The sequence below is a fragment of the Dermacentor silvarum genome, chromosome 4 (genome assembly GCF_013339745.2).
Source record: "Dermacentor silvarum isolate Dsil-2018 chromosome 4, BIME_Dsil_1.4, whole genome shotgun sequence".
In the NCBI taxonomy this organism is placed as follows: Eukaryota; Metazoa; Arthropoda; class Arachnida; order Ixodida; family Ixodidae; genus Dermacentor; species Dermacentor silvarum.
This window is the reverse complement of record NC_051157.2, coordinates 7,332,800-7,476,978: the sequence shown is the minus strand read 5'-3', so window position 1 is coordinate 7,476,978 and position 144,179 is coordinate 7,332,800. Positions and strand designations below refer to the sequence as shown.

At 47.0% G+C, this 144,179-nt stretch overlaps 3 protein-coding genes across 3 annotated transcripts in view; all 3 read right to left on the bottom strand.

The window, feature by feature from the left end:
* The window catches only part of LOC119448065 (ankyrin repeat domain-containing protein 50-like), a 78,299-nt gene extending 31,223 nt beyond the window's left edge, over nucleotides 1–47,076 (bottom strand). The window contains exons 1-7 of the mRNA XM_049665128.1: nucleotides 46,709–47,076; nucleotides 24,500–24,654; nucleotides 21,449–21,920; nucleotides 20,818–21,051; nucleotides 15,900–16,178; nucleotides 12,398–12,721; nucleotides 3,420–3,580 (exon numbers count right to left, since the gene is read on the bottom strand). Of these exons, the coding sequence (XP_049521085.1) occupies nucleotides 3,420–3,580; nucleotides 12,398–12,721; nucleotides 15,900–16,178; nucleotides 20,818–21,051; nucleotides 21,449–21,920; nucleotides 24,500–24,561 (1,532 nt within the window). The 5' untranslated portion in view covers nucleotides 24,562–24,654; nucleotides 46,709–47,076. The remainder of the gene's footprint in view (nucleotides 1–3,419; nucleotides 3,581–12,397; nucleotides 12,722–15,899; nucleotides 16,179–20,817; nucleotides 21,052–21,448; nucleotides 21,921–24,499; nucleotides 24,655–46,708) is intronic.
* Nucleotides 47,077–52,403: 5,327 nt separating this feature from the next.
* On the bottom strand, nucleotides 52,404–123,245 carry LOC119449382 (ubiquitin carboxyl-terminal hydrolase 35). Its single transcript, XM_037712551.2, has 15 exons — nucleotides 122,712–123,245; nucleotides 121,630–121,736; nucleotides 118,734–118,911; nucleotides 107,967–108,092; nucleotides 102,554–102,664; nucleotides 95,642–95,869; nucleotides 94,839–94,940; nucleotides 89,223–89,372; nucleotides 87,426–87,634; nucleotides 83,285–83,378; nucleotides 81,661–81,891; nucleotides 74,495–74,727; nucleotides 71,072–71,363; nucleotides 70,064–70,333; nucleotides 52,404–52,899 (listed from the first exon to the last, which is right to left on the bottom strand). Exons 1-15 carry the CDS (start codon nucleotides 122,901–122,903, stop codon nucleotides 52,747–52,749), a joined length of 2,676 nt encoding a protein of 891 aa, XP_037568479.1. The 5' UTR covers nucleotides 122,904–123,245; the 3' UTR covers nucleotides 52,404–52,746.
* A 14,507-nt stretch (nucleotides 123,246–137,752) lies between these two features.
* Nucleotides 137,753–140,314, bottom strand: LOC119449381 (ER degradation-enhancing alpha-mannosidase-like protein 1). The gene has a single exon (XM_037712550.2). The coding sequence runs from the start codon at nucleotides 140,025–140,027 to the stop codon at nucleotides 138,285–138,287; it is 1,743 nt and encodes a 580-aa protein (XP_037568478.1). The 5' UTR covers nucleotides 140,028–140,314; the 3' UTR covers nucleotides 137,753–138,284.
* Nucleotides 140,315–144,179: the final 3,865 nt, after the last annotated feature.

Below are 144,179 nucleotides of genomic sequence, written 5' to 3'. Positions count from 1 at the left end.
CAGGCCGTATCTTGAAAGCGATCTGCGCTGGAGGCAGAGTCTAGGCAGTGTAAGTTTCTGGGCGGCTCGTATCTTTGTACGTGCTGTGTGTTCTCGGCACTCAGTTTGGGTTGAAGCAAATAGACAGCATGCAGGTCACATCGCTTGCTGCTGCTGCCGCACTTCCTTATGCCAGTGTTCTGACAGCGAGAGTATTTGCCGGCGTGTGCTCGCACCATGCTTCTTAATACAGTTAATAAGCGAATGTTTAGAAGTTTACACAGACGATAAAACTACTATCTTTACTTTCTATAGCTAATTTGCTGTCGCAATCGATGCTTCAGCTTTTGGACGATACTGAGACTTTTTTTTCAAACGTAAGAATTAAAATAAAATTGTGTGCAGTTCACCACTACTCTCATTTCTCAATTTTTCCTGTTTCTCTGCTCCTGCGTTTCCCGGCTCTTACACATTCTTTTTTACGGTCCTGTGAAAAACATATCAGTGGGGTTATACTGTATTAAGTTTTTTCTCATGTTTTTTTTTTCTAAAACATAGAAGCAAGGTTCTACTGTAATTCACAAAGTTTATGTTTAAAGAGAATGTGGGACAAGTTAGGGGTGATGTGCAGCAGAATTTTAAAGTGTGTGGATTAATTATGGAATTAATTAAAATTTTCTATACCCTCAGTTTTTGCCTGTTTAAAGGCATTATATGAAATGCTTACAAGGTTTTCCCACTGCCCTGGGAGAACCAGAGGTGGTAGAAATTCTATACTTGCAGAAAATGGGGGCCATGTTGAGGGTGGCGTGTAAAGCAAGCTTAATGTCTGTTGGTTAATTACAGTGTTTGTACGAATTTAGTAGAGACCTTCCAGAACTTTACAAATGTATTTTAGGAACCCCACAGCAAGTTTGCCCAATGTCCTGCAGGAACTCAGAGTGCCACACTATTGACATTTCAAGGAAATATGCAGCGCCTTATGTGTGATGCACGGAGAAATTTTCAAGAGTATCAGTTAATTACAGCTTTTGCAAGGAATGTTTGTCAGGTTGGGAAGCATGCACAAGCCTCCTTTTACTTTATTATTGTGTTTGATTAGCCTTTCTCTGCAAGCAACCTGGTCTACTTGTGCTCCTTGAACTGGCGCTGGAGCTTTCACGTGCTTTGTACAGTATTGCACAGCAATGCAACGTTTTGCCCAGTATTGTACAGTAATGAATAAGAGCATTTGCACAGGCGGTGTTCAAAAAGTAAGAGATTAGACTGCTAGTAAAGAAGGGTCAACTGAGCAAGTTGGTATTAATTCATGTCGAAAATTTAGTGCTAAAGCTAGACAAAGACAAGTGCTTGTGGTCTGTTCTCTCCCTTCGTTTTTGTCTAGTTTTAGTGATAAATTTCCTACATGCTAGCAAAGCTTCAGCCGAAGGTCCGTCTGAAATCAACGGCATGCTCTTGTGTAAGTGAAAACTCCGTATGACGGAAAGGATTTCTCTTAACAAGTTGTACAGGTGGGTCCACTCTTTGAGGGAACATGCGAGCGTGTGGCTCATGTTCCACGCAGCGTCATGTACAAAAAGCAGTGAAAACCAAGTGCACTTGCAAAACAACACAGGGGCGGTGCACATGAACTTCGCCGAGTACGTTGAGGCTGACGACAACGTTGCCATCTGGGGCGAAGTGTCGCTGGATGACGCCATCAAGGAGGCGTTGCCTCGTGCCGACACCGCTGTGACATCGGACGAGGACAACGATGCAAAAATGTTGCAATGGCTGTGCCTACCACGTTTGCTAATGTGCTACGACAAATAGACGGCATCCGGACCTTCATCTGCTCACGCAACGCTGCAGAGGACCTCCTTTTTGGACATTGCCCAACTCGAGCGAAAGCTCTTACATCTCGTATCGAAGAAGGTGCAAATGAAACTCACAGATTTTTCTTTAAGTGTGAAGAACCTTTGAGCACACAGTGTGCCATAGTTTGTGCCAGCTGGCAGGAATTGCGGTAGTGGATTGCGGTACAAGGTTTGTTTTAATAAAGCATGATTGACACCTGAACTGCAGTATTCTTTTCACATTCACTTTTTTTTGTGATTTGGGTTTCCAAGCGCTGCAGAGGATTAGTTTGTAGTTTACACTGAAGTTTCTCATAAATCCGTCGTGCGAAACAATGTTTTTATAGGCATTATTTTTGTTGTTCGGATTTTATGATGCCCGCATTTTACGACACTTTGTCGCAGTCCTGAGAAAGCCGTATAATCGGGGTTCCACTGCATATATATATATATATAACATTCCCGTTTCGTATTCCGCGCATGGTAGTTTTACATGGCGTTTTGTATCTTCCCGCAACTCGACAGACTGAGCACAACATATCAAGACATAACTGAAACATGCCGTGTACAACAATGCCGAAAACATACTGTGGTGTGACTCGCGCTCATTTTGTTTAGTCATACGCCACACTCCATCCACGAAATGAATGTTTCAGTCTGTCGTGCGATAACGTCAGAACGAGAAGCTTCCACCAGAAAAGCAGGGCTTGATTTCGCCAAGAATGTTCTGAAAGCTCAATCATTTCCACACTCTCAGCATCGGGATTGCTGCAAGTCAAGCGCGACCGTGGATCAAGACGTGTGGTCACCAAGCCAAACAGGCACACGTCATGCGCAGGCAACGCGAAGAAGAGGTGGTTCAGCAGCAGACGACACACAATGTCCTATACATGGCTGCACAGAGCATGAGCCACACGCTCATGCATTCCCTCTAACAGTGGACCCATCTGTATGTACGCTGTCGAAATGGTGATGTATAAAAGCAACCCACGGTGACAAAAAATAAAGTTGCACTTAACATTAATTGAACACAATCATGCAAACACCACACACTACTGAACACGTACCATTGTTTGAGACATCATTACAACTGCATAGACGTCAGATCGGAAATTCAAGGAACCTGACAGAAGCGTCTGTGCTTTCACTGCTGCTCTCTTTTAAATATTATTCATGTTTTATTTTACAGGACAGTTTTATTTTGCAAGTCAAACTGAGCAATAGTTAAAAGTGCAGTCGTCATTCCATACGGTGCGTAGCAATACTCGTGGAACAATTCCAAAGCCAATATTTAATGTGTCGAAAAACTGTCGATGAAATTGATCGATTTCTTTGGCGGAACCTGGTAAGAAAGAGTGAAATTATTCAGCAACTTTTGTTTTAGAAAGGTGATGGCCCAGGTAAAAAATCTGCTCTCTGTAATTTATTATACTAGAGTTGAACTTCTTTAAAATGTGCAAAACTTCATGAAAGTCAGTGCAGTGGGTGGTGAGAAAGACCATTTCATCGTTCTCACGTATTAGATGGTAGGTCCCCAAAGTAAAGTAGACAGCAGGAACTGTAAACCCCAGAGTCAGCATTGCCTCTCATATTAGGGCACTCCACCTGAGCACTGCTGGGTCCCTCGGGATGACCACACTGCCGACAGTGGGGCAGAATGCCCACTCCAGAGGTACATCCGAGTAGAGCAGCCACAGGGGCAGGTGGTGGGGCTCAACAGCATCACAGGCTGGTAGCCGCAGCAAGTGGTGGGCCAAGTCTTGCACCTGCGTGCAAAACACCAAATACAGTAATAAAGTATTGCCAAGTGAATCAACGGCGAGTGTCGAGGCGCCTTTTGTTCAATTTGACCTGCCGGATAATTCAGCCAGTTTTGTCGGCGCCATCAGGATCGAAATAATGGACGTCGACTGTATACTGCAAGCATTATGTACAAGCCTGTCACAGGATTGGGATACACAGTATCGTAAAATAAAGTGTCATTAGACAAAGTATGCAAAATAATTGCCATTATAAATAACACAAGCATTGTAAATTATTTAACATTCTGGCTTGTAAAGCAGTAAACATAATATTACCACCTGGGGCATTGTGCGGCTTGTGATAGAAGAAGCGAACAAAGACAGAAGAGCAAGTAGACTCGCTTCTGCTCGAGATCTAGGACCAACCGACGTCTCCATAACTGCCGAGCCAGCCGTGAACACCGCAAGTTCTTAACACATATACAGGGTGTTCCAAGTATCATGCAGCAAGACTTACAATTATGCAAATGCCACGTAGCTGGACAGAACCAAGGTAATGTTGTTTGCTGTCACTTAAAGATACTCAGATTATTTTTTGCACTCTGCCTAATTGCTTAATTAGTCTCAATTAACTTCTCAAATATTATAATCAGGTGAAAAGTGTCAATGAGAAAATTGGAGAGCAACATGAAAAACTCCCGATATAGCTTTCTGTTGCTTAATACGTGCTACATAAAAGTGTTTTTCCGAGCTTGAAAGAAGCCCACGAATACACGCAAAGTGCCTCGAGCGACCAGTCGCGCGGCAATGTTGCTTGTATTCGCGGGCTTCTTTGACGCTCGGAAAAACACTTTTATGTAGCACATATTGAACAACAGAAAACTGTGTAGAAAGTTTTTCATGTTGCTCTACAATTTTCTCATTGACACTTTACACCTAATTATAATATTTGCTGCATGATAGTTCTTGCTGCATGATAGTTGGGACACCCTGTATAGTAACGTACTTACAAAGGTCATAATAACTTAACAGTTTAAAAATACAGACCTTATACAGTGCACTTCCGTTAATTCGACTCTGGGGTGTGTTCGGATAAGGACAGACTAAAGGGGGTCCCAACTATTTTTAGTTATCAGCGAAATTTTCATATGAGGTGGGAAAATATCTCTGTAGAACGAAATCGATCTTTCTTTTGCGAAACTTACCACGGATTTCTTGAAAAAAAATGTTATTTCATGAAAGGGTGGAAAAGAGCATTTTAACGACTTGCTGATTTGACAAATTCAAAAGCCTTTATAGCTCTAAAATTAATGCAATGTACTCCGACAAATTTGTTTCAGTAATTCTGTACCACCAGTAACCATTAGTCCACAGGAAGTTAAATTCGTGTCACTCACCACTTTGTTTTTGAAAAATTGACAAACTTTGGTTTTTGTGCAACTGCCTCTGACTGACCCTGAAATCAAGGGTTCTTGTGAGCCATTTTAGCTAAGGCAATCAAGGCTGCAATATATTTCTGACAAATCTTCAAATGGCTTCTTGTAAACCAAAAAAAAAGTATGCAACCACACTACGTATTTATTTCGTTATAAAATCCCAATAATGCCAATATTGCAAAAGTTGCAACATTTTAGAGCTGCCTTAAAAAAAATAATAGCCAATTTTTATGAAAACTTCATGGAATACCCACCCAGGACTGGTAAATCTAGTACCATACTTTCCGGTGTAGAAGACACGTTTTTTTTTTTTTTTAATTTTTCGTCGGTGCGTCTTCTAAAATGGTGCGACTTATGTACATTCCCGACGACGATCGTCGATTGAAAACCCGGCGCGGACCGGCGGCGGTCAGGTTTTAATGGCTCCGTGACGTCACCCTCGTCGCTCTTGATTGGTTCTTCATCTCGCGGCACGCGGCATTTGCCGCAGAAATGGGTCTGGAACCCCTTTCGCGCGGCACGCCGCAAAACCCCCGATTCCTGCCGCTTTTGCCGCGCGTTTTTGACGCGCGTCTTTGCCGCGTGTTTCTGGCGCTAGCGTGGCCGTACCCTAACCTAAGCTGGCGCCGGGCCGGCTGGACCTGCGGCGTCGGCACCCACGCCGGCAAACGCTCACTTCCCGATAACCGCTGAAAACGAAACTTCAAGGAGGCTAATCTGCGCCGAACCGGCAGTACCGGCGGTTCCAGCAGTCGAGCACGGAGACAGTCGAAGGTGAGGGAGCTGCGAGGGAGTTGAGAAAGAGGGCGAGGAGAGCCACCGAAGCGGCGGAGTTGCCGAGGCCAAATACGCTTTCCTGCCGCCCTCCTCCCGCATCTTCGATGGTCACCGCGCGCGTCGTCCGCTCCCTGAAGTTTCGTTTTCTGCCGTTATCGGGTACCGAGCGTTGGCCGGCGTAGGCGCAACTCGCTATGCGCTTGCGCGTCGCGAAATTTCACGACTCGCACCGTTCGTTCATCTTGCTATGGTGCTCAAATACTTCAAAAATACGTCCTTCCGTTAATTCGAACTTCTTTTAATTCGAACAAATTTTCGGGCCCCTTCGAGTTCGAATTATCGAGGTTCGACTGTATTAGGCATAAACATCCTTTCACACCACAGAACTGTGGCTACATTTCTAAAACACTTATATACTTTTATAATATGGAAAAAGCAATAGGGTTGATGGCGATAGGTCGTACAGGTGTCCCCCATTGGTGGCTATGTTTTTTTTCCTCGGGCGACCACTACGCCTCCAACATTTTTTATACTTATCACCCACACCAAAGTTGCAATCACTGGCAGGCTGGTCTCTGAACTTCTTGAAAAGGAAGTGTGAGCCATACCACGAGTGATGGTGGTGTAGCTCACCTCATGCAACAAAAAGTGATCATGGTAAGCACTAACCAGCAGGCATCTGATGACCCACCACGACTTATGCCGTCGGTCAATACAAGCTCTATAGAGACAGGGCCAGGGATTTGTCACAATGTCCACATAACTGCGAGTATGTTTTAAGCAGGTACATATTAATGAGCCTTTACTGGGCCTCTTCGATTATGCAGTCCCGGACTGTCTGCAAACTGTCCGCAGCTTACGGTTTGACTAGTCCTGACATAAGGGCGCGTAACAGTCACATGATCCAGCTGTCGTGGACTGTCCGAAGTTTTGTTCGAAAGCACCGTGACTGGAAGTCACTCTCCTGGCTGCCATCGTCTGCTCTTAGCTACTCGCATATTGCACCCTACTTAGCGGATTCATTAGCCTGGCCTCTGAAATTGTGCAGTCTCAGAGGCCACGTCGTCGACAAAACCATAAAGCTTGCATAGTGGAATAGCAGCCTGAGCGCACAGAATGTGTTCGCCAAGCGCAGTTTACGTTGCGCTCCAGCTCTTCCATGCAGAAAACACCCGCCGATAATACTCAAAGTTCGTGAAACGGTCTACAGTGTAGACTGCTTATAACACAAGTCACCGGAGTCGTGAATATCCGCACTATAACCAAAGCAACAGTTTTCAAGTCCCGCACATATGCAAAACATGTGCACCGAGCCGCCACGCGTATGCGACAGTTGAGGAATGCGGCTAGAACGTTTGCATTGAATTTACAGTCGAATCTCGTTAATTCGAACCAAATCACGCGGTGGCGCCTCCGACCGGCATTGCTCCGGCACCGCTAGAGTGTACTAGACAATGGTCAAGTGGGCCGAACGGCGCTCTGCCGCTGAGGCGCTGCGTGTGGAAAAATAGTGCGAGGGCGCTGCGAGTGAACTGGATTGGGGCGGAGACGCGCTCCGCGGCATATTCAACGTACTTTCGCTGCGGGCGCCGAGGCCGATTGCGCATAGTACGCTCTTAAAATAGTGCTTTATTTCAACTGCAGATTTATGTTTACACCATTTTGCCAAACATATATATTTGAGGCATGGATTATACAACGCGACGTCTTCAATTTTGCTGTCGTTGTCGAGTGCGTCGTCTGCTAGCGAGCGCGGGACGCCCACTTTTTCTCGCAAAACCTCTGTGCAGTACATTTAAAAAAAAATGTTTTAGTTGCTTCGGTGTGTCCATGACTCTTGACGGCCGGTACCAAATGTAGTTTTAGCCAGGTGAACTGCTGTTTTTACCACTGTCCTCTAAAAGTAACTGGTATCTCCGCATCATGAAGGCTACGTTGAAAATTTTATTATTGATACCGTGTCATTTTACGCAGGCTTCTTTTTGCTGGATATTGATCAGGGACAATGATCGAAGAAAACAATATTAGAGTGAAATAAACCAGGTTTATTAACTGCATGGCGCGAAGAATGACCAATGTGTTTCTAGGTGATTTAAGTGAAAGGGTACATAGACATATATATGTAAGGGGAAAAATAACAAATCTTCTAAATGCAATAATTGAAAAAGTGAGAACTCCCGACCGGAATAAGCGCACATGTTTGCAGTAACAAACACACTTACTAGTGAATACTGCAAATAAAACTCGCATTCGCAGAAATAATATTCATAGCAGGCAAAACCAGTGCGCGCGTGTGTGTGTGTGCGTGTGTGTGCGTGTGTGTGCGTGTGTGTGCGTGTGTGTGCATGTGCGTGTGTGTGTGTGTGTGTGTGTGTGTGTGTGTGTGTGTGTGTGTGTGTGTGTGTGTGCCGAATAGTCGTTTCCGTTCGAATGTAACGCATGACAGCACTATTGAAGTCTCAAAGGTAAGTGACTGCATGCAAGTGAGGACTGTCATTCCGAATTATTGTGCTGCCGGAGGGTCGTGGCTGTTGCGCAGAGGCGCAGTTCCTGGACGGGTGGTAATAAGTCCTGCTTAACAAGTTCCTAGCTCTCAATCAATATAAACGCCCCGTTTTAGGGCAGCCTGTAATCCTGCTAACTTGATTCAGACAAGGATTTTTGACAATCTCAACGTGTTTTCAACCCATTAAAACTGAGTGCCCCGTGTGGTGCCACACTTATCTTCTTCAACGAACGCAACAGATCTGCACATATCTCTAAGTGTATGTGAGACATGCCGTTCCTTTAATTGTTTCATTACGGTCGTTATGATAGTGCACCGAATAACTGAAAGCAGCTGTTTATAATATACAAGCTGCTGAGTTAAGCGGTCATACATTTGGGAACGGCATTACATTTATGCAAGAAATGTAGGATAAGCGTAACATGTTTTTCTCGGAAATCACACTCGAGATTAATTTATGTTGTTAGCACCCCCAGAAATAAGCCGAAGAACGCAGCCACCTGCTTTTTTCTTTTTTTAATATGAGCAAATTCTTCGGTTTTACATGGCAAAACCACGATATGATTAAGGCATCCGGTTTATATAGTTTTTGCCACCTGGGGTTCTTTAATGTGCACCTAAATAGAAGTACACGAGTGTTTTTCCATTTCGTTCCCATCGAATTCCGCGACCTGGACTGAACCCGCGAGCTCAAGACCGTATCCACTATACTATATAGCCACTAATTAGGCTACCGCGCAGGCTTTCTTTTCTTTTTCTTTTCTTTTTTTTGAAGTATATCGACTGGAAAAAAAATCCACGTACAGCTTACGGCCAAAGATTGGCATATAGAATGGCCGCTTTAGGCTATGGGACCAAATATTTTTGTAGGCATTTTTTATATTATTGTCTAATAAAATTCCCCTTTGATTTGCTTTATTAACTAAAACCGTTTTCGGTGCTCGAGGTCCGACTGCAATAAATGACCCCTTAATTACCGATTACTCTGCATTCTGTTACGCGAGAAAGGCGAAAATTTGAATGAAATGTTGCGCTGCAGCTTTTTTTTTTTCTATAACAATACTTCCCGTAAATCTGAGGACAAGGCGCCGGATGGGGCAGCTATGTTAATTTTATTTGCTTGAAGCGGCAAGCAGGAAGGTTGCATATGTTTCTCCTTCTGCGTTTCGCAGGACCTACTGATGAAAAACTTTATGCACAACAATACACACGAGAGATACATGGTGCTTGAAGAACGAGAAAAATATTTTTTCTCCGAAGGGAACCGTGCAATAACAGAGTAGAATGAAAGCCGACACTGCGGCCGCAATGCACGCGCAATGACCGAGCGGTAGTAAAAAATAACAAAAAATAAATAAAGAAGAGAAAGAAAGTAATTTATTCTTAAGGCATAAATACATGTCATATGCAATTATGAACCCCATTTGAGCGGTCTGAACGCAAATACCAGCGCGCGAAGTAGTACGAATGACCCTGCCGAGCAGTATCGCCAGCAGTTTCCAATGGCACGACCTTGATGCGGCCCAATCCACTTCGACCGCAGCGCCGCCCCAGTATTTTTCCACGTCGGGCGCCTCACTGCAAAGCATGCGCCGCCCCAGCCGCTCATCCCACTCGACCATATTCTAGTACACTCTAGGCACCGCCATAGAGTAAAAGCTTTGGAAAGACCCGTCAATGTCGCGCGCGAACAAAAAAAAAAAAAAAAAACAGAACGAAAGAAAAAAAGAAGAAAAAAAACGCGGTGGAAATTTCACCCTCTCTCAAATGGCAAAGTTGCCGATTCTGCGTTGCACCGGAACATGCGTGTACGTGCCGACGTCTCAGCCACCCTACCGCAGCCACGCGTAGAAAATGGCAGTGGAACCTGCTTTCTCCTTTATGTTTCCTCTACTTTGTAGTCACGTGTTGACCTTGCACGCTGCGGCTACGGCACAGACGGAAGCACTAGAGTGACCTAGAATATATTCTAGGTCGCTCTAAGCGGCGCTGTTCCAGGCCGGCCAACGAAACTACCCACGCCGGCAAACGCTGCTTCCCGATAACGGCAGAAAACGAAACTTCGGGGAGCTGGCGCCGGGCCGGCTCGAGCGGCAGCGCCTGCACGGCAGCGAGCGCACACGGTGACACTTGAAAGTGAGGGGGCTACAGGGAGGCCGAGAGGAGCCACCGAAGCGGCGGAGTTGCGAAGGCGAAATCCGCTTTCCTGCCGCCCTCCGCCCTCACATTCCACGGTCTCCGCGTGCGCCCTTCGCCGTGCAGTCCCGGCGCTGCCCACTTCCTGAAGTTTCGTTTACTGCCGTTATCGTGAAGCGAGCTTGGCCGGCGTCGGCAGTTTCGTGGCCCTCGCTCGCTATGCGCGCCATGATATTTCACGACTCGCACTCAAGATTCTGGTTTCAGCCTCACTGGCTGTTCGTTCGCACCACGTGCCCTTCTCCTCCACTTCGTCTCTCTTTCTTCTTCGAGCACTCCTTGGGTCGGCCGTTTGAGGGGAGCGTTCGCCGTCTCCGCTGACTTCCGTACTCCCAGGCAGCCACACTGTAACTGGTATTTCGTTTCCCGCAACTGCACTATAAGCGACACGTGTATACATGGAGTGCTATGGGAAAATTAACGGGAGTTTGAAAAGACCGCACTATATCCGGTCCTGCACTATAAGCGGTTATGTTATAAGTGGTCTATACTGTACTCATTTAAGACTCGACGTGTGTCTAGGGCAGAGCTCGTGTACATACTCTACTAATCCTGCACGTCAAAAATGAAACGCTCAAACTTTGTAACAGAAGGGATCAACATATATTTCAACAGCAATCGGTGAAGCTCAGACTGTCCGAGTGATGTGATGTGCTTGGCCAAGTTGGTGCAGGCTGTTACAGATGGTGCAACGTGTCCTGCGCAGCAAGTAGCCACACCGAAATCATCAGCTAACTTTCCTTCTTCCGTTTCCGGGAGCCTCGTCATGTTTTTCTGTCTGCCAGCGATGAGCAAATCATTGAAGCCAGAGGCGCTAGTGCGTTCAGTTGGTGTGTAACAATGTTTGTGTAACCTTAACCCTCATTAAACCATTTCCAAACTTTGCGAGTCTTCCTGCGTTCAGCCCAAGCCTCACAATATACCACCCCAGCTACCACCGTTGGAGAGCCCCATGCAATATGATATGCTTCCTCGTACACCAGTTTCACTCACCTGAAAAGCGAAATCTACCAGTTAACAACGCATATAGCAATGAGCATGGTAGATTTCGTGAAACCCATCTAGAAAAGCAAGCATGTCTGCTTGATCACTGTGCTTCTCTCTTAAATATATGAAGACTAAAGCTGCAGCAATTAGAGCGCTTCTGAAAAACTCGCATGATGGCACACAAAGCACCGATGTAACAAAAGCGACAGCTGAGTACACAATATTTGCTGTCAGGAACACGCAAAGTACGCAGAAGCACACGGTATCTTTCACAACATAGCGTCAAACGCCGCATACATCTTTTTAAGACAGCCGTCGTCTGCTAGCGGCTTGCACTTGTCCAAGCAAAAATCTGCTGACAGCTCCGAGTCCGCGGCTTCCGGTCCATGAAAAACGAAAACGATTCTGCCAGCTCTCGGACTAGTGGACGGAGCTTCCGAAACTGTTCGAGAAAATTGAATGCGGGACAGCAGTCCCAAGCAGTCCAGGGCTGTCAGGGACTGATAATCAAAGAGGCCCACTGTATTGTCTCTGTCTCGACAAACTATGTCGCAAAACAAATTGATGCTCCACTCAATTTTGTCCCATGCCATATGAAAGAGGCATTGTAGGAAAATAATAAGCAAGACGTCAATGCGGTTCTCTACAACGGTGAGAAGAAACAGCCTAAAATTTTGTGTGCTGTTCTTGAAAGGAACCAGAAACAACGAGGAACCAGTGAAAGGAACAAGGAACCATGAAAGGAACCAGAAAACAACATGAAGCAATGGTGCATATAAAACAAAATGAACACAGGAAAAGCAATCTTTAAACCAATTTTTAAAGACAGGGAACAAAACAAATGTGCAAATGGAAAACGAGAGAAATTTTCAATTTTGCTGGCGCCAGTTAGGCTGACCTGAAAAGAGAGACAGTGGTCAAGGCACAACACAATCACACCTGTGTGGGGGGCAGATGGGGACCTCGTAGCGTCTGCATCATGGCGAGCATGGCGTGCCCTTCGGCCGCGTGGCAGAGGTACTTCTGGGTGCAGTGCTTCACATCAAGCAGCCACTCGGCGAAGCTGTGGTGAAAGAGCAGCAAACAGCCGTCTTCACGCTCCACGAGCAGCCGTGAGAGCAGCGCCAACCGTCGGCTGAACTCATCGCGGGTCAGCAGCTGGTTGCGGGTCCACAGGCACAAAAACAGCTCGTCTGCTGTCAAGGGCTGCGCAGATGCCAGCAGCACGTGCAGAACCGGTTGCACGCGCAAGAACTGCCGCCGCTGCATGGGACACAGACGAGAAAACGAGTTCAAACAGTTACCTTACATCAAGTGGAACATTGGGTTAGCTGGTGATCAACCACAGCCATCTAGTAGACACAAGAACAATGGAAAGATAGATTCACTTCAGCCATGTCTGCTTTTCCATCTTGACATTTATTTAGATGCTAGCTGGTTACAGGTTACGTCAACTACTGCATGTAGCCTGGCTACTACGTCATGAATTAGCATCTTCACATAAGGTTCAATGAATGTCGGGGCCTGAATGACAACTAAAAAAGGTCAGACCCTTGCTTTGTACAGTACCAATAGCCGGACTCAAAAACTATTAGCCAAATCGCAACACTCACTGGGGGCAGGGCCATAGATATCATGGTGCCAGTCCAGCATGAAGGACATTGAGCTGATATTGGGACGTTAGAATGTGGTCATTTGGAGAAGAGAGAAGTTCCTCGTGCTGCAGTTCCTTTCCGATACAGCATAGCTAGTGAAGCAATAAAATATAGCATCATAAATGAGAAAAATCTAGAGTATGAATTCACCTATACGACACTAAAATGTACCAAATTTTAAGTGCTGCAACTGCTGCCTGTTGCCTCACTAGCATAATAGCACTCCCAGGAATTAGTCACAAAGCACAAAAAATTATGCAAGCAGCCCAACAAACAATTAAAATATACCTAGAGCTGCACTTAATTATGCTTTTGCTTACACTGCACTTGACAACTATAATGACATTTAGTTTAATGTTGTTCGCAGGCTGTCAAAACTAACCAATTTCACCACAGTGTATTTGCTGGCTACAATAAGAAAATGCAAAGGGTGAAGTACACGTTGCACAAGTTGTGGGGATGCGCGACTCTCACGTGTCTCCTGTAATCCGGCTTCACCGTGTGGCTAAGTGCCTGCGGCAGTCGTGGTGGTTGCAGCGCATTGCGAGAGATGGCGCTAGTGTCGCGATGCTAACGCCACCGAACGGCGGGGTGACTTGGGAGAAAAAGGTCAAAGGCGCTTCCTCTTTGTCTTGGGATCAGCGACGAACACGCATGAACGCTTCGTGCGTGCGCCGGCCCGCTTCGCGAACCATCTCGCTAGGCTAAGAGCAGGACACCAGTTTGGACGAACACGGATCGTTCGAACGCGCCACCGTTCGCGTGACCGTACACGTGAACGACTACGCGATGGTGTCGTAGCATGGGGCGAACATATTCGCTCGCTGTCAGGTCGCGGTGAGTCGGACTTCCTTGATTTGTCGCACGCCCATGTGAATGTTCTATTGGTTGTAATTCGGCTAGCGTGCATTAGTGTATGAAAGGCGCAATAAATGCCCTTTTGATTGTTTACACTACTGTGTTGTCGTTCCTTTGTCCCAAGAGCACGTGTGAGACCCCACAAAGTAAACAACCAAAAAAGTGAAAAAAAAAGCAAAGAGGCTTTGATTGTGCCTTCATTGCATTTCCTTGATTGAAGAAGTGGCATTTTGCGAACGCTTAATCCTACCATGAGAATGGTCGATAGCCCAACGTGCGACTTCCGTGGGTGCAAGAAAACCATTGAGCACCGGTCCTTGCTACAGCTTCAAACTCCTCTCTCTGTGAACAACCTTGATGACGATGATATGATGACATCATGATGACAGTCGGAGGAGAATGCTGGAATCACGACCATGGAACGACCACAATGGGATCACGACTACAAGCGCATACCTAATGGCTGAAGCTATTTGACAACTTGGGTATACGGGTCACCGTAGACGGCCCGGCCCGTATACCCTAGTAGGCGATGAATGTCAATCGCATTAAAATAGTGTTGTGTTAATTATATCGTCACAAAAATACGTCAGTAGACAAGGGAAATAATAGTCGTTTACTGCCATAAAAGTTCAGAAAGCTTTCATAAAACTCGGTATTACAAAATATACAAAATTTTGCTAGCAGCCCTGCTTGCTCACACCTGTGCCATCCATTATGTCTATGCTTATATGTCTCTGTTAGGCTGAAATTCTCATGTGAAAATGCCTTGGCAAAAGACATGGTGCAGGAGCTAGACACTGCTCCAGCAAGGCTATTTGGGTTAGCTTCATGCAGGCAGCTAAGGCCACAGCAGCACGGCTGATGTGATCCTTCTTCAAGACTTCTTTGGAATTGAGCTGTTCTCACATAAGCTATGAGCGGCTAATGAAAGTAGCCATCTGCTTTGTGCCACGCAAGCAGTGAATTGCAGTGGAGCAGTGCTGGGTCAGTTGGTGAAGGTTACCGTATTTACTCAGATATGAACACACTTTTTTCCCTGAACAATATGCGCAAAATTGGGTGCGTTTATTATGCGGGGTAAAATTCCCCGTGATTTTTTTTTTCCCCGGCCACCTCTAAAAAAGTTGCAGTTTTGCTCGAAAAGTAACCCATCGATTGTGATAGTAAATGTGTAGAGAGCTGTATGAAGTAAGGAGTAGTTTATCGGCCATATAAACTTGCAAAATAATTTAACCAGCATGGTGTCAGTGCCCACAGGCAAGCATGAACAAAATCATACTCGATGACCACGGACACTCACTGTCGAAATGCTGGCGTGAGGAAGTGCAGCAACAACAGCAAGCAAAGTGACCTTCGTGCCGTGTATTGCTTCAACACAAACTGAGCGGCGATAACAGAGCACACACAAAGGTATAAGCCGTCATCGCACCTAGACTCAGCCCCCAATGCAGATCACTTTCAAGATAGGGCGCGCGCTGCCTCCCTCCCTCTCTTCCCACCGGCATCATGCGTGTGACGAAATACGAAGCATTTCCTCCCCACTTTCCTCCCTCGAACGCGGGAGATGAGCTGCGATCGTCGGCGTTGACGGCGAAAATGCACCTGGAGTGTCCATATGAATTGCTATCGCAATAAAAGTAGGAGACACACAGTTCGATTTGGCATCCAATAAAATCGTACCCAACGGTCACCATATCAGACGCCGAATCATACTGTGTCTCTCCTAGTTCACGGCAGCAAGTTCAGGGTGCGTTTACTATGCGGGAAAAAAAATGTTTTGATGACTAAAGTTGGGGGTGCATTCATTATCCGAGTACGTTCATTACGCGAGTAAATAAATACAATATTTAAGGTTCCTATTTACAGGCCAGTGGTACAACCTGCTTCACGATTGTCAGACCCTCCCGACGTGACAAGATCCTTGCCTGGAAGAGGCGCTGGCAGAGCCACAAGTAGAGGCCATTGAGGGTGCCTGGAATGTGTCGTATCTCGCGCAGCGTCACCCACCGCTGGGCAACACCATCAAGCAGACACTCAAGGTACAGCAGGCATCCATTGCTCTTGATGTGCAGCTGGTTCAGGGCCTCTGCTGTGTCACGGGCACCCAGCTGCTGGCGCAGTGCTTCCTCACCATCCAGCCGTGCCAAGATGTACTGCTGCATGTCCCGCACTACGGATGCCTTGCGAAGGTCATCCAGGCTGATCTGCATGTCCCAGAGCCACCTTGCTGACATTGCAGCTGGAGACACAACACAGTACAAGTGCTGAGATTATGATCACCCGTCACTGCCACAAAAAGCAGTCTGTCGTGACCAGTTTCACTCGACGTCCTTCCATGATGACATGACTGTGAAATGTTAAGTTGGTTTCCCTTTCCTTGCTCTTTCTCACTTTCTTTTCTCTTCCTTTCTCCAACGTGTGTGACAATAACATTTATGCATGGTGGCCTATTTTTCTGTGGGTCATACCACATGACTACATACAGTATAGACCGCTTATAATGTAAGTCGTCGGAGTCGTGAATATCCGCACTATAAGCGGTACTGCACTACAACCAAAGCAGCCATTTTCAAGGCCCGCACATATACACAACATGTGCACCAAGCCGCCACGCATATGCGACAGTCATGGAATGCGGCTAGAACGTTTGCATTCAATTTACAGTCGAATCTCGTTAATTCGAACCAAATCACGGGGCGGCGCCTCCGACCGGCATTGCTCTGGCACCACCATAGAGTAAAAGCTTAGGAGAGATCCCTCAATGTCGCGCGCGAACAGAACAAAACAAAAAAAAGAAAGAAAAAAAAAAACGCAGCAAAAATTTCACCCTCTCTCAAATGGCAAGGTCGCCGATTCTGCGTTGCGACGGAACATGCGTGTAATATGCCGACGTCTCAGCCACGCTACCGTAGCCATGGGTAGAAAATGGCAGTGAACCCTTCTTTCTCCTTTATGCTTCCTCTACTTTCTAGTCACGTGTTGACCTTGCATGCTGCGGCTATGGCGCAGAGGGAAGCATCGGCGCTGTCCCAGGCTGGCCAACGAAACTGCCCACGCCGGCCAGAAAACGAAACTTGGGCGCCGGGCCGGCTGGAGCGGCGGCGCCTGCACGGCGGCAGGCGCGCACGGTGACAGTCGAAAGTGAGGGAGCTACGAGGGAGGGCGAGGGGAGCCACCGAAGGGGCAGTTGCCGAGGCGAAATCCGCTTCCCTGCTGCCCTCCTCCCTTACATTCCACGGTCTGCGCATGCGCCCTTCGCCGTGCTGTGCCGGCACCAACCGCTCCCTGAAGTTTTCGTTTCCTGCTGTTATCGTGAAGTGAGCGTTGGCCGGTGTTGGCAGTTTCGTGGCTCTCGCTCGCTATGCGCGCCTTTATATTTCACGACTCGCACTCAAGATTCTGGTTTCGGCCTCACTGGCTGTTCGTTTGCACCACGTGCCCTTCTCCTCCACTTCGTCTCTCTTTCTTCCTCGAGCACTCCTTGGGGCGCCCGTTTGAGGGGAGTGTTCGCCATCTCCGCTGACTTTCGTACTCCCAGGCAGCCGCACTGTAACCGGTATTTCGTTTCCTGCAACTGCACTATAAGCGATATGTGTATACATGGAGTGCTATGGGAAAATTAAAGGGAGTCTGAAAAGACCGCACTATATCCGGTCCTGCACTATAAGTGGTTATGTTATAAGTGGTCTATACTGTATTGTGCATAAGTAAACCTGTTATACATGAGTTGCTGAAGAGAGCTTGAGGTAAAGAGTACCTCAGCTACTACATTTCTCTATGTTATACAGCAAGAAATAGAGAATGAAGAACAAAATAAACAAAAAAAAGACAATGACACTACAAAATATAATGTCACAAAGGAAAGTTCTTTTGACATGTGTCCTTGCAACTAACCGAATGATGTACAGTAGACTTCTATTAATTAGTTTTTTCGGTTAATTTGATCCCGACCGAAGGTCCCAGCCGATTATGCCCATGCATTTCATGGGCCCAAACTTTCATGATTCCGATCCTAAAATTATCCTTCGCCGGATAATTAGAACTTGATTTTCAAGCAATAACCGTAGCTCCACGACAGCTGGCTTTCGGACTTTAGGAGAACTAATTTTTTATTCCAACAATTAAACAGTGGAATAGGCTGACTGAAAAGCAAGTGCATTGTGTGAACGAAGATGTATTTTATTCCATGTTGTAACCCCCATGCTGTAACGCCTGTGGGCGCTGCGGTGTAATTGATGAATAAATAAGGAAACCGGCCGTCTTCGTGCGACACATATTAAGGCCATTTTTCTTGCCAAAAATCAGGTGCGCGTGAGGTTTCTACTCCATTTAGGAGCTTTAATGTAATTTCTACATTAGTTTTCTACTTCGGACACATTAGAAAGTGGGCGTGCGTTTTATTCAGGGACATGTTAGACTCTGGCAGATACTCTAAATGAACTGGCGGTATGTTCTGGCGTTTTTGATGCATCTTGTTTAATTCGAACAACCGAGTAATTCGATTAATTTTGTCGGTCTTCTCAGGGTCAAAATAACAGACTTTGACTGTATATATAAATTATGGGGCTTAACGTCCGGAAAGTGCCCAATGGGTTATTAGGGACACCGTAGTGGAGGGCTCCAGGTTAAATTTGACTACCTGGGGTTCTTTTAGCATGCCCCAGAAGATGAAGACATGCTTTCTCTTCTTGCCCTCTTCCTCTTTTTTTATTTATTTCACTGACCAATGGGTCTGTCACTTTTTGCATGTGGCTTAAATGTGCAGTATGTTGTGTCCAATATGTTGTGCCAATATCTTGGCAAATATCTACAAGGATTCCACAGCTACCTTGGTTCTTCACAAGTAGAAAGTTACCTATCAAGAAAGGGGTCAGGCAAGGAGACACCATCTCTCCAATGCTATTCACTGCATGCTTAGAAGAAGTATTCAAGCTCTTAGACTGGGAAGGCTTAGGAGTGAGGATCAATGGCGAATATCTCAGCAACCTTCGGTTTGCAGATGACATTGTCCTGTTCAGCAACACTAGGGACGAATTACAACAAACGATAGAGGACTTTATCCGAGAAATTTTAAGCGTGGGGTTGAAGATTATTATGCAGAAGACAATGATAATGTTCAATAGCCTGGCAAGGGAACAAGAATTCAGGATCGCCAGGCAGCCTCTAGAGTCTGTTAAGGAGTATGTTTATCTAGGTCAATTATTCACAGGGGACCCTGATCATGAGAACGAAATTTACAGAAGAATAAATTGGGTTGGAATGCATACGGCAGGCACTGCCAAATCCTGACTGGGAACTTAGCACTGTCGCTGAAAAGTGTACAATCATTGCATTCTACCGGTGCTAACATATGGGTCAGAAACTTGGAGGTTAACAAAGAAGCTCGAGAACAAGTTAAGGACTGCAGAAAGAGCGATGGAATGAAAAATGTTAGGCCTAATGTTAAGAGACAGGCAGAGAGCAGTGTGAATCAGAGAGCGAACGGGGATAGCAGATATTCTAGTTGACATTAAGAGGAAAAAATGGAGCTGGGCAAGCCATGTAATGTGTAGGATGGATAACCAGTGGACCATTAGAGTTACAGAAGGGATACGAAGAGAAGGGAAGTGCAGTCTAGGACGGCAGAAAGCTAGGTGGGGTGATGAAGCAAGCCATGTAATGTGTAGGATGGATAACCAGTGGACCATTAGAGTTACAGAATGGATACGAAGAGAAGGGAAGCGCAGTCTAGGACGGCAGAAAGCTAGGTGGGGTGATGAAGTTAGGAAATTTGCAGGCACAAGTTGGAATTAGCTAGGGCAAGACAGGGGTAATTGGAGATTACAGGGAGAGGCCTTCATCCTGCAGTGGACATAAATATAGGCTGATGATGAATGTTGTGTCCTTGAGTATCGTATAATGTGCTGGCAGAAAAGTGACGTACAAAAGAAAACAAGGACTGCATTCATTCCAATGTCTTCCTATGTACACCCCCATTTGCTCAGCACTGTACTAAAAAACTACAACTTTACCAACTTTACCAATCCACCATATATTTGCTCGAGTATGTTGGGTGCAGCACCAGGAGCCATTTGACCCATCACTGATGACATGCACCAAACAGTGTAATATCGTGACTGCTAAGGGGCTGTGGACACTGTAAGTGTTCCCCTCATGGCAGGCAAGTCAGCTATTTCAGTAGAAAAGCCATCACCACTTAGCTATCCCCAGCTAAATTCCCTTCCAAGGAACGACTTCACCTAATATTGCCTTGCTTCCATGATCTGACGAGAACTCAGCTGGAATAACGCAAAACTATTCCAATTTGTTTTTATTTCAAATCCACCATTAGCCCTCCATGGTAGGTCAAAATGGCTTGGGCTTAGCCCATGTGGGCGAGCTCCATGCCTATATGGACAGAGCCTGAGCCATTTTGACCTATCACACAAGGCTGACGATTTGGAATCCTGCGGCGCGATCTTGTACGCGTTCCAAAATGGAACGAAGGCGTTCTGTTCCATCGAGCCGCACACGATTGGTCAATTTGAACGTCGCGGTTGAAATTGGCCAATCGTGTGCGGCTCGATGGAACGGAACGCCTCCGTTCCATTTTGGAACGCGTACAAGATCGCGCCCCTGGTTATCCTGGGCCTGGTGTATCTAGTGTAGCCTGGGGCATACTATAGCACCCAAAATGAAGTACTATTTTTCAAAAGTGTTCTTTGGAAATATTAAACCTCCCTTCACACAGCCAATGTCCAAAAACTTTGTACACATGCCTTGGCATCCCCTCTGAAATATGTTTTGTCGTACACACTAACTGGGGAGAATAAAGGCATCTGGCATTTTCTTCATCGCATGCACCTTTCTGAAGCCAGTAAACATCCGTGTGATGGTCTTGCTCTGCCTGCGTGCTGAGCAGACGAGCAACAGCCACTGTGGGAACAGCTGCTGGTGGGCAGCCAGTAGCTCGGCAATTGTGCGGCTGCCTCTGCCACCCTCAGAGGAAGTGTGGTGCCTCTGTTCACCACCATGGTGGTGATGGTGGTGGCGATGGCGGCGATGACTGCCATTGCCTGTCATACCAGAGATGTTCACCTGCAAAGGAAGACACACTCCAGTGATGTCTTTTATGTTATGTTATATTTTATAAAATTTATATTATAAAATCATACTGTCGTTTAACACAAGACCTAGTCATCCCCTTATCCTTTCTCAGAAAAAAAAAAAAGTATTACCAACTTCAACAAACAACTGTACCTTCCTGGAGGCTAATCTCAAAACCCTTTTCCCTTTAACAAATAACTCTTCCCCGCATGTTTTCTTGATGGCAGCTCTGAGTGGGCAAAAACTACAAGGAAGAGACAGCTAAGACTACATCGGAACACAAAAGGAGATTAAACGGCTCCACAATATTGTACCGCACAATGCTGGCTTCCTATCTCTGGCTGGAGACTGAAGCACACGAGGCTTCATCAGAGCCAGATGTGCATACCTGGACAAGGAGCGACTCGTCGACTGAGTCCACAAGCAGCAGACATGGCTGCTCAGGTGGCTCAATCTCGAGCAGCGGAAACAGCACAGCCTTTTTAAATGCTTCATCGGGCCAGCGCGCGCACACCGCAGGCTCAAGGGCAGCCTCAGCCTCACGCAGCCGGTCCCGGTAGCCGCTCAGCAGGCCCACTTGTTCACACCTGCACAGCTGACGCACTAGGCCCAGCACAAACGAGGCCACGGCCAGGGTGCGCGTGTCGTGAGCTTGGCAAAAGTGGTGCGCCAGCAGGCGCCGGCTGAGCACATGCTGGCGCGCCTCTGGGTCGGCCACTGTTGGCTGTGCAATCTCCTGGAAAAAGGCCGTCTTGCCACAGCCCGGCCCACCGACCACCAGCGCACCACACGTCTTGGACGCAGGTCGCTGGTCAAGGCAGTGGGCCAGCTTGGCGAACGCCCACTCCCGGCAGAGGAACCTGCACCCAATGATTCATCAGCATTCTGTAGCCATGAGGCTCCCACTGCAATGTTGCTTTTAGCAGCTATGGCACATAGAACCAGACGTGATGGAAACGTGTTTCTAATGAGTAACACTTTTTGTCAGCACAATTTTCCCATCATGTTGTTGCAGAGCACAAGTTGATGGAAAGAGAATTATTGTGTAGGAAAGCCTAAATAATACACTCTTAAAAATGTTTGCACTCTGTCGGGCTTATCTTGGCCAACAATAATAATCGTCATCTGTCTTGTGTGCCTTTCATTCCTTTAAAGCTGTGCGCCCGGTACAGAATGGCAAGGGCGTCTTCAGCGTGACATAGCATTCTTGACAGGAAAGTAGCGAGCGCAGAGTTTTCAAGAAAGGAAACGTAAGCAAGGCATATGTCGATTATTGTTGTGTGAGAAGATAAGCCTAATATATGCACAATGTGCTCATGTGAGTTCGTTAAATAGAGTCCTAAATGCATGTGAATTTTGTAAAATATCGGCAAGAGTTCGGTATAGCCACAAATTCAATACACTCGAACCTCGTCATAATGAAATTGAAGGGGAGCCTAAATTACTTCGTCATATCTGTTACTTCATTATATCCATTATCGTCATTTACTGCAATATATGCCCAATGGGGGTGCACAGTAGTGAACATGGAAATAAGACGGTTTTGTGGCCTGCGGAACGGCGACACGGACGCCCATGCGATAGAATTTGAATAAAACAACAAAAGAATCTTCGGCGTGTGCCACACGTGACTTAGCACCCGACGCGACAGCCTTTAGATAGCTGCCTTCTGTTCCATTGTTATGGTCCATCACGTCCGCTTTCCACTTGTCGCGATCGAGCGGCACATGGCACACAACACAGCGCTCCGCTGTCTGATCGAGAAGGTAAGCGAACTTCACCGCGCTAGCTTGGCTCGGCCGGCTTGTGGCCTCCAAGACTGTACCGATGCCAATGCAATTATATATGGTGTTTTGTGGCGCAAGGGCCAAATGTGGCCAAAGAGCGCCAAGACAATGAACGGTATGTTTGCCATGATCAGTGAGTTCCAATGATAGGGTGCAATGTGGCTGTAAAGGGGCCTAAAAACAAATCGCGGTATAGAAGCGTAAAACATATATCGAATAAAATTATGGCAGTGACGTGTGGAATCCTCTATGGGTCATCAATGTATGAGAAATGGTCATGGTGCTAAAATTCAAAGTATAAAAGTAGTACGACGCCTACCAAAGGCCTTTGTGGACAAAGGCCAGGAGGCACGTGCTCTCTTTAATACCGCAGCAACGGCCTCTGCTGAGAGGCCGTGCTAGAGGATAGATAACACGTAAATTACGTATATCCTTTAAAAACGCAAGGAGTGATTGGTATTTAAAGAGAGGTTCATTGACCAAAAACATACAAGGATGCAATGGAAGATTCTGCCGTAATGGTAATGGAAAATGTGACCGATGCCAATGCAATTCGGAGGCCATGCCCAGCTGCCAGCTCGAGCGGCCCGTCGCAGGGAAACGGAGAAGTGAATGCGCAGCCTGGGCATGAGCCCCGAGATTGCGCCGGGGAGATATCTAAGGCCAAGCCCAGCTGCGGCTGCCTGCACGGTGCACCGTATAAAAAGAAGTGAATGCACTAATCTTTTGCGTGACAGAGGTCAGTGGAGAAGTGCGATAGTAAGCTGCTGCTTGTGCACAGCTACCTACGCGTGCTGGTTAGAAAGACCAGTGTTGCTCGACGACATACACAATGTACCACAGCAGTTTTGAACTGCCGCGGTAAAGGAGTCCTGAAAGCCACAGAAAGTGATGTACTTCGCGCACAACGTTCGGGTATTTTTTGGTTTCAGAGACGAATCTAGTTCATTATATCCATTGGTAGGACAATTTAACTTCGTTAAAAATACATGAATCTCTAAGGGGATTTCAAGGGGAATTTCATTTACTTCGTTATATCCCGTTTCGTTATAACGAGGTTTGAGTGTATATCCGCATTCACTGTAACATGGTTTGGCAAGAGACACAGGGCGATATTTCATCAGCAATTTCGATGATGCATTAAGAACATTAGAGCAGCCACAGCTGCGTTTAAGTTACTGATATGGTAGAACTCAGTGTAACTGCGGATAGAGTTATGTGAGCTTTGCAAAATGAAACTATGAAATGAAAGCAGATTTGGAAAAGAGGACAGGTTATTGTATCTGTGAAGCTTACAAATATTTATATGCAATGCATCAAGACCTCACGTGTACCAGGGATGTTAAGGAATGCTAACATTATACATTCTTGGCATGGGAAGTAATGATAATTCCGCTCCTAATCCACTTCAAAATCCATTCTCATCCCAATGCACCACATGTGCCGATATTAGCTCTGTAGGCATGAGACAGTGACCTGTTAACTGCTAATACGCGCAATTTCTTAACACAGTTCTCGTGCAAATTTTTTGGGAGGGTGGAGAAAACAAGTGAAACAGCTTTGTGTTGAACTCTAGCTCTCTGTAATCGTTCGTGCAATGCACAGAAATAAATAAAGTAGAGGCCGGCAAGAAGATGCAATGAAAAGCAAACCTGCGCCGGTTGCAGCCGAGACCATCGCCGGTGGTTGCTGCTGGCTGTAGGGGCGAGCTCATGGCCACGATCGGCGAGCGGTGCGCAGCTGCAGGCCCTTGCTCCTCGCTGCCGTCCCGCTGCAGGGCGCCGTGAAGCCCTTACGCTGTCTCATCCTGCATGCACACGGTGAACCACGTGGTTGGCCGAGTTGGTGCAAGCTGTACAACAGAGGTGATGCCAACACACGTGCGCTACCTCCAGCAACCAAGAGGGCATCACATGCAAGTAATCACTCGTGTGTTCCAAGAGCGACACTGACAGACAGCTCACGCTGAACGCCAGCCCTCTGTTGGTGCTCTTCCTCCCAATTGTTTTCCCTTCACAATAAAGGATCAATTTCTTGAGCTCACAATGAGACGGTTAGCAGGCAGCACAAGTTACCGGCTGCTTGTTCCAACTACAAGCAAAAACAAAAGTTTAAGCAATTTAAAGAAAGAAATGCTTTCATTGAAAGGAGCCTTGCTGAAAGTGAAAGATACTTCCCCACGCATGCCCAATCAAAACAACACAATCAAAGAGTTGTTCCTGCCGTTATCAGGGTAGCATGCATGCAGCGAGGTTCTCGAACACAAATAAAAAGAAAATAAGCTTTTAAGGTGAAGCTTCATTTGTCTACTTTCCTGGGTTTGGCATGGCTGCCTGGCTGCTGTTGGGTCAGTCACTATCTCGACAGATATATTTCTGGATATATTCTCACGTAGCATTAACGCGACCTTTAATACGCCCCGAAGGCGCGGCGGACCGATCACACTCGAGGCACAGATCAGTCTCAAGATGAGTCCCCACAAGCGATGAAGACGATGAAGCCGATGAGATGATGAACATGTGCAGCCAACGAAGAAGTCACTAAGAAATGCCCACACTAATTTCCCCCACGTGCCAGCGGCCAGCCTGGCAGCAACTTATACCCCTGTCAAGCGGGCAAGTTAAGTGCACTTACGGAAAGTGTCACTCGGTTTAAGTGCACTTTGCCGAATCTAAACGTAGCAAGTGGAGTGTCACTCGCAGAAGAGTGTACTCCGGTCGAAGTGCGTTGACGGAACGCACTTTGCTGGCCGAGTGCCTAGCCTCGCCGCCAGCGGTTTCAATGGTACAAATTGTAATGCATAAAAAAAGGACACAGAAGTTCATTTTAGTGGTTGAACAGCTCTTGCGCACAAATAATAGCCTAAAACGCGCTCATATTCTGTTCTAGCAGGATCAAATGCCGCCTCGTCGCACGCCGCGATGTCGTTCTGGATTGGCTAGGCATTTTTTTTTTTTTTTTGGCCGGTATTGACTTGCCACACTCTTATAATAAAAAATACTTTCGTTTTTTGTTGAAAAAACAGATTAAGTTTGTTTTTATTAATAATACAACGTAAAACAATCACTTTTTAGAAGCACTTTTCTTTTTAATCTACATCTTCACAAAACGCGCTCGTAGTCTGTCGCCATTTTTTTTTTACTGCGAGTGCGCTCTGTTTTCCCGTTTAGAACCGCGTAGCCTAAAGAGTCACTCAAGGTCCCGAAGTGCACTCCCCGTAAGTGGACTTTAACTTGTCCGCTTGACAGGGGTATTAAAGGGACGGCAAACGCCTTGTGAAAGGCTTCATGCGAGAGACGTGGACAATCTCGGCAGCTCGACAGCGGCGGTCAGAACCACTATAGGTTGGACGCGATAATTAATGGGAGAAGTCTGCTCTAAGACTCTGTATGGGCCTCTGAATCGAAACTGAAACTTTTCGCATAAGCCAGGAGTGCAAACTGGTGTCCGAAGTAGCACTTGCGATAGAGGTTCTTGCGGTCATGTTGCCTTGCTTCAGTGTTGTTGCGGGCGAGCTGGCAACAGTGGAGGAGGCGTGATATATATTGTTCACAAGAGGATCCAGCTAGAGTGACCGGGGCGGAGAAGACAGAGACTTCAAGAAAAGAAGAGGGTGAACGGCCATATACGAGGTAGAATGGTGAGTAACCAGTTGTGCGTTGTACGGCGGTATTGTACGCAAAAGTCACAAATGGCAAAATTGCGTCCCAGTTTGTGTGATCTCGTTGAATGTACATGGCTATCATGTCGGAGAGCGTGCAATGAAAGCGCTCAGTCAAGCCGTTGGTTTGAGGGTGGTAACTAGAGGTTGTCTTGTGGGTGGTGCTGGAGGCTCGGAGCAATTCGTCTACGATTTGTGAAAGGAAAGCCTTTCCACGGTCGCTAAGGATGACACGAGGAGCACCGTGATGCAGGATTAATGCTTGACGTATAAGTGCAGCCACTTCAGAAGCCAACGCCGAAGTCACGCAAGCTGTTTCAGCGTTAAGTGTCAAGTGGTCAACGGCTGTCACTATCCATCGATTGCTGGTGAGAGTCGTGGGAAGGGGACCATACAGGTCAATGCCAACGACTTCGAATGGTGCCGACGGACACAGGACTGGTTGGAGCTCTCCTCTTTGACCTGACATTGGTAGCTTTCGAAGCTGGCAAATGGCGCAGGAAGCGACACCTGTGGATAAGCCAGGCCAGTAGAAGCGACCTTTGATGCGGTCGTACCTTTTCTGGAAACCAAGGTGACCAGCAGTCATGTCGTCGTGATAGGCCTTAAGGACATGCGCGCGAAGAGAGCGAGGTAGAACAGGCACCCAGCATTGACTGTCAGGGTGATAGATATGGCGGTACAGGGCACAGTTGTCGAGCTTGAATTGCGTCAGCTGTCGACGAAGGCGGGCGTTGGGCGGGCGCGAAGTTCCCTGAAAGCAGTCTATGATGCGTCGACAGTAGGAGTCAGCGAGTTGGTGAGATATGAGCGATCCATGGTCATCAGAAGGAGTCTGGTCTATAGCGGTTAAAGACAACACATGCGGGGAAGGACGGTCCAAAAGCTTGTTGCGGAAGGTAGAAGCGGAACCATGGCATGGCGTCATAGGAAGTGGGCAGCAAGAAAGGGCATCTGCGTCCTGATGCTTTTTACCACACTTGTAGATAATAGTGAAGTCGTATTCTTGAAGATGGATAATCCAGCGACCAAGGCGTCCCGACAAGTTCTTGAATGTGGAAAACCAACATAAGGCATGGTGGTCCGTAACAATGGTAAAATGGCGGCTATGAAGATAAGGTAGAAACTTCTGTACCGACCAAACGACAGCGAGGCACTCCTTCTCAGTGATGGTATAATTCTTCTCGGTGTGCGTCAGTATGCGGCTTACGTAGGCGACGACCCTGTCACATAAAGACTCATCTCGCTGTAGGAGAATACCACCGATGCCATGACCACTAGCGTCCGTATGCAGGAGTGTGGGTGGGTTTCATCGAAATGGCGAAGTACTGGTTCAGACGTGAGGGAGTTTTTCAGATGGGTAAACGCTAATACGCATTCGGGAGACCACTAATAGGGAACACCAGACCCGAGTAATTTGTGCAATGAGGCAGCTATTGAGGCGAAGTCACGTATGAAGCGGCGAAAATAAGAAGCGAGGCCAAGGAAACTGCGCAAATCCTTTAGTCCGTTCGGGGCAAGGCAAGTGAAGAACCGCTGAAACCTTATCGGGATCAGGACGAATGCCGTCCTTGCTCACAATGTGACCCAAGACCTTAAATGTCTTGCTGGCAAAACGGCACTTTTTCGTGTTCGGCTGTAGGCCAGCGTTGGCAAGGCAAGTGAGAACTTCGTCCAGTTGTTGCAGGTGTTGAGAGAAGGTGGAAGAGAAAACAACAATATCGCAGAGATAACACAAGCAAGTCTTCCACTTTAGGCCACGCAGAACGGTGTCAATCATGCGCTCGAATGTTGCGGGTGCATTGCAGAGGCCGAATGGCATTACATTAAACTCATAGAGCCCATCTGGTGTTGAAAACGCTGTTTTTTCTTTATCGTCCTCATGCATAGGTATCTGCCAGTAGCCTGAACGCAGATCAAGACTCGAGAAGTATTCGGCATTCTGCAGTGAATCCAAGGCATCGTCTATGCGCGGCATAGGGTACACATCCTTGCGCGTCATCTTGTTGAGTGCCCGGTAATCGACGCAAAACCGGACAGAGCCGTCTTTTTTCCAAACTAGAACGACGGGGGATGACCAAGGACTAGCGGAGGGGCGTATGATCCTCCGTTGCAGAATGTCGTCGACGTTTTCTTCAATGACTTTCCGCTCGGCGAGAGAGACACGATATGGTTGACGGCGAATAATGGACCCGCCCTCTGTTTCTATCCGATGCGTGATGACGGAAGTCTGTCCCAATGAAGTGGCATGTGCGTCAAACGAAGTTTCATACTTTTTCAGCAAAGCAAGCAACTGTTGTGACTGTGAAGAGGTCAGGTCGGAACTGATGGCAGCTTCAAGGGCAGAGAGAGATGCGGAACGTCCAACAGAAGGAGCTTCAGAGGAAGCCACTTCAACAGAAACAACAGAGAGATGCTCGGATTTAGTGACGCAAGCCAACGTAGTGCCCTTAGGGATCAGAAGTTTTTCGGATGTCGGGTTGGTAGCGCAGACAAATGCGCAGCCATTCTCAAACCGGACCAGCCCTGATGCAAAGACTATCCCTCTTAGCACAGATGGTTGTACGAACACGTCACCATGGTCAATGTCATCCGACACGATTGCAACAATTCTCTGATGGCAAGGAAGTAGCTCGGTGTCTTCTGCAGCAAACAAACGATGTGGTGCGTCATCTGTATGAAGCGAATAGGCGGTTTCAGTCATGTGGAGAACACGTTTCCGACATCAGATGGAAGCGGACGTCGTAGAAAGAAAATCCCATCCTAATATCAGCTGCTGGGTACACGAACTTAGCCCTGCGAATTGTACATAATGCAGAATTCCATCAATGTAGACACAAACAGTGCACATGGCGGCAGGTCGAATCACGTTCCCTTGAGCAGCGAGTAGCGTAGGTCCATCATAAGGAGTGGTAACTTTCCTGAGGCGCGAGCACAAATCACGGTGAATAATTGACAAACTAGCACCAGTGTCTATTAAGGCATCCACATGTACTCCTTCTACGAAAACAGATAGCATATTATGTGGACGCGCTGGAGGAATTTGTGTCCTGTCGAGCAATGCAGCTTTTCCTCCAAAAGCTGCATAATTTAGTTTTCCGGGCGACGGTCGGCGAATGGAGAGGCTGGTCGAAGTGGCGACGTAGAGCGACGAAGGGGTGACGGCGAGCGGCGTCTGGCAGGACGGTAGCTAGGAGCCGTCACGGAGGTTGCAGGTGGCGATGGTAGCTTCATCACCTCGTCCCAGTGGTTAGCAGAACTCACCCGGCAGTAGTTGTCAAGCCAATCCTCCACATCTTCACCACGAAAGCCAGCGAACAGATGGAGGTCGCGCTGGGGCCCACTGACGATCCAGGATAGAGAGGCTGCAGCAGGCGGAGCCGAGATTGTAGACGTAGAAGTGCCAGATGGCTCGTCCTGCGGCATGTTGGCGGACAGCTGGCACAAACGGCGACCTGAGCAAAGCTCCAGGAGGTAGAGCGAGCGAGCAGAGGACAGGGGACCGAGGAGCAACCTCCACCACTTGTGACGTAGCGTTAACACGACCTTTAATACGCCCCGAAGACGCGGTGGACCGATCACACTCGAGGCACAGATCAGTCTCAAGATGAGTCCCCACAAGCGATGAAGACGATGAAGCCGATGAGATGATGAACATGTGCAGCCAACGAAGAAGTCACTAAGAAATGCCCACAACATATACAAAGGTTATATGTGCGTGGAATGAAAGTACCAGCGAAAATTCTGGAATAACCCTTTTATGCTGACCAAGTATGCGCACCTCTGTTCTGCAAAAAAAATTACATAGTCTGTTTTAGTAGTTCCGTGCAGCACTGTGGAAGCTACAGGATTCTTTGACCAATCAGGGGTGGTAAACACATCTTAAAGGTGCCCTTCCGGGCCCTGTTGTCTGCTAGTGGCAAGCGCTGCAGCGCAGAAGGTGGCAGCATCTACTAAGAACTAAGACTGCAACTGCGCAGCGAGATCAGCTATATTGTGATAGTAGCGGTAGAAAATTTGTTCTGTATTTAATCTGACACCAAAAAAAAGTCATACCATTGTGATTTCAAATTAGTAAACAGCTATACGAAATAATAGTGGTTTTATCGGCCGTATAAACGCGTAAACATTCGCTTACTAACTAAATTAAGAAGCATGGTGTCACGCACGCACAGGCAAAGATAAACAGATCTCACTCGATGAGCGCGGACACGCGCGGTCAGAACGCTGGCGTGAAGAAGAGCGGCAAGAACGAATTGGCCTTCGTACCCCCCCTCTTCAACGTGAACTAAGCGTCGAGAACACAGCGCACACGAAGCTGTCAGAAGTGCGCGTGCAAACCGCCCCGCTCGATAGTTAGCTCTCGCCGCCGTTTTCGCCAGAGCCCAGCCGCTCTCAATAAACGTCGTCAGCCCCCTTTTGAAGACCCGTGGCAAAGTGGTGGAGGTGCTGGGTATTTCTCACTCATGCCACAGACTCCTCCTGGGAGCAGAAGCACCAGCCCTGTGTTAGTCCATACTCCCGTCCATCGGACCAGCCGCAGGATCAGGGGACTGCCCCCTGAAGACACCGTAGTGCTTCAGACTACCCCAACCGGTATGGAACGTGCAATGACGAACCGGTATACACTTCAGAACCCGCTGGTGCCAAAGTCGTTCCATGTCGCGCGACGTCTTCGAAAACGTTGAAGACTGGATGACCGACTTCGAGCGCGTCGCCGAATACAACGAATGGGACGACGCCACTAAACGCAGGAATGTCTACTTTTGCCTTGAGGACGGCGCGCGTACATGGCTTCAAAACCGTGAGGAGCAACTGACGTCGTGGCGCGAGTTCCGCCGTCATCTACTGGACACTTACGCCAGTCCTGATCGCCGCGAACGAGCCGAACGAGCAATTCAGGTCCGCGTCCAGCTTCCCAACGAAAGCGTTACCACGTTCGTCGAAGATATGACGCGCCTCTTCAGACGAGCAGACCCTGGAATGACCGAGGACAAGAAGTTGCGTCACCTGATGCGAGGGGTGAAGGAGCAGCTCTTCGCTGGTCTGGTGCGCAATCCTCCGAAGACTGTCGCCGAATTTCTATCCGAGGCGATCAGTATGGAGAAGATGCTTCAGCAGCGCTCTAACTTTTACGAGCAGCAAGTGAACGCGACTACGGACATGTCGACGGCCATCGGAAGCCACAATGACAACCTTCGAGACCTCATCCGCACCGTTGTGTACGAAGAGATACTGAAGGTTTACGGCACCCCACAAGCCCCGGTGAGCTCCATTGCGAGCGTTATAAGAGATGAAGTGCACCAAGCGCTCCGGTCCACCGCTCATTTTCCTAACACCACACCTGCACCTTCTGTACACCACCGTGCGACCTACGCAGAAGTCTTGCGACAGCCTGCTTCGTCCCCGCCGCTGTTTGTTCAGGCCGCTCATCCGGTTGCACTTCCACCAGCTCAACCGGTGCCATACATCGAGGAACGACGCACGCCTCCACCGTTCCCCCATGCCGCTTCTCCGGTTGTGCTTCCGCAAGAGCAACTGGTGCATTACGCCGATGATCGACGCATGTCCCCTCGGAAGTCAGACGTTTGGCGCACTCCGGATCGCTGTCCTCTGTGTTTCCACTGTGGCGAGGCAGATCATTTGTACCGCCAGTGCCCATACCGACGCCTCGGGTTGCGGGGCCTTTCCGCCTATTCGCCGCCACCCCGACTGGGCCAACGACCTCGGGACATTGAAGATTATCTGGCTCAGCAACGCATGCCACTGCCTACCGGGCGGCAGTCTCGCTCGCATATACTGGCAGATCGAGGTAGACGAACGAGACCGCGAGAAAACTGCCTTTGTGACTCCTGATGGCCTTTACGAATTTCGAGTGCTCCCGTTCGGTTTGTGTTCAGCCCTAGCAACTTTCCAGCGAATGATGGATACTGTCCTCGCTGGATTGAAGTGGCAGGTTTGCCTTGTGTATCTTGACGACGTAGTTGTCTTTTATGAAACATTTGAGCAACACCTTCATCGCCTGCGGCATGTGCTAGAAGCGCTTCGATCGGCTGACCTCACACTTAAACCAGAGAAGTGCCACTTCAGTTATGAAGAGCTCAAGTTTCTCGGACACGTCGTCAGCGCCAAAGGAGTTCGACCCAATCCCGACAAGCTTGCCGCTGTAGCAGCTTTTCCTCCTCCTGCCGACAAGAAGGCCGTCCGACGCTTCCTGGGCTTGTGTGCGTATTATCGCCGCTTCATCGACAACTTCTCGGAGATTGCGGAACCCCTGACTCGCCTTACCAGGGATGACACACCATTTGCCTGGACGAATGAGCAAGAGGCGGCCTTCGCTGAACTACGCAAACGCATGCAGTCAGCACCCGTCCTGGCACATTTCGACGAAGAGGCTGACACCGAGGTGCATACTGACGCCAGCAACATCGGCCTTGGCGCAGTACTTGTATGCAGTCAGCACCCGTCCTGGCACATTTCGACGAAGAGGCTGACACCGAGGTGCATACTGACGCCAGCAACATCGGCCTTGGCGCAGTACTTGTCCAACGTCAAGACGGCATTGAACGAGTAATAGCCTGTGCTAGCCGCTCACTGTCCCGTGCCAAGGCGAACTACTCTACTACAGAAAAAGAGTGTCTTGCGGTTGTCTGGGCGATCACGAAGTTTCGCCCTTATCTCTACGGCCGTCCCTTCAAAGTGGTGACAGACCACCATGCTCTATGTTGGTTGGCGAACATACGCGATCCTGCAGGACGGCTGGCACGGTGGAGCTTGCGGCTACATGAATTCGACTTCACCATAGTTTATAAGTCTGGCCGCAAGCACGAAGACGCCGACACGTCACGTGCTCCCGCCGAATCTGTCAGTCGACAGTCAGAGGACGACGACGGCTTCCTGGGCGCCCTTACTACGTCGGACTTGGCCAAATCGCAGCGTGACGACGCTGAAATTCAACCTCTCATCGACCACTTAGAGGGCCGTCAAACAACCATACCACGCCCTCTACGTCGCGTCTTGACGTCCTTCTGTCTACGAGACAATAAGCTGTACAAGAAGAACGCCCGCCCGAATGATCGAGCCTACCTCCTAGTAGTTCCCAAAGACTTGCGGGACAATATTCTTTTTGCTTGCCATGACGAGCCTACATCTGGCCACCTTGGCTCCTCACGAACGCTTGCTAGAGTGCACGAGATGTATTACTGGCCCGGACTTTCGGCAAGCGTCAAGCAGTATGTGAAAGGCTGCCGTGAATGTCAGCGACGAAAGTCACCCCCCCCCCTGAAGCCCGCCAGGTAATATTGCAACCCATTGAACCACCTCATAAGCCATTCGACCAAGTCGGCTTGGAGATTCTTGGGCCTTTTCCTCTGTCAACCGACGGCAACAAGTGGGTGATTGTTGCCACTGACTATTTAACCCGCCATGCCGAGACAGAGGCGCTCCCACGAGCCACGGCTTCTGAGATAGCGCAGTTCTTCATGTGTCACATTGTATCGCGCCATGGTGCCCCAGCCACTGTTATCACAGATAGAGGAACGGCGTTCACGGCACAGCTCACGGATGAAATTTTTCAACTAAGCAACACCAGGCATCGAAAGACGACCGCTTACCATCCACAGTCCAACGGCCTTACGGAGCGATTAAACAAGACCATCACAGACATGATCTCTATGTACATCGACGTCCAACAGAAAACATGGGATCGTATCTTGCCTTATGTGACCTTCGCGTATAATACCGCCATACAAGAAACAACGCGCTTCACACCATTTCGCCTTGTCTACGGCCACAAAGTACAGACGATGCTGGACGCTATGCTTCCGTGCCACGACGCCGAGCACCTAACTACAGACGCCGAAGAATTTGCTCAGTGCACTGAGGAGGCTCGCCAGCTCGCGCGACTGCACACCGGTGAGCAGCAACACGCAGATATGCACGGCGCTATAACATCCGTCACCGGCAAGTGCGCTACTGTCCCGGAGACCAGTGTTGGTGTGGACCGCTGTTCGCCGCCGTGGCCTTCGTGAAAACTTGCTCAGCCGGTATTTTGGCCCCTACAAAGTGCTGCGCCGCATCGGTGACGTGAACTATGAAGTCGTTCCAGACAGTGCGGTGCAAACACGGCGTCGACAACCACCTAGTTCTGACGTAGTTAACGTCGTACGCACGAAGCCCTATGTTGCGCGTTCGTGATTTTTACGCTCCCATTTGCACCTAATGCACTTACCTCTCCGTTTCTAGAGAGGTAGAGAATTGTTTCTAGCTACGCTGCTGTAGCTCTCGCTGTGTTCTGTGCGCGAGCATCTTCATTGAGCATGTGTTGTTGTTTTTTTTTGTTGTTTTTTTTCCTTTCCCACACCACTTATTGAGCATCGAGCCGATGCTCTTTCCGAGGAATGGGGGAAATGTCACCTGTAGTAGTGGGAATAGACAAGGCAACCTAAAGTTTGCCCGCGCGGCACCAGCGCCGCCCACTCCCCTGGCGGAAGGATGGAAGCTAAGCTCGACGACACGAGCACGATTCCCGGCCACTTCGATGGGGGCGAAATGCAAGAATACAGTTCTTGCCATGTACTTTGATTTTTGTGCACGTTAAAGAACCCCTGGTGGTCAAATTTATTCCTGAGACCCTCCATTACAGCGTGCCTCATAATGATATTGTGCGTTTGGCAAGTAAAACCTACGAATTTAATTGATTGTACTGTTCGTTCACTCGCGATCGGAAAAGACTGGCTCAAGATAATTATATCCTTTTTCCAAACGCTGCAACTTAAATTCCTAGTTGTAGAGGCAACAAATAGGGCCGCACGTTACTTGTCTTTTGTGTGGTGGCAATCCGTATTTAATGCAAGCTGCGGTCATCGCATGCGTCGGTAAGCGGCAGATCGCAAAGCAGCTGCCTGAGACGCGCGCGTTATGTTTGTTGCTTGGCCATGCTTTCTGGGTTTATAATATCCAAGCATGTTTTAAAGTAATTGCCACCTTGCACATTCTTCCTGCTTCACTCTTCCCGCCAAGAATCTTCGTTTCGTGTAGTAGCCGGCCATCGGTGTGAGCTTACTTTTGCTGCGTTCGCCCGACGAGAAACTACATTTGCTTTGATGAAGCATGTATCGCTAATTCTTGCGCACGTGCTGCTGGTCCCAAGGTAATCGCTGGTTACCGTGACCTGCGTTCATTTCGCGGAGCAGTTTGTACGAGTGATTTCTCATGACCAGTGAAAAGATACCTTGCTCTATAATGCAATGAGTTGCCATGACTCTAGCATTGAATAAGGCCTGATATACTTTAAATATTTATACAGCATGATATAAGGCATAATGCACATATGTAGTACTTACATCGTTAATTAATTTTATTGGCTTATTGGTGCCTAATGCATGTGTTCTTTCTCTTCCGACAGTGCTGATGCCACTACCTGGGAGCCAAATTGAGAGCAGCCATGTGTGCGCGCGCAGCGACCAACGAAACCAACCGCAATCGTCACCGTCTCTGCAAGCACGGATGACCGCACCATAGAGAAATAAAAGTGACTAAATGACTGAACTCGGTGTGTACCTCTGACTCGATGGCGTATACAATCTTGTTGGACACCTCCGACACGCACTTGGCTTTCACTGTCACATCACCGCCCACAATTTTTCAACACCACACACGTGTGGAAGCAGACGCTCCCCTTTCTTGAGGTTGCCGCCACGAAAAAAACAGTTGGCGTCGGCAACCGTCTTGAAATCGCACTGCAGTCTTTGCATCGCTGTTCAGCAAGCAGGCGATCTGCCGCCGTCGAAAACGGAGCGCCGTGAGCATGAGCAGCGAAGGAAAGCGCGGGCGAAACAATGGAAACAAAGCGGAGACTTGACTGCACCGCGGAGCGACCGCGCTGCTTGAAATTTCCACATTGGGGGCGCTGTCATGAGGCGCAGCAGCGCCTTCAGGCGAAGCGCAGAGGCGCAAGAAGAAAGAAGTGCGCATGCTAACCGCCCCGCTCGATAGTTAGTTCTCGCCGTCGTTTTCGCCAGAGCCCAGCCGCTCTCAATAAATGTCGTCAGCCCACTTTTGAAGACGCGTGGCCATACGCAGCCGCCACTAGAGTGCCTCGCTCGATGCGCGCGCCCCCGGAGGCGAGCGAGCGCATCGAAGCACCCTAGCCGCCGCCGGAGTAAACCCCCCACCCCCCGTGCCTCGTGCGCGGTGGAAGATGGTGCGCTTCCTCCCCACCTTCCTCCCCTGCGCGCGCGAGATCAAGCCACCATCCTCGGCTCACCCTCGCAAGCTTTCATCGCACCTACAGCACACAGCGCGCGGCCACGGTGTTGTCGTACTTCGTCTTTACACGAAGCATCACGGCAACGGCGGAAATTCGCCTGGAGTGTCCATCTAATTGCTATCGCAATAAAAGGCGTGCCTCTTGAAGATATTTCGAGATGCAAAGGAACAGGAGGACTGAAGAGACGGCAGAAGCGGAAGGCTCTTAAGGAGCACTCGGCCAGCATGTCGCACTGAAGTCCGTCATATGTCGCACGGGATGGTGGCGCCATCTCATGCAACATCCACTTCCACACGGTGCTCTCGCTGACATTCGTAAGAGCAGCCCCTTTCTTAATAACAATTCGCGCACGTTTACCGGCCAACTTCCGCACTATTCCAAGCATGTTCAACGCCAACTTATTTGTTCCTTTCGCGTAAAAGAGCAGCTTGGAACGATACCACACAAGCAAGTCTGCGGATGCCATTTTCGCGAAAATGAAACGCTGCCTCAAGAGTTATTGTCCTCTGCGGTGTTGCGGCTGTGCTAACTACACGTACGAATTTAGCACTGTTCAAATTAATTTGAACAGTGCTAAATTCGTACGTGTAGTTAGCACAGCCGCAACACCGCAGAGGACAATAACTTGATTCTTTTTACTTTTTAAATGCAAATTAACATCCATGCGGAGCATCTCATCAATTTTGTTCCTTGCACGTTTTCATTCGAACAAGTGGAGAGCGTATCATAGAGCCGCAATAAATATTATTGCAGAACCAAAGCCAAATCGCGTAGCAAACCGCCGTGCGACCTGCAGAGAAGCTTCCAAGTGAATATCTGCCGACAAGGCCACCTGTCAAGGCCGTTTAGTCGCCCAGCGCATTCCGAACTGTGGCACATCTCGCTGTGCAAGAATCGGCGCTCGCACGTCGCGCAGTTCTGCTACACAGTATACATAAGACCTGAACATATAATGTCGGCTCGAAGACATCTGTTAAGCTTGGAACGGTGATTTATATCTGACGGATTTCTTGATTTAGCTATTCGGTGTGCCCGTTCTTGGCCAATCCTCCAGAATGGGTACGTGCCACACAAGAGGTACACAATGCGTAAATGTCGCGTGATATATACAGGGTGTTTTTTTTTTTTTTTTTTTTTTTTTTAGCTGCACCAAATTTTTAAAATTAGAAAAATATAAATGTTGGCCACTATATGTTTACCATTCGAGTGTACGGATTGGCGGCCTCTAGATACAGAGCAATTTCTGCACTTATGTGCGTAATTAGCGATGTTACGGTAATTACCTTTCTAATTATCAACAATAGGTGGCTACAGTAAATGAGTACTTTGGGGCCCGTCCTCGATACTACCTATCCCAACGATTACATTTTTAATAGCGGAGTTCATGTGGGAGCTACGCGAACAATTAGTTAACCTTGGGAGGCTCCTTGAAACGGAAACTGGACGCAAGAAGAGCGTCTGTGACTCTGTGTCGTCGATGTCGCCGCCCCCCAGCCTTTCGTCAGTACTCCGAAGTCACCGCCGGTCCGGCCGCGCGAGCAGCTTGCGTTATCTCCTAGCTGTCTGCGGCGTTGGCCTAGCGCTTCAATGCCGGCGGGCCGCCAAATTTACTTCGTCATTCCGTCGGGCGCCACGTTGCGCTGTAGCGCCAACCCCACTCCTTGGGCTTTCAGATACTGCAGGCACGGTGTCATGTCAGTCTGTAGCGTCGACTGCGAATGCCGCAGACAGCTAGGAGATAACGCAAGCTGCTCGCCGGGTCGGACCGGCGGTGACTTCGGAGACGTGAAGAAAGGCGGGGCGGGGGGCGACATCGATGACACAGACGCTCTTTTTGCGGCCAGTTTCGGTTTCAAGGAGCCTGCCAAGGGTAACTAATTGTTCGCGTAACTCCCACATGAACTCCGCTATTCACAATTTCATCGTTGGGATAGGTAGTGTCGAGGACGGGCCCCAAAGTACTCATTTGCTGTAGATACCTATTGTTGATAATTAGAAAGTTAATTACCGTAACTTCGATAATTACGCACGTAAGTGCAGAAATTGCTCTGTTTCCAGAGGCCGCCAATCCGTACACTCGAATGGTAGACATAACGTGACCAAGAGTTATATTTTTCTAATTTTAAAAATTTGGTGCAGCTAAAAAAAAAAAAAAGACACCCTGTATGTGCCGTACTCTAATGCGCTTACACCGTGTTCTCTTCCCTCGACAAGTATCGTGCACCGCCTTCCTACTCAATAGTGAATCGCTGCTCACATTGCGCAACCGCCTGACTTGAGAGTCTGTATTTCGGCATAGCTTGTGAGTGATATACTTGATGCATAAACATAAAAATTGCATGACAATAAAGTTGTGACCTTTGTGGTGGCTGTGCACAAACATTCCACGTGATTACACGCGTATGTTACATAACATGATCGCCGTCAATTGTTTATCACTTAATTTACCGTTTCACTATATAAAGCTTCGCATCACATCGATTCCAAGATGTGGGATGGACCTGCGCACCCGCGTTCTCGCTCCGGCAGGCCCGCACAGCAGGTGCAGTACGATCTCCCCCACGTCAGCGGGAACCCCTGCGTGCGTGGGGGAAAGCTTTGCGTCCAGGAGAAGCGCGGTTATTTTGGGCCGAAGGCGGCGACCATGCGGCAGCAACTACGCCCCGCATCGCAGTGAGCACAGAATGGACGTTCCTTTCGCTGAACTGAGGGTGGCTAGAACTGGGAGGTGTGACGAGCGCGGGGCATTTCCCTGCGGTCGGGGGCGTGGGGACTATAATTTATGTATGCGTACGTTGCAATGTGTGATGTGGTTCTGTACGTTGTATGCGTGATTCCAAAGAATGTGCCCTTTTCGCTTCACTCTGCCGAGTGCTTGAAGCCACTGATTACGAGGGTACGAGCCACTGCTCCTGCCCTGCACTATACTACCGAAATCGGCCCACAATTTTGCTAACGGACGCGGACACGAAAAATGCTAACCGTCGAGATGCTAACATCTTCACTGTAAAAAGTAACTGGTACGCCAATGAATTTCGTCGGACACTTGTATTCTTTGTCCGTGTCTTTACTTGCGCCTAAAAGCATTCCTAGCCGTGTATCACTAGCCCGACCAGCAGACGTTACTAATGCACGCTCTTCTAGCTCTCCCATCACGTGACCGGCTTCCCACACATTCCACTTTGACACTCCTAATGCCAGCGCATTAAAATAAAAAGGGGTGTTTGTTTCCAACTCGAAGGCGTCCCCACATTTGGGGCGCCACATGGGAAATGGCCGCCATGGGAGCGGCCCAAACATTTCTTTTTTACAGCGAAAGCTGAATCACGGCCGGGCTCTCGAGCCCGGCCGTGGCTGTATATAGCTAGGCGAAACGAAAAACCGTTCGTCCCATGTTTCTCTAAACGTCTCCATTGGCTGCGCCGTCAGTTACGTCGTTCTCTACACCGCGCCCAAGCGCGCGCGTCATTGGCAGCGCCGTTAGTGACGTCGTTATAGCGAACGCGTTCCCGCCACTGCCACGTTGACGCTGCTCTTCCCGCAACGCCGTTTCCTCAGCTCGCCGTTGTTACAATGGACCAGAGTGTACTAGAATATGGTCATTGTCTAGTACACTCTACAGTGGACCGTCGTCGCATGCATCCGATATCTTGAGTTAGCTCGGCGTCGTGGTCAGCAGCATCTGCCCGCCATTGGCGCTTGCGTTCCATTTCACGATTTAAACGTGGACGTTTCGTCGCAGCCGAAGCCAAAGTGCCGCTCGAGAAACTCCCGCCGAAAGCGGGCGCTCGCCCCGGCGAACTCGTTCTCGCCATTGCCACGTTGACGCTGCTCTGCCCGCAACGCCTCCTCCTCGGCTCGCCGTTGTCGCATGCGTCCGATATCTTGAGTTAGCTCGGCGTCGTGGTCAGCAGCATCCGCCCTCCATTGGCGCCTGCGTTCCACTTCGCGATTTCAACGTGGACGTTTCGTCGCAGCCGAAGCCAAACTGCCGCTCGAGAAACTCCCGCGCGGGCGTAGGCCACGGCGAACGCGTTCCCGCCATTGCCACGTTGACGCTGCTCTGCCCGCAACTCCGCCTCCTCGGTTCGCCGTTGTCGCATGCACTCGATATCTCGAGTTAGGTCGGCGTCGTGGTTAGCAGCATCCGCCCGCCACTGGAGCTTGCGTTCCACTAGAAACACCAACATGTAACCAATAATTTAGAAACGCTTCAATACAGCGTCGGGATTAACCCACTGCTAAACACCGGGGCCGCACGTTTCAGCTTCGCTGGTTAACCATGTGTATAGAGTGCTTGGGCAGTGTCTTTTTTCTTTTTGCTACGGCCACGGCCGTGACGCTAACTTAGGGTGCAGGCTCCATTCCCAAGCGTATAACCCCTGAAGGAAGCCGAACGCCAGGCCGGGGTACACTTGTGCCCATTTTAACCAGTGGGTGCCCCGCGGTGGTGGGAATCGAACCCACTACCTCCGGCAGCCTAGGCGGGCGCTCTACAACTATATAGGCCACGGCTGCAATGCCACGGCCCCCTCAAAAAAGCAATGCAGCGCACCGACGGTATTATAGCGCAAAGCGAGAAGCCTTCTTTGAATCGTCCCAACAGATCTGCTTGCTGGCCATCTCAAAAGAGTTTGCAATACCACTTCGATCATCTGGATCTGCCACTGTCGTGGAGGCAGCAAGTGTTCCCAATAACACAACACTCCCGTTCCAGCCGCTTACGAGACTAGCCCTTCTCACAGACAACTGGCCCTGAAGGAATGCAAAGCGCCCACATGCGTATACGAGCGCTCCCGAGCAAAGTCCCACATTCTCGTCCGCGCCAGTTTAAACCGAGGATTTCAGCTGCATTCATAAATCACCCTTTAGCAACACCGAAAAAGTCACTCCTACAGGACAGCATGCTGTTGGGCTATAGTTAGGACACGGTGCTTTAGAACAAAAATTGTGCAGAAACCATCGACGATCATTGTCAACAGCCCCAACGTGCGAACGAACGTTTTCTTTTTTGCCGACCACCGACCAAACACGGCCGAGAGAGCCAAAGAAAGCTATTCGCTTTAACTATTTCCGTACCGCGCCCATTGGGCATGGTTAGCCCGCTAAGGATGGTTTGAAACGCTGCTTTCGAGACCTGCCGCGCCGTTCACGGTCACATTGCGCCGTTCACGGTCACACTGCGCCATCGGACGTGAAAGAGGAGAAACTATATTTTAGTTTTCTAAGTAGTTTGCTTTTTTCCCGCGAGGCGGTGATTTTTAAACGCGCTCCGAAGTTTCGCGATCGTCAAAGGAGAACGAAAAAATGGGCGCCCGCTATGGATGGTTTAAAACGCCGCTTTCGAGACCTTCCACGCCGTTCACGGTCACACTGCGCCATCGGACGTGAAAGAGGAGAAACTATATTTTAGTTTTCTAAGCAGTTGGCTTTTTTCCCGCGAGGCGGTGATTTTTAAACGCGCTCCGAAGTTTCGCGATCGTCAAAGGAGAACGAAAAAATGGCCGCCCGGTTTGAAACGCCGCTTTCGAGACCTTCCGCGCCGTTCACGGTCACACTGCGCCGTCGGACGTGAAAGAGGAGAAACTACATTTTTATTTTCTAAGCAGTTGGCTTTTTTTTTTTCAGCCAGGCGGTGATTTTTAAACGCGCTCCGAAGTATCGCGATCGTCAAATGAAAACGAAAAAATGGCCGCCAGCTATGGATGGTTTGAAACGCCGCTTACGAGACCTTCCGCACCGTTCACGGTCACACTGCGCCATCGGACGTGAAAGAGGAGAAACTATATTTCTGTTTTCGAAGCAGTTGGCTAATTTGGTTAAATTTGGTTAAGTTGGTTAAATTTTTGTAGCGAAATACCTGTTCAATGAAAATTTTAGATTTTTTCGTAGTGCCTAATAGACGGCAATGCATTTTGTATATCTCATAATTTTTGTAACATTTGTTTCTTAGTACTAGATACAAGCGTGTCTTTACAAACTTCGTTAAATTTTATCGCACAATAAAATTTTATGCGTGAAAAGTGCATTCATTTTGCTTTCTGGTTAATTGAGTGCAGTAGTTCCTTCAGAAAAAAAAAATGTCACAGTTTCGCCCTAAGGGCGAAGCAATGAATGCGATAGCAACACAGCAATGTCATACGAAGTAAGGTGAGCGGCTTTGGTAGCAATATGAATTGTAGTAAACATGAGCTGATTAAGTAAGCAGGTGTGCTGCGGTGTAAGTAGACCGACATGAAGAGAGACTCGATGACCACGAGAAGTGTGAAACGGTGGTGTTGATGAGAAGCGCTTCCCGTGGGCAGCGCGTGCGAAGGGACACACCTGTAGCGCTGCACTGCCGATCTGGGCAGCATTGCATGTGTAGCGTGCGTTGGGAAAAGTGGCCCGACTATTACTAACTGAATGAACAAGCGTGGGGTGAGCGCGCACAAACAAGCATGAATAGATCACACTGAATGACTGCAGACAACGACTGTCAAAACGCTGGCAGCAAGCGCATACGCCGCAGCCGGCGAAGGTACGTGCGGTCGCTTCAACGGAAACTGAGCGGCGAATGCACAGGGCATACAAAGGTCAGAGCCGTGTGGAGATAAGAGACGGTGCGGGCGAGCGACGAGCGCGGTTGTTGGCAGAGTAAAAGTGCGCCCCCCCCCCCCGGCGCTCGTTTCCCGCTTCCTTAGGAAGCTTGCGCGTGGGAGATTGTGTGCGTTCCTCTCCGTGATAGCGTGCGTCCCCGTACGCTTCCGCTCGGGCATACGGCGCGCGGCGAAGATTTTATCTATACGGAACCTCACGGCGACGGCGACGCCGACGGCAGAAATCTGGTTGAAGTGTCCATATAATTGCTATCGCAATAAAACATCTGCCGTAACATACAAAACACGCCCATTTTCCCCACGGTAGAAAAGGGTTAAACTGCGCAAAATAAAACACAAAGTCGTGCGTGTTGCACTGCGCAAGCTTGCTTTTGCTCGACCCCTTCCTACACTGCAGGCTTTCCCGCGATTCGTCTTTTGCCCCGTGTTTGTTGCAAAAATGCATGACGCCACCTTTAAATGGTGTCATGGACGATATCTGCGTGGGCCTATAATTATTATTTACTTTTTCGTAAAGATGAACTACATTGTATTCTAAAAGATCCAAAGTCACGAACCTTGACTGAGCCACAACGGCTCAAACACGACAAAATACTTTGAAATTCGCGACTTCACAGACGTATCGGCGATGGTTTTTCCGCGGGAAATTCAAATAACCGAAATATGACCTTAATTTTCTCTCCCAATAAATAATCAACATAGTGCCGCGAAATCAACGAGAACAGTTTTTAAAGAACATTTTATCAGTCTAGATTGATTTATAGCCCCTTTAAGCTGGTGAAAACAAAACAAAGGAAATCACCACTAAGTGTTAAATTGGAATTTTTTCTGCTTTTTCTGTTACGCGTCTGGGCAAACGCGAAATCGTCGCACACGAAAGCTACGCTAATTCAATATCTGTTTCTGTTCCAAGGAGGAACTAAAAGCGCTGTACACTCTAGCGCTCTCAAACGCTCCGGGACTACTTGGCGCGGTAACACGTGTGCAAAATTCAGCTCCGCCCCCATATCATTCCCCGCGTTGACATCTTCGCGAATCCCGGCTCGTTAACCTCTTTCTACCTGACGGAACATCGACGTGGCGGCGCCTCCGCTAAGCGATGGGAACGCCCGGCATGAAAAAAAAAAAAAAAAAAAAAAGCCAGGAGGAGCGAAACTGCGTTTCAGGGTCATTAATTGCGCGTGATCTGTCTCGCATCGGGCCCGCGGGAGAGCCTCCGCGATGAACATCTGCAATGAGCCCGCGAATGCACTTCCGCACACACGCGCATCCGGGGGTACGAGCGACGTCCGCTTGTCGCAACGGCGAAGTCTTTCCTTCGCCTTGGACGAAACGCGTCCTCTTCAAGGTCGGCGAGCTAACTGCGCGCGCTGGATCCGCTCGCATCGTCGTCTTTTTACATCAAATGCCGCCACAAGGGATGGGAAGGATGGCGCGCAGAGCATCATCTCCGGCGCGGCTTTGAGTTCAGATCAGAGTGCGCCAACAGAAATCTTTGAACAGTCTGTATAAAGAAAGGGTCACGGGTCAGACTGGGAGTGGCTGCCGATAGAGCACGGTAAATAATGCCAATTAGTCATATATAACGCATGCAGAGGTGTCCGCGTTCACGAGCGAGACGGATTTTTCACCTTGATCACATCTGTCGCAGACCTGCACCGAGTGCGACTTTATTATTTGTTTTCAGCCATTGTTTTCATAAAAGATTGGATGTCCTGAATAAATGACGCCCGCCGGTCTTCCACAGAATATCAATTCTTGCGGTGTATAGCTGGGCAGTATGCCCAAAGGGCCTGCAAGAATTGCCAACACGTACCAAGCACGTTTTTTTTTTTTTTTCTTTTTTTCTTTTTTTTAAACAGGAGAGTACGTGAATTGGCCAGGTACGGGATGGGCTTGACGCCAGTCAGGCCCATATGCAGCGCGAGCTCCGATGATTGTCAAGAGTGGCCCTATGCGTCACGACCAATTTAGGCCACATTAAATCACCCCGTTTTCTCCCATTGTCGGTTTCTTGGAGCGGTAAGGGCGATCAATACAATGTATGTAGTACTTACATTCAGTCAGACAATAACTGCCATATAGTAAAACTAGGGGCTGCGTAAGTCCACTAGCGCCCTGTCCGACAGGCGGCAATATTTCAATTTTAGCACACTAGACGTTCACTGAAGATTTACAGTAGTCATTATTGCATCTGTCGCGATTGTTTCAACTTATAAAAGCATTTTCAGCGATCAATACAATGTATGTAGTACTTACATTCAGTCAGACAATAACTGCCATATAGTAAAACTAGGGGCTGCGTAAGTCCACTAGCGCCCTGTCCGACAGGCGGCAATATTTCAATTTTAGCACACTAGACGTTCACTGAAGATTTACAGTAGTCATTATTGCATCTGTCGCGATTGTTTCAACTTATAAAAGCATTTTCCAAGCAGCTGCACCGTGTACAGTACCTGTCACGGCTACAAGGCCTGTGAATTTCGCAAGCCAAATGTGGAAGTTGGTGTAGATTGAGGAAAGAGATAAGGCCGGAAGAAGAGTGAGGGGGTCACTATGCGGAGCACTATGTTTGGCTGCCAAAGCCAAGTGGGTCAATTTAACAGCCGTGACCGCCCATGCTTTAAAGCTCGAATGTGGAACCGTATGTATACTATCGATCGTGTCTTTCAGGTCTGTCGTCAATTTGAACTACACCATGCACAGCGTACTGAAAAAAAAAAAAAAAAAAAAAGGAAGTATATGTTACCAGTTTTTGTGAGAAAACAAGCAGGCGAATACATCAATCCACACTGCAAGATGTCAGATGTCCGCTTAAAGCTTCAATTGTAACCATAACAGTTCACGGTCAAGACAACCCCGTTGCGCCGACAGCGCTGCCTCGTCTTATCGGCGCTTAGAAAGGCTTGCACCCGAGAACCACAACGGATAGCGCGCTGTCCACCTTTTTTTTTTTTTTTTTTTTCTTTTTTTTTTCCAGACGGGCACAGCGATGATGGGCATTCGCAGTTCGAACGTCGACATCGCGCATCCGGAGAGCGAGGTCCCGAGTGCGGTCGAACCATGCCTACGAAGCTGAGCACGCCAACTAAAGCATGCAAATTCCCAAGGCTCTCAATTTCTCAAACCAGCGGGGATGTCACAGTACTCGCCTCCCCAGCCTTACCATCATCAGTGACGGATACTGGAGACACTGGTGACGGCTGATCTGGTTTTGACTGAGCAGCTGCCGCCGAGGGCACTACTACAATGGGCACAGTGTGCAGAGATGGTGGTGCGTGCGGGGAGCACCCGCGACTACACACCGAGGGCAAGCATAGCCCAAACTTACTTTTTGTATCGGTTAATGGTCATAGGGTCGACGGGGCACGGAGTCGTCGGCGCGGGGCTGATCGTCGCCGTGCGAAGTGAGCTTTCGCCATGTAGCACACGATCACACGGTACGTCACTGCGCTGGGCACCGCCGTAGCGGGCTTACTTTCCGCTGCACCATATCCGGAGATGTTCTGTCACTACTCACACCGCCGATTTGACAGGAGCTGGCAGCGAAACTGGGCCGCTGTTTTCTTCCTCTGTTCGCATCACAACGCAAACACGTAAAATCCGTAAAACATCTCTCGGCACACACAGAGAGAGATGCCACAGAGATACTTGTCGGTATAGCCAACGCAGGAGCCGCCGCGGCCGCTGCTCTCGAGAGGCCGACACTGAACAACATGGTGGCTCCATCTACTGAAGGCAACTGACGGTTTTTAGAGGAAGAAAGAAAAAATGAAGAAACAACTCGAGCAGACGGTTTTTCCCGTGCTAAATCGCCGGTGGCCTAGCCAAGAGCACACGCCAAGCATCAAACAAATGCAGCCTGATTTTAACTAGTTTCAGAAAAGGCACACGAGGTTACAACTGGTTGCTTCGGACATTACTTTGTACTTCCTGCTACGAAACACTAGTCTTGTTTCCCAGCCGAGAGTGGCAGGTGCGCAAGTTCATCAAAACTAAGCTGGGCAAGAGCTAGAAAGGGCCGTTGGTCATGTTCACAGCTGCAGTACGGTAACTACAGTATGTTAAGAGGAGGCTCGCTTCTCGGGAGCTCCTATCTCAATACGTGATAACGGAGATAATTTTCTCTTTTCTTTCTTTCTTTTTTTTTTTTTCAGCCCACTGCACCGATTTTGATGCGGTTTGTTGCATTTAAAAGGAAACGTTAAAATACTTTTATATAGCTAGTATGATTTATATGACGCCATAATTATGGCGTCATAAATTATTGAAAATTGCGAAAAAAAATCTTAAAGACTTCAACCACAATTTTCACAACTCTAACCCCGCCATAAAATATTATATCACAATCCTGTGAACTGCAGCGGACATATATTGATTATACACCGCCCTGAAATATACCACAAATTCACAAACATAATTGTAATTCAATATCACGTAAGCTGTAAATTCATGTATAAAATTTGTTCGCTTTAGATGCTTTAAGATATCTGGCTTTATAGCAGAGTTACGAACTTGTAAACATCAAGCTGCATGTTTTTTTTTATAAACGTTCCAGTTTTCAGGCATTTTTGTAAATAATTCGACGTTCGAAATATAAATCCCGCTTTATGCAGTATTATATGCAGTAAATGCAGTATTATACCTGTGATCGGATACGGAATAATTGGTTTTAAAGGTAAGCAAAGGACTGTCGGTAGACCAGCTTTAGGCGCTCATGACATCCCTTCAAATGAAGTAGTGCAGGTTGAAGTGCAGGGGTGGTCGGCGTTTGAAGCGCGGCAGGCAAGAGACAAGATAACGTGTACGAGTAGGTGACCCGTAAAAGAGCGCGGGGTTCTGGGATGCGCCGTCTGCTCGCTGTTTCCGGTTCGAGGAAGCGCAGCCGCCGCCACCGCTTCGCCGTTGAAGCCTATTGATGCGCTTGCAGTCCGGCTTTGTCACACTCGAAGATTACCCGGTTGCAGGCGAATAGCAAAACCATGGTCAGCTGTTCAGCCGTTGGCTGCTCAAATTCAAGCGTTGACTCATGTAACTACTGCTTTGCAGCGTCCCTTGCTGAGTCAGCTGTGCACAAGCATCAGAGGCATGGCTGCCACTTCCAAAACTGAACCATCAGTGAACAAAAAGAAAATGAACGTATGTCAGTGGCACTTAATTGTCAGGCGGCGATGAGCTAGCTGTGTAAGGGCGGACACGGAATGATTCCACAAGATATTTCTTTCTCTAACATTGACTCAAGCAACAATAACTATTTCAGTACTCGCATGCACATATGCATGCCCCAACGCTAACACCCGCAAAGCTCTTTGGGGCCCCAAACTTTTGGGGCCCCTATTCTAAAACTCTCTATTATGAAACATGGTTTTACGGCCCAAATTTAAATGGGACACAGCGAGATTGATACATACACAATACTCGTAACCAACTAGCCCACTCCTTGAACACAGATAGAGATAAAGCATAGTCGTAATATGTCGGCGATACGGCCATTTCCCCATCTTGTTGACAAAAAAGCGAAAACTTCTACGTACCACTTCAAATGAACCTCGAGTTTCGACCGAGAAATGCCGTTGACAGCGCGCAGTTTTCATACATTTTCAGCACTTCATTTTCCAATTACGCTAGCTGCGCCGTTACTGACGATATCAGTTGATAAATTATCGGATAAAGATAGGTTTTCCATCTGTCTGACTGACCCGCAGGCAGAGCAGTCAGTGACGGTGCGTCCAAGCAGCGGCAAATGTCGTAGAGCTAAACCTGGCAGAAACAAAAAAGGCTGCTGAAACGAAAACCAGAGTTCGTTTATGAATAAAAGCGTATCCTTGCGTTTCTTGGCTCGTCATTGTCGCGCCCAGAGTGAACTGAAACCTAGCAATCAGCTGCATGAATGGTATGACATTGCTGGTCGACAAAGCGGACAGAAAGTTTCGCACGAGTGACAGTTGAAACCGCGTACAAAAACACGTGCGCCGGGCATGCCGCCGATGCCGCCGCGTCGTCCGACGAATCGGAAGCTGCTAGCAGATGACGCGCCCCACAATTCCCTGTGATTGCTCGTTTTACGGGTCACCCATTTAACCTTTTCTCTTAAATGGAACAAATGTCGTTCACATCGGTCCAGTCCCGTAAAAGCATTTCTGCATTTTACATGTATTTGCATAGGGAAATCGGATTTGGCCTCGAGTTAAAGCTTTCTTTTAGCTGCGAGGAACCCAGCATTGTTAATAATTGTAAAATATTACAGAAACAGCCACATGACTATGTCAACAAATCTGCAATAAAAGTTCAGTTTTTGCCAATTGCTACCAATCTCACAGGGACTTTCCTGCCTAAAAACAAGCATTCTTACACTGTTTGGGTATCAAAGCTTAAACAGATTGACAACTTTGGTTCTTGATTTCCAACTACAGGCACATTCAGTGGCCAAACATAAGTGATAAGAGATACTTAAACATGCAAGGATTCGAATCACTGGGTTGGCATGAGCCTCGCGAGAGCACTGTTCGCCTGCTGAAAAGTAGAAGGTGAAAGAGTGTTTGCACCAACCCTGGGGCCATATTCTCGATCAACTTTACAAAACGTTAGTGAGGCCTAGACTTGAGTATGTCAAGTGAGACAGCAGTGTTCTTTAATCAGCTTAGAACTGAGCAGCTCGCTTCAGTTTAATTTTTCTCCCCAGTCTAGAGTATAAAGAATGAAGCCAAACAGTGGCTTATTGTCACTGCAAAATACTAAAGCTGTGTGTTTTCCACAAAGTACATCACACTAACCCCATCCTCAGAGGCCAGCTGTTCCATCATCCATCCTTACACATCATCTCGCATTGATTGCTGGTGCAGAGTTGGTGTGCCACCGTGCCACACCAATGTCTACCTTCCTGTCCCGATCCTTTTTTTTCCGTCCTTGGTTGCGTCTTAACACTACGGAATAAGATGAACCTACTAGCCCAGCAACAAATCCTCATACTTAAAGGGGCCCTGCACCCCAAATTATACTGTTTTTATTCAACGTTTACTTAATATAGGACATGGCGATGTCTCCAGCGCCAGTGAAAGCACCGAAATCAGAGGATATTATATTTTTATTTTTTTCTGAATTCAGTTTCCGCACCATCTGACACCTGACTTATGCTGTTCGTTTTTATTGGTTGGGCAGGAAGAATGTATTGCACATGTTTACGCTACACATACTGTGACGACTTTAAAAATAAGAATGTGTTTTATGCTTCTGAAGCTGAAAAGAGAACACACATTTTTGCAACACAAATTAATTGCAATAGACACTAGGTGCGCTGTCCAATGGTCTACACTCTAAATGAAAAAATAAGTATTTGCACATCGTGTGTGTAAACAGTGTGCAAAGTTCATTCTGTATATTTTTTCACAAACATCCAACAGCTATTTATAAAATTTGTATGTGCATGAGAAGGTGCATTTGCAGGTGTCTTAACAAGATGGCGCCAACATATCAAGTGAGTTTAGAAGAACTTGTTGCGCGAGTTGGTACATATTGGCGAACATTGTTTAAATGCGCAAACAAACGGACCACAGAGACAGCATGGAAGAAGGACGGGCACAGTCGCCGGTATATCAAGTAAGGCTACAAAGGGAAGGCTACTATAGGAAGAAAACTTCCGGTAGCACATGATGTAAGCCGTGCTTTGACTGGAAGTAGCATAAGCTCTCGCTCAGTGAGCGAAATACAAAAGGGTGTGCCCCTCTCTGCAGTCTGCATTTATTTTGAATTTGTAAGTTGAATAACTTTTGTTTGGCCACGTTACTTTTAATATTTCTTTTCACATTAATCTCGGGATAACACAAGGAATGCGTTGCAATGCGGAACTTGGAGGGAATAAAATGGTTGCAGGGCCCCTTAATTTAACTGTGAAAACGGCCAACTCGAACCACCTTCCTTTCCTGCCACTATCGCTACATCTCTCAAGAAACAATTTTCAAAGAGGCTGTCATGGATCATCTCCACTTCCCTTTGTAATGCCTCCAGGCCCAGAGAGTATGGAAGATAAAATAAAAATTAAAGAAAAACACTTTCAGGTATGCTTAACTCTTGCATAATGCAACTCTATCCAAGCAATTATTTGATATGTTTTACATGTAAGCTACAGCAACGTTAAAGCAACAAGTAATGAAAAGTTATGCAACACATTTGATCAATAGTATTAGGATATAAAGTTGGGATTTGACCCTTTCAATTTGAAACGCTCGATTTGTTGCCGTTCTGGCCCAAAAACTTCGAAGAAGAAGACTTTCAAAAACAGTTCAATGTAACTTCAATAGAAAAGCCGTTCGAACATAGGCAATCAGGTGAACTACTATGCTTCATGAACACTCAGATTAATATTTGGAGAGAGCAAATGCATTTGCTTAAAAGCATAGGGAGCTCCTTTGTAATCTCTCACAGGATCTTTTTCTTAAGTATCATTGAAGGCTGCAACAAAATAAGGACCACAACTTGCAAATGAGACAGTCATATTGCCTCGATCACATTGTGTGGAAAGCACTCTCCCATTTTCGAAGTGGATCTGGCTCATTCTTTATCTAAAATACGATCTTTGCACAAGGTTCGCTTGCCTTATTTGACCCATTTCAGTTTGATACTTTTTCTAGAGGAATGTTGTCTCGTTTTCCTTGTCATTACAGCTCTCTCTCACTATAGTTTGTCAGTAAATTTGGCTCATTTCGGAAAAAGAAAAAAAAAAAGCTCCTCAAATGCATTTGAGGACATATTGTGAAATTAGTTCTGGTAGAAGGTGTGTGATCCATTCTGTCACAGCCACTTGTACTGAATTAGCCAATCACTGCACATTTTATGTGATATTCCTAAATATGAATGATCGAGGATACAGCCTCAAGCACAGACATGAGCATGTGCTGCTGAGTTGCTGCTTCTCTGATAGGTGTTGAGAAATTTATGATGTCAAAGGGCTGCAATTCATGAGACAAATGACAGCTCCTCATGAAAGTCAACATTTATGCAAGAATGAACAATTTGCACAATGGTTTAACATGATATTTTATTCACACTGGTAGGACGGCAATTTATCTTACAGGTAAAAAGCGATTTCCTTTCACACTTGAAAATGTTCACTGGGGAATAAAAGCTTAACATCTACTCTACACAATCAGCAGCAGAATGCCACACATTCATAATAGTAGTTTACAGCAATTGATGCAACATTTTAATTGTATTACCCTTAACAAATAATTTACATGATTATCACAAACAAGGGGCCTACAGTGATTGCCCGCTTGAACAATTGCTGATGAGAAATTGCATCAACAACAGAAGGCCAGAAATTGTGTGAATGACCTGCCATGCTGTAATTTAGGGAAAAAAAAGGCTGGACTGCTAGAAAACCATGTGTGGCATGTCGCTGAGGCCACCCCCCATGCCTCCACCCCCACATCCGCCGGTGGATGGTGAAGGCCCACCATCAAAGGAGTCGCTGCCATTGTGCGTCTTGAATGACCAGCGGGCCCGCTTGCTCTTTGCTTCTTGCTCCTGCATTCAGACAACAACAAAGGACAGCCCTGTAAAGCTCGGCTTGTATCAAGGGTAAAAACAGCTCCACGTAAAGTTGTGATGCTCCTTCTCTTCGAAAGTGCAATCATTCAGCCGCCATGGGAAGTACAGGTGGATTAGTTGAGAGAGCACATTGCACTTTCTTTTATTCTTCAATTGTCTTCCATTTTAGCCTTGCAACGTTCCTTCCAAGCAGTTATTTCACTCAGAACCAGCCACCTTATTACGTAATATCAAGTGCGTATATACATCACAAAGATTTTCAGTATCTGTGCCACTAAACCTAGATGATTTTCAGTAACAGCACTCACTAAGTATACTATAATGAATTTTTATATTCTGTGTGAATGTTATTGTAATACTAATGTGAAAACAATTGAATAGCAAAAAATTGGAGGTTAGATCGGAGTAATTATTCTGATGCAATTGCAATAAAAAATGAGCTTCAAGAAGGTCATACAGCCAAATTTCTATGCAACGGACAGTGATATACAGTGGAATCTCGATGATACGATCACGGCTAATACGAATTTCCGGATGATACGAATTTTTCTGTGGTCCCAGCCAAGCTCCATTACTTTGCAACGTGCTAGAGTACGTTTGTTACGAATCGATTTTCGACCCGCGTCGGTTGATACGAATAAACGCCGCCCCACCGACGGCCGAGAAAGAGAACAGCGCGCAGTCACGCGCTTTCTCCCTTTCTCTTTTGGTGCGGAGGCCGCGACTGGGCACGAAGAATTTGAAGCGGTGGCGCTTTTCTTGCTTTCGTGCTTTTCCTCCTTTTCGGCGGCTGCCCATCGGACGGAGTGGCTGCTGTGCTTCGGGCCGCATTCTTTGTGTTTGCTCCATTTTGCCTAGTCGCAGCGAGCTATGTCTACCGAGATACGATCTCGGCTGATTCACGCGGCCGTACACCGAGGCGCGGGAGCCTCCGTCCGCGCGTCTTCCGTCGACCGCGTTATCGGTGCCGATGGCACAGGGCGATTGTCGGTTTCGCTGCCGGAGTCACACGGTGCAAGATAGCGCGGCACGTAATCCACGGTGCGAGGTAGCGCGGCACGTTCACTAGGCTGCTCCTCCGCTTCTCCCGCTAATCGCCAATTTTTTCTTGCCGTAGGAGGCCTGCGCTTCCGTATTCCGAAGGCGTGCTTCGTCCAAAATTTTTTCTCCAACGAGCGACGATCCATCACTAACCTGGGTGGGAGCTCTCAGTAATCCGAATTCTGCGTGTCAAGTGAAGACGCCGGCGTGGTTTACAAAGCAGACAACTGCAGTTGTCATCTTGCCCCTGCCACAGCAGCAACCAATGGAGAGACGCCTTTCAGCACGGCAGCCAATCGGAGGCTGCTTTCATCGAAGGGTCCGTGTGACTACCTATCGCAGACCCGCACTTCTTTTGAGTTTGTGCGTTTGTTACAAGATGGCGACGACGGATGAATTGAGAAGCGGAACGGCGAAACTTTGATCTTTCGAACGATACCAAGATGGCGGCGCTCGGTGGCGAGAAATTCGAGATATGTCTGTAAATTGTGGTGATTTTGCGCGATTTAAAGCTGTTTTCTCGCCCTGCACACTGACGAATAAATCTTTTTCGGCCACTTTTAGCGCGTTTTCAGCCAAGCCATTTTGATACAGCGTAGATTAGGCATTGCAGATACCGAAACGCGTGGTTTTCAAAAATAAATTTTTCTCGCGATTTTCGCGATCTGATGCTCTCATCCCCCCATAATTTAGCTAGTTTTATTTGTGTTTCGATGATACGAATTTCGGCTATTACGAATATTTTTCCTGACCCCTTGAGATTCGTATCATCGAAATTCCACTGTAATGAATTATCGAATATAAAGAAGTACAAAATTTGGTCGGTAATGCTCTAAGCATTCTGCTGCTATAATGAAATTTAAAATGCGGGATCCGACACAATATCATACACCAAAGCAAATTTTTGTCTGCACATGCCCCAAAATGTATATTCTGGTAGCAAATATGTCAAATACAGTCACCGAACAATTTTCCAGGCACCTGAATTTTTGGACCTGCGCAATTATTTAGACTTTCCTACAGCACTGCCACCTGCAACTAGCACCAATGTATAATGGCAATAACCGAAATTTCAGATGCTGCACGGTGTTTTGGGCATGAACCATACCCGCAATGCTGCAAATGTGGTGGCCATGCCACCGCTGCCGCCATGCCAACTAGACATGAAAGCGCAATTTTGATTGCCGACTCCCGATGAAGTGGAACTGGTTAGGCCTAGTGGCAGTGCGGTTGGCAGAGTGGTGGGTGTCAAGCTACCACGGAAAGCTCACCGCCAATATGTTCGCACCCGTACACTATATCAGCAATAAAGTAGGCTGACGACCGCAGCAGCAGAGTACGGATCCATGTGTGGTCCTCTCTGTGTCTAAAATGTCTGGCGACAGTGGCAGCTTGGCCTTGTTGGACTGCAGCTGGCAAGCCAATGTGTCGATTGTGCGCAATATACATAACCCCGTTCACCGATCACATGGTTGCGTCCTTGCGGCAGTGCAGAGTGCATGTATGCACAATCGAATCCCCCAACAACGTGGCGCAATTTCCGCCACAAAGAAGATTTTCCGATTCCTTGACTCTTTATTGACTGCCTTCGGTACATCTCAACCTTTGCCCTCATGCCACCGCAAAGATTTCCCGGACAATGGTTTAGGTTTTGTTCGCGGCTTTGCCATTTGGCGTACGTATATACATACTAATTTCGCGTCAACGAAGTTCCGCCACAACGAAACTTTTCGCGTGTCCCGTGAATTGCGTTGTAGCGGGACTCGGCTGTAATTAATTGTTGTTCACGTGTCTCGTATCAGTATGGCAAGATGCCGATAGCCATCATAATCTGCAGGAGACCCTTTGCTGGCCCATCAGAAGCACCCCTCTTGTATTTATGTAGCACAGACTTGATCGCGATTTTTTTCGCCAATATCTGCTTGTATGCTTACAAAGAATAACGGATACAATGAAGGTATTTTAGTGGCTGATTCGACTTTGTTATAACGAAGAGCGAGAAGGACAAAGCTTAGGCATGTCATTCCCATGCAGGACGATACTAGGCAGACACTTGGCCCCACCATATTTAATTGTATGAGCTTCAACTCGGTCTTCTTGGAGAGACAGGTTACCCAGTACCAGGGGCGGATCCAGGTTTTTTCTGAGGGGGGGGTCAGCTTCTGTCAATGATGATGATGATGATAGTAGCCTTTATATTTTACCGAAATTCACCGTTTCTGCTCACGATAAACCCACGTGTTATACGGCTAGAGCAACACCTTTAGCCCGCCGTGGTGGCTCAGTCAGCTCAGGCGTTGCGCTGCTGAGCACGAGATCGCGCGATCGAATCCCGGCCGCGGCGGCCGCATTTCGATGGAGGCGAAATGCAAAAACGCCCGTGTGCTTGCGTTGTAGTGCACGTTAAAGAACCCCAGGTGGTCAAAATTAATCCGGAGTCTTCCACTACGGCGTGCCTCATAATCAGAACTGGTTTTGGCACGTAAAACCCTAGAAAGGGGAAGAAGCCCTATAGCGAAGCCAGGTATCGGTTTCTCCGAGCTTATAGGAAAAGGACGTTACCCAATACAGCCATGTGCTTGGCGGCTGTGCCTGATGATACAGGTTGTTCAAAACTAAGCTTTATGGTTTTCTTAAAATTAGGCACTGGGAGGCACGCGAAGACCACCTGTGCAAATAAGTTATGTGGCCAGGGGGGCACAAAGTGAGATGATAATTATCGCTGTGAGCAGCCCAATTAACTAAAATTGAATTATTTTTTGTCGACTGCAGTAAGTGGGTATGTTTGTATTGAAAACTTAGAGGCAGTGTTTCTACACGGGATCAGTCGGAAGAATTATTCTAGCGTGTTCGTTCTCCGAGATATCCGACTCCAATTTTCAATTGTACTGCGCAGAGTTATCGACTCGACGCGAGAGCGGTTTATGCTTTGCGTTGCTGTGGAAGGGAGGCATTTTGAACATTCTTAGGGCATTGACATCTTGATGGCTGAAGTGTTGTCATGAGATTTGTGCATGACAACACCAAAGTTAAAGCGGCAGTATGAAATATTCGTTTGCATAGCTAAAAAGGTTTCTGCTGTTGATTGTGCAGTTGTTGCTTTTTATTTCAATAAAACTTACAAAACTTGGAAATCAGCAGTCACTTTATTTGCGTAGCCGAAACAAGGACCATGCCCGGCTGTCTAGTCACCATTACGCACGCGCACTGCCCTCCGGCTTCTCTGCTCGCGCCATTATCTCGGCATGGCAGCTGCCGCCATCTTTACAGGCTGCGCGGTCGCGTGTTACGACAGTGGTTACGGGTTCTTCGATTTTTCTTTATTTCGCCAGCCGTGATGGGAAGGGGGGCAGGTATTATCTTTGCCAATGCCTTCGCTGCGTTTTCAGACTAAACGCCGCACGCAACAGCCGCGTCACATCAGGGAGGAGCTTTGCGCCGATCCTCACTCTCTTGCACGCGTAATCATGCGAACGACAATTAAAATTTGGAGTTGGATATCTCGGAGCATAGACATGCTAGAAGAATTCTCCCAAGTGAAACTGTGTAGAAACACGACTGCCTCTAACTTTTGAATACGAACATACACATTTACTGCAGTCAATAAAAAGTTAATTATTCAATTTAAGTTAATTCGGCTGCTGACAGCAATAATTATCTCACTTTGTGTCCCCCTGGCCACACAACTTATTTGCGCAGGTGGTCTTCACGTGCCTCCCAGCGCCTAATTTTAAGAAAACCATAAAGCTTAATTTTGAACACCCAGTATATCTAGCCTGTATTGTTTCTTAAAATAAAATTTGGGATGATCTGTCGCAGGTTCGTTATAAATGCGTGAGCACGGGTCCGTCTTTGGAGTTCTGTTGGGACACCTTGACTTCCTTAAGAAGATTCTTTGTGTTCGGCTGAGACACCTTCGTTTGCTTTGGAGGACTAATTGCCCTATTCTCAAACAGCCCTCGACTCGAAGCTCTTCCTCCACTCCACCTTGTTGAGCACAGCGCCGCTTCTCGAGTGATAAAGACGTGACAATTCTCAAGAACTCCCGTGAATGATCATGAAGCTCAGTGACCACTTCTGTGGAGGGATGGCGGTGCTATCTTCTCTCTTGAGTCGAGGTGTTGTGTTGACTAGAGGAACGTTCTTGAATACGGGCGTAACGCTCCGTTCAAACGCGGTAACCACTACGCTGGTTGTTTACGATATGAAAATCACCGCGTATGAAGACTCACGACGCCACCTACAAGAAGAACGATGTGGCGTAGTAGCCGAGAGCGTGAGCCAGCGTCTTTATGTTTTGTTTCCCACGCGACGTCATCCTTTTACGCAAGGCGCGCATCTGCACCGTTTCTCTAACCACGCGACGCCATCCTAAATTCCTAGGCCTGCGCGCTGGCGTTGGCCGCTGACGTCACGCTCCCCCACTTCGCAGCCGCTGCTCGAGGCTTCGCCCCGCTCCGCGAGAACGCCCACTCAGATAAACGTATCCGGCGGCTTTGAGCTTCCTATGCTTAATGTACGACAATAAAACTGCGAAGTTACAATGAAAAACTCGTAGCGTACGAACGGTACTGTGCTCGTACTGGATATTGTCAACGTGTAACTGCGATCACAATGAGTGCTACAGTTAAAAAAAAAAGTTGCCCATGCGTACTTCTTAGTTTAGCTGTTAGTTGCTATTATTTATATATAAACACTTCAGCGAGAGATCTCTTTCATTAAGCAGGTTGGTCGCGGAACCAATGACAGCAAATGAGGCAACTGATGACACCCCAATGAGGAACTAAGTTGATCAGGCGTGAAGGCGCTCGCGCGGACATCGGCGTCCTTGGCAAAAGGGACGTCCCCTCGTTCATTCGACGCCACCGACGGGACGAGTAAGGCACGGCCGGCGCCAGGAGGTCCAAGGTGTTCATGAGAAAAATTAACTACGGCAACTTCGCGACACCACACCCCTACGGAGTACAACTAAGCTTGTGAGCGAGTTATACCTTTACTTTTACATGGCTGATACCACTGGTATTCACGAAAAATAATTTTGAAGAATGCTGGTGGCCATATTTTTTGTGACAGGGCCATCCCCCTATCAACGAGGGGCGATAGAGAAATCTGAGGGGGGGGTCAGGACATCCGGACATCCCCCCTGGATCCGCGCCTGCCCAGTACACACGGTATGTGTCCATGGAATATAAAAGCTAATTATTCTTATTAGAAAGGTGCAGGAAAAATGGCTAAGACACCCGTTCAAAACACCCAAATCTTCAAGCTTCTTCACCATTCAAAACACACTCTGCAAAGCCTGATTTTGAAACTTGAGCCAGTTGACATGCAAGTTCTACTTGCACTGTCCCTCAAAGCCCTCAGTATCATATCTAAACATCTTCCTGCGCAATGCAAAACTTGATTTATTGCTCTACTTGCACCACTACTGTAAGTGCGATGGTCACACAGTACATTTGCTCAACCAATATAATCAATCATGGATAGTATATCAAACTCGAAGGAGATCGCAAAATAGATCGATATATAGATAATTCAAACTATAAAATATGCCTATCTGAAGCTTATCTTAGATCTCCACACATCTCGGACAGTTTCCTGAGACTGTGAAAAGTGGGAACTTCTCTAGAAGAACTTGCTCTTGGGCTAGTTGGCGTCTAAGTTTGCCAAACATGGTGTTTCCAGCGCAAAGTACGGAACATGAAAAAAAGGAGGACAGGTAAGAGGAAGAGGAGCGCCAACTAACTACTGTTTATCAACAGTTTATCAACAGTAAAGACTTCCAAGCATGCGCAGTAGAATGAAAGCGTGATATCAAACATGTAATCACAAAAGATACTTATCAAAAAAGCACACTTCTGAGGTATACAGCGTGATCAAAGTGTCACCTAAACAAGCGGGCCCTTCCCTAGTCATATGGAATGCTTCTAGAAGTTCCCTCACTGTTTGATCTCTGCTCTTGCCAATAATCTTAACTTGCACCAAGCGCAGCATACATGAGCAAGTGTTACAGTGCGCAGGAAGATGTGCACCATCACATTTTTCAATGCTATTGTGAACTTATTAATTTGCTTCTCCAAGGCCGCGTTGAATGCACAACAGTTGACTTAATTTTTTCTCACGAATGTTGCAAATTGCTCGTGCTGATACGCTAACCCTAAAAGCTCGCGTATCATGGATGCGAGACCGCGGTGCACTGCACGGATGTCGGAGTGCTTGATGCACATTTTTATTTAAGATAAGATAAAAATGTATGCACCGTGGAAGCAAACTAGCCTGTATGGATACGCGCTGTGCTGCCATCAGCGCACTTGTACTGCAAATCGTGCCTGAACGTGCCCTGCCACGTGTCCATTACAATACAGTCGACTCCCGTTAATAACAAAGTTCATGGGCACCGCGAAAAACTTCTAATTAAACGAACTTCCAATTAACCACAAACAACAAAAACGGACATTTTCATTTTAAAAATGACTATGAAAAAAATCAGTTTTGCCGTCTGCTTCTGCTTGCGGCATCTTGCTACGGAGAGTAAGTTCTGCAGGCTGTAGACGTGGCCGAGTGCTTCGTCAGTATTGCTCTCTGCAGCAAAAAACCGCTGCACGAGGGCAAGGCCCACAACTACATCAGCAGCCGCAGGTTGTGGCTCACTTGAAATGTCGTCCTCCTCGTCACTTTCGTTAGCAGCCTCGTTGGGCTGAACGATTTCAATTATTTCAGTGTCCGTCAGCGCACCGCATGTTTCAACACTGCTATTAGCGGCGACGTACTCTTCGAAAGGGACTTCACCGAGAGCTGCTTCAAGAGTATTGTCGTTGAGCTCGCTTGTTCTGCTTCCTCCGCTGGAGAAGACGAACCAACTCCCGCCACACTTGCACTGAAACCACACGCCCTGAAGCAGTTTGCAATTGTTTCCTCTTTAACACGGCCCCACGCTCGCGCTAGCATGTGGATAGCACTGAGGAGGCTCACCTCGTACTGCGTGGAGCTGTCCATGCACAAGAGCATCCGCTCGAGAAGGCGCTTTCAGTACAGCACCTTCACATTTTTGATGATTCCCTGATCCATAGGTTGCAACACCGATGTTGTGTTGGCTGGCAAGTAGGCAACGCAGATGGCCCTCAAGGCCGGCACATTCATGTGGGCACTGCACTGATCTACAAGAAGCAATACCTTGCGGTTAGATGATGCGAACTTGCGATCTAGTTTATGTAGCCAGTCTTTAAATAGGTCCGACGTCATCCACGCCTTCCTATTGAATCCGTAATCAACAGGCAGCGTTTTGACGCCCTTAAAACGTCTAGGCTTAGTGGCCTTACCGAGCACCAGCAGGCGACATTGCTCGGTGCCAGTCATGCTCGCGGCAATTAAAACGGACACTCTCTCTTTGCTGCGTTTCCCCCGGGGCACAGTCATAGTCCTTGAAGATCAATGTCTTCTTGGGTAACATCTTGTAAAAAAGTGCCGTCTCGTCGGCATTGAAGATGTCTTCCGGCTAATATTCGCTCAAGTATTCACGAAGCTTTTGTTCTCTCCACGTCGCACATGTTTCCTGGTCGACGGACACCCTTTCGCCACTCATGCTTTTGAACACCAAGTTGTGACGTTGCTTGAAGCGTGTCAACCATCCATCCGAAGAGGCTAAGTTTACAATTCCTAACATCGCCGCAAGTGATAAGCAGGGTTCGTACACAATATGCGGCTGAAAATTCAAGGTCATTTCAAGGATTTCAAGGATGCAAAAAGGCAGAATTCAAGGAGTGTTAGCCTAATATTATTTACTCACATGACTTAGGAAAGGAGCCCTATTTTCGCATTAATTTCTCTTTCAAGAGCTGTTATCTCCGCTTCTTTTTCTTTGGCTGTTCGGCGGAAACTGTTGGCCTTGACAAGACAAGTCAGGTCATTTTTTGCTTCGGTGTCTTCCAAAAAGCGATCCACTGACTCCTGCAAGCACTTCAGAGTTTTTTAGAGCTTTGTCTTCTCCTCTCTCAAGCTCTGTAGCTCTAGCTCGAGTTCTTTTCTCTTCAAGGTTACTTGCTGCGCTACAGCTTGCATCTTCTGTTTGTCCATGTATAACGCATACCTATGCCTGGCTTGGCGCACTGATGACTTCAGTTCTTTCGACAGTGGGTTTCGACAGCCCACTGTAGGTTTTCACGGCCTAGCAAATGACTCGTTGTGAGATATACGAGAGCTCTGCCATATTTTCGACAGCGATCTGCTTGTTTACACTGAAACCTCTTTCTACTGAAACCTGCCCATGGCTAAGCAAGAGAAGGACCTTCAATACTTCCCATAACATCGAGAACGCCGGGTCATGCTTCAAAAGGCGCACGAAGAGAACGTCAAGGTGTTCATGGTCTCTTTCATAGTTTTGCAGTTCATGCTGTTTTTCCTGGCAGAACTGAATGTACTGTGCACACACAATATCTCTCTTGTGCTTTCAGCTTTCCAAGGCACAATTCTGTCTTTGACATCTCTCTGGGGTCGAAACATGACAACCCTCGAACCAGAGGGTACCTAAGAAGACTTCTCTCCATAATTTTCAGGATCATGTTCACAATAAACTTCCGACACTCGCCCCTAAATTCAACAACACACTTGGTACTCGCTTTTCCGCTCTTTAAGATCTTCTCAGCCACACGTCTAATGTCCACCTTCTCAAGTAACGTGTAATTGGCAGTATCATGAACATCAATTCACAGCAGTTTCGTGATGCTCATGGCTTCTGTCAATACCGAGCGCTTCACGAACCTTGCAAGGAGGCTTCTCAAGACAGTTTCAAGCTCTTTCGCTAAAAAAAAAATGTCTTTGGAGAATCACTCTGAAAAACAGTCAAGAAAGGCTGCACAACCATTGCAACGTTTAGGGAAAAGTTCAGTTTCGCAAGTGCAAGCTGGTCCTTTAGAAAATCACTGACGTTCTCATACGCTCTACATTTCGGCAAAGGTAGCCTATGGTCACTCACTGCTTCGGTGTAGTGCCTCAAATGCTCCCACATAGCCAGGGCTCTCTCCAGTACTGGCACGTTCTCGACCCAACGGTGGGGTACGAAAGGAAGTGGAAACCGCTTGCTTCCTGTTTCTTCAACAAAATTTTCACGGCGGGCCGGCGCATCATGGAAGAGTGAGAATAAGCTTGACAGAAAGGTGTCAACTGGGCCAGCTCGTCGCATGCATTCCTGCTTTGTAAGCATTATGCACTGTGTGCAAGCCACATGAACCAATATCCAAGCACTGAACTTGAAGGTCATTCTTCATGTGCTGCTGCAACTTGTTGAAAAGACTCCAGTTGACATCCGGGCCATCTATCGAGAGCTGCACAATCCTGCTCAGGGGAAAGGACGCGAGTGTTTCCGTTACCTTCTGCATAAAGTCATCCGCTGTGCTGTGACCCATGAATGTCGAAGTCAGATATCTGGTTGTCACCTCACAGTTGTTCTACAATCTGACGTGAACATCAAGTTGTTTTCTTTGCAGGTATTCATTCAAGGTTTCGTCAAAAAGCACAACAAAATTGTAAGACTTCTCTATCATTTGTCGTACTTGCGAAGTAAAAAATGGGCGCAGACCGTGGCACGCAACGTACGCGCATTTTTTCTCAGAGCAAGTGAAGCTTCTGGTGACCTCGCTATCCAGAAACATCTTTTGGAATAGCTGGGAAATGGATCCACTGGAGCTGTAGGAGTAGTGTGACGACACAACTTTCATTGTCCACAAAATCTCGGCTTCGATCACGGAATCATGCTTTCTGCAGTCTTCGTCAAGTGTTGCAGCCCGAGAGGAAGTTGCCGTGCTTTCACGCTGACAAGCAGCCTCGGACGTCAGATTTGCCGCTTGCATGAAACTTGCGATGAATGAGCAGCCTTCACCTGCTGCAGCTTTCGATCGGTGCTTCGCGCCTTTCTGGTGGCTCTTCAAGGCAGATTCCCCCATCGTTGTAATGTCGACCGTCTTCTGACATATTGCGCACTTTGCTCGATAAGGATCGCTTGGTTCCGGTCTCACCCAGTGACGATAGTCCATATGTTGCAGCCACGCAGGCTGAAACTTGCACTTCCCACCTGGCGTCTTATCAATGTAAACACACAACGCAAACGCGAACTTCACTGAAATGGCGTGCATGAGGCCGACAGACGGCCCCCGACTATGGTGCCTAAAAGAGTACTTACTAGTGTGCCGAGCGCGGGTGTCGCGGTAGCACCGAGAGTGATGCCTGCGCCAGCCGCTTGGTGCGCTACACTATGAGACTGTGCCGGACCATGCTGAGACATGGGCGGACTTAAGGCGACACACATGCGAGTCTCCCCATTTGCCCGGCGATCTGCCTCTTTTATGTTCTTGTCCCAATCCGCGATACGTTCAGGGTCTGCGGATGCGCTGGGTAATGAGACGAGCTGTTTCTTTCCGCGAATCTGTCTGGGAAATCGCGGTTTTCGCGACCTGTTTAAAGTTTCTTTAGACAGACGAGCGCACACAGACGCAAAACACCCACTCGCAAGAAGAAAAGACTGCAACAAAAGCGGCAGCAAGACGGGAAATGAACTAAGCATTGCAATCGAAGCGTAGCAATCAACGCATTGCAATTGAGCGCGAGTCGGACGCCGCACAGTTTAGCATGGTGCCGACAGGCATCACTGTCTGGTGGCCCGCAGCGGCAGGCATCCCTGCCCATGCCGCCTTCCCCAATGGAGACGCTCGGTGGACGGCACACTAGAGTATATTCTAGGCACTATACGCCAACCGACCGAGCGATATGCCTCGCATTGGATTGGATTCGATTTCCTATGCATATTAGTTGCCAGGCGATGTAGGGGCTGCGGGATTTAAAACTGAAACTTCCTGATGTTGCCTTTTAGTCAACATAGCTTGTTTTCATGGGCATTCGTAAGCGAAAGGGCCTTTAAAATCAGCGTGACTTACGGAGGTACGTCATTAATTTTCTCTAGCGGAAAAAATCCACAAGGATTACAAGGAGCTCACGGGTATTAAGGTAGTTTCAAGGGCCCTTGAACTTATACTGTCAATATCAAGGATATTGAAGGATTTCAAGGGGCTGTGCGAACCCTGGTGATAAGGCTTTCGCTGCAACGATATCGCCACTGAGCGGAAGATGATTGCTCTGTGCCTCCCTAATCCAAATGAGCAACGCTTGCTCTAACTCCGGGTGGGCGCCAGTGTGCATTCTCTTGCGAGACATCTTAAACGGGTCGTTTTCAACCGCTTCCGAGTATCGAGTGCTTGTTCTTCAGGAAGTTTGAAAGAGTGTTAGGCTTGATGCCGTACCTTCGTGCGATGTCCTGCTTGGCGATGCCTCCTTCCTCAACTTCTTTCATAATTTTTACTTTCGTCGCCAAATCAAGCGTCCGATAAGGTCCGCGGGTAGCCATTGTCGAGACTGCAGGTGAAATGCGGCATGCCGCAAGTGGAACCTCTGTGCAACGAGGCTGACGCACTACAACGACAACTGCTACAACACTCGAGGAAACAAACAGAGAGCGCGGAGAGGCCTAGTATGTCAATGCCACATAAAGACCACGTGACACGGCTAACCTTGCCGCCTCATGATCTTCGGCGCTGTTGTCAGCTGCGATGCCGAAGACGCCAGTACCTAGCATTGACGCTTCATGAGCTGTGGCGCTGTAGTCAGCTGCGATGCCAACAATGCCCGTGTAACACGCAAAGCTGATTTTCACTTTAAAGATTGGAAATTTCTCTAACATTACGATCACGTCGAGACATTCAATTGGGAAATAACTTCTAATTAACCAGTATTTTAGACTTCCAACTTCTAATTACCAAGCATTTTTTTCTGTTGGTTTGCATGAAAAACTGATGGGACCCCTACTTCACTTCCAATTAACCAAAATTTCCAATTAAGCGACTTCGAATTATCGGGAGTTGACTTAAATGGCCAATCGTCATACGTGGGGAACGAACCAGGTGAACTTTTGTGTCAGGTTTCCGAACCGACCTTCTGTTGGAACCAGTCATCCTTGCTTCTCGGCCATCCTAAAAATGTCCACGCGTGTCTTTTTGCATGCAGCTCAGCATTTCGACGCCTCTCGGATAGTATGATGTACCTTCGTTCTTGGCCCTTCCACTACGGCCCCTATGTTGTTGACTGCCAGCACTACAAACACACTGTGAATTTCGAAAGTACGCATGTCTTTCAGTTTGCAGACCATCCCAGTCCACTCACGTGTAACGTGTGAGCACGAATGAAACACGTTCAGCATGGGCCCTCAAATCGCATAGACGAGTCTTGCGTGCCACTGTCGCATTAGGGAGAGGTCTTTCTGTGAAGTGCAGATGTGGCGTGCAGTGGTTTTGTTGAATTAAAACTGCAATGTAAATATCCGTTCAAGTGGAGGTTGGGGTCGGATTCACTTTGGCAACTCACGGAAAAATCACAGAAAGCCTTTGTCTGTAAGAAGACAAACCTGGCGGCGCAGCATCTCCAGTTGGGCATCGCATACCCAGAGCCATTCAGTGAAAAGATTGAGTGTCATCTACACTTTCTTGTGGAATGCACATTGGACCAGGAGGCTTTTCACGTTTTTGAAGCAGAGTGGTGATCTCTTGCCAATAATGAACGCCTGCAGTTTGCATGAGTCATCCATATGCGCAGCAAGCAAAACAGAGAGCACCCTGCTCATTTTTCCTTCATGGCATGTACTGCCCATTGGATTCAATCTCGTTTGACAACACCTGCCACAACAGTGCCATTTCAAGTGTCAGCACTAAATATTTCATACGATGTAAGAAGTGATCGCGCCTCCTTTAGAAGAAGCGCACTTGCAGGGGCACAGCGCAGCACAGCATTCAATATATTGAATGTGGCCACACGGTGAACGAGATTTCAATGTACGCATAGTACATCGCTGTACTTTTGTATGGCATTTTCAAGGGGACTTTACAACTGTTCGATATAGACAATAATTAGATATGTCCGAGTCAGTGTATCTGGGATAGGCTGTAGCACCTCGCAGTCACAAGCAACTTTTTTGTGGACGTGTATCATTTATGGGGAGCACACGCGCCCATGTTCTCCCGCATAGTCACGCCGCCGCGTTCACACGTTGCGGACGCATCGGGAGCCGTGATAGACACACGAGAGGGGCACTAGGCCCTCTCCCAGTTCTCCCTCGCGACGTTTCTTGCTATTCCTAGTTTTATGGCTTTTGGGAGTCCATGTCTTGTTTTTCTGGTCCTGTATACAAAGATGTCATCGTTGGGTTGTAGCAAGTATGAGCAAGTGTGAGTAAGCTGATCTGAACTCATCAAGAGCAAACGAAGACAGTGCTGTGTTGATGAGTGTTTGGTTGGCTGCATACAATTACAAAGAAAGGAGTTGCGTTATGTGAAGCTGACATCCTCAGCACAAGCGCATCGCTGGTCCGATGCGCAGGCAATGGCTACCTCAACACCGGCAACCTGTCTGTGTAAGGCGAGTCCACCAGGTGTGGAAGCAGTGTGTAATAAAACATGCATTTAAATTGTTCCATGGCATACAGGGTCGGTATTCTAGGTTGTTCACTGCCATAGATAAAATTACGTTCGAAGACTTCGTGAGTAGCAGTGTAGCAAGGGAGACGTCAGAGTCTATGGGTGAAAGTGCACCTGGCACTTCACGATGACAGCGTTCAATTTAAGGGTTAGTCACCCTCGCAATGTTCCACCTGTAGCAAGACATATTGATGTCTACTATACAGGCAACAGCGTTCCTTCTACTATGCAAAAACAGCATGCTTGGTCTGCACGAGGAATGGTACTACCCGTAGACACTAACGCATTTTCTGCTCGCTGCCTGAATCGTGCGAAAGTTATTGGATCTCCTAAAGTGAACAATCAAGAGCACCGAAGCTGTATGCCACAGAATTTGTGAAATGGGTTGTTTCGTTTAAGTAGGGTTTCCGATTGCCCAGTTCCTGAATGGTGCGTGGTTTTTCACAAAATAAATGCTTGCTTCAATAAAAGCACTTGCTACACTCCTTCGGAATACCAAACATTGCATCGCTTGCCACATAACGTTATTGCAGTGCGTTTCGCACGTTTGGACATGTGGTTGATTAGTGCGCGGCCTAGCGCAATATAAGATGCAACCTTGAGGTACAGTGGAATCTCGATGATACGAATCTCACGGGGTCACAAAAATATTCGTATTAGCCGAAATTCGTATCATCGAAACACAATTAAAACTAGCCAAATTAACGGGGAACGCGCGGATCAGATCGCGAAAATCGCGAGAAAGATCGATTTTTGAAAACCACGCGTTTCGGTACCTACAATGCCTAATCTACGCTGTATCAAGATGTTTTGGCTGAAAATGCACTAAAAGTGCCCTAAAATGATTAATTCGTTAGTGCGCAGGGTGAGAAAACAGCTATAAATCACGCAAAATCACCGCAGTTCACGGAGACATATCTCGTATTTCCCGCCACCGAGCGCCGCCATCTTGGTATCGTTCGAAAGCTCAAAGTTTCGCAGTTCCGCTTCTGAGTTCGTCCGTAGTCGCCATCTTGTAACAAACGCACAAACACAAAATAAGCGCGGGTCTGCGATAGGTAGTCACACGGCCCTCCAATGAAAGCGGGTCTCCGATTGGCTGCCGTGCTGAAAGGCGTCTCTCCATTGGTTGCTGATGTGACAGGGGCAAGATGGCAACCGCAGTTGTCTGCTTCGTAAACCACGCCGGCGTCTTCACTTGACATGCAGAATTTGGATTACTGAGAGCTCCCATGTTAGTGATGGATCGTCGCTCGTTGGAGAAGAAATTTTGGACGAAGCACGCCTTCGGAATACGGAAGCGCAAGCCTCCTACGGCAAGAAAAATACGGCGATTAGCGGGAGAAGCGGAGGAGCACCCGACTGAGCGTGCCGCACTACCTTGCACCGTGGATTACGTACCGTGCTATCTTGCACCGTGTGACTCCGGCAGCGAAACCGACAATCGCCCTGTGCCATCGGCACCGATAGCGCAGTCGACGGAAGACGCGCCAACGGAGGCTCCCGCGCCTCGGCGTACGGCCGCGCGAATCAGCCGAGATCGTATCTCGGTAGACATAGCTCGCTGCGACTAGGCAAAATGGCGCAAACACTAAGAACGCGGCCCGAAGCACAGCAGCCGCTCCTTCCGGCCGATGGCACGCGGAAAAGGAGGAAAAGCACAAAAGCAACAAAAGCGCCACCGCTTCAAACTCTTCGCGCCCAGTCGCGGCCTCCACGCTGTCCGGCGCCGCGTCTGCGCCTCCGCAACAAAAGAGAAAGGGAGAAAGCGCGCGACTGCGCGCTGTTCTCTTTCGCGGCCGTCGGTGGGGCGGCGTTTATTCGTATCAACCGACGTGGGTCGAAAATCGATTCGTAACAACCGTTCTCTAGCACGTTGCAAAGTAATGGGGCTCGGCTGGGACCACAGGAAAATTCGTATCATCCGGAAATTCGTATTAGCCGTGATTGTATCGTCGAGATTCCACTGTAATGTGTTTTGGCAAAGGGCTCAGCTATTTGTTATATTCTATATCTGATTTATATATGATAGATTTATATCTGCTTTTGGGACACAATATTTATATCCGATTTACTTTAGCACTATTTCACGGATAGTAATGATACACCGAGCTCACTCACATGAAAGCACTTGAATAAAAAGAAGCTCACGTGCTGAACATGCTGGTAAAACCGAAACCGCCAGCAAAACGTCAGCATTTCTTGGCACAAGAGCAGAAACTCCACACGTGAGAGCATGTGCATGTAGCTTTGGCTGTGCTGCCACAGAAAGTTGCTGTTGGGTGCATTAAAGCAATCAGTTTTGGTTTCTTTTGCTAGGGATGTTGTCATATCATACTGCAGACTCAACAGCACTGCAATCACGGCTGTTTGCACTGCACAGTACACTGTTTTTTTGGCCCCTACCTCTGCATACACATGTAAAAAAAATTTCTGCAATGTGATAACCTTCTGGAGGCTTTAAGGAATTGTCAGATGAAGAAGGATAGCTTTTAAATGCTGGCAGGTTGCATAGTTTACCAACCAAACAATGTGTTAAGTGAGAGGTCACATCAAGCTTCAGATATTCACGTCAGAGAGTGCTGTACCTCAAAGTACTTGACATTGTCCAAGTCAACCATGTCCCGCAGGCTCGGGTGGAGCAGGTCCCCAGGCACAGCCTCCTGGTAGGCAAGGTCGCTGTCCATCTGTCGGTAGAAAAGCACGTAGGCAGTGTCCCGAGGAAAGCGGCTTGTCAGACCCTGCAGGCTGGTATACGACGCTGCAGACACCCGGCTATCATTGAACAGGTACCACCGCTTGCACAGAGGATCAGGAGTCCCCAAGCGGTAGGCTGACTTGCGTGGTGACAATGACTCCTGGGTATCATGCACAAAAGACGAGATTTATGTCAATTCCACATTAAGTGATGTTATTTACATTGCAAAGCTAACCCTGGACTACGTGCCAGGGACAGCGAGGTGAAAGCCTAGCACTAGCCTAACACTAGCCTAGCTAAGCCTAGCTTAACACTAGGAATTCTTTCAACATGCACAAAAATTTGAGTACAAGGTCACTGTAGCATTCCCTCTTGCCACACTGAGGAGATGAGCCCACGCCTTTCAGCTCTGAAGCCATGGCTACTGGGCCACCACTTGATCACAAATTTCTGCCAGGGCCACTGCCCACAACATGGTAACAACGACATGCACCATCCCTCCCTTGATGGGCGCAGACATTAAGAACCAACTCTAAGCTGAAAGAGCTGTCTTTACAGGCCCACGCTTGCAATTTTGCAATGACACCACGTGTTTGCCTGGTGCCCCACTTATTTGACTCATTTTATCTCTCTCTGAAAATGTGCCTGATAGACTAGCATTAGCATTGCTGGCTTGGCAGTGTAACTGCCTCTATTGCCCACATCTCATTCCTGCCAGAAATATTCGCTTGTGATTATATACAAGCCATAAAATGGATCCCTACTTGTTGCTGGGCTAGTTGGTTCATGTTTTTAGCTAGGACGTGAACTGAAGGGTAAAAAGAACGACAGGCGCGGCATAGAGTGAAATGCGACAACTGCAGCCGATGTGACGGCTGGTTCAGTGAGCACTGCTGACCTGGCTGGAGTATCGAGCATATGTGTAATAGTGGCCCCGGTCAGCGGAGGTGCCCGAGTGGACCACCACAGCATACAGAATGTAGGTGGCTTGCTGGTCACTGCCAAGGCCGCAATTGGAGGGCAGCATCAGAGTCTGGGGGAATGCCACCTCGCGGAGGATTTTGGCTCGGGTCCCCGTGGCGCCATCGTACGAGAAGCGCATCAGAGTCAGCACGAGGTGCCTCGGAGGCTTTGCCAGAGCTACACTGCGGCGTGCATCCCTCAGTGTGCCACACACGCTGCAGTGGTATCTGCACGAGTGCGTGAAAGAGAAATGAGCAGGCTCTTGGGACAGCATGCAATGCTCACTGTGCAGAAATAAAAATGAAAACAGCACAATGGGCAAGAGCAGTGGAATGAGGACTGAATGAAATCTAGCACAGGCGACAGCAGTACCATACATGGCAAATCATTCACTGCGGAGTCCCACAAGGTGGAGGAAGTTGCACGAAAGGGAAAAATTGTGCTGCATTTGGATAGATAATTTTCTAGGGGTGTGAGAATACAGAATAGTAGATTTTGAATCGAATATCGAATTGAATCAAGAAAAAAAAAAGCCAAATATTGAATCAAATATAAAATATCAGAAAATTTTTCATGTTTATTGCTTACAAGTTCTTGGCTGCACATGCTCGGGAGTCTCCTAGCATTGCATAACAAGAACATAGTAAGCTATGAGCAACATAGGTACATAGAAATCAAGATATACAGCACGGCCTACTCTGTTTAAAGGGAACCCCAAATTAGTATGCCAGCACTGATTACAGCTCAGTTCTAGTATGTTGTTATGTTCAGGTGAAGAAGAGAACGATGACGGCTCCGAGGACGACAAAAAGTCGACACAGCATGGCCGAGCTCTCTTCCATCAGCGCGAATGTTCTGTAGGTTTGTAAATACATGTTGTAGTTTTATACGCATAACAATATGAAGATCTGAAAAATATTTTTTTATCAATAGAATTGCAGTTGAATAGAATCGAGCAGATACAGTGTAGACCGCTTATAACGTAAGTCGCGGGAGTTGTAAAGATCCGCGCTATAAGCAGTACCGCGTTATAACCAAAGCATGCTTTTTTCGGCTTTTGCTTATGCCAAACGGGCAACCCACCTTTCAAACACAATTTATTACCTATTTCACCCACGCACACATGCAACACAGCACAGAAACCAAGTTCCCCTGACAAGTGCGGCATCAGCGGAAGTACGCTGTTATTTTCTTCTGGAGACTGGTCTTCATGCACAAGCTGCCACTCCTGAAAAAAAAGAAAAAAAAAAGGAGTGCGCTGCCGTTATCCCCCGCACTCCGCGTACCCTCATTAGACGCTGCTACCTAGTTCACTCTAGATGCTGCTATAGTGATGAAAACAAGCGCCCTCCTTCCTCCAAAGTTTCCCGCCCTTCTCCTCCTTTTTGTGTCGCTTTTCCCCGCTGGTCTCCACACGCGCGCTCATGCTCCCACTCCTGGAATTAAAAAAAAAAAAACGAAAAAAAAATTCTGTATGCTGCTGTATGCCGTATGCGCAAGTGAAAGCATGATAGGGATGCGTGCTTTCACAGAGAGCAAACGTACGGCGGATAGCAAACGTGACGACTCTTGTTGTGCAGAAGGCCGTGGGGGGATGGGAGGGAAGGAAGGGAGGCGACGTTTAGCTGTGGCACTCGATGCGTATCTTGCGACCGGGCTCAAGGGGAACTGGCGACTCAATCTCCCACACGAAAGGAGGAAAGCGCGAAGGCAGCGCGGGAGAGGGGGGGCTGCGCCTTTCTCTGTAAGCCACTGCGTACTTTGCGCGGCTGAGGGCTGTCGCGCGCATCGTATCTTGAAAGCGATCTCCACATATAGGTCTGACCTGGAATAAGGTCTTTTCTCTCTCTCTATCTCCACATGGCTCTGACCGTTGTATGCGCTGTGCTTTCGCCGCTCAGTTTCCGTCGAAGCGATAGACCACACGAACCTTCGGTCGCTGCTCCTGCCGCGTTCGCTCACGCCTGGGTTTTTACAGTGCTTGTCTGCGGTCGTCGAGTGCGATCTATTCATGTTTGCTTGTGTGCACTGACACCATGCTTGTTAATTCAGTTAGTAAGCGGATGTGGCCAAGTTTATTAGGCAGGCTATAAAACTTCTATCCGTACTGCGTATACTCTGCTAGTAAATTTGCTTCACCTTTCGGGGGAAACTGCGACTTTTTGTTTCGCTTTTCGCCGCTGGTCTCCACGAGCGCACCCGCGCTCCCACTCCTCCGCGTTTGTGCGCTCGGCAACCGTGCGGCCGTGCGGGCTGTGCTCAATGCCTCCTAGAAAAGGCCGTGCTCCGTGCGCCGATGTCATCGTTTCGCGCTTAAAAGAACTGCGCTATAACCGGTATTCTGCTCTACGCAATGAACGGTCTGCCTATACATTGAGTTCTATGGGAGATCGGTGTTCTATGGGAGTTCTATCGGTGGTAAAAAAAAAAAAAAAAAAAACACGCCATAACCGGTCCCGCGCTAAAAGCGGTTACGTTATAAGTGATCTGCATTGTATTCGATTTATGCATTCAATTAATCAAACATGCACTATTCGATTCGATCTGATGATACAGTGGAATCGTGTTGATGCGATTCTGCATAATGCGTTTTTCGGGATAATACCTTTTTCCTTATGCACGAATGTTTTTCTTATATATGATTATTTTCGGATGATACGTCGTATTTTCCAGTTCCCGTGAAGATCGTATCAACGAGGTTCCACTGTATTTGAGTATTCGCACACCCTTAATTATAAGTGTACATTTACTACATGCTAATATATCAGTGAGAAACATTTTAGACTGACGTCCAATGTTCTTTATATTCAAGTTCATTATATCAAGGTTCGACTGTATCAGCCACTCTTGCTGCACGAGATGATAGTGATTTCTGGCAGGGCAACATATTGTCAGTGCTGTTGTAGTTCATAGAGAGGTGACATCCTGGCTTCAGTCACTGGTGGCAAAATAGCATGACAATGGCTTATAAAAATTTGTGCTGTTCTAAGGTAATAAGATGGTTCATATCTGGAACAGTCACTCTATTTGACAATGTTAACTTTATTTCTCTGATGTACATGCCTCAATTGCAAAGAAATTGTAACTTACTTTCTAAATACCCCTCTTATCTGTCAGTTCACAGCGGTAACAAATAAAAGGAGGAGCCTAAAGGCCCACATTGAGCTTGGCCACATTGAGGCAAGCTGTTAAGCTGTTCCTGTTTTTCCATGCCCTTAGTTGTAGCTGCTGAACACAGCATAAGGTCATACATAATCTTTATTTTGTGAGTCACAAAAAATAAGAAAAAATAAAGAGAAACGGAGCTTTCATTATATTTGTAGTCTAAGGACAAGTGAATGCCATGCACAACAGTCACCTGTTCTCGCCTTCCATGCTCTCTGGTTCAAAGTAAGTCTCGAGCATGTCTTCCAGGGCAAGTGCCTTGGGAGCCTCCTCTGAGGACTCGTTTTTGCCCTCGGTCATCCCTGACTTGGCAGTTGAGCGCGTGTGGTATGCCTTGCTCTCGGTGCCACCCGCTGTCCTGGACACTGAGCCCTCAGGGAAAGCCACATGCAGGTCCGTGATTGCTTCCTCATTCTTGCTCTCACCCTGAACGGAAGGCAAAAAGTGCTACAGACACGCATTTTTACTCTCCTTGCAAGCGCCAAGTGTACATTCAACCATTGCATGTAGCAACAGCAGATTTTGTGTACAGCCACGGTGGTTACGGCGCATTGAGAAGGTGATGGCACAATTTCGTGACAGCACAATTGGGAGCTTTAACAGGAACAGTGATTCTACTGAGCCTTTGAAGCAATGTTTCGGCCGCAAAACACAACTGGCATGGCCAGGTTTAGAAGCACATGTGTCTTGACGAAGGTGGTCGTAGTTACCAGCAAATACCATTGTCTATACCCAATCTCACACACAATGCAACTTGTGAGTCGTGACAAGTGGGGTGCACCAACTGAAGAATATTTTTTGCAGTTAAGGTTTGGTTTGGTACAGTTCGGGCTGAAATTTCGGCTTGGGTATGGTTTTTGGTTCAGGTTTAGTTTAACATAATGCTGCTCTAAGAGGGAGCGTGGGGATCAACACTAACGTTTTATTTTTCTGTGATTGCAATGAAAGTTGGCACACATGTTTGTTCTTACTATAGTATAAAGAGGGCAATGTATCTCTCTCCTGTCTCAAATACTTTCCGAGCTACAACATTTTTTCTTCCTCTAATCTCATGGAGAATGTAGAGAGCTTATGCAATATGATGGAAATGTGGTTGGACTCTTTACGTATTCTCAGATGTACATTACATCCCTTGACATGCTTGCATTCTTCAATCATTTTGTGTGATGATGCGTAGTTCACACTTGTTGTTACTTATACTGAATAGGCAAAAATGACATACAAACAAAAGGCTGCTTAATAATTTCACAAATGACTTAGAGACAAAAATAGGCATGTCACACGGTACAGCATTTTTCAAGGAACCTAACAACACAAACAGATAGAAAGTAACACAAAAATAACCAAACTGGTTGCCAAATTATCTGCTCCACGAGCGAGACAGATGGCACAAAACATATACGGCCTCCAAAGCTTTGCTTGCCTTTTCACGTACCTTAGAAAGCATTAGGGCGGTAGTTCTTGGTGCTCTTTCCTAGGCATTGTTTTTTTTCTCTCCTGGTCTTATTTTTCATGCAATCTCATTGCTTTACTTTTTCATCTGGCATCCTTTTCTGCTGCCTGTTGAAGCGAGAGTTCTCTAGGAAGGATGCCAAGGGAAGAACAGAACTCACTCTAGGCACAGAGGCTTCCAGAATTAAGCCTACAGATGGCCTGCTGTCTCAGCTGTGATGAGTGTTGCAATCTCATCCTTTGGCACAACAGAAATCACCGAGTGAGTACTTTCTGCAACATTTTGTGTCTTTTTGCCCCTGCCCCGTTCAAGCAGCTGAGGCAGAGCAAGGCAATGGTAATTTGGCAAAAGGGAAATAGCCACACGACTCGCCAATTTCTATTGGTTCCCCACAAGCAATTGCTGCTTGTTGCTTGTACCAGCTTGTGGAATCAGCAGTGCAATGTGGTCAAGCTGGTCATTCGTCGGCGTCATGTGATAAAATGTAGCCATGACCGTTATATGCTTTTTGTTAAACCTTGGAGTGGTTTATGAGAGCCAAGCCATAGTAGGCGGTCAGCTTTTTGATGAGGTCATATGTTAGGCCTCCTTTGCCACCAAGAGGCTGGCCTTTTTTGCTTTTGGTCACAAGTCCACGAAGAGCAGGTCCCATTTTATGTTATCTTTTTTTTTTTGCGAATGGTTGATGCAATCTTCTTTTGTAAGGGGGATGAACCCATAAGTTGTATCTTTATTGAGTGCCAAGAATGTGCGACTGTCACCATCCCATACTATGTTCGTATAATAAAGGTAATTCTTGGCAAGTGAGGGCCCAAACAGTTGTAGTGCTGCTTCAACCTCCATTCTGCTTGCATTTACATCTGTATTATTTTGACACTCATGTGTCTGCTTCCATTGACGTATGTGGGTGTCTACCTCTCCTCGTATGTCCCTCCTCCCCCACCAGCGACCTTCGGTCCTCCCTTTTCTCAATAAAAGAATTCATTCATTCCATTGACTGTAGTCCACATCATATTACTTAGGCCCTAGAACGCACCTATGGCAGCGGTTTCATAGAACAATAGAATCCAGCACTAAGCCCCATAAAATTATATAACAGTTCCCGCGTCAATATGAGATGTGTGACCACATGCCATCGTACACAATTAAAATTTTTAGAGAACCTACCTCCATTTTTTCATATGTGCTGCACACAGCAGCCACAGCCTCCCTGGACAGGCTTGCTGCAGCTGCTTGTGCAGGAGGCCGAAATGCTTTCTTCAGGTGACCCTGATAAGTCTTGTGGTGCAGCCCCCGATGTGATATGTTTATTACTGATGAAAAATCTGTCATCACCCTTGCCAACACTCTTGATGGCTTGCATTGATTCTCAGATTCACTTCAAATGTTTGGCTGCCTTCTGTGTGCGGTGAAGACCACTCACTTTCAATAGTGCTGCATGTGGAGTAGGTTAGCAACATCTTTACAGCCAAACCAAGTCTTGTGCCCAGCTGCACACTGATTCCAGGATGAACGCAGCTTTGGCACGGGGTGTTCCCTAGCAGTGTATTTAGTGCTGCGATTTTAACCACAAGGAATTTATCAGCCAGCTCTGCACAAAATTTAGCCTTTGCTGATCAGTTGCATCTTCCGTCCAGTTGCCAACACAGAGCTCAGCGATGTGGAAACTGCCTTGGCGCACTTGCGAGGCGTATCCAGCGAATGAAATTTCCCTTTCAAATGCACCTGAAAGGTGCAACGGACGCTCGTAGATGGTGCGTCTTTTGCAATGCACAAGACACGTGGAACAGCTTCTAAAGCCTTTGCAAGAAAATGCACTTCACCAAAGCGCTTGGCAGAACCTCCCGATGAAATTGAGCTGCGAGGGACAGCACAGAACACTCACTTCGGGACAAGACGCGCACTTCCAGCTCCTGGTGCTCCTTATCACACCAGAGATGTGACGGCAAGTGCTCGCAGTCATCGAGTGAACATAGTTCCTGTGTCTTTAGGCGCGTTACACCATGCTTTGGTTAGTAAGCAGATGTTTACTGTAACTTACACTTCCCATAAAACTACAAGCCTTACTTCATTTAATAGTTGAATACTTTGCTATCTCTATCAATGCTTCACCTTTTGGGCGAAACTGTAATTTTTTAATGACTTCGGCCTGTATTTTTTCCCGGATAATATGTTATTTCTCACATTTTTTTCCCATAATCTATGAATGTGGTTCTACTATACTTTGTTGTACTGCTAACCAATCTCATATTTATTATGAAAAATAGGCCTCTCTTCACACTACCATATGGACAGAAATAGAAGTCAAACATTTTCCCCGACATGTTCGTAGAAAACTGCCTCCTAGTTTAATATAGCAATCCTTGATACAATTTCAATTGTTGTATGGCCACTGCGGGACACACAAAAGCCAGGGGAAAGAACAAGTAAACAGAAAATGCACTGCCGTTTTTGTTATTGTCATTAACATTCAGTGCCGCATGCGAAAACCATGTAATGTAAGCAAATGGGAGCATGGAAGCACCTAACTGTTTTACGGCTTACGAGAAAAGAAAGTGATATGGTGCAACTGTCAAATTTCACTAAAGACATCACTCATGGACGGTGTGCTTCATACTGCACATGAATACACCTTGTGAAGTGTCTTTATGACCATCATGCACAAGTTGTCTCAGTGATGGCAAATCTGGTTCTTAGCAAAGGCAGTTCAATTTGCTCATAATGAGCACATCAAACAGCGGTGAAAGAACAACAAACAATGGGACAAATAGCTCTCGCCAGCCATTGGGCCTCTTCGATTTTCGGAGTTCTGGCAGCCCGCTGGCAGCCAGACGGCAGCCAGCTAGTTCCAGTCCTGATAAGAAGTCACGTGGGCTGGGATCCCAAGACAACCCCAAGCTGCCCAAAGTTTACAAAATCGAACACCCAGACAGCTGGCCGCGGGATAAACGTAAACATGCTACCAGCATGGCAGTGGCCAGCGTGTCCGGCGCACGCGCATGCTCGGCGTAGTTGGTTTATTTATGCGTTGCCAGCTTGAAAATATATAATTGCATTCAGGAATATGATGGCTTCTGCGAGATTTTGCGCGACTGGGCACAGGACGTGCGCAGGGCTCCTCACTTTGCATAGCGCAACAAACGGCCTGCGATGCATCCAATGCCAAGATGGGAAATCGCACATAAGAGATCACGAAAGCGATCGCTCGAGAATGCCTCGAGGACGTTGGCCACCGGCGACATTTCGAATCATTTGACAAGACACGATAAAGCAGGATATCGGGTACGTCTTATGCGCATAAAATTTCGTGCCGACATGCTTGAATTCGATTTCAGAAAGTTTGTTTCAGCTGATGGTGTTCCTCTTAATCCTGCGCCTGTGCCGAAGGAGCTGGGACTGCGGCTGGCGCAGGAAAATGCATGCCACCTGTGACCAGCGAAAAGCTTCATACAAAAAATAGTATTGGTCGATAATGAAAGCAAAAATTTAGCTAATGTACGTGTGGCCATTACTCATCTCAACCAGTGCATTCCTGTAACACCACCAGCCTATATAGTATAGTTATAATGCATCAGTTTCGAGCTGCCACCCAAGCATACGACGGAGAGAAAGGAGAGAACACCGGCTAGCTACGACGCCTTCGCTAACTGCAGAAGAAAAGAGATATTACCGCATATACGCGAGCGATGTGAAACGGGTTACCACCAGAGAAAGATGAACCGAAAAGGCACCGCAATGTGTGGGAATGAGCGTCTACAACTTCGCAGACAACTTACGTTGAACACGATGAAGATACCATGCAAGCATGATCAAAAACGCAGCGCGCTGTTCACGGCCGGGAAGAAGCATTCACGAGACACACACACACAAAAGAAAGCTTCAAATGGTTTGCCACCGCTTTTATGGCACTGCCTCGCAAGGCGGAACAGAGCGTTAGAACCCTAGTAAGATAACGCTATAAGTAATGCAATCAGTGATCCACACACCGCGCCGACGTCGGAAATGACGCCGACGAGTACGCGAGCGCTCACTGAGACTAAGTCCAAAACCACGTCAGCCGGAGCGATGCGTGCTAGCATTCGACGAAAGCCAGTTGGCCAAGCGAGGTAAAGTCCTCAAGCGGCCACGTTGCAGTCCGTCAAGTTCCCACAAAAATGGCGGCGAGCGCTCATCGCCTCTTTTTGTCATCTGCTAGCCAGTGAACTTCCAGAGAGCAGCCAGACCAAAATCGTCCTGGCTGGTTATGGCAGCCCGCGGGTGGCCAGAAGCGTCCAGCCCGAGTAAAACGAACGCGCGGCGGAAGTGCGTCATGCGGTGGGCGGAGCAACCCAAGAAAAACGAAGGCACTCTGGCTGGCTCTGGTAGCCTGCGGGTAGCCAGAAGTAGAAAATCGAAAAAGCCTATTGTAGTCTGCAAACACAGTGTGAAAAACTTGAGGCTGCTACAGATGGGAGACAGTCAAATTAAAGACTGTTCTCATGAGCAGTACAAGTGAATGGTTGGCAGGAATTCGGGAACGCCTATGGGCTGGCTACAGTGATCACTGTGCCTGCACCTTGGGTGCCCAGTGCATGTCGCTCGCTCACTGTCAAATGACAGTGTTATGTGCGTCTTCAAGAAGTGCTGGATTACAAATGCCTCGCACACAACCAACGATGACGTGCTGACTAGAGGCCGTCCTTGGTCAGGAATTGCAACCGTTCAAGCAATTCAGATGTGTGGTTTTTGCCACTGACAATGAATGAGCGAAATGACCAAATTAAATGTGCTTTACTGTTCTGACGATCTCTTTTTTTTCCTTTTTAACCTCGAGGCAATGGTTCAACCTATACGGTTAAACCTCGCTATAATGAACTTCAATACAATGAAATTTTTGATATAACAAAGTATTTAACATTTTATAACTTCTTGTCCATAGAACACCATCTATTTTGAATTTCAATATAACGAAGCGTGTTCATACACGATTTCAACATAACAAAACTGAACTGCCGCCGCGCAGGAACACTGAAACAATAAACGGTAACTTCTGCTGATGCAGATGGTCAAATGGTTGAATTACAAGCGGCTGCTTGCGAATAGACCTCTAAAATCGCAAACCTCATGACCGAGAGTGACCACTGAAGCGGAGCAACGTCATGTTCTGTATAAAGTCGAAGGGCGATAAGATCCTATCGCGGCCCGTGCGCTTGATGCTTTGGGTGTGAGTGAAAGCATGCGAGCGTGAGCCGAGAAGGGTTGTGGCTTCATGAGCGCCGTCCTCCCGCGCAAACAAGGAGAAGGGGGGGGCGGGGCACGTTAGCGCGGCCGAGTTGCATATGCAGATTACGTGCTCTGTTTTAGGGATAAACTGCCGCGTGCGCAATGCTGAGATGGCATGGCATCATGGGCGCTGTTTTTTCGGGCATTTAGTACTGGAGGTTGTGTAATTTCAAGTTTCGGAGACATGATGAAGTGAACGACAGACGTCTTTGCTTCCCGCTGCCGCCGTTTTTGACGATAACCTTTTCCCATGGCAGGTGACACTGTCAGCTGTGGGAGCAAAGTGGACGGGAAAGTGTGGCTGGCTTCCCTTCGTACTGCCAATATGAAGACATCATTGACACAACATGGAACCGTTTCTTTCGTTGCTGACTCTCAAATTCAACAAAACGAAATTTTGTCTCATTCAAGTTTGTTTTTTCCAAATGCCAGATAATACAGAAAATTTTGCGGCCCCTTCTGTGTAAGAAAAATCTATTGGCGACTACACTTATTTGCATAAAAGATCACATTTAAAAGCAACAAACTTTCGATTTAACGAAGCAAATTGCCGATTTTACCAACTTTGTTACATGGAGGCTTAACTGTATTTTCGTATAATCCAATTTTATGTAGCACGCAGCAAAGGACAATAGTGCACTCACATTGCAAGTAAGACAATGGTAAGTGGTGCAGACCACTCCCCCAAAGACCTCCTGGATCAGGGTATGCCCTGTGGTGTTTGAGCCACTCAGCTGGAAACCATGGTTTTTTTGTTCCTCGTGGGACGAGTCAACCAGGTAGCGAAGGAACTCGGAGCAGTCCTGCTGCTCTCCCTGCTGGAACCAGGGTGGCTTAGAGGTACGAAGAAAGTCTTCAGGGCACACAGCTGGTCGCTGCAATGACAATCATCAAGGCATGTGAAACGGTCAGCCAATTTATTGCACATCTACACCTGCTCTGGCATGCTCCATTTCAACAAGCAGCAGTTGAATGAAATTAAAAATCTCAATTAAGTACTGGAAGTCAGGTTCAATGGTGGAAGAGCCATTTACTTGCTCAAGCAAGCAAGAACACAAAAAAAAAAAAACAATACTGAAACAAAGACATGTAAGGAAGACAATGTTACTAAACCAAAGTTGCAGTTAAGACAGTTTTCTTTACAGCTAACATGCAAAATATCTCCCACTGCATAACTGTGCCTTGGATCACGTGAAAGCTGTCTAATTTACAACCATGGAATGTGATCTTCCGATCGTGGAGGGTTGCAAGAAAAGTCCCCTTTATATGCAAATTATGTGTCAGTGCAGTAGGGTTTCCACTTGGGCTTGTTGGTTTTCCATTAAGAACGTGTAGCATTGTGCGCAAATGTGTTCCCTCTTTTGTCCATGTTTGCGCGCAATGCTACATGTTCTTAATGTGTAAGTGGTTGAGTATGTGTATTACGAGGTATGGATAAAGTGGCACTGCATCAACTATGCTAAACTATATGCGACTGAATATTATCCGAGGCTTCTCTTTGATTCGGCAGCCTCCTTGAGAGCGCTCCGTGGCACGCTAGTACGAAGAGTACCCAACTGCAGCACAAAAGGCACAAATAACAATCGCACAGCGGCAGTACATTGAAACCACTGCTGAAGCAAATTACTACAAAAGAGCAAAAACTGGCGAGAACAGCGAATGGAGGAACGACATCAGCTACATCTTTCAGCTATGGCAGCTCCATTGACGTCCAGGATGATGATGATGATAGTGCGCTTTAGGTTTTGGTTTTGCTCTTGAGCTCATCTAGAATGTCATTAGGACAGCCTTATTGTTCTTTCAAGTTTCCTTTTTAGCCTCCAAGTTCGGCACCAGAGGTTAGTCATGGCATAATACAGTAATTTCACTGTTTCCACCACACACACACAAAAATACAATTTTGTTCTTTTGTATGGGGGGGGGGGGGGGGGGGCAGTTTTTCGGGAGATTTATGGCCGTGTAGTACGCACAACTGAGAGGATTGGTTGGAATTTGAGAGTCTCCAGACAGAGTTGGCAGGTACGTAATAGTAACGTAACAGTTTTAAATAAAATGATCTTGCAATACAAAAAAGGTTTGTATGATCACTTGAAGCTCATACAAACCACTTAGCATGAGCATCATACAGCCCCATACTTACATGGAAACACCCCGATGCAATTGACAGTAGTGCCCCAAGCATTGCAGCACACCAGTGCTACTTCAAAATCTGCTTGCATGGCAGACATGAAATTAGCATGCTGCAGGCAGAGCAGGACAGCAACTCACCTGTGATAGTGCCAAGAAGGCAAACAGCTCCTGCAGGCTCTTCGAGATGGTCCCTGGTGGCACAGTGTTGCTCTGAAGCAGCTGATTCCTCAGGCTACAAAGTACGAACATTTGTGGCATCACCAACGTGACCATCACACACCACTGTCACAATAGAATGACAGAGAGAATATAAATTTTATTTATTAAATGCAATATGCAACTACTTACAGTCAGCCCAAAAATTTCCTGCATCAACAGTGTCACAAAGCAATTGCCACGGCTTGCGTTGTCACTTGGCTCAATGAAGACACATCGCTACATTGACAAGTGAGCCCTACGGTGTGGCCATCGTAGTTTGCAATAGAATCACTCTGCCAATTATGCAGACATGCTATTGGCTGCTGTTGTGTGTCTCACTGGCGGTGGCTACCTAGTCAACAGTGCATGGCACAGCCACATTCACCATCAGAAAGGTGGCAACATCACTCTGCAGAGTTTCTTTCTTTTTTTTTCTGATAAGAGATGCCTATGCGTGAAGACAAAGAAATAGTTTTGTTTGGCATTTAATCTTGATGAGGCTGCTGTATTCATAAAGGAAAAAAAGAAAAGAAAGACAGAGAAAAGGTCACTCAGCAATAAAAAAAAAAAACAATACATTACAAAACTGTAGAATGCTTTTTACAAGCAGAAAAGTTTGCAAGGAAAAATAAAAAATCAAGTGATGTGACTTTTATTGCATCAAGCAATCTTATTATTCCATGTTTGAATCGCATTTGCGTCAGCACTGTAGAGACAAAGATTAGAAAACACAAACTCTTGTCAGGACAAAAGCCTGCCCGATTTTTTTCTTCTTTCTCGGCCCGAGGCATCACCACACAAGTCAAAAGTAAAAATAAAAATAAAAAATAAATTTAAAATATACAGTTAAACCTGGATATAACGAAATTGACAAATTGCCGAAAAACTTTGTTATAAAGAGGATTTCGTTATACGAAGGTTTGGCACGAAAATTCGAAAAGGAAACGCTTACCGTATTTACTCTATTCTAATGCGCCCTCGATTGTAACGCGAGCCCGTTTTCCATTTTCGTCGAAGCACTCATCCTTGGAATGTCACACCTGGTACTGGATGCGTGGACGCGTGTCGTTTCGCACAAGTGCGAGGCATCGGAAACGAAGAGCGAGCGTCACAATGGCGTCGTAGCGTCGTATAGTGCTACAGTAGAACCCCGCTGATACGTTCCAGGGTGCTGTGTTTTTCCGCCTGTTACGTCGTTTTCAGCCGGTCCAATCACAGTTCCCATAGAACCCAATGCATTGGTAACCCCGCTGTTGCGTCGCAACTATGGGACCGTTCCCGCATCATACGTTGCGAACAGCCACCCCGCGCCAGCCCAAGCGGCCATTTTTACTTTTCATGTCGGTTGGCTTGGTCGATGGCATTGGCCGCCCAAAGTGCCGGGGGCGACAACTATGACGTATTTTCGGTTTCCGCCAGCAAAAGTATGGCCTTTGAGATCCATATTTGCTATCTAAAGATGGTGTCTATGACGCGTTGTGGCCCTAAAATTGGTTTTGGCTCATAGATGTTCCGTATAAAGTCCAAGGGCGATAACGCAGTCGCAGCGCGCCGTATGCTGCATGTGCGAGTGAAAACGTGCGAGAGGAGCCGACGATTGCGTCTAAATCTGGCGCGCGCAAGAAAGAAAAGCAAGGAGGAAGCGCACCTTCTTCCGTTGCGCTCGAGGCACCGGCGAGGGGGGAGGGATAGTGGGCGGCGTTATACTGTATTCTGGCATCAACTGCGTACTACGCGGCGGCGGTCACGCAGTCGCGCGGGCGGTATCTTGAAAGCGATCTGCGTTGGGGCAGAGTTTAGGCAGTGTAGGTGCATCGACAGCTTGTAGCTTTGTGCGTGCTGTGTGTTCTCGGTGCTCAGTTTGCGTTGAAGCGACAGACAACAGCACGAAGGTCACTTCTCTCGCTTCTGCAGCGGCGCTTCCACATGCCGCCAGCGTTTGACAGCGTGTCGGCAACATCAACTGGAAAAGGAGACTGCCAGCTTGGCGGGCTAGGCCAGCTGCAGCAAGCGCAGGACCAGGTTTGAATGAAGGGAGGGGGAAAGGTCCACACGCAGTGGCAAGATCGCCGGGTCGAGGGATGCAGGCCTGCCTCGCACACGCTCGCATGCACGCACACGTGCGCTCGCTTCACATTCCGTCGCGGCGGAGAAGGTGCTTCCAGTTGCTGCTCGAGCAAAAATGACAAAATTTGGGGCGAAATCTCTAGGTTGTTGGCGGGGAAAATTCGTTATTTCGAGGGGGCCTCCCGCTGCCACTTCGTTACGTTGAGGTCTCAAATACATGTGCTTCTATGGAGTAATGGCGGGGAATAGAAAAACTTCGTTATAACCAGGAATTCTTTATATGGAGGTTCGTTATAATCAGGTTGAACTGTAAAATAAAAAAACATTAAAAATTAAAGAAAGAAAGAGGACACCACCGGCAGAGCAGTAAATTCCAATGCCACCTCTGTTTACGTTCAATGAAAGGGAAGAAGCAGTCTCAGTGGTACCTCAGGGTAGGTGAAGACAAAAGATGCCTTCTATAAACAGTTGTGTTCTGCCACATAAATTTACAAAGGACACTGGTCTCCACGTGATGACAATGATTCAACTCTGGTTACCATATTTATTCGAATTTAGGCCGATAGTTTTTTTCAAATAATCATATACCAAACTCTAATGTCGAATTAGATTCGAGGATTTTAACCCTTTGTATCCCAGCGGCAACAAATGTTGCCGTAATGTACAATGGCGCTGCAAATCATGTGCGTCGCCGCACCTTGAAATATGAACTTGGTATTTCGTGCCACCTCGAGGTTTCAAAATCTACCCAATACATGGCACCATCTATCCTGACAACTGTGCAGCAAAAGAAAGAAATACGGCGTCCTCCTCGAGGTGCCCGAGACACTATGTACCTCTACTTTCTTCCAATTTCTCATGATGTATCTGTTAGTACTTATTTCATTTGGATACCTCTGGCATGATAGAGGAATACACGGGGAGTATTTTTTTGTCAATTGTTTGGGGAAGAGGCAAGTAGAAGTACTTTTTTTTTCTGCATACTTTGTTGCGTACACGTATGTTGCCGTCAGGAATGTGGGGTTCCCGATGTTGACGGTTATTGTACTGCGTCATAAAGGGTTCTGAAATGCAGCTCGCGGAATTCAAGTTACAAGTCGCCTTTGGCCTAATGAAGTGTGAGAAGTCAAGTGAAGCACTCCTCCAGGGCTGTTCATTGACCAAAAAATGCCCCCTTGAAGCGCGCGCTTTGGTTGTCCCTACTTCCGTCAGGTATGATGGCGTCAACCATGTGCCGGTCAAAGTGCCGCATAACAACGCTCCGAGGTGGCAGTTATTGCAATGTACACGAAGAACGAAGAATCTCTGTATTCCACGCCTTCGCCACTGCAAAGAAACGCAAAAACATTCCCTTATCTTGCTCAAATCATGTTCTTATCACCATCAGACAGCAGCTAGGACGCAGCAACGAAAGAAACTCGAGATAATCAGGCAGACCTTGAAATGGCAGTTTCAGAACACCCAAAGTGCGCAGCTCACTGCTCCCAAAATGTGCACGAAACAAGCACGCCAGTGATTCAAATTTGCATCAGCCAATAGGCACATTCTGAGGAGGGCTTGTCATAAGCCAAAATGTGATGATCCTTCATGGTGAGCTCAGGTCACCAAGATCATAGGTTAGAGCATTTCAATATTTTACTTTTGCAATTAATTCATTCTAGCACGAAATGTTCAGTGCATAACTAGGCCTCGTTAGTTCTAAGTATGCACAGCTGAGCACGAGGTCGCGGGATCGAATCCCGGCCGCATTTCAATGGAGGCGAAATGCAAGAATGCCCATGTGCTTGCGTTGTAGTGCATGACCCCAGGTGGTCATAATTAATCCGGAGCACTCCACTACGGGGTGCCTCATAATCAGAAATAGTTTTGGCACGTGAAACTCCAGAAAGAATAAAGAGGTTCTAAGTATGCACACTGCTAAACTTGAATGACTTTAGGGCAGTAACACACCCCATGGGCATCTATTCAACTCATAATTTCCCTGCTATGTGTGATGATATATGTCCCCGCTCACCGCGACGTCATGTAGAGTGCCTGGAGCACACTGTTGGCATAGCATGTGTTGCCCAGGTTGAGCAAACCCACGAGCTCGGCCTCACGGCGCACCAAGGCGGGCGCCTCACCAACAATGCCCCCAATGTAGCGCTCTCCAGCCGAGGCCAGTCGGTACTGGCTCAGGAGCTGCTGCATTTCATCCGCACTGGGTACTGCTGCTGGCACATCCTGCAAAACAGGTCTCACATTGCAGTCATCGCTTGCACGACTGTAGCCAAAACAAATTCATCGCGCATGCGCCCATCCTCTCATGGTACAAAAAGAAAAGCATCATTCTAACTGCTAGAGTACCTAAATAGCTTTGAAGCCAGAAGCAGTAATCTTTTTCTACAGCTAACACCTGATGCTACAGTGACAACCGTGAAATTCTGTCGTGCACTTGTAAGAAGCAAAGGAAGTATGAGGCCCCACAGTGAAACTTAGTTACTACGAACACCACATTAACGAACTTTTCAGAAATCCCCTGCTGACTGCTTCTAGCTACAATGTAAAAATATATCAGTACTGCGAACTTCAGAATACCAATCTTTTCAAAATAACGATTGTTATTCAGCTTCCGTGTCATGTTAACAATGCATCAGTACCACAAATTATAATCAGAAATCAGAAATCCTTCACAACAGCCACAACAGTAGGCTAGCTGACGACAAGGCACAAAAAGCAGAGGCCGTGGCGCATGGGTTCGGAAAACCTGAGACAGCGCCAGAGGAGAAAAACACAGGTACGGTGGCTAGATAGGTTGGTGTGCCATCCGCGGGCGTGAAGCGTACGTAGTTCTCTGCTTCATGACGACAAATGCGGCACTGCGGTCAGAGGCCTGTCACAATGAGGCGCACGTCGAGTGCTGCTACGGCCGCATTACAGTGGAACTGCGGCACATTCAACATCGTATTTAAACTGAAAACCATCGTCACAGTCATATCACAGACAGTTACAAATTTCTGAATGCAGCGGAGCTCTTTCACTTGCAAAGGTAATTCACTTGCTTTGTCTGTCACCTGTTTGTTTCCCCGTTGCAAAAATATAAGAGCTCTTGACGCTCTTTAGTTTGGTAAACACCTTAAAACTTGAGTCTACAAGGAGAAGAACAAATTCTGCATGGGCGAAATAGCCCTTCATCGGTTCTTCTAAAGCAATAAAGGTGAAAGTTTGGTTTGCAGAACAGCTAGTATCTAGGGGCTGTATGCAAATGGCAATTCGTGCAGTGTGTATTCTTATACCATGCAATGCACCTAAGAAATGATTTGGCTTAAAGAGACGTAAAATACAATGGAATAAATATTGACATCCGTACAACTAAAATACTTTGGTTCAATTTCTTTGCCCTATATTCGGGCTATTATAAACAAGACACACTTGCACTATACGTGTGCCACTCTTATTATACGGCGCTTCGGTGGTCCGTGGTGGCAGAATCTCGAAAATAGCAACAGCACAGGCCAAGAGCCAACCGCGACGTTTTTGTGGATAACTCATATGGTAACAACTCATGAACTGATGGGTTGATGGGCGGAATATTTAATTTTGGGGCTTTCACCATAACGAACCTTCAGAATAAGAATGATTTGCCTTGGTCCCCTGAAGTTTGTTATATCGAGATTTCGCTGTATTTTGTAGCAATGCCTTTTTTGATGCTAATGCCTTTTTGCACAGTCACTCGTTAACCACAGCCCACAGTCACTCGTTAACCCAGGGCCTAATTTCTAAGTGGCACGGAGTGGCACTTGTGATTTTATATGCTCCGAGTGGTGCTCACCTTGAGTGCATCTAGCACAGGATCATAGAGGTCGGGAAAGCCTGAGTGCAGGTACATCATGGTGTAAGACAGGCTGGCCAGCTCCTGGAGAATGTCGTCATTTTTCTGCCTCTGCAGCTCTTTCACAAACAATGGCAGATGGGGCAGGATCTGCATGGTAAGGGCACGAGATCGTCTCAGCAATGAGCTTAGAGTAGAGAAGAAAGCCACAAGAAATGTTGTACACTACGTTTACTCAAAGTTCGCGCCTTCTACATACCATGTTTTATTCAGCCACAAAACCTCACTACTATTCATCTACCTACCTGAATAGTTTAAATGAGTTGAATCCCATGCCAAGCGTTACTATTTCAGTGTATGTGGCGTTTTCACTTAGCAGCTCACTAGTGCTGTTATTGTGCTGTTATTGTGTTCTCATTTTGTTTGGGTGAGTACCTCTAGGATAGGTTTCACATTGCCTTTACTTCTCTTTACTTGTCACTGAATTGTATAGTTTCCGCATTTTCTTTGCAGGGATGAAAGCGACCAAGGAAGTTTTGGAGCAGCTCTGGGAGCAGCGAATTTGGCACTTTGGAGCAGGTTTGGAGCATGAATTGTCCGTTTTGTAGCAGTAAATACGCATTTGGGAGCAGCTTGATAAAACTCAACATGATTGAAGTACAGGCATATGAAGAAAAGGTGTTCCTTAGTTGGCTTTGCAGAACACTATTAGGTTACGGCAGATCAGTTGTGCGGAAGCTCGCAAAGCAAGCAATACAGTCAACGACCAATTTTCCGGATGCCTGGTTTTTCGGACATGTCCGATCATTCAGACGATCTCGCGGCACCACCACGTACCCCATAGAGTATAATAGAATGTATAAGAACGTCTGAAATTTCGGATGCAAATAACCTTCGCCGCCCGATTTTCCAGACTTTTTGCTATGACTGCAGGTCCGAAATCGCATTAATTGAAGCCACCACCACCGCCATTTTTGATTATCTCGCCGCCTCGAACCAGTGCTCTCACACGCATATCTGCTGGCAGCCGTAGCCACCACCGCGGTAACACTAGGCCTAGCTGCTTCGACGTTGGCTATTAGGCTTCTTGCAGTTTGGTGCTATATTTTTCATTAAAATAATTCACCTCTGTTAGCAATGGCGCCGACTCCGCCTTTTTAATCCTCGCCGATGGCTTCGAAGCTTGGAAAGCACGACGCGGTGCATAATGCCGGTTCCCGAAAGTCAGCTTCGCCTCAATACAGCAGTGAAGCTTGCGCGAAGTATTGAGGTGAAGTAAAACAGCGCTAAAAACACAGACAGAAGGAAGGAAGAAGGACGGACAGAATAGAAGAACACAGGATAAACGCTGGTTGCAGCGTTCATACTGTGTTCTTCCTTCTGTCCGTGTTTTTAGTACCGTTTTTTACACCATGAATGCATACCAACGAACTCGCCTTCAGACCCTTTCAAGTTATATTGCAGTGAAGCATACCAAGAGTGGGAAGGGCAATTGTCACAGGACAAGGTACATATTCCTTAATTATACACGCGTGCCCCGCCGTCTCCAATCGATGTTCTAGCATTGATATGCCTAATAAGCATACTAGCCGACCTTCAGACCGATTCTGGATGCATCTGTTGCGATTTGAGCTCTTGGAGGCAGTAAAAGGCATGCACTGCATGCATTTGTTTTTTCGGACTGCCCAATTTTTCAGACGTTTTCATGGCCCCAAGGGAGTCCGAAAAATCGGACGTTGACTGTATACATGACGGGGAAAAATTGTCATCCACCTAACTGTATAGCATGAAGTTGCAAAGGGAACTTATACAGGTTTCTCAGAAACCGCCTTTAAATTACATACCAAGTGTGCCAACTAAATGTGGCCAAGAAAAAAATAACCGAAAGCTTTCCCTGAACAACATCCACGCTATATTGATAGGCTTGTGTTAATGCCAGTCGAGTCTCCTTTTCATTGTGAACAAGCAACTAATATTCGACTTTAATGAACTAGCTTTCATTGCCGTACTTATTCGATAAGGTGCCAATGCAAAGGTTGTGGAATACGTCGAGAAATGACAGATAAAGAGCATATATGGCGACCTAGGACTTGTGTGGTCCCGTTTTTTCATTAAAAAAAAAAAGAAAAACAAGCAAGAGAAAGCCTGTGAACTCTTTTTATAAATCCACATGACAACGTGTCCCCATGCCAGTAATATAAGGGGTCTCAGACGTAAACGTTGTCATCAATGCACGGTGCATATTACGAACGTGCAAACCTGGGCCACGGTCTTGTAACGGTTCAGAAAGTGAACCGTTACAAGACTGCGCTACTTCATGTTTGATAGGGACCAAAGATGCGCATCATAAACTACTGACGCAGCGTGAAAGAAGTGCATCCGCTCGTTCCTAACGCCCCTATTTGAAGAGGTCTGCATAAAGATTGATGTAATCCTTGGTGCGCAAAAGCGTTGTCACGGTCACTGCATTTTTTGTTGGTTCTTTAAATGCGAAGCATTTCTTGGCGAACACTTGCTACTTTAACAGTATATATATCTATTTAGCTGCCTACGACTTTGTGCTCTCATGGTCGTTTTGTTAACTTGGTATGTACCAAAATTGACATACTATGACAAGAGTATATGACGAACCTTAATTAAATGTCATGACATGCGTGTCATGTAGGTCACGAAACAGCCGCCTACGTCTTGGTGCTCTCATGGTCGTCTCGTTAACTTGGTAGGTACCAAAATTGGCATAGTATGACAGGCGTGTATGATGAACATAAGTGATCTGTCATGACATGCGTGTCATGCAGGTCATGAAAATGACCCAGCAAAAAACATTAACACTCAAAAACCACTGAAATGGGTTCTGACGTGGGTACTAAGTGAAGGAAACACTACACGCTGCTGCTAGAAGGCATAGTCATGAGCATGACTAAGCAAAAATGACAATGACTCAGCAAAAAAAGATTAACACTCAAAAACCACCAAAATAGGTTCGGACGTAGGTACTAAGTGAAGGAAACACTATACAGGCTGTTGGTAGAAAGCATAGTCATGAGCACGACTCAGCAAAAATGACAATGACTCAGCGAAAAAAGATTAACACTCACAAACCGCTTCGGACGTGGGCACTAAGTGAAGGAAACACTAAAAGATGACGGTAGAAATAATAGTCATGAGCATGACTCATAAAAAACATCAATGACTCAGCAAAAAAAGAATAACACTCAAAAGCCACTGAAATGGGTTCTGACGTATGTACTAAGTGAAGGAAACACTAAAGTACGATGGTAGAAGTCATAGTCATGACCATGACTGAGCAAAAATGACAATGGCTCAACGAAAAAAGTAACCCTCAAAAAACACTGAAATGGGTTCCAACGTGGGTACTAAGTGAAGGAAACACTAAAGGATGATGGTAGAAGTCATAGTTATGAGCATGACTAAGGCTTTCACCTTAAGGTCTCTTAGGTGTAGCTAAAGGGACTCCTGAGGACTCATGACATGAATGTCATAACATGCGTGTCATGTAGGTAATCAAAGAGCCGCCTACGTCTTGGTGCTCTTATGGTCGTTTCGTTAACTTGGTTGGCTCCCCGCGCACTGCTTCGCATAACATCGATTCCCACAGGGCATGGGATCTGCCGGCTTTTTGCCACAGGCTTTTTTCCTCGTTAAAAAAAGCCTTGACGAATCCTAGGCTGTTCTAAATGCTGTTATTGGTCATTTGTCCAACGTTATCCACAATATTTTCATTGACATCTCATCGATTAGCTAAACTTGTAAATTAGGCTAATTAAACATATTCGTGCACAATGAACAAGAAATAGTCACAGTGGCCATCATAAACAACACCCATCAAGGTACAGGGAACGCCGTTCGCGTAGTGCCCTCAGGTAATTTTTAATTCTTGGTGATCTTCAGGATAGCAGAATACCGCAGAATAAATGTGAAGTGATGTACTGGTCATTGCACATTTGCCAGTATTTCACATCGGTTGCCGAGAAAAAGCTTTAAGATATTTTTTTTAAAACAATAAAGGAATAACAATGTTCACTGCCTTTCCGGCTTTTCAATATTTTGGAAAAGCCCGATTATTCGGGCTTGCTTGCGATTCTGTCACAGGTGCCATAAAGCCAGTGCAAAATGGCAACCGATATTTCATGCAGCGAACGATGGTTTATTAAAATTTTTTCACCTGATCTGCACAAATTGTGTCGTAAACATCGTTGCCATGAACTCAATTTCAGAGGTTTGCTGTTTCGCCAAACGTTCAATTACAACCGCAATTTGGCCGCAAAGGTTGACTAAATATGAAACTTTACATTCTTGGCTTGCGTTCTGTGGTGGCAAAAGCCTAATCTTGAGTGGTGTGGCAGGGCAGAAAATAATGTAGACTGAGTGCAAATTTGAGTGATGTTTGCGGCTGCCATTGTATATTTGCGACAAACAAGTTTCATGAAAGCAAGCAGGTCGTCAGCATGTCACGCTATCACCCCGATAACCGGACCTGGTGCACATGCGAAGCAGATTCAGAATGTCACAGGCACAGCGTTCGTCCATTAATTGACGCAGATGTACCAATAGGGTGCAAAATCGAGTACTAGAATGCATGACGAAACTTATGAGCTACACGCTGAGCAGAGTATACGAACTTATTCATTCAGCGTGGCTTTCCTTCCCGACTGCACCATGAAATGAGCGCCAGTTCAAATCATCCTTAGCTGGTCCATGTATGCGCAAATGCGTAATAATTTCATAAAACATTCGTAATGCATTGTAAAGCATACAACAGTTTTAATTTTCTTGTGGCCTAGTTACAATTATGCCACTAAACACACCCACACCCCAAAGGTGCTGACGCTGAAACGGATTGCTTAGGCTTGGATTGCAGGGCTAAGCGCTAGCCAACGCATGTCTATGGCTGTGTGGTTGTCACTGAACACGCACATCCTGCTAAATTTGGCAACTTCATTTGAAATTAATGTTTCAGTGCAGGTTGGCGCAGCTCAATGATTTGGCGCAAGGTGGCGCTATTAGCGCAGCACTTCCATCTCTGTCTTTGACATGCTAATTGTGCTGACTCTGCTAACTGTACACTTTTTTTTTTCTAATCCTCAATCATGCATGTGGTGCATACTTCGCGTGTCTTCATTATGTAATTCGCCCCCTACTGTAATGCCGAATGGCCGAAATGTAGGTATACTAATAAATAAATCAATTCATTCATTCATTCATTAATAAGCAGCCCTGTGCTCTAACTGCTGACACATGTCCATTCTAATTACTGCACTGACATCACAAGAAGCAGCTCTTGGGCTACCCAGATCAGTTGCAGCTTTTAGAATTTTTTTTTTTTTTTTGCTTCCTTAAAATCATTTCTGCATTCTTACGTCTGACAGGAGGCACACAGAATTTCAAAACGATGGCTTTGCTGACAAGGTTAAAAGTCGCCCTTTATGTGTTCGCAGCTTTATAACAAATCAATGACCTGTTTAGTCTTGAAAAGCAAATGCCCTTGACCTGCTTTAACATGTATTATGAGCCCTCTTCCTGTTGACACCAGCAGAACAAAGAACCCAGAGACCACATGGTGACTCTCTCATGAACCATTGTGCTCTGACATACCTTGTGGAAGAGAGCAGGTGAGTGCTGGTACGACAGCAGCATAAGAGTCAGGACCGGGAACGCACACTTGCGAGTCAATGGCTGTATCGCCCTGCAAAGCACCTGGGAAATAGGACGATGTGCAATAAACAAGGTTCGTCTGTGGATGGCAGAACTTGTGCCTGGACATTTACATTGTAGATTGGGTAAAGCTTGTACCTCTGTACCTCTGTACACACTAACGTTGATTGCAAAGGACACAATAATCAAAAAGCCCTAGAAACTTCCCAACTTGCATGCTTAGCCAACAACAAACCATAGCAGCTAATGAGTTCATAATTGGTGATCACATCCTTAACGCTGTTCAGCCAGCATGCTAAGCCACACAAACACATAATTTGCTAGAGGAATGATTGTTGACTATGCATTGTTTACTATGGTGTCAGCTGTTATAACAATGAAAGTGACAAGTTCGACTCCCTCAGCATGTAAATGTGGAACCATACACAGCTCATCAATGCTAGTCAATTAAAGCTGCTTGTGTGCATGTAGCTTCAGTGATAATGTAGGTGGCCATCATGGAACAGTGCCTCAGGTATCGTTGTCAATGCAGCTGTGCATACCTTTCAACAACTTTCAGCTCTATCTAAACAAACATTCCTCACATTATTACTTTCATCTCAACCATATATAACTGTGAGTTATATAACAAAGCCTTTAATATGTGCTGTGCTGTATATGAAAACTGTTCCGAGAAGAACCATTGGTTAACACACATACATTTGTTAAAAACAACAAGAAAGGTAGCCCAAGTCGATACGCACCATGTCGATGGAGGACTCAAACAGGTCAGCAATGGCAGCAAAGCGGCCCGTAGCCACAAATCCACGCAATGCTGCTGTGACCCAGAGGTGCATTGAGTTCATGCCAGGCCAGGCCAAACACTGCAACAACCTGCGGGATGCTCGCACCAGCGGCTCCACATCGACCGAGCCACTCAGGCTACGGCTCATGGAGCTGGTGGCCGTTGACACCAGAGACGGTGGCAAGAGCTGCACAACCAAAATTTAAGCTTTCACACAAGGCCTGCAAGTGAGCAGACAATAAAATTCCAGTTCAGGGTGGTGACACCCTGAAATGAAATTTATACATTTAACTCCTGTGGTAGGTCGCTCCCGACCAACTAGCATAGGAGAGTGATGAAAATATGGTGCAGTTTGTGGTGTGCATATGAGCACACCATATCCAGCAGATTGGTTTTGGGAAACTAAATGCATCAGCCATCTTTTTCTCCTGGCTTGCCATTTCTACAGTGGTGACGCACACTTGTATGAAATGCCAGTGCACCAAAATGACACCCCTTCAGACAAAGTCACCATCTCTTCAACCATGTTCGCACCTACATGGTTGGACCACTTCCATCATCACTCACAAACACAGCTAGCTGCCAAAGCCAGTGAACCCTTTTACAGATTGGATGTTCCCTTACTGGACATTGCTTCCAAATTTGTTGTCCAAGCGTTCATCTCTGCCTGAGTTTTGCACTTAAGAGGAAACTCTGGCCTTTGACCAAATTTTAAAAAAATATTGTACATTTTAAAATATTGTATGTTTAAAAAAAACTTACACATATGTTCTACATATGTGTACAACATATGTACAGTATAGACCACTTATAACGTAACCGCTTATAGTGCAGGACCGGATATAGTACAGTCTTTTCAGACTCCCAGTAATTTTCCCATAGCACTCCATGTCTACGCATACCACTTACAGTGCAGCCGCGTGAGACGAAATACCGGTTATAATGCGGCTTCCGCGGGAAAATCTCGCCGACAAGGGCGGTAGTGAGCACGCTTCTCAACAAGGTGCGCCCACCGATGGGAGAGGAGATCCACAAGGGCGATGCGGAGGAGGAGCATGAGATGTGGAGCATGAGTCCAAGGGCGATAAAATTGTTGCCGCGCGCCGTATGTGCGAGTGAAGGTGCGCGGGGGACGCGCGCCTTCACGGAGAGCGAACGCACAACGGAGAGCAAACGCGACTTCCATCACGCGAAAGGCCATGGGGGTGTGGGAGGAAGGAAGGGGTGGGCGACGCTGTGCTGTGGCACCAAATGCGTATCTTGCAACCGGGCGCAAGGGGAACTAGCGACGCAATCTCCCACGCAAAAGGAGCAATGCGGGAAGGCAGCATGGGAGAGAGGGAGGGGGGCGGCGGCTTCTTCTCTGGCAACAAATGCGTTCGCGCCTGTGCCGGCTGTCGGTGTTGTTGCACACACCGTATCTTAGCGATCTTCACACGGCTCTGACCTTTGTACGCGCTGTGCTTACGCCGCTCAGTTTCCGTTGAAGCGGTAGACCGCACGAACAAGCTTCGCTCGCTGCGACGGCCGTGTTTCCCCACGCCCGCGTTCTGACAGTGGTTGTCTGCGGTCATCGAGTCTATTTATGTTTGCTTGTGCGCATTGAGACCACGCTTGTTAATTCAGTTAGTAAGCGAATGTCTCAAGTTTATGCAGCCGATAAAACTACTATCCCTACTCCTTATAGCTCTATACTAATTTGCGCAATTGATGCTTCGCCTTTCGGCGAAGACTGAGACATTTAAAAAATTATTACTTTGTCTGCTTCATGCGAAGATCGTGGGTACTTGGACATTGACCTTTCAACGTTTGTAAATTTAAACGGATGCAAAACTCCCCCAGTCACACGCTTCGATTTTCGGATACGTGCGGCTGCTTGGTCTACATGTTTTGCATACGTGCAGGGCTTGAAAATCGTTCGTTTTGGTTATAGTGCGGTACTGCTTATAGTGCAGATATTCACGACTCCGGCGACTTACGTTATAAGCGGTCTACACTGTACATCTCTTGTACATATCTACAACATATGTTGTACATATGTTGCTCCTCTTCAGGGCACTGCTGGATTCCTGTAGCAAAGGCATGGTGTACCGCTGCCAGAGGTTCTGTATCTTCCTTGTCACCTGGGTGTGGAGCTCACGGCCGTAACACAGCAAGGCTGGAGTATATCCGGTGACTACGCTCTCTGCAGTAAAAATGGCAAGGGTGATCTCAGTTATGTGCTGGCCCCAGTTCTTGTGGCTGGAGCAGTATGCTCCTAGGCACTGCTTAATGGCGCCATTATGGTGCTCGACCATTTCTCCCGCTGGTCGGCATGGCAGTGCGATGGTTCTTGTTGCCCCAGTGCTTTAGAAGATTGTCCCATAAAGTGCTCAGGAAGGGCTTCCCATTGTCACATGTGATGGCCACAGGTGTGCCATGGCGACACAAAACTGCAACCATACATGTACTCTAAGGTTTTCGTACTTGTTGCCGCTCACAGAGGGAAGAGTCCTGGAAACTTGGTGAATTTGTCGATAACCACCAGCAAGCATTTGTGGTCGCGAGGTGTACATGGCAAGCATCCGATAATATTGACACTAAGCTCTTCCATGGTAGCTGTGGCCCACTGACTGTTCATGAGGCCCTCAGTCTTCTGGCGTCAAGCTTTAGTGCACTGACAGAGAACACAGCCCTGCACACTCTTTGATATATCAGCCCACCTTGCCAGCCAGAAGAACCGTGGTGAGACACGTCTCATGGTTTTGAAAAATCCAGCATGGTCTGCAGTGCGGTGGTCGTGTGCCATCTTATGTGCCAAGTGTCAGAGTAGATCAGGTAGCCAAGGTTTGTGTTGCCTCTTTGCTGAACCAGCAGTCCACTTGGTTCCAGTTCTGTTGTCTTTGCCAGATCATGAAGCCAGTGATCAGGGTCAAGCTTGGAAGCCTAGTCCCTTGGACCATAGTCCAATTTTAGATGCCAGCATTCAAGAGCCTGTTCTTGGATGAGCCGTCCTGTGTCACTTAAGTGTGTGGCATCCTCTTCTGGATACTGCCACTTGCTCAATTCGGTTCAGGTTCTGGAGCAGCAATAGGAAACAGTGTCTCATGCAGACTGTCACTTGAGTGGTATCACACTGAAGAGTGGCTCTGCTCAAGGCATTTACGGGTATATTTGCCAGTCCCCATCTGTGCTTAATTTGACAATTGAAACCCTGCAGTCGTAGTGCCCAATGCTTGACCCTGAGCGAAGGTAGGTTGGCACTAAACATCCATGACAAGGACGAGTGGTCACAGTGAATCTCAAACTCAGTAAATTCAAAACAGGCTCTGAACTTGTCCACTGCCCACACTACTGCAAGGCACTCCCACTCCTGGACAGTACAATGGCTTTCGGCCTCTCTAAGAACCCTGCTAATGAAAGACACAGGCTGCAGTCCATCAGGGCCAGCCTGCAGTGGCACAGCTGCAATGCTGACACCACTTGCATCAGTTTCAACTATGAAAGGTGGGTTTAGATCTGGAAGGCCCACAACCGCTTCATGAGCTAAGGATTGCTTGAGTGAAGCAAAAGCCTGCTCCTGACTCTCTGCCCACTGCTATTGCTCATTCCTCTTCAAAAGGTCCGTGAGTGGATGTGTTGTCAGTGAGTGTGGGATGAAGTTCCTATAATAGCCAGAGAGTACATGAAGGCTTGCAACTGCATAATTGTGCTGGATCTTGAGTAATCTAGCACTGCACGCACCTTTTCTTCATCTGGTCTGTACTGCCCACGTAAGATTATATGGCCCAAGAACTTAAGGAACTGACGGCATACCTGTATTTTGCCCGGGTTAATCGCAAAGCCAGAACCTTCAATTCGTTGCATCACTTCCCTCACCTGCTCAACATGACTCTCAAGTGTCTCTGAGTGGACTAGAACATCATCTAAAAATGCCATAGCAAAGTGGTGATTGATTCCCTGTAGCACACGGTCCATCAAGGTTTTAATAGTTGCCGGGCCACCTGCCACTCCAAAGGACATCCTGATGGAATTCAAACCTACCATGTTGGCAGATGAGGGCTGTTTTCATAATGGCGGCATCGCAAACAGGAATCTGAAAAACTCTTAGGAGAGATTGAAGCTTGAGAACCACTCAGCTCGGCTAAGTTATGCCAACAGCCAGTCCGTTTGAGGCATTCGGTAGGCAGGTACCTTGGTTTGTGCATTCAACGCTCGGTAGTCTACAGACACACAGTAGCCTCCCGGCTTCTTTGCGATGAAGACATATTGGAACACATATTGGAGTGTTCATCACGACAATGGCAAAAAATCGAGTGTGGCAATTTGAATCCACCTTGTTCACGTCCCTCCACCATCTTCACAATACGCCACAGCCCGACCCTGTATCAACTTCCAGAGGAAGCATCCAGATCAATCAGCATAGGAAGGTCACGAAAATAAAGGTACACAGTTTGTGACATGTACGCAAGCACAACAGGGCCAGCAGATCTATTTTGTGAAACTAAACAAGTCGGACATTTTTTTCTGGGCAGACCATTTTAGCAAACTCAAGATATTGGTTTTTTATCATTCATGATATCAAAATGCAACTGAGTTTGTACACATCGTAGTTGTTTCTTGGTACTTTATTTTCATAAATTAAGTGAATATGCACATAGTACAGCCTTAGCACTCTGCAAAGGAAGACAGCCTACATGGAGCAACACAGTACGGCAAGGCCCGCTGGTGCCTGCTGTATGTAGTTCTAGCACTTCTACTGGGATGTTTGATCTCTCTGTACCATCTGCTGCATGTGGTAGCATATTCATCCTCACTTGTTTACTTTGCTTTCTCCTGCACAGACATTTGGCTTCTTTGTGCTAGGTGCAAGCAATGAGTGCTGAGCACCAAGGACAGTGTGCAGGCTATTTACCCTCTCCGAAATAAGTGATAAATCTGCCGCGGTCTGCGGGAACAGAACACAAACACAGGCAAAGAGGGGACAAGTGCAAGCTGAAACCTTTTCTGTCCTTAAAGTGGCAATCACATGCATGTAATATTCAGGCGACAGCAACAAGTGACGAAACAGGCAGACCCTGTCACGTCGCAGCGTGGAGCAACCACATGGACGTGACATAGTGGGAAAAAAACAAAAAAGGTCGTGAATAATCCACATCGTCCAAGTGAATACAATCGTGCGCCCATAAACAAACGTACCATGAGGTCAATGTTTTAACGAAGATGTATTAGATCTAGTTTTAATATGCTGCAATTGCCAGAGGAAATCCGTTTGATGCCGCCAACATATAATGTTGTGGTGCCTTCTGGTGAGCTAAACTCGAAACACTTTCGCTGCTGTCATTAGCATTACAGGCCTAACAGCATCAAAACAAACAACTGATCTGAATAATAACGGCAACAATGCGAATACTTTGTCCTCAACATCATATGAAACAAAGCAATGGCTCATATTACTATTTCTTCTGCTTTCATGGCAGAGAGCAAGTTGCAAGAGTGAATTCAGATTGAAGTGGGCAGACTGTTTGGTGCCATGTTGCGCGATCATGCTGTCTCCCACGGAACTCAACACGCGGACTTCCGAGTGACAAGCGAAATTTTCTGGCTGGCCAAAAACCAGCAATGTGATGAGCGACAGCGAAGATTGCCCTCCACAACAGCAAAACCTGTCGCTTGTCACCGTTGCTTACAAATCCTGTGCATGTGATTGCGCCTTATACCCCTGTCACACGACAGATCTAATGTCATTTGCAACGAATTACATTTGTTGGGGTTTAATGTCATTTTCACCACGGGCTGTCACACAGCGAGAACTAATGTCATTTGAAAATGATGACAATGACGATAGTAAAAAAAAAGAGACGCAATAATAGCGTCGTACCTAATTTAGTGCGATGATTATCTTGTAGTATGCTAAAATCCGTTGCAATGAGTGATCCTCCCTTTCACACCGTGTTTTTGGATCACTAACTCTTCGATACTGGCAACTGAGTCGAGTCAAGCCAAGCCAAAGTTCAGGCAAACAACATGGAGGAAAGCACTACTGGCGCTACCGCTACGGTGGCTAGAACTACCGCTATGTCTGCTGAAGAAGCACGAGAACGGCAGTTGCGTGTAATCGCTGCTCTGATTTGCATGCGGGCCAGACATCGCAACGACGAAAGGAAGCTGAACCTCGAGTTGGAAACGCAAGAAGCGATTTCTAGGGAGTACTAAGAGCGGCTGTGCGAAACTCATTCACATAGTTGAGTGTGTGGGTTTCCCCTTCGGACCACTGCGCGCGGCTCCTAATGTCCACATCACAGTCTTCTTGGTTTGGTGTCATCGCAAAACACGCACGTGTTTAACCAAGCGGCTCCTGTGAAGTGCGCGCTGCTGGCTACGGCTGGCGCGAACAAACACGACTGCCACAGTGCCACAGCCAAAGCCAAAGACGGCCGCCTAGTCACTGGATTGAGAGTAGCTTTCGGCAATTATGCACTGTGGTGCACTTAAACTCCATGAAAGTAGAACATTATGCAATAAACATTGACAAAACAAGAGTTATTTTTGTTAAACAATAAAAAAACATGCACTGTTTGCGAAGCTGATTGGTAGGCTCCTGGTGTTGAGACTACACATTTGGTTCCAAAACGAATGCGAATGAGTTCGGCGAACTCATTCGTTTGCAAATGTCATTGTCAACGAATGCCATTACATTTTCCTGTGTGACAGCAAACAAATGACATTACGAGCGAATGTCATTCGTTGGAAATGACATTAGATCTGCCGTGTAACAGGGGTATTAACTGTACAACTACCAACACACGTAACACCATACAGACAAAAACACCATCAACTCTACCAACCCAGTCTGGCTGAATGAATCTGTAAGCAGACCACCAAAGCTCACCTCCACTACTGATGCCAAAGGAGGCGAGAATCTGTCCTCACTGCTGGTAAGGATGGCGGAGACCACATCAAGTGTCTTGCGCAGTGCAGCTTCAGACAAGGTCCATAGAGACTGCAGAGAGAAAAATGATGGTATTCTCACTCTGAAAGCTTGAAATCCATGGCTACATGCCTACCTATCACAAACTCTGCTACGATCTCTAGTGTTGGAGTTAGCTGTATTTGAAATAAATAAACAAACAAACAAACAAACAAATAAATAAATAAATTGGCTACTGGGCGCGAGGACATACCGTGGTGCCTCCTGCCGCCAGCGTCTGAATGACATGTAAAGTTTAATCCCGTGGCAGGAGCGTCTGCTTCAGCGTCATGTTGAGTCATACTGCCATGAAATTTTGGTTGGTTGTACAGTAGAACCCCGCTGTTACGTTTCCGGGTGCTGCGTTTTCCCGGCTGTTACGTCGTTTTCGGCGGGTCCCAGCACAGCTCCCATAGAACCCAATGCACTGGTAACCCCGGTGTTACGTCGCAACTGTGGGACCGTTCCTGCATCATATGTTGCGAACTGCCACACCGCGCCGGCCCGCGGTGTGGCATATTACATATTTTCGGTTTCCGCCAGCAAAAGTATAGCCCTTGAGATCCGTATTTGCAATTTAAAGATGGTGTCTATGACGCATTGCTTCCCTAAATTTGGTTTTGGCTCCCATAGATGTTCCGTATAAACTCCCAAGGGCGATAACGCTGTTGCTGCCCGTATGCTGTATATGCGAGTGAAAGCGTGCAAGGGGAGCCGACGACCACGTCTAAACGTCGCGCGCGAAGGAAAGAAAAGCAGGGAGGAAGCGCGCCTTCTTCCGTTGCGCTCAAGGCACCGGCGAGGGAGTGAGGGGGGAGGGATAGCGGGCAGCGTTGTGCTCTGATAAACTCCGTACTGCGCGGCAGCGCGCGCGCTGTATCTTGAACGCGATCTACGTTGGGGGCAGAGTCTACGCAGTGTAGGTGCATTGACGGCTCGTAGCTTTGAGCATGCTGTGTGTTCTCGGCGCTCAGTTTACGTTGAAGCGATAGAGAACAGCAGGAAGGTCACTTCGCTCGCTTCTGCAGCGGCGCTTAAATTCCTCACGCCAGCGTTTGACAGCGCGTGTCCACGCTCATCGAGTGTGATGTGTTCATGTTTGCCTGAGGGCGCTAAAAAAAATAATTAAATTATGGGGTTTTATGTGCCAAAACCACAATCTGATTATGAGACACGCCGTAGTGGGGGACTCCGGTAATTTGGACCACCTGGGGTTCTTTAACGTGCACCTAAATCCAAGTACACGGGTGTTTTCGCATTTCGCCCCCATCGAAATGCGGCCGCCATGGCCGGGATTCGATCCCGCGACCTTGTGCTCAGCAGCCCAGCACCATAGCCACTGAGCAACCACGGTGGGTTGCCTGAGGGCGCTGACACCATGCTTGTTAATATAGTTAATAGGCAAATGTTTACAAGTTTGTACGGACGATAAAACTACTATTCTTACTTTGTACAGCTGTCTACTAATTTGCTATCGCAATCGATACTTCGGCTGTTGGGCGAAACTACGACTTTTGTTTCACACGTTAGAATTAAGATAATATTGTGTGCAGTTCAACACTACTCCCATTTCTCAATTATTCCTGTTTCCCGGCTCTTACGTAAAACGTATCAGCGGGGTTCTACTGTAGTAGCTTTAAGCAACAGTGCTTGCTCTTTGTATTGATGCTAAGGTTTTATACGTTGTATGAGGATATTCTGTGTTTCACCATGCCAATGTGGGCAAGACTTTGCTTTACGTACTATCGCAGAAATCGAAAGCATGTTGCCTCAGTGAAAGCGCACAAATACAGAACCATTATCGCTTTTGCCCTAAATGTCACTGGCTCTTCGCTAACGCACTGTGCTCCATTCATGATGCAAAATGTGGAACAGTAGACGGAAGGTGTGCGCATTGGTTGGGCTGCAAAAATAGTGAAATAGTGACTGTCGTATTAAGGATGGAATGAATCGGTGTGACCAAGTCCACAGACCACTGCTACATAAAGACTGCCTGTGTAGCTGGCCGCCCTTCACTATACACAGCTTTCCTCGAGGATAAAAAAATTCACTCTTCCGCCAGCATTGTGAGTACAGCTCATTGCACATTGACAAACGGAATAGTACCGCTTCGTAGCATAGTTTCTTGCACTTTATCTACACATACTCACTCCAACCCACACGTAAACTCATGCCCACTATATTGCCCACGTATCAAGATTAAGTGAATGAGCTCACTTTAAAATCAATGCACCAAAGGATGGGTGACGGCGACTACACCAACTACAAATGATTGCTCAAAGCCAAATATCTTTGCTAAAAGCTATTACAAATTACAGATTATCTACATTCCAAGCCTTGTGTGCAGCAAGAACAAATCTATTGCAATTGAGCATACCCATGAACAATTAGGCCGAAAAAAATTGCCACAGAAACTCCTCTGGAAGTTGTGTAAGTATGCATAAGCATTGTGCGAATTGCTTATTTCCACGCAACACGATGTCATTATCAATGTTATGACACTGGATCGGACCAGTATAAACCTTTATCAACCCTTATCGGTGATATCAACCTTACTAGACTAGATCCCACCCTTATCAAAGCCTTTCAGTTGTCATCAACTTTATCACAACTTTATTTGGTCAGTAAGTATCAACCTTATCGCAATCAATCCAACCCTTATCTGGCATGATCCGACGTTTACCAACTCTTATCAGTCCTTATCAACCTTATCAGACTTGATCCAACCAGTATGAACCCTCATCAGTGCTTATTAACCCTTATCACTCTTTAGCACCTTATCCATTCGTGTCGAACCATTATAAACTGTGACAAGACCCATCTATCCCCTCATCCGTCCTTATCAGCCTTATTAACTCATTGACTGCTCATTGACCACCACCAACGGTTTTCCTTTCGAATTTATTCCGTTTTATACATTCATTTCCTTATAGCGATTTGTCTTACGTTACAGACGGACGGACGGGTTTTTTGTTTTCTCACTGGGTAGGCATAGAAATGCTTACGCATTTAATAAACAATCAGATAGTGACTGCACCAAGGAAATTTATGGAGTCAGAAACATGACAAGCCTCTGGCTCAAAGTTATTGCCAAATAAAGAACAAAGAGCAAAACACACTGATCCTAATGTAATTCATAAAAAAGTTTGGACAACTTAGAATACATTTCCAGCCCCACTTTTAGTACAAGCACCGTATATGTTGCACGCATTGTTTGGATAAGGTGTAATGAGCACCGAAATTGCTTACATGTCCTCCAAAGTTGCAAACAAAGCTTTGCGTTGTCCACCCAATTACCATCTACGATATCCATTGAAACAAAGGTTTGCTGGGTGCACCAGGCGTGATGCACAAGAGATAGCCGAGAAAAGGGTTAATATGCAACCAATGAGCCAGTCAAGCGTGTGGCACAGCGTTATAGGTCATAAATCTACGACCTTTAGTTGGTAGAAACATGCGAAGGGATCTTTTCGCCATGTTCAGCATTTATTCGTCCATTTTATTAATATTTTTATTTTTACTTTCTCGCGAACAATGTGTACACACGCCTGTATTGCACCAATATGTACTACGAAATTCAGCTCCATTATATGCATAACTTTATGCTGCAAGTATCTTCCTCACTTGTCGACGATATTGCTGGTGGATATTGCTTTCTCAAGTTTTACCGTCCATACAATGCAAAGCCTTCAGGATCAGTGCGAAGTACGTAACTTTTTATAACTTCTTGTCCATAGAGCGCCATGTATTTTGAACCTCAATATAAAGATTTCAATATAACGAAACTTCATTGCCGCCGCAAAGGAATACCGAGACAATAAATGGAAACTTCGGCGGACGCAGATGGTCAAATGGTTGGATTACACGTGGCTCCTTGTGTGCGCACCTCTCAAATCGCACGCTGAACAACCGAGAGCGAACGCCAAAGTGAGGCAGTGTGATGTTCCATATAAAACATAAGTGCGATAAGATCCTATTACGCCCCGCGCGCTGTGTGCTTTAGTTGCGAGTGAAAGCACGTGTGGGTGAGCCGAGAAAAATGGTGGCTTGATGATCATCGCCTTCCCGTGCGAGCAAGGAAAAAGGGGGTAGGGGAGCGAGCTGGCACGCAGGAACAGAATCAGACAAGGTACAGTGTAAACCGCTTATAATGTAAGTCGCCGGAGTCGCGAATATTTGCACTATAAGCGGTACCGCACTACAACCAAAACACCGATTTTCAAGCCCTGCACGTATGCAAAACATGTAGAGCAAGCATGTAGACACGTTTTGTACTATCGCACGCACATCGCGATACGTTTTTGCCAGTGAGCTGGTGAAAACACAATCGCAATGTGGCCGTTGCTCTTCAAGCTCGACAGCTTTGCACCGAGTCAAAATGAAACAACTGTTTGCCGCAACCGCTGCGGAAAAAACCGTGACCACTATCGACGCGATTATGAACGGCGACATTGCGGTGCTGAAGGCACGCGCCCGACGCAGGCACCGAATCTGGACGCATTAACTACCATTCGCTGCAACACCTGCTGTCGAAACCGCGGTAGCCATCTATGCGATCATCGATGGCGACTACGCAGTTTTTTAGGCACGCATCCGACGCGCGTACCGAGTAAAAACGAAACTACTGTTCGCCGCAACCACTGCGGAGAAAACCGCGACCACTATCGACACGATCGTGGATGACGACTACGCAGTTACGAAAGCCCGTGGCCAACGCAGTGTTATGCGCGGTTGTAAACGCAAGAATACAGGCTTTAAAGACACAAATAGGTTCGAAGCGTTCCACGTTGCTGCCATTCACGTACGATTTCAACTGATGGCTGTGGCGATGCGGACTCCGCCGCTTCGTTTCGGTTGGACGCTAGTGCCGTTCTTGCTCTTTTGCGTCGCACATTTGCGGCGCTCCTCGCTCACCGAGCTCCGAAAGTAGTCCGAATTAACCGATGTGCGGCCGAATAAGTCCGAATTAACGAGAGTCTGATTGCATTAAATAATGCATACGTCGGTCGGGAGCACGAACCATGTTGAGAAGCGTGCTCGCTGCCACCCTTGTCTTTCCCACGGAAGCCGCATTATAACCGGTATTTCATCTCACGCGGCTGCACTGTAAGCGGTATACGTATACATGGAGTTCTATGGGAGGGTAAACGGCAGTTGGAAAAGGCCGCGTTGTAGCCAGCTCTGCACTATAAACGGTTACGTTTTAAGTGGTCTATACTGTACACATATGCTGCAAAGGGTGTTAAGTTCTTCAGCTGTTAGTGACTATAGTGCAACACCACCACCAGTGCAAGACCCTTCACACAAGGTCTCCTGGTGCAGTGAAAATTGTTACCTTGATGAAGAGTGCCACACTGTTGATGTCCTTAATGTAGGGCTTGAGGTCCTGCGGTTGAGTTGGACACGGTGCAGCCACCACACAGTATGCAAGAACTGAGCACAGTTTTCCCAGCTGATCCTTCTGCAAGGAAGAGGATGTGTCGACATTGCCAAGGAACGCAAGCAGTGCCCAGATCACGCAATGCAAGCTGCTAGATAAAAAGTTGGAAATTCAAAGCAAAATCCCACGTGCCCTTATTCTTAGGACAACCAGCCTCGCTGCCAGCAAAGACAATGTCACAGCTCTTGCCTATCGAGTCACATGTGCTGCCACCGGCAACGGGGTATACACAGGAAGAAAGGAAAATGAAGGCAGACATCATGAAAAAAGTGAGACGTGGGCTATCTATTGTCGTAAGTGGAGCAATTTAAGTTGTGAATGCTGTTCAAGGCAGTGGGAGAAATTATCAGCTGTGGATATGGCAGAACACTTCCTTGTGCTATCACAACATTTCATTTGCTTCTATTTCTGGTTTTACCATAGCTACAATTACTTAAAAATTGCTGTTTAGAGGGTCTGTTGAGGGGACCAATAACACTTTCCTTCCTGCCAAAAATGTGCTCACTTTCAGTGTTTTTGTTTTCAATCAATCAATGTTTGTTTCACAAATAGAATAAATACATAGATAAAATTACAGAAGGTTCCAAGCACAAGGCTGAATGGAGAATTCCTGTCAGAAAGTTATATAAACAATAAATGTGAAATACAACAGCAGTTAAGTTAGAAAACAAAGATAGGCAAGCTTTTAGAAGAAAGAAAAACAAACACAGTTAAAACATGAATCCTTTACAATATAAAGCAACAAATACATGATAAAAATTCAAAGTACTAGGTATTGATAAGAAATGGTAGCAACTGCTTTTTGAAAATTACTAATGAGGAAGAATGTTTAATGTGTGATGGGAGGATATTCCACAATGATAATGCTGTAAAATAAGCAGCATGCCTTCCGTAGTTCAAGTGTATTGAAGGCAACAAAAAATTCCCATCAGAGGCAAATCTGATTAGGTTAGTATTAACGAGACAATTGCCCAATAAAATATTGTCTGAAATTAAATGTTTTAAAGACTTGAACAAGATAATTATGCGATTGAACTGGATAAATTTATGTATAGAGATTATTGTGAAGCTTTGGAGTATATGTGAAACAGAACGATATGCATTGAATATTAGTACAGTGGAATCTCATAATACGATCTTCACAAAACCAGAAAATAAAGCATATCATCTGAAAATCGTATCATCCAATGTATTAGCCAACCAAATCGTAGTATCAGGAAAAGAAAAAGAAACTTATTATCCAAAAAAATGTATTATGTAGAATTGAATCAACGAGATTCCACTGCATTCTAATGGCTTGGTTCTGTATGTATTGTAGTGACATCAGGCGAGTTGGATAGCTGTTTCCCCATGATGAGATGCAGTAATTAAGAAGGCTATAAATGAACACGAAATATAATTTAAGCAAGGTGGATATGGTAAAATAATTACGTACTATCAGCAATACTCTTATACCATACATAAAGTTTCATTTAAGGTACGCAATGTGATTTCTGTATTTGAGGTTAGAATCCAGTATTACTCCAAGAAATGAGCACTTATCGACAGCATAAATAATATTATTGCTCAGAGTAATTACAGGTTTAAATTAAACAATTTGGTGACTGGAGTGAAATATCATGAACGATGTTCTAGAAGGATTAATTGCAAGGCCATTATGAAAACACCAATTCAATACAGTAGAACCTCGCTGATACGTTCCCGCTTAATACGATTTCCCGGCTCCTACGTTCGCAATCGTGAAAAATAAACATAACCCCATACAGGAATGTGTTAATACGTTCCAGTTAATACGGTCCCGGAAAATACAATTATTCGGCAGCAACGTTCAGCATTGTGGCAAACTGCGGTCGTATGATACATTCTGCAGCGAAAAATTATCATTCAGGTGTGCAAAAAGGCCGCTCTCATGTGCTTGTGAAGCGCTAAGTGGCAGACAGCCGTCGCGCGGCTTCTCTGCAGTGCTCAATTCCTCCCCCCCTCCGCGACTTCTCGGCGTTGCTCGTTCGCCCGAAGTGACGAAGTGCGGCAGCAGCGGCGAGCGAATTGACCTTTGTGCTGCCTCGCCCCTGGCGTCAACACGAACTACTAAACGGCAAAAACAGGTGGACGCCGCGCACGCGTGCGGCGACTTGCCGAGATCGTAGCGAAGGTGGTGGCGGACACGGCGCCTGAAGACGGTGGCAAGAACGAAGGCTTGCGCCCACCGGCTACCTTCGCCGAAGCCCTTGCTGGCCTGGAAGCCTTACAAAGCTTCTTTTGCACGAAAGACAACGAAAATGCGGACAAGGGTCTGCAATGTGCGCAAAAGGAGTTATTCCTGTCCAAGGGTGTGACGCACCAGCAGAAAATACAGTCGAATCTCGATAATTCGAACTCGAAGGGGCCGGAAAATATGTTCTAATTAAAAGGACGTATTTTTGACGTACTTGTGCACCATAGCGCTACGTACAAACGATGCGAGTCGTGAAATATCGCGGCGCACAAGCACATAGCGAGCGAGGGCCACGGAACTGCCCACGCCGGCCAACGCTCGCATCCTGATAGCGCCTCTTCCTCTTCACAACCACAATCTCTCTCTGGCATCCCGATAACGGCAGTGAACGAAACTTCAGGGAGCGGGCCGCGCCGGCACGGCGACGCGCGGAGACCGCGTAGAAAGTGAGGGAGGAGGGCGGCAGGGAAGCGCATTTGGCCTTGGCGACCCCGTCGCTTCGGTGGCTCCCCTTGCCCTCCCTCTCAACTCCTTCGTAGCTCCCTCACCTTTGACTCTCCGTGTGTGCCCGCCGGCCCGGCGCCAGCTTAACCCGCTCCCCCCTAAGTTTCGTTTTCTGCCGTTGAAGCGAGCGTTGTCCGGCGTGGGCAGTTTCGTTGGCCGGCTGGGCCTCCGCGTTGCTTCCCTCTGCGCCGCAGCTGCTGCGTTGGCCGAGGCGTCGGCGCGCACACGCTTGTTCCGGCGCAACGCTGAAACGGCGACCTTACCATTTGAGAGAGGAAATTTTCGCCGCTATATTTTTTTCGTTCTTTTTTATTTCTCCGCGCGGCGTTGAGGGGTCTCTCCTAAGGTTTTGCTTTATGGCGGTGTCGGAGCATTGCCAGTCGTAGGCGCCTCCACATGATTTGGCGTGCTGCTGAGAGCATTGTCGGTGCGCATTAACCGTCGCAAATGCTTTCGCGCTCGAATTACAGAGCGTTCTCGCCCATTGGAATACACATAACTTTGACGGGACCACAGCGTCAGTTCGAATCAACGAGATTCGACTGTAACTATGTTTTGCAAGAAATAAATGTTTTCTGCCCTTGCAGTACCTCAATATGGGCTTGTCAGCTTCAATTTTTACTGGATTCGGATCGTACGTTTATTTTTCGCGTATTTTTTGAAAACATATGAACGAGGTTCTACTGTATATACGTTGTTGAGGTCAGAGTTAAGTTTGCCGGTTAGAACAGACAGTGAACAGTCAGTAGCTAGGATTGTGGTTTTTTCTGCATATAAATATGGCTCTGTGTTATTAAGACAATTACAAAGATCACTGATATAAATTTTAAAAATTGGCTGCCATCCCACCCTGCGAACGTGAATGTCCAGCGAAGCTGTATCAAACACCGCACATGGTAGAGCATTGAATTCACGCTGTTCCTCTGGCGTCTAATTTCCGTAGTCTACCCATGGCAGTCTTAGAATGAACTGAATGAGTTGCTAGACGGGTCTCCCTTTTATATATGAAAGCGTGGTGACGTCACTAAGTATATATATATATAGTAGTAACTGGATTTTTCAATGGGCCAAGCGTATTTAGGAAAATCAGAAGCACAACTTCGCGGTTATCTTAGGTTTATTATTTACCCAACAGTTTCGGTCGGTGGACCGACCTTTTTCAAGGGATATATATACATATATACATATGCATGCTGTATGCCTGATTGCAAAGAAAGATATGCCATTTGCCTTCAACTATTAACCTGGCGTTCTGTGTTTATGCCACGAAATTTTCTGACCAACGAGAGGCATACAGCTTCGCTGTAAAAATTATGCGTGGCTCTGCTACCGCAAACACCAGAAAGCCTAGTAAAGTAGTGGCAAACTACACACTTAGTTTTCTGGCGCTCAAGATTTCTTCGCGATGTTCTGCGTAGCATTGCAATAAATGCAGCCGGCCCCGTTCACAAGCCTCCGGATCTGCATTTCTTCGCCTACACGAACTCTGGCTTCCCTCAATCTAAACTCGAGATGTTCTCTTCTGCGAAGCTTGGTTTCACCTTCCCTAGCTCTCGCTTCAGTCTTTCGGAAGCAATTAATGTCCAGTTCTCTGCTGCCGCTGCTGCAGTCACGGACACCATGCTCGTTCGGAGTGAACGCGGGGAAAGCGATCAGCGTCGGCAGCAGTTCTACGCGTCTCACTACCACATGCCTCACTCCTCCTCTCCACCTCGCATCCACTATGCTGCGTGATGCTATTTTTGTACTCTGCTTTCACTCTCTTTCAGCTCTCTCTCCCCCAGCTCGGCGAAGCTATTGCACAGCTGGTATGGGGTATGGCGTTTTGTGTTTACGCCACGAAATTTTCCGACCAACGAGAGGTATACAGCTTCGCTGCAAAATAAATAAGGTCTGAGAATAGACCCTTGAGGGGCCCTTTTGTTTATACATAAAAAATCTGATAATGTAGGGTGGATATATACTGCCTGTTGTCAACCTGATAGAAAACTTTGAATTAAATATAAGGCGAGACCAGTAATACTTATCGCAATGAGTTTGTTAGATAAAATGTCAAATTATTGAACCAAATGCTTTTGATAAATGTACGAATGCAGCGCCAGCTATGTTCCACATGTCTATGGAGCTTTTAATTCTATCTGTAAATGAGATTAGTGCTAGGTCTGCAGAGTATCCTGTTCTAAATGTAAATTGATGGTGTGCCAAAATATTAAATTTAGTTAAATATTTCGTTAGGCATTTTTCAAAGCATTTTTCAATTATTTTACTAAAATATTGTAATATTGAGATGGGGCAATAGCCACGCAAGATCTTTCCCCTTTCTTGAACAGTGGAACCTCGTTATAATGAAATTGTTCTTGCAGCAAACAACTTGGCTAAATCGTGAACTTCGTTAATCCGAGGTTCTAAAGTTTCAAAAATCAAAATCATTTCACAACTTCTCAAAACATTCCTAGTGGATAGTACCTTGTCAGTAATCACTTATAAACAAATCGCAATAAGGTCGGGCCATAATAGCGTGGTTATGAGCTTCCGTGCGTACGGTGCAGATTGTGGCGAGGGCATGGCGTGGCTCACAGCATCCAAGATAAGCGTATTGCATCGCACGGCGCCATAAATCTTGGACGCCACGGCTGGCCGTGCTTAGTGCCTGCAGCCGTCATCAGACGGCGCCCCCAAATTAAAAATAAAAGTGCAAAAAGATACGGATATTCGTCCCGAAAAAAAAAAAAAAGGCACGTCGCAGTTTTGCCAGTCAGGCAGAGCTTTGACGGCGATAGCAAAGAGACATCGCACGCTCGGGCAAAGATCTCACTCGATGACCAAGAACACTCACTGTCGCAATGCGAATAAACGCTTCGCACCGTGCATCAGAAACTTGAGATTCTGCGACCGCCAACACTACACGCGCGGGAACAACAAAATGTGCATCAAGGCACCAACCATCTCGGCACGACCTTTGCACTTGCTGAAGATTACCTCCAAGATACAGAGCACGTGGCCTGCATATAGACAGCCATGCACTGCTACAAGCGAGGGTAGAGGAGAGGAGGGGGCGGATAGGCATGCATCCCCCCACCTGTAACAGTGCTTGGTACCCTGCGCTCCCCTCCCTTGTGCTGGAGGGAGACAAATGGCGAAGCGGTGCTTTCTGCATACTGTGTCTGGGCACCTGCTTCGATGCCATTTTTGCCGCTTGAACTGTTCATGCGGAAGGACGCTTGCTTTTTCCTCGGCCAACATTGCATAGTCTTTTGCTAGATTTACCAGCCATACAGGCTTCAAGTACATGCTTGAAATGGCCGAAAACTTAATTCGAAACCATGCCACGAAATTACTTTGCTAAATGTAAAAAAAAAAAAAAATACATGGTTTTCAATGTCTTCAAGATCAGGAAATGAAAACAGTTTGTTACAACTCAAATTTCATTGAATAGAAGTTCGTTATATCAAGGTTTGACTGTATACTGGTATTACCTTGAATGATTTGAGTGCAATTTGAAATGTTCCTGTCTTAAAAACCAGGTTAATAATATGCAAAAAAGGAACAGCTATAAGGTGAGCAATTAACTTTATAGAGCGCCGATTAATTTCATCAAATCATGCTCCAGTTAGGTTGGACTGTTCTATAATGGTAAGGACTTCACTAGGCTTGGTCGGGAAAAGATATAATGACCGAATGATAGGCATATTAATCAATTGTTCGTAATCAAATCCTAGAAAACAGCTGGCATAATGGACGCAGTCTGGATGCATATTTTCCAAGATACTTACATTCATATCACCCACGATTACTATATCCTTCCTTCTGAGCGACAAGGTTGAAAGGATAGAATTAATTTCATCACAAAAGTCAGCTAATGAAGATGGTGAATGATAAATGCAACCAAGAATGAATGATGGATTTGTAAGCTCTATCCATACAGATTCATGGTTATTCACATCGATGCTTAGGTAATCTCTTCACTTGTACGCAACCTCAGGCAAAATAAACATGCCTGTTCCCCTGTGGTTACTCGAAAAGACGTGAGCAGTACTCTGTAATGCAGGAAGGAAAGTAATACAAGTTGTTCTCGATTGGTGATAACTACATTTCCGAAATACCAATAAAAGTGAATTGGTGATTTAAAGAAAGCAAGAAAGACTCGATGCTATAACTTTTCCTAGGACTGCAGCAGTTAAAGTGAATTCCCAATTGTAATCCGGCTTCCCCACGTAGCTAAGCACCAATGGCGGTCGGTGTGGTTGCAGCATATTATGAGAGATGGCACGAGTGTTGCGCTGCTAACGCCACCTAAGGGAGGGGGGTTACTGGGGCGTGAAAGGGAGTAGGCTCTTCCTCTTTGGCTTGGGGTCGGCAAGCTGCGCAGAAACATGCACCGACACATGTTCGTGGGACCGTCCTGCGGAAGGCTTAGGAACAGGACAACGGAATGGACAGACAAACACAATTGTTTGAAAGCACTAGCGTTTGCGTGACCATACACGCGAACGATTAGGCGTTGGTGTCCAGCATGGGAGCGAACACATCCACTCACTATTCGGTCACGGTGAGTCAGACTTCCTCGATTTGGCACGCACCCATCGGAGTGTTTTATCGGTAATAATTCGGCTGGCCAGACTGGTATACAAAAGGCGCATTAAGTGCCCTTGTGATTGTCTACACTACTGTGTTGTCATTCCTTTGTCCCAAGTGCATGTTTGAGACCCTACATCTGGTGCCCAATGTGGGGCTCTTAGGGCATCAGACAATAGTTTTCAAAGTTTTGCTTAGTTCGAGACAACCTTTGAATAAACCGAAGCGTAGGCTTAGCGTGAATTTGGTCGCTCGCGTCGGCGGCGTGCTTTCTTGAGCGAGGCAACAGTCGCTGTAGCGTGTTTCAACTTTTCAACATGCTAAGCCTTTTCGCAAGTGCTTTTGAAGAACATTCGTCGGTACGAGAGCCACATGGTCTGCATCCTGGGAGAGCGAGGCCTAGCAACCACGAAGAATTGGCAAGCCTGAAGCAAGTGAGTATGCTAGCCTCATGGGTAGTCCGAGTTTCTTATGTAAATAGCACCTTCTATATCTTTGACTCTGGAAGCTGGGTGGCCACAGGATATGGATGTCGCTGAGGACTGTCTGGTATTGCACCCTGGCACCAGGCACTCCAACACGGTCTGGGACGGTGGGCACCATCCGCTTGCACGCTGTGTGCGCCGAGCAGGGTAGGACCACCTCACAGAACTGACGTCTCCTCGCGGCTGCCTGTCTTGCACCCATCTTGGGGTGTTGCTTTTGGATGCTGGTTGTTGTCAGGGTAGCGACTCATTAGGCCCAAGGCTTTATGAAGCTGCCGGTTGCACGTGAAGAAACACAACCAGGGGGACCATGGTGTTGAGGTGTCACACTTTGCTTCCCTCATTCTAGTTAGCTTCGCGCGAACTGAAATTATTCATTCGGCTCAAAAAAGCGAGCTTTGTTCCCGTGAACTTAGAATCCGATTAGCCACCTGATCTTTTGCTCACCGAATAAAACGTCAGTACCACGTGGGCGATGATGTGCACGCAGAATTCCTCTCCCTTGCACTACTGTAGTGAGTGCGTTGAGTGTACGCAGCGTGCACGGGGTCATCCCTGGTTTGCTGTTACCTGCACGCTGTCGGCACTGCTGCCTTGGACTACGATCGAGCCACCCCAGGCAATCGAGATGCCTGTGGCCAGTTCAGCACAGCGACTTCAGCGGCTGCCTGTATCTGGCTTGCAACCCTCGGTGGCGGGGAATAGAGCCGGCAGTCACCAATGACTACTGTCACTCTCGCCAGCAGGGCGCGTTGGTGCATGCGATGCTTGCTTGTGCCAACTAGCGCGTCACCGTTTCTGGGATCCTGGCCTGTAGTCATGCTGTCGAGTCGGCAGAGCTGCTGCTGTGACCAACGGACGCCAGCAGCGTACCCCAGAGACATTGTCGGCGCGCATGTTAAGGACAGTGCAGAGACATTTCCTCAATGCAGGCATGTACTACTACTTGTTCATGAAGCACGCATTTATAGACTGTGTGACATGTTTAGCGGGAGTATGTAGTGATTGAAGGTTGGGGGAGATGTGGGGATGTGCGACTCTCACACATCCGCTGATGTTGCTTTCCGGAATGGCTCTTGCGTCTCCTGTAATCCGGCTTCTCCGCATAGCTAAGCGCCGGCGGCAGTTGGTGTGGTTGCAGCATATTACGAGAGACGGCGTGAGTGTTGCGCTGCTAACGCCACCTAATGGAGGGGTTACTGGGGCACGAAAAGGAGAAGGCACTTCCTCTTTGGCTTGGGGTCAGCGAGCTGTGCGGACATTCCACACGTGCGCCCACACAGGTCAGCAGGATCGTCGTGCGGAAGGCTTAGGAACAGGACACTGGATTGGACGAACACGATCGTTCGAACGCGCCCCCATTCACGTAACCGTACGTGACAACGATAAGGCATTGGTGTCCAGCAAGGGAGCGAACATATTTGCTCGCTATCCGGTCACGTTGAGCCGGACTTCCTCGATTTGTCACGCACCCATCGTAATGTTTTATCGATAATAATTCGGCTGGCTAGATTGGTGTGTAAAAGGCGCAATAAATGCCCTTGTGATTGTATACACTACTGCATTGTTGTTCCTTTGTTCCAAGAGCACGTTTGAGACCCCACACGTTATGCAAGGTACACGCAAGAAACTTTTTAGTTCCTCTGAAGAAAATTAAGACACCAAGGTTGAGATAGTTGCGAAGATTGATGCATTCAGAAGAAGAAAGGCCTAATGGAACACCACCAGATCCTCGTCAGAATATGACAGTCTCGGCTGTCGCTCGTTTGCCTCACTTTGACCTGGCAGTTATCTGTCGATAGATACTGCCAGTCTTTTTCGTTCTTTAAAGATAGGGCCTTGGAAAAGAGCCTCTTGTTTTCAGGTGTCAAGCGATTATTCCCGAAGATTGGATAGGTGTGCGGTCCAGTGAAGCCAATATCCTTTGTGCACAGTTTTGGTTTACGGGCCTCGCTCAGAAATTCCAGTCCTCTGTTTTTTGACGCAAATAGAAACAAGCAATGATGTGTTACTGCTTTTCTGCTTTAGTTGGGACTCGGTGGACAATATCCAAATCAGCATCGGTAATATGACATCCTACTTTAGTACCTATGGTTTTCACAATGGCAGCGGAAACCTCACCCTTGTGAGGATAATATCCCTTTCAATTCTAAATTATTTATTTGGGAGTACTGTTCCATCTCGGAAACACACTTTGTCAGAGAATCATTTTGTTTTGTTAACGCCTTGTTAGTAGACGTCAGACTAGCATTTCCTGCTTGGAGTTTTTCAACACTGGCATTCAACACATCGACACCTGCCACCAGGTCATCAATGTCTTTCAGTGCCAGCACCTCAGGAGCTGATTCTTTCAATTTCGTTTTGTCAGTTCATTTCTTTGTTTAGTTGCAACATATATTTTCATATTTAAAACTGTAGCTTATAGTTGGTGTTCTGAATGGAAATAAAGCAGGAATTATCAAATAATTGCTCAGTAAGTTTGGGGTATTTTTATGTGAAATTTTAATCGCCACCTAAAGGAACATGAATGAGATGAATAATTTGTAAGTTTTGTTTAAAAATCTGAAACATATTATATGCGTGCATTGCTCCTGTTTTCTAACGACATTTAGAGCACACTAAATAAGTTATACAGATTTTGTGGCATGAATACTAGCCTTAACGGTGCCTAGTGTGCAGGGAACATTTGTTTCACTGCAAACGACTGGTTTTTCTCCTTCAGCATCCTCTTGAAGCAATGGCTATCAGGTCGGGAAGCATTCACTAATCTCCTCATACTCAATTATTGTGCCAAGCCATGCACGCAAAGAAAAATTGGCGTTGGTCCTCTTCTGCCTTTGTACAAGTACAGCCCGGTGGTGTTCCCCAAAAGGCCAAACCAACCTTGGGCACACACTGAGGGAAGCGCTCCAGCAGGGACACCATGGCACAAGTGACAGCCAGGGTCCCCCTGCACCCATCCAGGTAGGCCACACAGTGTGCCTGTACCACACAGCACATCTTGGGGAAGGCTTGGTCATCCTCCATGTTTGACAACACGGCTGACACCAGCTGCAACATCCTGCGTCACCCAAAAAGAAGGACAGTGAACAACGTTTCTCCTCTCAAGGTAGCGAGCATGTAAAGCAATTGTGAAAAAAGAAAAAGATACTGATGCCACCACCCTAGTTCTTCTTTGTGGGGTTTTACGTGCGAAAACCAGTTCTGATTATGAGGCATGCCGTAGTGGAGGGCTCCAAATTAATTTTGACCACCTGGGGTTCTTTAACGTGCACTACAACGCAAGCACACAAGGGTTTTTTGCATTTTCGCCTCCATCGAAATGCGGCCGCCGCGGCCGGGATTCGATCCCGCGATCTTGTGCTCAGCTGCGCAACGCCTTAGCTGACTGAGCCACCGCGAGGGGTACCACCCTAGTTATCTTACTGCAGTAAATATAAACATTGGAGTTATGCAATATATATTATTTAATTATGTTGTAGTAGCACAGACGCATTTCTTGCACCTCACTTTTTTGTTTAGGTTAATGTCATTGGACGACTCGTTCATTGAAACACGCAGTCATAAGCCTGGTCAATCAATTTTACTTAATTTTGACCACTTGGACTTCTATAACGTGCACCTAAATCCAAGTACAGGGGCGTTTTTGCATTTCGCACCCATCAGAATGGGGCTGCCACGGCCCTTAAACTTAGCAGCACAGTGCCATAGAAGTACCTTGGCGAGTTTGTGGCAGCTGTGCACCAGTCTACAATGAACCTACAGCTACATTAATTTTTGGAAATGGAGCTGTAATAGCAAGTTGCAAGCATTTGATGAACGAGTTCATCACGAGTTTGCAACGAGTTTGATGAACGAGTTCTTCGCTCGTCTTTACTGCCCTCTTGAGTGGCACTCTCTCCTCATCGCTGCATACTGTCACCAACTCCACGCAATGCAGCTAAAGCTTCGGGTTGCATCAACACACCAGAAGAAAGGCTCCTTCACTGTCCGCCCCATTATCGTCTTCTTCTTTCTAGGGTTTTATGTGCCAAAACCAGTTCCGATTATGAGGCACGCCATAGTGGAGGGCTCCAGATTAATTTTGACCACCTGGAATGTGAGCTTCATAACAGGTTCAGTGTTCCCACGATGGGCAAGCTCCTCTATTCTCAGAACACACAAGAGCTCTCATATTGGCACTGCCGTCCCTTGGTGACTGACCAGTTGACAGCTTCTATCCTCGTGACGTCATGAGCAGCACCAGGCTGGCATCACAATGTGTGAAGAAAGGACTGTAAAAGCCCAAAAAGGAGCACAGGAGAGTTTGAGTTTGTGGCTACCCTTCTGCTTGTAGCGCTGCCATATTCACGAAAGATAACTGTATACTGTGTGCGACGTTAATTTAAATTATGTAAACAAATGTCAATGGTGTTTTAGGGTTTTTGGGTGATGACGGACACATGGTGCTCTTCAACGTGCATGGTCATGTGACCGTTAGGGAACCCAGAACAACCTCGTGCTCGGCAGCACAACGTCATAGTGCCACCGTGGTGGAGCAGGTTTGAGTCAATCACTATCAAGCTTGGCTGCAGATTAGGTGCTGCTACATGGTCATTTTTGAAGAAGCTTTATTAAGTTGTTTCAATCAAGTTTCACTCTATCTTATCAGACTAAATCTAAATTCTTGACAGTTACCAAAGGTTGCCATCTGTACGCTTGAGCTCATAAGCTAGCAGATGTAGAACATGAACACAAATCAACCTCGAAAATTTTTAAACATGATGTCATAGTACTACACCTAAATATCTTCCATTAATTTTCTGCGTAAATTTTCCAATACATGTTTGCCGTCACTGGAGTAAATTAGTATAATAAAACTCCACATACAACTAAGTAAGGAAGGCTTTCCTTAAAAATAATTTCCTAAAACATCGTCCTTACTGTATCACAGGCAAATATTTATGTGATTAACATTGTTTGGGAACTTCACGCACTTTCCGGTGGCTATGTAGGTATCTAACCTCTTTTACGCCAACTTGAGCCACTGAGTATGTGCCCAAATATACAATTTGGTACAACTTGCGCCGTTGAGTATGTGCAACTTGGCATGTGGGACTAGGTGCATAAACATTCTTGACCAATCCTTCCCAATGAATATATGCCACTGGGTATACATGTGCCCAGGTAGAGAAGCAGAAGAAGAGGTGAACAAGTGTGGAGAAGTGGACAGAATCGAACCAGAACGTTCACTGAGTTACAGAGAAATTAAAAAGGTGTCGGTAACAAGAGTCAGCGGCACAGAAGTGTAGAGTTTGGCAATATGGTGTGTCGTTACATTGCTTCAGTGCTAACTGCATTAACATCGACATTCATGATGGATGAGTTCTGCTGGAATTTGTGTAAACTAGGGCTTTCTAGAGCCCTATTCTGGGTTCATCTGGTGATGTCTGGTATGTGGTCGATCAACTGGAGCCAGCATGTCACTAAGGACAGAGTTTACTTCGATGAGGATCAAAGCTGTCACTGTGACAAGGCTATAACGGCACAGTGTTACAAGAAAAATGGCAGTAAACAATTGTGCAGCTTTCACAAGTAAAAGAGTAGGCAGAGGATAATACTATGTCCCATCACTTCAACCCGTATGACAATGTAACCAAAATGATGCCAGTGTTAGATACAGCTCAGACGAGCAACAAAATGGTCTCCAGACTCACTTTGCAGTGCACTTTGCAGCAAATTGTGCAGTGCACTACATGGTTATGAATTAATGGGGGCTATGTGGGCATATACTGCATACTTGTCTTTGTGAATGACCTCAGGCGACGTGAGTGCTGTCGTCAAGTGACTCTGGGTGAAAAACCTCATCAGAGCACTTCTGTGATGCTTGCACCAGGCTGTGAACACCTGCAAATAGATGAAACAAGTTCTCCTCATGTGTGAATAATCAGCAGAGTGATTTTTTTTTTGGTTACACATCTTTTTAAGGCGAAAACATTAGATGCCTCATGGATCGAAAAATCCATTGTCCAACATTATGGAACCAAAATTCATGGTGCCACCAACAAAGGTCATGGGTTCGAGTGCCTTAATTAACTCTCCCTTAATTAAGATAGAGTTAATTAAGCCACTCGAACCCACAATCTTGGGAGTCGAACCAACACCCTTTGATGTTACTTAAGGCAAAGTTAATTAAGGCACAGTTAATTCAGATAGAGTTAAGGCACTGAACCCTCGACCTCAGCACTTGTTTTCTCCTTTGGTGGGAGAAAACAAGTAATAGGAAGTAGCAACGCATTCGCATGAGAATGTCAAGTAATTTAATGATGGTCTCGTGAGCATGCAGGATTTTGCCTCCATCCTCTTGAGTGTATGCTAAAGCGACTGTCAACTTTTTTAATCAGCACATGACCTGACTGAGTTTCTTGTGGTTACTTAAATATGTTTTTATGCTACCATTTATTGCCTTTTTTTGTTGTTGTTTTTTTTCTTGTGTTAGCAATGCTTTACTATGGCTTTTGTTTGTTTGGTTTTATCTGATTCAACATTTACGCCTCACCATATTTTTTTTCGTAATGTACTAAATATGAGATCATGCAGTTTAAATTACACGTTTTTACACAGTGTGCAAACATATTCAGAGCAAGCAACTAAGTAACTATTTATCAGGACACGTTCGGGCGAAATGCCAGATAATTATCGCATCGAAACGTACCGATCGAACGACCATAAAAGCAACATTCTGCAGCCAGAAAACGACACAAATTTCATCTGTCTAGACTAGTTGGCGCGCCATTGTAAGTACAGCGCGAACAGACCAGCACACAGGCGTCCCGTCTCACTGCTCGCACTGCAGAAGGAATTCTAGTAAAAACGACTTACCTGAATTCCGCCGTTTTGAAGAAAGCCAGTGTCACCACTGATTGCGAGGTCCCATGACGCTTCCAGTAGTGACTGGCAGTCATTTAAGTTCATCGGCTTTGAAGCAGCTGGAATAAGCTTATTTTCGATCAAGTTTCGTTTGACTTCCTCCGGAGAGTCGGACTTAACGATTCCTTGAAGAATATGATGCATTTTTGTGACGACTGTATCTTCGTGTCAAGCAGCACGATTAGCAAACCCGCGAGAACAGTCAAGAATAAACAGCACTTGTCTGGGCGAACACAAACTGCACGATCATTGCTAAAGTTTGCGTCGGGCCTTTGAATATATCCACCTAATTTAATTTTCATATATATTTCTTATTCGTTTCCCTGTGTCTCGCGCATTTACAGACTCGTATCAACCGTGGCTAGAGTAACACAGACTTCGCCAGCTAGGAAGCTGTGACAACACAATTGTAAAAGCGCCTAACAACCTCGTTCAAGCAAGCCATGACGCCAACCAGTTAAGCTGATGGGCTTGCATTGGCTATGGCTAACTATGGCTGCTATGGCTATGTAAAAACCACGTAAGAACTGAACAGCAAATACTCCACGCTCTTGAGTGATGGATTCTTAGCATTCTTCCTACGTGCCCAAGACATTCCTACACAGCCGTGAAAGCGTTTATCTCTAGTAGCGAGCATGTCGTGAACGATGCCCATAATTTGAAGCATATGACTACCCCGAAATTTTCGACACCATGGAGGAAACAAACAAATGGAAACTACTCAATTATAAGATGGTGGTCGTGACGTCAACCTCTACAACGTCCATATGGTTAGAGCTCTACAGTGTACCCACTTAACCACCATGCCACGACTGCTCCATGTAAATGGATTGCATAGCGAAAATTTCTCGTCACGAAGGTCATTGTTCGTAGGCGTTTTCTGGCAATCCGACCACCGTGCACTACACGCTGCAAAAGCAGCATAAGCACAAACACGCAAAGAAATCAGGGCTTGCTCAAGGAGGACCTTCTGGAGTGGCAGTCACAGAACACCCGTACAAACAGTGGCAATGGTGCTTTGAAAGTGAAGGCAGGGGCCGGAAACTCCCTATCATAGGGTTAAGAAACTGAGTCAGTATATTAACTCTATGCTCCCATGCCGATACGCGGTGGCAGCGCCGCTTCCACAACTGGCGGCTGCCAAATATTCGACTGGAAATAATTCACAAACAAAAAAATGCCTCCTTGACGTCACTGATGAGGTCAGAAGGCCGAGGAAAAGGGCGCGCAGCCGCGAGGAGGAGGGTGCATATTGGTAAATATTAGAGGGTTTTAGAATAGGGGCCCCAAACGTGTTGGGGCCCTATAAAAAGACATGCCTAAAGAGATAGTGTCGACGCCACTGCGCTTTCGCGAGACGCGAACTGCGTTTATCGCTTTCTCTCAACTAACGTGTGTAATGAAGATTGATCCATTAGGCGCCGCTGATTCCGAATTTGATTGTCAACTTCATGGCTCGTAGCATGGATTAGCTTGGCTCGTGAAGGCTCGTAAAGTTGGTTACTCCAAATTAAGCGCAACAAATCGCTTGCTGTTATTAGAATAACCTCTAAAATGTTACTAAAGGCAAAAGCGCGAAAGTCAAAATTACTATTCTTATCATAAAATGGTATAATTTATCTTAATATTTGTTACATTTTCTCTTTGACACCGTTGTGGCGCTGCAAGCGCAAGACGCTATTCGCAAACGCAAAGCCCTATTCTAAAACTCTTCACTCCTGCATGCTCCAACGCTAACACCTGCAAAGCTCTTTTTGGGGGCCCTATTCTAAAATTCTTGTCGCTCAGCGCGACACAATATTTACCGACTCCAAACCCGCTGCACTGGCTTACCGCCGCGGTACACTGTGCCAGGCGGCCTTAAGTATTCTAGCATCCGCTCAAATAAACGTAGACAAGCACATCCAATGGTTCCCGGGCATCAAGGCCTCAACGTTCAACCAGGGGTCCCCAACGGGGATGAACTGGCCCATAACCTCGCGCGATACCTTACGCGCCGCGCAGGGACGCGGGCCGGTTGACCGGCCGGGAGCCCCAACACGCACCGGGAGCCACTACTCTCCTATCACGAGATTTGCTCGCACTATACCCAGGAAACACACAAGCAGCTATTTGATGTCTAAAAGATGTCTTGAACGGATAATTCAAAAGTCTAATAGCTGTCCTGGTCAAGACATTTTCTAGCCGTGGACGTCTACAGGTACTTCAGTAAGCGCTGCCAACGTTACGCTAAAAGGTCAAGAATTTTATTAGACGTTCCCAGAATTCTGTAATAATGACTTTGGAAACATTATGCAGGCTTTTATAAAACATCTTCACAAGAACAAGTTAAGAATTTTATTAGACGTTCCCAGAACTCTTATAAATTATAACAGAATTCTGGGGACGTCTAACAAAATTCTTAATTAAGCTATAAAAAACTGCATATTGTTTCCGAAGTCATAACGTATAATGGCTTCAGAAACAATATGCAGGCTTTTATAGCTGTCTTTAAAGCAGCATTTATAGATTGTCATTCTACAGTGACGTGGTAAGCAAAATTATTGGCCACTTCTTCCGCATACCATGCACCCGTATGCTGGCTTCATAGTACACATGTTACTATAGATAGAACTGAAAATTAAATTGAAGCATTACATTATATTATTTATAATAACTTGCATAAAATTGTTTAACATATATCAAATGTGCAATACACATCCAAAGCAAATGAGCATATAACAACATGCAGAAAAAAAATTACCTGACCTTGTGAGAAAGCGGCTTTATTGACTAATAAATTAAAGCACATGCAGAATTATTTTACAAAATTTTTTAATACAGTAGAAAAGGTGACCACAGAAAATAAGACGTAGCTGCAGTAACCACAGCAATCCAGGTCCCTTCCCTCTTGGATACCACTGGCTGCCCACAGAAGTTCGCTCTGTATAATACAACAGTGAAGAAAAACGTGAGTAAGCCACACTTGATTTGCAATAAAGATGTGCGATTCGCTATTTCAAATAGCAACATATGTGCCGTTGTTTTACCTCGGTCACATTTACATTATAAATTTAAGCAATACTTTCCTTCAAAATATTATGCTGTACGATGACGTTCAGAATTATGTTGCAGATATGATATGAAAAAGCTACTGCAGATAGAGTGAAATTAAACTGCAAATGGTTTGATCTACACACGACTTGCAGTAGGTCATTCGCAGTTAGATGGTTTGCAAACAAATATCTTGCAAGAGTACGCTACTTTTATTTAAGTAGTGGTGTTGGTGAGTTGTAGCAACAGGTGGGCCTAGCCTGACAATCAAGGCCGGCAACTGCTCCTTCCGAGTGTCTCACAATATCCCTGCGGTATTGTACCACATGTCAATAAAACCATATATCTTCCTAAAGGGACCCTAGACACTTACCTAATCATAAAATGGCCTCACTATATTAAAGAACGTCGTCTCACGTATCTCACACCGCAAAAAGTTTTCCCAATCCTTCAACTATAAGTGAAGTTACCACACCAATGCAAGACTATTTTTTTGCCTGCTAGCGTGCAGGAAGCTACACAGAGGAGAAGCCAAGAGAGCAAAGTCCCGGTATATTACGCAATATGCAGCACGCTGCTGCCATCTTAAAGGCCACATGCAGCTAGAATTTCTGTAATCATTCAACCAATTATGTGAAACTCCGTCTTTACCTCCCAGATCACAAAAGAACGTTCTGCTACACGCCCACCACGGGCGTGCACGGGCCCGCCAAAACAAAAAGTGGCGTGCAAGTTGTAGCAGGTAAACGTATACGTACCGTAAGGAACTGCACCGTATCTGCGGGCGATGGTCAAGGCTTGAACGTGAGCAAAAGACTTGGGAAGAGAAGCATGAGCACTGGCGAGCGAACGCTTGCGAGCATGAGCACGGCCTTTTGAATCGCTCGCGGAAACTTCAGCGCACCCCCGTGGTGCGGTCCAAGACTCGTGGTCCAAGAGCAGGGCCGGTATTTTGTAGCGATGCCTTTCCGGTAATAATGCCTTTTCGCGCTTATCGCGCTTTGTCAGTGGTTGGAGCGACGGTGCGCTCGCGTTATCAACGGGATCAGCCGGCCGTGAGCGGTGGAATAAGTGATAATGCATTGCTACAAAATCGCCGCCCAGATAGCAGTTCGCTCAAACGGAGCGCACGTTTGCGACTGCGCGCTGCCAGATCTAGCTGTTGGTGACAATAGCTGGTATCACAATTCCGGCTTCTTCACCGCTTGTTCACGCAAAGGGAAAGGAAGGCACGGCTCTGATAAGGACGCTGAACGGGCGCGCACGTGTGCGCCCGGCCGTTTTCTTTTTCTTTTTTCTAAACTTTGACTGTCGTGACAGACTCATCGAGTGAAAAAATCGGAAAGGAATCAAATAGCCCCACGGGCTTTTTTCTGCTTGTTCACCCAAAGGTGGAAAGCAGCGAAAGGCTATATGATGCGACGTTAACGGATTGCATATGGCTTGTTAAAGTCGCACGGAATGTAACGCTGCGCGTCGGGCACGCGCATTTTAAATCTTTTTCACTTTCACGCGCACGCCCAGCGGCCCAAGCATGTCGCACATTTTCCGACAAAAACATCTAAAAAAGTTATTGTTGTTGTTGTTGTTGTTAGAACGTTTATTAAAATAATCATAAAAAGTTTCCGCCCCCAGGAAATGAATCCATCGGGGCGGAGGGAGGGGTAAAAGAGGAGGTTCAAATATTATTCATCATTTTTGACTCTTGTAAAAATTGTAGTAACGACTGGAATATGAGGCGCCGTCTCTCGGGGGGACCAGTGGGAAGGCGCCAGGCGTCCAAATCGTGAGGCCTCAGAGTAGGGGGAAGGGTGCACATGGCTATCGCTCTTCTCCGGTGCTCGGCGAGATCCGAGCAGCCCCAGAGTATATGATTCTGATCCAGCAGCTGGTTCCCTGGACAGGAGCGGCAAGTGGCTGATTGCCAGGTCTGGAGGCGCATCATGGCGCGGCGGGCTGGTGTCACTGCTGTCTCCGTGACGATGCGTCGCAGTCGTGTGGCCTCAGCACGGGTAAACTTCCCTGGAAGGGGCGTAGGATTTTCCGGGAGGATGTTCCGGAGCGCGGCCCTTCGAACAGCCTTCGCCTCTGCCAGGACTGTGTCCGGGTCGATGGGGTACGGGTCGTCAGGCACTTGTGGACGCGTCTCTGAGGGGCAGGAAAGAAGCTCCCTTGCCAGAGAGTCGGCCGTTCTGTTGCCAGCGACCCCAGTGTGACCTGGGGCGCGATCTTGTACGCGTTCCAAAATGGAACGGAACGCCTCCGTTCTATTTTGGAACGCGTACAAGATCGCGCCCAGGTACCCATGCGAGGCGGACAGTGTGGCCAGCCTCGCCGGCGATTCGGATCGCCCGGTGTATTGAGTGAACAGCACCATTGCGCGAGTCCAGCCGGGCGCAGGCCTTTATGGAGGCCTGCGAGTCTGTGTAAACTGTGTGATGAGTGAAGGCTGCGAAAGGAGGCTCGAGGACGGCGTCGCATACAGCAGATATTGCAGCCAGTTCCGCCGTTAATGGGTCGTTGCAGGCAGGACGACATGCAGGAGGAGTAGGCCGTGGCGGTGCGTGGGCAATAGTAGGCTATGGCTGAAGCTTCGTCACTGAGGGCGGCGTTGGTGTAGACAGCGTGGTGATGGGGAGGAGCGTCGCGAACTTTTCCCTCATGCCGCCTTGCGTAAGACAACTGCCTCTCTGCGTGATCGTAATTCACGTTTTGGGGAATCGGTGCAAAGTCCCCGGTCAGGGGACAGTCCCACGGAGCAGGGAAGGAGGGCAGATGCGCTGAGGGGACTGGCAGATGAAGAAGCGAAAGGATGCTGCGACCGGATATCGTGGCTCTTACCCACGAAACACAAAACGTCTTGAAAACTTCTCGGAACGGCTACAAATGGCTATAGACGTCTTGGTCTACGCGAAGACGTTAAACAGATGTTGTTGGAAACATTATGTAGCAGGAAGTACGGTTAATCAAATATGCTATTGTGTTTCAGCCCACCTCTGGCGTCACCGGAGTAGACTTTGGGGCGCGATCTTGTACGCGTTCCAAAATGGAACGGAGGCGTTCCGTTCCATCGAGCCGCACACGATTGGTCAATTTGAACGTCGCGGTTCAAATTGACCAATCGTGTGCGGCTCGATGGAACGGAACGCCTCCGTTCCATTTTGGAACGCGTACAAGATCGCGCCCTTGGTGAACGCCTTGAGAACGTATAACTCAAGAACTTCTTTAGATGTTTTTGTCGGAAAACGTGCGACATGCTTGGGCGTGCGCGTGAAAGTGAAAAAGATTTAAAATGCGCGTGCCCGACGCGCAGCGTTACATTCCGTGCGACTTTAACAAGCCATGTGCAATCCGTTAACGTCGCATCATATAGCCTTTCGCTGCTTTCCACCTTTGGGTGAACAAGCAGAAAAAGCCCGTGGGGCTATTTGATTCCTTTCAGATTTTTTCACTCGATGAGTCTGTCACGACAGTCAAAGTTTAGAAAAAAAAAAAAAAAAGAAAACGGCCGGGCGCACACGTGCGCGCCCGTTGAGCGTCCTTATCAGAGCCGTGCCTTCCTTTCCCTTTGCGTGAACAAGCGGTGAAGAAGCCGGAATTGTGATACCAGCTATCGTCACCAACAGCTAGATCTGGCCACGCGTAGTCGCAAACGTGCGCTCCGTTTTAGCGAACTGCTATCTGCTCTTGGACCACGTGTCTTGGACCGCACCAGGGGGGCTCGCTGAAGTTTCCGCGAGCGATTCAAAGGGCCGTGCGTTCGCTCACCAGTGCTAATGCTTCTCTTCTCAAGTCTTTTGCTCACGTTCAAGCCTTGACCAGCGCCTGCAGATACGGTGCAGTTCCTTACGGTACGTATACGTTTACCTGCTACAACTTGCACGCCACTTTTGTTTTGGCGGGCCCGTGCTGGCGCGAAGTTTAGACTCGAATATATTTGCATGCACGGTATGTAGCAGAACGTTCTTTTGTGATCTGGGAGGTAAAGCGAGTTTCACATAATTGGTTGAATGATTACAGAAATTCTAGCTCTGTGTGGCCTTTAAGATGGCAGCAGCGTGCTGCATTGCGTAGTATACCGGGACTTTGCTCTCTTGGCTTCTCCACTGTGTGTAGCTATAGGAAAATAGTCTTGCATTGGTGTGGTAACTTCACTTATAGTTGGAGGAGTGGAAAACGTTTTGCGGCATAAGATTCGTGAGACGACGTCCTTTAATATAGCGAGGCCATTCTATGATTAGTTAAGTGTTTTGGGTCCCTTTAGGAAGAGAATGGTTTTATTGACATGTGGTACAAAAACGCAGGGATATTGTAAGAGACACTCGGAACGAGCAGTTGCCGGCCTTGATTGTCAGGCTAAGCCCACCTGTTGCTACAACTCACCAACACCACTACTTAAATAAAGGTAGCATACTCTTGTAAGAGATTTGTTTGCAAACCATCTAACTGCTAATGACCTACTGCAAGTCGTGTGTGGATCAAACCAGTTGCCAGTTGAATTTCACTCTACAGTAGCTTTTTCATATCATATCTGCAACATAATTCTGAGCGTCATCGTACAGCATAAGATTTTGAGAGAAAGTATTGCTTAAATAAAGTAAATGTGACCGAGGTAAAACAATGGCACATATGTTGCTATTTGAAATACCGAATCGCACATCTTTATTGTAAATCAAGTGTGGCTTACTCACTTTTTCTTCTCTGTTGTATTACAGAGCGAACTTCTGTGGGCAGCCAGTGGTATCCAAGAGGGAAGGGACCTGGATTGCTGTGGTTACTGCAGCTACGTCTTATTTTCTGTGGTCACCTTTTCTACTGTATTAAAAAAATTGTTAAATAATTCTGCATGTCCTTTATTTATTAGTCAATAAAGCCGCGTTCTCACAAGGTCAGGTAATTTTTTTCTGCATGTTGTTATGCTCATTTGCTTTGGATGTGTATTGCACATTTGATATATGTTTAATTAAACAATTTTATGCAAGTTATTATAAATAATATAATGTAATGCTTCAATTTAATTTTCAGTTCTATATAGTAACATGTGTACTATGAAGCTAGCATACGGATGCATGGTATGCGGAAGTGGCCAATAATTTTGCTTACCACGTCACTGTAGAATGACAATCTATAAATGCTACTTTAAAGACAGCTATAAAAGCCTGCATATTGTTTCTGAAAGCATTATACGTTATGACTTCGGAAACAATATGCAGGCTTTTATAGCTTAATTAAGAATTTTGTTAGACGTCCCCAGAATTCTGTTATAATTTATAACAAAATTCTGGGAACGTCTAATAAAATTCTTAACTTGTTCTTGTCAAGATGTTTTATAAAAGCCTGCATAATGTTTCCAAAGTCATTATTACTGAATTCTGGGAACGTCTAATACAATTCTTGAATTTGTTCTTGTCGAGATGTTTATTAGCCAACTTTTAGCGTAACGTTAGCAGGGCAATTACTGAAGTACCTGTAGACGTCCACGGCTAGAAAATGTCTTGACCAGGACAGCTATTAGACTTTTGAATTATCCGTTCAAGACATCTTTTAGATATCAAATAGCTGCTTGTGTGTTTCGTGGGTAGTCGGAACTGTTGTGAATGCTTCGCAGCCTCGGCTATTGCCTCGATCGGATTCATCTGGGCCATTTGGGCAAGGCGGTATAAGGGTGTGAAACGCGGCAGGCCGGTGACAGCCCTCATGGCTTCGTGGTTGAGCGATTCCAGTTTTTTTCGTTGCTTTTGGGTAAGACTGTAGAAGTTATAGCCATATACAGCACGTGAGTTCTTGAGTTATACACTCTCAAGGCGTTCACCAAAGTATACTCCGGTGACGCCAGAGGTGAGCTGTTACCACAGCTGAAACACAATAGCATATTTGATTAACCGTACTTCCTGCTACATAATGTTTCCAACAACATCTGTTTAACGTCTTCGCGTAGACCAAGACGTCTAAAGCCGTTTGTAGCCGTTCCGAGAAGTTTTCAAGACGTTTTGTGTTTCGCGGGTAAGTTATCCAGACAGGAATTCCCCTCACCTCACCCAACACTAAATAAAGCACAACAATTAACGCTTAGACTGCTGCAAACACACAGTTACCCCTAACCCCTATATATGCAGTAAATACCTACCAGATATAAGGCCAGAATGCCCTAAATGCCAAAATACAAAGTGCGACTTAAATCACATGCTGTGGCAGTGTCCTGCGCTAAACGCTAGCTTCGGGTCTCCTGCCACCGAGGACGACTGGATCAACCACCTCAGGAGCCCCGACAGGACCTTTCAACACCTGGCCGTCCAGAAGGCCAAACAGGTGGCTGCAGGGCGAGCTCCGACTCCCAGTCCCCACATGGGCGGAGCCACCGGGCCGGCCCCCGTAAGGGGTGCCCAGGCCCCTTCAGGACCTTTAATAAAGTTAATTCTCTCTCTCTCTCTCTCTCTTGCAGGTCCGCTGGCCGTGCGGCGACATTGGCCAAATCGGGGAGCAGAACCCACTGAAATGTGTCGTGTATTAGGAAGCGCTTTCTTCCTACCAGGTGTACCTTAATTGCAAGCTGCTATTCATTTTCTAAACCACTGGGAGGAAATTGCTTGTATGCACCAGTGCCAAGCAATTATAATGAAGAATATTTATACAGCGAACCGTTGTTAATTACCAATATTCGCGGTTAATATATTACATTTCGTCATTTCGTGAAAGTAGTCGCTTTGAAAGTCCTAACTTGCGGTTACGCTTAGGGCTACACTTCAACTAGTCCACAGATATAGTGGGGGGTAGCATAAAGAAAATAACTTGCTGGCAACATCAATCGTTAATTTTGTTCATGTGTTGTGAAGTCGATCAACTAAAACTAGCCGATTTCTCGGCCAGCCAAAACTCAAAACAAGTAAAAGTTGAACGCTTTTGTTTTTACTCACACATTCGGTACTGGAAAAAGACTGACCTCCACGCAGTGCAAAGTGACAATCTACTGAAGCAATTTTCATTCACAACGGAAATTTGTACATAATGAGTACCCCCCCCCCCCCCTCCCGCCCCTGAAGTGTCATTACCGGAGTTCTGTACCAACATATTTTGAGGATTCTTTTGCGTTGCCTCTATCTTTTCACTTTTGTTGTGGCTAAAAGCTTACGGCATCATTTTTGGCGCGGACGTGCACGACGGCTTTTTATACTTTCGCTTTAATACAGCAAATCCCGACAATAGGAGGACAAGCGCATTAACAGCACCAGCGGCGGCTACCTCATCCGTGTTACCTCACTTCAACAATCTTTTTTTTTTTTTTTTTTTTTTTTTTAGATTTCCACTGAGAACACCATGCACAGACACAATATATTAAAATATATACACAGGACAAAGTTTATTATATTTTTAAAGAGAAGGAGGTAGCCAACTAAATGGATAGCTTATGCCTAGAGAATGAATATTTTGATGTATGTTCGCCTCACCTGAAATTACTTTGCGTGCTTTTTTGACCCTGAAAAAAAAAGAAAAAAACCTGCAGACTTCAGTGACCCCTTCAGCAGAGTCTTCTATCAACGGCGTCTGAAAAGCATGTGAGTGATATGTGTCTCAATATTGATTCTCTTTCCAGTAGGCAATGCTATCCACTGGCGACAAAAAAAAAAAAAAAAAAAAAAACATTTCCAACATTTACGCATTAGGGATGGAAACATCGCCTCTTGCGTGCATAGGCCATAAATGCGGGGTGTTTCAGCAAACGCTTTCAAAAACCTTTTATTAAAAGTTGCCTGTGGCAGATAGCACAATTCTCTTGAGCTGGCCTACTCGAAGAGGCGGACATTACTTGCCCCAAAAAATAAAATGCACAATCGACTAATAAACAAAAGTTCACCAATTCGGCTTTAACATATTGACTTATGGCCCATGTTACAATTTACAATCATACATATTTAAAACAGCGCCAACAGACAAGAGAGAACACAGGACGAGCGCTGTCCTGTGCCCTCTCTTGTCCGTGTTTTTTGGCGCTGTTTGAAATCCGTACTAGCTCGAGCCCAAACCCTTCTGATGCAATTTACAAATTCTAGCCGTGGAGTTCGCAAGGCAGATGCACTAGGAACTAATTCTCAGGATGGCACCAGTTTCGATTAATTAATTCCCGAACATTGCGGAGAAATGCATTGGCGTTCCAGTTACTTTTGCGCTTACCCGCCGTGGTTGTTTAGTGGCTATGGTGTTGGTCGCGAGATCAAATCACGGGCACGGCGGCTGCATTTCGATAGGGCGAAATGTCGTATACTTAGATATAGGTGCACGTTAAGAATCCCAGGTGGTCTAAATTATTCCAGAGTCCTCGACTACGGCGTGCCTTATAATCAGATCATGTTTTTGTCACGTAAAATCCCATAATTTGTTCTTTTCATACTTTTGTGCTTTGATGCATAAAACGACGTTTTGTTGACAAAGTGAATGGCACGCCAATGTATTTCTCCGCAAAGTTAGAGAATTAATATCTCTACACTGGTGTCAGCCTGACAATTATAGTTCCGAGTGGATCCGAACTCCACGGCTAGAATTTGTAAATTGCAACATGTGTAATAAGGTAATTAGCTAATAACTTAATTGGTTAATTTTGTTAATTACTCGATTATGCATTTCAATTTTTTATGCAAGTAATGTCCGCCTCTTCGAGTAGACAAGCCCATGAGCTAGAATTGTGCTATCTGCCACAGGCAACCTCTAAAAATTGTTGAGTGTTCGTTGAAACACCTTGTATATATAGAAATTCACTCAGTAACCGAAATGATGCCAAGCCGGATTCCCTCGAAATCAGAATAAATAGAAGTCTATAAGTCATGCGCAGCAGTGCTAATACACAGACTCAAAGTACTAAAAAAAAAAAAAAAAAACGAATGCAGTTCGGCCGGGAAGGCGAAGGAGTATTGGTGATAGCTAAGTAGAAGACAATTACACGAAGCAACATTCTCACTGTGTAAATCCATGTAAGGATCGCACCCGTGTAAGGGCCGCACCCCCAACTTGACAGCCAATATTACAAAAAAAAAAAAAAAAGGCATCCAACCGAGAAGCAATCGTGTTCCATGCGCTTAATTGACAGCGAATTGTCGCGCGCAGCGTACTTTCGCGCGTCGCTACTGGATGTCGAGAGGAGACGATCGCGGAGGTTTACGACGGATTTAATACTCGTAGTTGGAAAAATGACGTCAAATGGCCCGGTCCCATGAAAGGCCCGTCAAAATCGCGACAGAAAAGTGCGGCCCTTACACGAGTCTATACGTTAGTTATAGTGGCAATATAAATTGTAGTAAACATTAACTTAAAATTGAAATAGCAAGCATAGTGTAATGCACGGACCATGCAAACCTGTAAATACATCACTGGATGACCTCGAGCACTCGCTTTCACGACGCAAGCGTTATGAAGAACGCCGGCAGTGGAGGCGAACGGTTCGTACAGCTGCGCGATTCACCGCAACTCCGAAAATTAGATTCATCATCGTTATCTGCCTATTTCTATGTCCACTACAGACGGCCTTGTCAGTGGTCTGCAATGACCGCTGTCTCTTAACTCTGCTACACTAGGGGTACGGAAAGACAGCCCGGCAAGGAATTAAGACAGCGCGCATGAAGTTAGCAGCCATCCCTGCAGCTCGCCCTTTATCATTGCACCCACCAATGATTACCAACAGTTAGATATGGCTCGCAGGCCGCATAAGTGTCAGCCGCGCACAGTCATTCACAGCTATGGCAGGGGTAGAGAAGACGCGTGCTCTCCTTCCCATTCGCGTTTGATTACGTGACCTGCAACTAACCCGAATATTGAGCGCGTGGGAATGCCCATCAAGCCGCCATACTTCTCGGCTCACTGTTACGTGGTACTTCCCGCACACCCAGTGTATGGGTCGCTCGTTTATATGGCTTTTAGATTTAATACAGAACATCACGGCGACGACAACAGCGAAAATTTGCCTGGAGTGTCAATATAATTGCTTTCGCCATAAGCGAGAAAGGTAACATTGTTAGCAAAGGGTATGTATATATGTACATACATACATACATACATACATGCATACATACATACATACATACATACATGCATACATACATACATACATACATACATACATACATACATACATACATACATACATACATACATACATACATACATACATACATGCATACATGCATACATACATACATACATACATACATACATACATGGGTAGGTTTCGGAAAGCTGGTCGGGCCCAAGCCCCCCCTCCCCCCCCCCCCCCCCTTCGGAAAAATGAACACTTTCCGCCTATGCCTATATAGAAAAAGTACCGGCATCTACTCTTTCCTCCGCCGTCTCCTCTCCTAAAGCGCTTAGTTATTATTATTATTTTTTTTTACTTTTTACTTTTTTCTTGCGAAAGCAAGTCGACGGTGGCGCCCCTAGAAAGTGCACGTTAATTGCAAGCTTTCATGTCGGGCGCGCGCCGCCGGTATAGTGAACTCCGGCGACTGCGGCTGCGCAGAGTGACTTTCAACATGGCTCTGAGGCAGAAAAAAATATATATATAAAGAAGGTGAAAGCGCGCGCTATCATCGTCCAATCGGAGATACAGGAGAGAGAGAAGCGGCGTTCATCAAAGGATGGCGGTACTTTTCTCATATAGGGATTTTATGTTGACCTGGTTTCCTGCGTCTTCCGTTCGTTGCACGCCTGATCAAGCTTCTCTGTCTTATCTTTCCCCTTTTCACACTTGAGACGACAACCGAAGCAGACGACCAAGCGCGATTAGACTTGTGATATCGATGAGCGAGTGGCAAGGGTGAGCGGAGGAAAGCGGAGAACCACTTATCATCATCGACCACTTCCCGCGCTTCACTCGATTTAAAATACACCCTATTCTACTACACTGTAATTTAAAATTAACAAAAAAAAAGAAATAAGAAAAATAACTTAGGATGTCCGGGAAACGCTAGGAGTGCACACGTTCCTTGAAACTGAAACTAGCTTTACTTTCCGGGGCCTGGTGAAGGCAGGTGGCCGCCATCTTACTCAGGACACGCAGAGATATCAGGGAATGGTGGTATATAGCAAACGCCTGCTTTTCGCCTCCTTTATGTTTCAGATGGCTAATTTCGCTGCAAAGATCCTATTAAATGTACACCTTTGTTTCACAGGTTCTAGGAGCAAACATGAATGCCATAGTACATTTTTTTTTTTAGAGTTCTTGATATCAACACTCAGGCAAATATAACAATTTAGCTAGAAACAACGACCTTTTATTTTACAATTACCCTAGCGTTTACATTCGCAAAGCAAAAGCACTTAAGGTGTGCGCGGACTGCAGCCTGCGCGGCACTCTTTCAGAGTTGAAGTCAGGGCAAGCGCTGGCCATGCATGTTTTGACAAAAATGCGCCGTGACAGTAATTTCGCGTTTCGCGCACGTCACACTTGCTTCACGCGTCACTCCAGTTCACAGTCGCTGACCGCTGCTTACAAGTTGTGACACAGGTGGCCAACTTCGCAGAAGCGCACCTAAGAGCTGGAATATGTCACTGTCCGACCCCTTCCTTCGTACTCTTTACAGCAGTGAACGCCTAGAAGATAGTCCAAGCTTCTTAAAAAAACTCCGCTTGAAGCTCTAGCTCCACAGTACAAGCGTTTGCAGCGCATTAAATGTAAATCTTTGGAGCAGCAGGCACTTTTAGCTGAGGGTCTACTGTTAGCAGGCACAGCGAACAACACAAAATTGATAGCAAGGTTTTTGGCATACGCCCTGTGTTCTCGTGTCCATGCACTCACGCATATAGACCGAAAAAAGGAAGAAAATAATACAATAAGCTTGACAAGATTGAACTGCCACATTCTACATTGGCTAGGGTAGCGATTCAATTCCTACCTTTGCCATTAATAACCACCCCCTCCCTTTTGGTGGTCACCACTATAGTAAAAAGCACCTGCATAAAACCACACATACACCAAATCCCTGAGCACTGCTGGATTTTATTAAAGTATTAAGCACAAAAATTACTTCATTTAGGCTGATTAAAATAAAATATGGCAACCTAGTACAAGAAAGCACATGCTCTGGATGATTGGGTAGGTATTTGCATCAGGATTTTAGTGGTCCCACTTTGCTACCTTAAATAAGGGATCTCTCCTTTAAGTTTGAGCAATATCCTGCAGTACCTTCCTTGTGCAAACTGTACTTACATCAGTGCACATAAAATTTTGACAGAATGGTCTGTACAACAAAATACTTTCTTGTAAATGTGCCAAAGAATCCAGACACCACTTGTGCTGATGCCAGGAGTTGAATAACACGTGTTGCTTGAATGTGCTGTGGCAGTGCACACTTAAGCAACTTACGCACTGCAAGTAATCACATGCAATTTACCAGGCAAGTCCACTAACTTGATGTCAACAAGGGTTCCACTTGGTGTTAACAGTGTCACTCTAGCCTGTAACCTAGAGCCAGTGGAGAAATACGAATCTGCATCAGTATGAGAAATTTTTCAAACAATGTCTCCATCGAGGCCCAAAGACTGGCTAATTTGTTGGAGATAGTTATGTTTTAGAGGCAATAAGTACTGCCTTTCTTCAGGCACTTTGTCACAGTGACGATCTGTCTCATTTAGGACTCTAGACACTAAAGTCGCCACAGTTTGCACACCATCACCAATAGGGCTAACTGCAGTGGGCACACTCATTCTTGCTGGAGGAGACATCCTCAGAAGGCGAGTAATGGGCAGAATGTGCCCCTCTGTAGTAAAGATGTACTTGGCAAAGTGCTTGTTTAAGGGATTGTCAATGTCAAACAGCAGGTAGAGGTACTTGCAGGTTTCACTCAGAAAGAAACTTTCCATACGGTCTTCCAGAGACTTGTCCTGCACATTGTGTATGGTGGCATAGCCACATGGCGCTTTGGTGTGATTGTTTAGGCTCTGCAGAATGTCTCGGCCAACGTGGAGGTAAAATGGGTTTTTGGTGGCTCGATACAACAGGTATGTAGATTCAATAAGTTCAGGTCTTAGAGGATAGAAGGACAAATCGGGCAAGGCCTTCTGCCAGTTGAAACGTTCTGGCAACGCACCAAACCGCCTCCAAATGGCATAGAAGAGTGCATGGCTGCATATGGCCTCCTCAATGTCCCCGAGCAGAACTTGGATGCCAGAGAATGAGGCCTGCAAGGAATCAATCCAAAGTGTCGACGTAGAGCCATCCTGCATGTTGACATTGACATAGAGTGGGTGTTCCCCACAACCCTCGTTACACGAGACCCGCCCCTTGCGCATGTATTGCTTGATGACGCTGTAGCTCTCGTTGAACATGCGGAAGTCCTCGATATCGCCGAACAGGATGTAAGTCTTGAGCAGGTACTCGTAGAAGGAGTCGAGGCCAGCGCCGATGCCACTCATCTTGCCGATCCACTCGCCCGTGTTGACGTCCACGATGTTGCCCATGAGCCCGGTGTCCTTGGCCCTCAGCTGCCATAGGGCTCGCGTGGCGCGCCGTGCTGCCTCCTCGTACGCGCCGTCGTCCAGCAGCCGGCTCAGCACGCCAAACTCGAGCAGCAGCGAGCCCGCACCGGCCGTGCACGTGTGCGTGGAGACACCACGCGGGACGCCGCGCCGCAGGTTGACCCGCGGATAGGGGATGCCCGTGCGCGTGTTGTCGAACGCCGGCAGCAGTCGCGACGCGAGGTCCCTGGACAGCTGCAGCAGCTCGTCCCGGTAGCCCGGGGGCCGCAGGTCGCCGAACGGCTGCTCTTGGTCCGTGATGAGCAAGTGGGCCGACAGCAGCGCGCCCAGCAACCGAATGTTGGCCTCGAACACCTGCACCACGTTGTCCTTGTCGAAGGAGACGTGATCGAGGATAAGCCGCACCGCGTTTCTGAACTCGCTCGCGTTTCCCATCACGGCCAGCGTGTCGAGTGAGTCGACCAGAGTGAGCGAGTAGTCGCCGAGAACGTCGTTGATGTTGATGTTTGAAGGGTTATCGTAGTCGGGGCCACGGCCTGTGCAGTATATAGGGTTCAGTTCGTCTTTCGGGAACGCGTACTTCATGTAACTGTCGTAGCCGAACTGGAACATACGCTTGGCCTCCTCGACCATGCTGAGACGTAGCTCCTCCGGGAAACTGCCGTACTTGCGGTCGTAGAAGCCTGGCTTGTAAAAAAACACATCGTATCCGGTCGTACACGGCAGCAGGGCTGCGAGGGCGATTGCGATTATCACATTACGCAGTGCCAGGCCCATGACGACGCCGATCAACCGCTGACAGCGGTGCGTCGCGCAGCAGAGGTGTCCTGTGTCGTCATCCCGCCGATGCGCTACGTGGACGGCTCGGAACACAACAGACGGGGCGCCGCCGTCAGCTCGACTACGGCACGGCTCGGCATGTTCCACAAACAGCCGCGGTCCTAACACACCTTACTCCGACCGCCCTTCAACCGACGCCGACTACGCCTCGATGCTTTTTTTCTTCGGCGGGGCCCGACCCGCCGCCCGCCCCACTTGGCAAACTTTCTCACCCACCGTAGCCACCCGTTGCTTTCGGATTTCCATGTTCTAGTCTCGGATAGCGACGGCTGCCGCGGCTAGAGTCAGTTTCGGTTTCAGCTTTGCGAGCATACTACAGCTACGAGACGGTTTTTTGAGGGAACGCCATACTCGGGCTATTTTTCTAAAGCGAAGCTGTCAAGGGCTCAGTCTTCGATGGTCGCGTCCAGATGTAGAAAAGAACTCTCATTGGCCGTATGCTGTACGTGCGAGTGAAAGCGCGCGAGGGACGAGCGCTTTCACGGGGAGCGAACGCATGGCGGAGAGCAAACGCCACTTCTTCGGTCGCGCGAAAGGCCGTTGGGGGACGGTAAGGAGGGAGGGGAGGCGACGTTTAGCTGCGGCACCAAATGCGTATCTTGCGACCGGGCGCAAGGGGAACTGCCGACTCAATTTTCCACGCGAAAGGAGGACAGCCGTAAGGCAGCGCGGGAAGGAGGGGTTGCGCTTTCTGCTCTGCGAGCAACTTGTACTTTTCGCGGCGCCGGGCGGTCGCGCGCACCGTATCTTGAAAGCGATCTGCAACACGGCTCCTACGTACCTTTGTATGCACTGTGCTTTCGCCGCTCAGTTTCCGTTGAAGCGATGGGCGTCTTGCGCTGGAGTTTGAGGTATAGTAGCGGCGCCTGGTGGCGGCGAAAAGCGTCATCTGGGTAGTACCAGCTTGGATAGTATTGAGCCCTGGCTGTGGCGAAGCACGTTTCCAGCCCGCGTTTTGCGTCGATTCGCACTTTTTTCTGCCCTGTTTCGAGTGCGAAAAGGCTCGTCACTTCTCACAGACCATGGCGATCAGGCTGCGAGCTGGCCGCAGCCTATAGTTTTACGAAAACGGACTCTCCGTGTGCCGTGGGACGTAATGCTGGAAGCAGAAGACATCGGCGACGCCGATCCGGAGAGACCTAGCTCAGCCTCGAAAAAGCGTCACCGTCGTTACTGGTGCGTCGTGGGCTGCCATGAACAAGAAGGCCTGAATCCCAACATCTGATTCTACCGTTTACCTTCATGGTCTCACGCTGCGGAGCGTCGGGCGCGCTGGATAACTGCAGTTCGTCGCGCTGGGTAAGCGAAATGGAAGATCGACATAGCAGCAGGCATGGCTGGTTGGTGATTCACGATTCGAGACCCGGCCACAGCGACAATTAACAATTTGACCGGTGCGAAGTGGTGAAGTGACCATGCGTGCAAATGACCACAAATGGTCGGGCTGATTCGGTGACAATTCACTACCCCACTACGAGCACCACAGGTTAGAGAGTTGAATGCGCTCATCCTTGACCTCAAGCCAGCATGTTGAGGCAGCACAGCAAGGTAGTATTGATTACAGCACATCGATGTTCGAACGCTGTCATTAAAAGCTACATCAAGCGAGCAGTGCACGAGCGCGCGCTGCAGCGCGATTGGCACGTACGTACGTTACTGCGAGCTTATTTATCAATTGCTGGACAGATGGCCGCTACTACAGCGCAGGCATAACTACTTGTCTGGCGGCATGCAGTCAACAAAGATTGCAGGAGACCCGCCGTTTCGCGGCATGTCGAAAGACCGCTGCTGTCGCGGCGCGTACGATCGTGCGCTCGAGCAGTTCGTACACCGCGGCATGCTGAAAGACCGCTGCCGTCGCGGCGCGTACCGTCGTGCGCTCGAGCAGTTCCGTACACGTCTGCTTATCGCTGCTGTGAATTCATTTATAGAAAGCATTTCCTCGCGTTTGTGCACCTGAATCTAGCAGCGTGCAAACCTTACCTGAAGTTCAACTTCGCGCGTGCGTGACTCGCTTCACTTGCGATTGACACCGCGCGAAAACTTCGCAGCTTATTTCTTGAACGGCGTACACGTATTCGGCGTTGGATAATTTCTTGCCTTTACGCAGCATGCCACCCATGGAAAAATCTTCGGCGCCCGATATTCGCTGCAAGCCGTGGTACAACACAACCGAAAGTGGCGGGTCCATATTGTAAACGTGCTTCCCGAAGCAGACGACCGAGCTTGGTACTACCCAGTTTCGGATTGAGGGCGCTTTTTAGCACCATTTTTGCAGCGCCCCCTGGGCAACGCAAGAGCCCCTACATGAACCTTCGCTCGCTGCTGCTGGCGCGCTTGCTCACGCCAGCGTTTTAACAGCGGTTGTGTGCGGTCACACAACGCGCAGAACTGTTGTCGACGGCGGCGGCGTTTTGACCGCGTTCGCACTGCACACGCGCGGCGTTGGTGGCATGTTTATGAAGAATGTGCCAACCCCGCGGCGTTGGTGGCATGTTTATGAAGAATGTGCCAACCTTTGCCGTACACCCTATGGCGGTGTACCGTAGCGACCATAAGGCCATGGTCCCTGTGGTCACTAAATAAATAAAAGCCATCGGATAATATATATATTTCTCATTCTTTAATAGTTCAAATAACCAATTACACCATCACACCTTATTAGTCATAATTGGAAATACACAATTCCCACCACAGTACAGCTTCACTGGTCTTCCATCTCCACCCCAGTGGAAGGGCTGACAGTTTCTTTTATTTCTTGATACGAACCACAAATTACGGTTGGCTTAAACAGCTTCGCTGTTAAAATAGCTTAAATGAAAATATAAATGAATAAAAAGTAACCCGGTGAAATGTTTACAGAATCGCAACGAAAAATGTGCACTGATTTGAAAATTATCGCTATATTTATTTATTCAGGTACCTCACCGGCTCCAACTGGAGTATTCTGTGAGGCGGGTCACAAATGTCGGTTCCAACAGCAGTAGTTAGAATATTGTTATTTGAGCATCGTTATACAATAGTAAATAAATAAACAAACCAAAAAATGTAACGAAAAGGAAACACTTCAAAACAAACTGATGCGTATATTTTTTTATCTCTCTCTTTATGGGAGCAGGGTCTTCCTCTTTGGCGTGGGGTCGGCGGGCAGCGCGTGCGCCGATCCACGCTTCGCGAGACCGTCTCGATCGTTCGAACGTGCCACTGTATGTGTGACCGTACACGTGAGCGACTAGGCGATGGTGTCTAGCATGGGGCGAACATATTCGCTCGCTATCCGGTCGCGGTGAGTCGGACTTCCTTGATTTGTCGCGCGCCCGTGTGAACGTTCTATTGGTTGTAATTCGGCTAGTATGTGTTAGTGTATGAAAGGTGCAATAAATGCCCTTGTGATTCACAGAGCTAACGTCTCCTCGCGGCTGCCTGTTCTTGTGCCCATTTTGGGTGTTTTTTTTTTTTTTTTGGATGCCGGTTGTCAAAGTAGCGATGCATTAGGCCTAAGGCTTAACAAAGCCGCCTGTCGCACGTTGAGGGACACAACCTGGTGGACTGTGATGTTGAGGTGTTGCACTTTGCTTCCCTCATTCTAGTTAGCCTCGCACGAATTGAAATTACTCGTTTGACTCAAGAAAGCGAGCTGTGTTCACGTGAATTTAGCATCTGAGTAGCCGCCCTAAATTTTGCCAGCCGAATTAAACATCGTACCACGTGGGCGATGGTCATACAGAATGTCCTCTCCCTTTCACTACTTCAGTGTTTGTCGATCGAGTGTACGCAGCGTGAGCGGAGTTGTCGAGCGAGTGAATGACACAGCAGCCTACTCTCCGGGCGGGCAAGTGCCCAACAGCATTTATTGAGCCCTTATATAGCCGTGGATGCAGTGCTGCCATCTAGCGGTACTGCCGTACACTACATCCTCCCTTCTGTAAAATCAAACAACAAAACAGAGGAACTCTTTCTCCGAAAGAAAACGTTCATAGGTTCATGAAACGTTCGTGCGGATCTTTCTGCCGAACTTTAAAACGCGTGGCGTAGAAGTAGAACCGCGGGGTGCATCTGCAGTGGAGGTGCTTTCCCGAGGCGATGCGG

Excerpts from the sequence above, each read along its gene's own strand:
- LOC119449382 (XM_037712551.2), bottom strand. The coding sequence starts at position 122,903 with ATGCATCATATTCTTCAAGGAATCGTTAAGTCCGACTCTCCGGAGGAA. Across the intron at positions 102,665-107,966 it reads GTGTGGCACTCTTCATCAAG|TCTCTATGGACCTTGTCTGA; the intron begins GTAACAATTTTC and ends TTCTCTCTGCAG. Across the intron at positions 95,870-102,553 it reads CTTTGGCATCAGTAGTGGAG|CTCTTGCCACCGTCTCTGGT; the intron begins GTGAGCTTTGGT and ends TTGGTTGTGCAG.
- LOC119449381 (XM_037712550.2), bottom strand. The coding sequence starts at position 140,027 with ATGGGCCTGGCACTGCGTAATGTGATAATCGCAATCGCCCTCGCAGCC.